At 32.4% G+C, this 115,751-nt stretch overlaps 6 protein-coding genes, 1 long non-coding RNA gene and 9 other non-coding genes across 19 annotated transcripts; 8 read left to right on the top strand and 8 right to left on the bottom strand.

Annotated features, from left to right (window-relative positions):
* Positions 1-3,893: 3,893 nt before the first annotated feature.
* On the bottom strand, positions 3,894-4,634 carry LOC112420923 (uncharacterized). The gene has a single exon (XM_039832792.1). It carries the CDS (start codon positions 4,632-4,634, stop codon positions 3,894-3,896), a length of 741 nt encoding a protein of 246 aa, XP_039688726.1.
* A 9,801-nt stretch (positions 4,635-14,435) lies between these two features.
* On the bottom strand, positions 14,436-16,878 carry LOC11409343 (uncharacterized). The gene is made up of 2 exons (XR_003011653.2): positions 16,704-16,878; positions 14,436-14,986 (listed from the first exon to the last, which is right to left on the bottom strand). It is a non-coding gene; the product is annotated as an uncharacterized lncRNA (long non-coding RNA).
* Positions 16,879-22,351: 5,473 nt separating this feature from the next.
* Positions 22,352-27,169, bottom strand: LOC11405319 (serine/threonine-protein kinase BSK2). Its single transcript, XM_003608595.4, has 10 exons — positions 26,770-27,169; positions 26,285-26,511; positions 25,973-26,108; positions 25,119-25,252; positions 24,792-24,897; positions 24,323-24,408; positions 23,791-23,979; positions 23,499-23,663; positions 23,186-23,299; positions 22,352-22,865 (listed from the first exon to the last, which is right to left on the bottom strand). The coding sequence occupies exons 1-10, from the start codon at positions 26,855-26,857 to the stop codon at positions 22,614-22,616; spliced, it is 1,497 nt and encodes a 498-aa protein (XP_003608643.2). The 5' UTR covers positions 26,858-27,169; the 3' UTR covers positions 22,352-22,613.
* A 27,500-nt stretch (positions 27,170-54,669) lies between these two features.
* LOC11408447 (protein NRT1/ PTR FAMILY 7.3) lies at positions 54,670-61,063 on the top strand. The gene is made up of 5 exons (XM_003608601.4): positions 54,670-54,961; positions 55,341-55,455; positions 58,534-58,751; positions 59,025-59,587; positions 59,880-61,063. The coding sequence occupies exons 1-5, from the start codon at positions 54,707-54,709 to the stop codon at positions 60,733-60,735; spliced, it is 2,007 nt and encodes a 668-aa protein (XP_003608649.3). The 5' UTR covers positions 54,670-54,706; the 3' UTR covers positions 60,736-61,063.
* A 5,257-nt stretch (positions 61,064-66,320) lies between these two features.
* LOC11415474 (ribose-phosphate pyrophosphokinase 1) lies at positions 66,321-70,457 on the top strand. The gene is made up of 8 exons (XM_003608603.4): positions 66,321-66,680; positions 66,760-66,924; positions 67,369-67,617; positions 67,747-67,890; positions 67,981-68,148; positions 68,875-68,944; positions 69,658-69,739; positions 70,155-70,457. Exons 1-8 carry the CDS (start codon positions 66,525-66,527, stop codon positions 70,333-70,335), a joined length of 1,215 nt encoding a protein of 404 aa, XP_003608651.2. The 5' UTR covers positions 66,321-66,524; the 3' UTR covers positions 70,336-70,457.
* Positions 70,458-74,728: 4,271 nt separating this feature from the next.
* Positions 74,729-74,798, top strand: LOC112421522 (small nucleolar RNA U61). Its single transcript, XR_003011848.1, has one exon. It is a non-coding gene; the product is annotated as a small nucleolar RNA U61 (small nucleolar RNA).
* A 111-nt stretch (positions 74,799-74,909) lies between these two features.
* LOC112421532 (small nucleolar RNA snoR14) lies at positions 74,910-74,993 on the top strand. The gene has a single exon (XR_003011858.1). It is a non-coding gene; the product is annotated as a small nucleolar RNA snoR14 (small nucleolar RNA).
* A 60-nt stretch (positions 74,994-75,053) lies between these two features.
* Positions 75,054-75,147, top strand: LOC112421516 (small nucleolar RNA Z101). The gene has a single exon (XR_003011842.1). It is a non-coding gene; the product is annotated as a small nucleolar RNA Z101 (small nucleolar RNA).
* Positions 75,148-75,385: 238 nt separating this feature from the next.
* LOC112421531 (small nucleolar RNA snoR14) lies at positions 75,386-75,469 on the top strand. Its single transcript, XR_003011857.1, has one exon. It is a non-coding gene; the product is annotated as a small nucleolar RNA snoR14 (small nucleolar RNA).
* Positions 75,470-75,567: 98 nt separating this feature from the next.
* On the top strand, positions 75,568-75,661 carry LOC112421517 (small nucleolar RNA Z101). Its single transcript, XR_003011843.1, has one exon. It is a non-coding gene; the product is annotated as a small nucleolar RNA Z101 (small nucleolar RNA).
* Positions 75,662-75,793: 132 nt separating this feature from the next.
* LOC112421515 (small nucleolar RNA R44/J54/Z268 family) lies at positions 75,794-75,882 on the top strand. Its single transcript, XR_003011841.1, has one exon. It is a non-coding gene; the product is annotated as a small nucleolar RNA R44/J54/Z268 family (small nucleolar RNA).
* Positions 75,883-81,260: 5,378 nt separating this feature from the next.
* On the bottom strand, positions 81,261-81,411 carry LOC112421449 (U4 spliceosomal RNA). The gene has a single exon (XR_003011777.1). It is a non-coding gene; the product is annotated as a U4 spliceosomal RNA (small nuclear RNA).
* A 2,883-nt stretch (positions 81,412-84,294) lies between these two features.
* Positions 84,295-96,310, bottom strand: LOC112421235 (type I inositol polyphosphate 5-phosphatase 2). Of its 3 annotated transcripts, XM_024781940.2 has the most exons (10): positions 96,134-96,292; positions 95,937-96,042; positions 94,265-94,358; positions 94,075-94,179; positions 93,050-93,776; positions 92,415-92,599; positions 92,039-92,147; positions 91,460-91,608; positions 91,140-91,388; positions 90,416-91,049 (listed from the first exon to the last, which is right to left on the bottom strand). In XM_024781940.2, exons 1-9 carry the CDS (start codon positions 96,161-96,163, stop codon positions 91,175-91,177), a joined length of 1,719 nt encoding a protein of 572 aa, XP_024637708.1. In that variant the 5' UTR covers positions 96,164-96,292; the 3' UTR covers positions 90,416-91,049; positions 91,140-91,174. The 3 variants fall into 3 exon arrangements, with proteins under 3 accessions (XP_039689799.1, XP_024637705.1, XP_024637708.1); XM_039833865.1 differs by lacking the exons at positions 90,416-91,049; positions 91,140-91,388; positions 91,460-91,608; ... (1 more) ...; positions 92,415-92,599; positions 93,050-93,776 and adding exons at positions 84,295-84,757; positions 84,829-84,977; positions 85,148-85,256; positions 85,533-85,717; positions 86,339-87,071 and having other exon boundaries at positions 96,134-96,310; XM_024781937.2 differs by lacking the exons at positions 90,416-91,049; positions 91,140-91,388; positions 91,460-91,608; ... (5 more) ...; positions 95,937-96,042; positions 96,134-96,292 and adding exons at positions 84,295-84,757; positions 84,829-84,977; positions 85,148-85,256; ... (4 more) ...; positions 88,782-88,890; positions 88,967-89,241.
* Positions 87,126-87,276, bottom strand: LOC112421447 (U4 spliceosomal RNA). The gene has a single exon (XR_003011775.1). It is a non-coding gene; the product is annotated as a U4 spliceosomal RNA (small nuclear RNA).
* LOC112421450 (U4 spliceosomal RNA) lies at positions 93,835-93,986 on the bottom strand. Its single transcript, XR_003011778.1, has one exon. It is a non-coding gene; the product is annotated as a U4 spliceosomal RNA (small nuclear RNA).
* Positions 96,311-99,189: 2,879 nt separating the features above from the next.
* On the bottom strand, positions 99,190-104,970 carry LOC25493549 (tobamovirus multiplication protein 2A). Of its 2 annotated transcripts, none has more exons than XM_013602072.3 (7): positions 104,819-104,970; positions 104,034-104,347; positions 103,125-103,224; positions 102,848-102,928; positions 102,667-102,771; positions 101,647-101,856; positions 99,190-99,659 (listed from the first exon to the last, which is right to left on the bottom strand). In XM_013602072.3, the coding sequence occupies exons 2-7, from the start codon at positions 104,270-104,272 to the stop codon at positions 99,552-99,554; spliced, it is 843 nt and encodes a 280-aa protein (XP_013457526.1). In that variant the 5' UTR covers positions 104,273-104,347; positions 104,819-104,970; the 3' UTR covers positions 99,190-99,551. The 2 variants fall into 2 exon arrangements, with proteins under 2 accessions (XP_013457526.1, XP_024638197.1); XM_024782429.2 differs by having other exon boundaries at positions 104,034-104,360; positions 104,819-104,955.
* Between the last annotated feature and the right edge of the window lie 10,781 nt (positions 104,971-115,751).

Here is a 115,751-nt window from a genome sequence, read left to right on the forward strand (position 1 = left end):
TATAATGTTTTGCGTGTTTTTTTAAATAGGTAATTACATGTGCAGCACCTCACTCAAGTGAGTTAAAATTGGGAAAAAAAACTTCAATTGCAAAGGAGACAAAACATAAGGAAATGTATTTGTTATTTTTTTAGGAGGCTAAAATCTCAACATTGAGAAAGATAGGTGCTATAAGTACATTTAATTATAAAAAGATTGAGTTCATTTTTATAGTGTTAGGTTAAGAATATCAACATTATGCTTAAATTGTTTTTTAATGATATTTTAATTGTTATATTAGTTTTCTCCTTGTCATAAATTGTGAACTTTTAACTTCACAAATCTCCTACCTTAAATCAGTTAAGCTACTCAACCTCATTCTCCTTCCATTGTGCTTAATTTGTTATTACATGTTGTTTATGACTTATCCGTATGAACGTTATGCGTGTTAATATGTGAATTAAAAAAATTACATAGTCAACTATGCCAATGAGTGCTCATTTATGAGGCAAGATCATGCCATTGATTTTGTACCAGTCAACTAATCCCGACTATTAGATTTGTAACTTATATTTAACCCCTCGCCTATAAATAGAGTTCTTATTCCTCACTTGTACTGACACCAAAAGTTTTCTTGAGTTGTCAAAGAACTTTTCTCTCTTCTCCTCCATTTAGTTTGTGTTGACGAGATATTCTTTTCTTCTCCCTGTTTTTCTGTCCCTTCGGATTTAAAGAGTGTTCTTAAGGTCATAGTCCATTCGGTTTATAATGTCCCTTTAGAATTAAGAATGGTCTTAAGAACATAGTCCATTCGGTTTATAATAGTCCCTTCAATAATTTTTTTCCATTTGAAAATAAGAGTATTATTAAGATCGTAGTCTCTTTCAATATATATCGTCCCTTCAAAATAAGAATGATCTTAATAAGATAGTCCTTTTTTATGTTTCATGCCCTTGGAGAAATCAGAGGTTAGAGTGGTGGAAACATCATATTAGAGTAGTCAATATCGTATTGGAGTTGTCTTAGCACCATATTTAAAGGTGTATTTATAAAACAAATTCTATGGTGTAATAGGACTCTGATACAGTTGTAGGTGAGTTGTTTTATCCTGGGACGTCGTGATTGATAGTCTGCTTGCACGATTTTAGACAGTACCGCAAAACGTCTTAAAAAGAGCGGCCTAATCCGCAACTCAACCTAGTAATTTCTTCCATGACAGAAAAATATTTTTAACTAATTTTAACTATTGTTCCATCATTATCTTTATTGAATGTTTGTTTTCGTGCTCAAATATTTATTTGGTGTGAGACGAAATTCATTTGGGTCATGCGTGCATGTCGAGTGGGACACAAATAGTAATGCCTACTTCTCACCTTTTTCTGGAGATAGCCAATTATCAAGCACCGGAAAGTGAATTAAATTGAATAAATGTGTTATTGGATAAATTTAGACTAAAATGAGTATTATAAACATTATCAAAGTGTTATGTACTTTACACTAAATTATATGATGTAATTTTTAACCACTTCCCACCAAGTGTTGTTGTTATGATGGGTTAATACATTTGTTTTTATTTGTCATGACCGAACAATGCTATGGTATCCTATTTAATTAGAGTTTAACAAATATTTTTGACAATGTATTCTTTTTGTTGTTAATAATCCATGATTAAATGGAGGATGGTCATATCAATGAGAATGATAGAGTTCATATTTATACTCATGAGTTTTCATGCTTAAAAACATTTGAAATTAAATAAATAAATGTGTTATGCTCAAAGTCGGCCTTGAGATTTTCTGTGCCTTAAACCAACAAAAATAATTTTGTCTCATAGCCATATTATTAGAATTGTTTAGTGTATGTGTAGTGGCACAACTTCAAACATAGAACTAAAAAACGTCAAAGTGAAGATAAAAAAATTAAGTTCCAAAGTCAAAAGGTTCAAATAAAATACAAATTCATTAACGTATATCAACACCGGTAGGGTTACATGAAAAAAGACACCCCATTGTATAGCAGAGAAATAATGTAAGAAACATCACAATTAGGCTGTGTTTGGTAACATAAATAAGCTAGCTTACAGCTTGTTAGTTTATAAGTTCGTTGGATGAAAACATGATGTGTTTGGTAACAAACTTTGCTCATGAGCTTATAGCGTTTCTTGAAAAGTTAATTCAAATAGCTTTTTACCTTATAGCTGGTAGCTTTTTATATTTTCTTCCATTTTTGACCTTTATATCATTTTTTATTTTAGAAAACTACTCACTCAAGAAAACATAACTACCCACGTTGTGTTTTTTTTTTTCTTTTTTCTACAGTTGCATTTTCACTTCTTTTTTCTTTTTAGTTGATGTTTTTTTAATGTTCCTTATGTTTTCAGGTTTGTATTTTTTTATACGGTCTCATTCAATTTTTTTTTGTAATAATATACAAAATTTATTAAATATAATCTCAATTAAATTCATATATCACATTTATCATTTTAAAGAAAAAAAATACTTTGAAATAAATTAAAATTGTTATAATAAATATATTAGTTAAAAATGGTTATAAATATAATTCATAACATATTAAATATATGTCCTTAAAAAAACATATTAAACTTATGTGTATTTTTCTGTCATTTTATATTTATCACTCATTTTAAACGCTAATTTTATCAAACACTTTAATTTCAATCAACTAACTTTTCAGCTATCAGCTAGCTTATAGCTTAATTTTACCAAACACACCCTTAACAACAGAAAGATAACATTGTCAACTAATTTTTTAAAACTTTTTTTTTAGGGAATAATTTTTTAAAACTTATAAAGTCATAGTCTCAATAAATAACTAAATTTATAAGGTCATAAATCTTGCTAAAAAATATCCACTGCAATATCTAATATTATTGTGAATTGATTCACAATCTGCTTGAATTAATTGACAAATATTATCATTTTTAAAAACCAATAAGGTTATCTTGAATGTATGCTTTATTCAAAACTTCTTTTAGAATTTTCTCAATCCCTTAGTCAACAATTCATCTTTAAAACCATGTGGTTTGCTCTATTGTGCTCAGTTGACGTTTGGAAAGCCTTGGGTTTATACCATGCAATTCGGTGGATACATGATCTTTAGTTTGTGGATGTTGATTCGAAAATAGTAGCTAATTATTTTAAGAAAGGTCGAGGAGATATAACCAAATTTGCTTCCATTAAGGATAGTAGTGTCCAATTATGTAATTTCTATTTAACAAACTCTCATGTGGAGTTTATTGGGAGACAAACAAATGAGGTTGCCCATGAATTAGCCAAGGCAACCACATCCATTCCTAGCTTCCGTATCTTTTATGAGATTCCAACATGTATTACTGATTTAATTTTGGGTTAAATATGTTTTTGATTCCTATAAATATGTCAATTTTTTGTTTTAGTCCTTATAATTATTTTTTTCAACTTTTAGTCCCTAAAAAGTTTCCCATCTTCACTTCTGGTCCCTCCTTTAAAGTAAACTCATATGTAAAATTCATATTCTTGAATAAAAAATTTCTGAAAAAATTCATAATATTATAAGAATCTCTCCCAAAGAAAGTTAATTTTTTTTAACAAAGCAAGAATTTAATATGAATTTTTATATTTTTTACGGTTAAAAATTCATATTTAATTTGTATTAAGTTAAAAAAATTCTTTTTTTTATTTTTTACAATATTCTACACATTTCTGCACAATTTTATTAAAAAAAAAAAATACAAAATTAACTTAAAAGTAGTGATTGAAAATTTTATAGGGACTAAAAATTGAAGAAAAATTTTAGAGGGGCTAAAATGAAAATTTGGTATATTTATGATGACCAAAAACATATTTAACAAAAAAAAAGGCCTAAAATCAATATTTTCTATATTTTCACAGACAAGAAACTTATTTTTTCGTAGTTTAAGATTCTTCCATGTTAGACGTGCGGTCAACCAAACTGCTCATCTGATCATCAAACACAAAAACAACCTTATTAGCTTTCAGCCACCACAAAGAATGATACTTTACTTTATCTAATAATTGAACTAATGAACTTTCTTTTTGCTTAAATATCTTGTTATTTCTTTCATTCCAGATAACCCACATCGTCAGTAACCAAATAAGCTGAAGAAATGATCTCCTTGCTTTCAAACCACCTGTGTAAAATGCAAAATGTGCACAATGATTTGAAATATCACAATGATCAACACCATCAAAGCCTATCCAAGACCTCACCAACGACCATAAAGAACCAAAGAAGCTGCAAGACAAAAATAAATGTCGAGCATCTTCCAATAAACCACATCCTGACACACATAAACATGCCTCTGAATTCAATATACCACGATATGCTAAATTAGACTTTGTAGGAAGTCTATCTCGAATCAACCTCCAAGCAAAAATAGACACCTTAAGGGGAACCTGTTTGTGCCAAACCAATTCTTCACAAAGACTATCCTGCTGCTCCTTTTGATTAGTAAGCAAAGCATATGCTCCACGAACTGTGTACCCTTGACTAGGGTCCGGTTGCCACTGCCACACATCATAAGAAAGAGGCTGCAATGAAACATTAACAAGTAATAACCTACACTCCGCAAGAAGCTCCTCCTCCCACACCCACAATCTTCGACGCCACTGCCATCCCCCTCCCTCCTCCCCCATCCTAAAGAGAACATCTCTTTAACACTAATGGATTTATTTAAAGCTAAATCAAATAACCTTCTAAATCCAATCCTGAAAGGGACATCTCCACACCACCGCTCATGCCAAAACAAAGTATCCTCCCCATCACCCACACACCTAACCACACAACCCTCAAACCATCCAACACCGCCCCCACCCTCCCCTCCTCTAATCCTACCAACCTCCTTCCACCAAAAAGAACCACTCCGGCCCCATCCTCCAACCTCCCATCCCTAACACCATATCTACCAACCAACACCCGATACCACAACCCTCCTCGATCAACAAGTAACCTCCAACACCACTTCCCTAACAACGCCTCATTAAACTCCCTCAACTGCCTAACTCCTAAACCACCATACTCCTTTCTCATACAAATTCTCTGCCAACCCACCCAAGATATTTTTCTATGATCCTCACCACCCCCCCCCAAAAAAAAAATTTTTTTTTTAGATAAAATAGATTTTATGGAAGAGATTGTACCTGCTGGAGCCTTTGAAGAAGGAAAGAGCATAGACAGATAGCGCAGTCAAGACAGACTTTAAAAGAATCAAGCGACCTCCAAAAGAAAGAAACCGACTTTGCCAACTAGACAGTCTAGATTTTATACGGTTAACCACAGGTTCCCAAAAAGACAGACGACACGGGTTTCCACCTATCCGCAATCCCAAATAAGTAAAGGGCAAAGTACAAACCTTACAATTCAACAACGACGCTGCTTCCGTTAACCAAGAGTCAAAAACATTTACACTAACCAACAAACTTTTATGGAAATTTATTTTTAACCCAGATACCGCCTCAAAAAGAATTAAAGCCGCCCGCAATGCTCGGACATTCGCCCAACTTTTCTCACCCAAAAGTAAAGTGTCATCTGCAAACTGAAGATGCGATACAACCACCTCATTATCATACCCAACACTATAACCTCTAAACAAATTTGCATCAATCATAGCCTTCATCATAACATGCAGCCCCTTTGCAGCCAGTAAAAATAAAAAAGGGGAAAGGGGGTCTCCCTGACGCAAACCTCTACCCAAAGGAAACTCATCCTTTGGGCTACCATTAACCAAAACGGGTAACACATTCTTTAATCCATTTTCTCCATAATGTCGGAAAACCCATTTTAGCCATCACCGCATCTAAATAACCCCAATCAACAGAATCGTACGCTTTCTCAAAATCCACCTTAAACATCAACAATTCCTTTTTATTTTTACGAGCCTCATCCACTACCTCATTCGCAATCAGAATTCCATCTAAAATTTGTCTATTCTTAACAAACGCGGTCTGAACATCTGAAATGACACTACCAATAACCTGCCTCAACCTATTAGCCAACAATTTAGCCAGAATCTTATACAAACTTCCAACCAAAGAGATAGGACGAAAATCACTTAAAGTTTGAGGAGAATCTACCTCAGGAATTAGAGCTATAAAAGTATACCTTTGGTTAACTTACCATTCCTATAAAATTCACCAACAAAACGCATCACATCATCTTTCACCTCAAGCCAGAATTCCTTGAAAAAACCAAAATTTATACCATCCGGGCCTGGACTCTTAAAACTGTCACAATCCCAAATAGCTGCTTTCACCTCCTCAACTGAAAAAGGCTTAATAAGACCGCACCCTTCAACAAAAGACAACCCCCGAAACTGTAAACCATCCACCGTCGGCCTCTGCACTCTATCCGCCTGGAAGTGACTCGCAAAATGAGAAAACACAGCTTGACGAACTGCTGCACACCTTCTACCGCAACTCCATTCACATTGATTGACACCAAAGAGTTTCTACGCTTCCGACTACCCAAAATTGAGTGAAAATATTTCAAGTTAGCATCACCTTCTCGAAGCCACTTAAGTCTTGACTGCTGCCAGCAGATACTAGTATTAAGACGGGACAAAGAATGGATATCTGACGTAATACTACGTAACTCCTCTATCTCTTCTTCAACCAGATCCTCCTCTTCCCCCCTTCCATCAAAAACAGCTTGCCTTTCCTTCAAGGATTTAATATTTTCAGAATTTGACTATTATTTTTCCGACCCTATGTCTTTCCTCGCGCGCCCTATTTTTTTTTCAATTTTACCTGTGGTTCGGATTTCGTTTTCCGGATTGCATTGTTAGAATTTTGCAGATGTTTTCGGATTTGAAAATCCAGAATAATGTTTTACCAGAACTTTTGCAATTTTAATCTTCAAAATTCGTAAAATAAAATAAAAAACAGAAATAAAAAGACACAATCATAAAAACAACTCATTTTATTAATATACGAACAATACATTACAATAATTTTCAAGTTTTTTAAGCTTATTACATAAGATGCTAAATCTATTTTTACTCTTAACTTATTACATAAGCAATATCGGTGTTGGTGTTGGTGGGGAAAGAAGATGGTGGGGAAGAAGAAACCAATGCTGCCTGATAGGACATACCACTAGCTTTGGTGTTGGTGGGAAGACATAGGGGGCACATGGCCTCTAGGGAACAAGAGACCATGATGGTCAACATGACACCTAGGCAAACCAACCTCACATCCAGACTGACCCCTTCCCTATTGACCGATCATATGACACCTGATGGATTTCCAAAGAGCCCTCTTTCTATGAAAGGCCAACGATGGAAACACATCGTTGTAGAGGAGAAGAGGAGAAAGAAGAAGGTATTCAAATGTTTGAGGAAATGAACCATGTTTATAGCGGAGGGGATTAAAAAAAACGTGGGGAAGCCATCAATTTCAGTCAAAAAACATATAGAAACACGTTTTTCAACTTGACCAACGTCCAAAACGTTTTCTTTGTGGTGCAGACCACCGGCCAAAATCTTCTGGTGTAATCCAGAATACACATATATTTCGTAATATATATTCCAGAAACATACGATGTTGGGGGTGAACAAAGGGAAACTTGAGACTTTGAGTATTGTGAGGGTTGGTTCGGATTTTAGAATCCGGATTTATTCAACATTGGATTCTTTTTTGTGTCCCACATTGCACCGACAATTTTTTGTGGTCCACAACGCCCACATACCTCTATAAATAGGGGTCTCTGTTTTCATTACAAGTAAACTACATCAGACAAAAAAAACATGGAATTCCTTGGCTTTGATCCGAACACCAAGCTAGCGACAATCTACTACAACGGTGTAACATCACCCCATCTGTTTAGGATTCGAGACGATGTCACCCTCTCCAAGCTGAAGGATGAGCTGAATCAAATCAACCGTCAACTCAACCACAAAGACACGAGGAGGGTGGTCGGAGTTGAATATCGATGTCCGTTGTTCGACTCAACCGGATCTCTTCGCTTCAGCCGGATGAAACTCAAGAACGACGACGACGTGCGAACCATGTTCTATGTCTTTGGTTAGCACAGTACAAGAGGACCAATCGAGTTGGACGCTTCGTTGGTTAGATATACTTAACAAATTCTGAAAAGTTTGCACCGGACCAGGAACTACGATGAGATCCGGGCTCTGCTTGAGGGACCAGAGGAGGAAGAAGTTAGTTTAGATGATCCGTGATCATGTGCTATGTTTTACTTAATCGCGTGTTTTATGTTGTTTTAATTGAGTATTAGTTATGTGTTGTTGAATTAAGTTGTTGCATTATGTTTTTAATAATATATATTATTTAAACTTTCATTATGTTTTAATTTACGTCAAAAGTATTCATTTAATCGATAAAATAACCAAAGATATACTTTTCGGATTACGAAATCCGGATTGACCTAGGGCGTAAGTGTGTTCCGGAAAACGAAATTCGGAATACCTCAGCATAGGATTCTTTTGTATGGACCAAATTGCACCAGGAGTTTATGCGGTCCACAACATCCAAGGACCTCTATAAATACATCCTCTCCGGTTTTCAGCTTCAATACCATCAAAACACACAAACACACCAAAGAAAACCATTTAAATTTTTGTCATTAAGTTGAGGATCTTTCTCATGTGGTCGCAAATAGATTAGTTAGTTCTCTATTTGACTGCATGATGAAGATCCTCAACATGCGGTCAAAAATACAAACAACCACACCAAAGAGACCAGACCAAATTTTTGTCATTGTGCTGAGGATCTTTCTCATGTTGTTTTAAATATATAGATCTCTATATAATAACATGATGAAGATCCTCAACATGCTGTAAAAAATATATAGATACTCCTTGATGCCTCCTTGATACATAGATAACTCAAAAATATCAAGAGATTTCTATGAGTTCGATCCTTCTGCCTGCCAGATGAATATGTCATTTGGCAAGGCAGCAGGATCGAACTCAAAGAAATCCTCTTGAAAACACTTTCCCGAAAGATTCAACATTTATGTTATTATGGTTTTTTTCAACTGTTTATTTGTCTTATGTTGATTCTATTTATGTTATGTACCTTTGTTCTTTTTTTTTCTTTCAAGGCATTCACAACGAAAACGATCTAATAAATGGGTCTGATGTGGTCCAGACTTTACAATCCGGACCACCTTCATGCATTCCGGATTGTAAAATCTGAAAACCCTCAGTAACATTTTGGCCGGTGACGTTTCACCAAAGGTTAGGCCGGTTAGTGAAGTTTTAATACGTTTTTTGGACTATTTTGAATGAAAACACGTTTTCCTTAGACTTCCAAATTACCTATGACTTGTTTTAGGCTATAAAAAGGCTGGGATCTTCAACATTTTCCTTCATTCTTCTTCACCCTCCTTTCTTACATTTTCTTCCATTTTTTTTTTAGTTTTTTAGGTAGATTTTAGGAGTGTTAGTGGTGTCATGGTCATTGTTGACCGCTCATACGACCTCTGCAATTGCATTGCAGCTTATGCGGGGGTCGTATAACGGTCAACAGAGACCTTTGACATCAAGGAAAGACACAAAATATTCATATCGTATTTGTCCGGATTATATATTCCGGAAACACTAACAATCTGGTCCGGATTACGTAATCCGGACCAGAGGTATTTATGGAATTTTTACAAGGCGCACGAGAAGGCAACAAGGTGGGAAAAATAATAGTCTTAAAATTTAGCCCTCATGGCAATTGGCAACCCATTAAAAAATTATGAATTATGAATGTTTCACATTTTCAAAGTCATACAAATCCCATAAATAAAAATAGTTGTGTTATTTGAACAACAAATTATGTGACAACTTTTAGTACATCTAAAATTTTGCAAAGAAAAGAATGTATTGGCACAAAAATTAAAGCAATAGAGAGAAAGTAAAAACATAATGTGAGTATGAGAGAGAAGGTTGTCTCAAAAATTGTCAAAAATTAATTGTATAAATATCATTTCTCAAATAAAAATTCACATAGAAGTCCAAACTAAAATAAAAATAAAGTCACTGGAGTAACACCAAAGTTGTCCACAAGCTGGTTCTCAAACCGATCATTTCCACGACGACTTATGAAAGCTCCCCTGTACATGTTACAAGTGTACAAACACATAGAGGGAGGTGAGTACATCATAAATCAATCAATTACATGATACATATAAATATTAAACAAACCCAAACCCAAACCCAACACCATATAGTATCACTAACTCAAATAGGTACAAGTACATGGTAAATAGAAATAGGTTTAAACAAACTCAAAAAAAAAAAGAAAAACTCAAATAGGTACAAGTACATGGTAAGTAGAAATAGGTACAACATCATATGGCATTATCTATGAAGCCCCGATACTTCAAAATGGATGATGTATCGTATCCCATGCGTATTCTGCACCGATACCTGATTGATACTTCCCGATACGTATCAGGAGAGTATCTGAAGATTAAATTTTATTTTTTTATAAAATAATTATCTGATACTTCCCGATACGTATGAGGAGAGTATCCAATAATTATCCTGCACTGATATCTGCCCCAATACTTCCCAATTAATATTAACTAAAATAACTTAACTCTTGAGTATAATGCTTCTTTTTTGAATCGATATAGTATAGTACTAACAATGTTTCTTTTGGATATAATATATCACTTATGATGCTCTTTTTGGGATATATTACGTATGTAATTGACTAATCATCACTCTCTTAATTGTCGATATTATTTATATTTATGTTGATGTGCTACGAGCCTATGACTGATTTCCTTTGTTTGTTAATATATTTGCATATTAAAAAAATGGTTATAATTATATTCTAAATTTAATTATATAATTTTTTTTATTAACGTATCCCAGCCGTATCGTATCTTAATTTTTGAAATTTTCCCGTATCAACGTATTCGTGCAGTATTGTATCCGTATCGTATCTCGTATCTGGGCTTCGTAGGGCATTACCAACAACTGATTCTTTCTGGGTACAAAGCAAATCAAGATGCTTGATTTATTTATTTTTTGAAAAATTTGAAGTTACTAGTAGTACTAATGTTGTTGCTGCTTCTAGTAGTACTGTGTTTTCCCCCTGAGCAGGGCAATCAATCGTTATAGTTTAGATAAAACAACCTTTGCAATGATAGGATAGGATCTGAAGCTGACCTGTCTAGAGACGGTGTAGGTTTCTCCAATGTAGGCTTGTCCAATGTCTTTAAGACCCTGGAGTTGGAAAAAAAAAAAAAATAGTATTATTAAGCAGTCAGTAAATCTGAAATAAAGTACAAGATGTTGAAGCATTTGTGTGAATCTATGAAGCACGGATAAATGATATGAACAAGAGTAAACCTGTAAATGATTATTACGAACCCAGGATGGATCCTGCAACCACCAACGACGGAATAGTTAAGAAATTTTGGAGGAAAAAAAATAAAAAAAAGCAGTATGTTGTTTGTTACTTTACCTCCGGCTACTTAGCAGGACCATTCCACAATTCTTTGGGTATAAACTAGGAGGACAGACAAGAAAACCAGAGTTAGTGAAATACTATGAAACACGAACAACAAAACTGATAAAATAATTTTGAGAAAATAAGATAATTTATTATGCAATAGAGATAATGAAACAGAAATTGAAATATCATACCGTAAGCATATCATTTAAGTCGATGCATCTGATTAATCTGATTATGTACGTACAAGTTACAGGTATGTAGAAGACAAAAAAGACCTTTCTCATGAAAGCATCATCAATATAGGCATCCAGATTGAACGACTCCGACATCTTTTTTCTACCTTCTTTTCTTCGTTTCGTTCCTCACTTTACTTCTTTTTCTCAAGAGGGTTGAATACTTCACGAATTTTTAATGTGTTTGTTTTTTCTCTCTTTATTTATAAACATTTTCTTTTTCCACAAGAAATATCTATTTCCTTAATAGTATATATGTCAAGTATGTTTTTTTTAGGCCACGTGTCACTTTCACGTTTATTCTCAATATTTTTATTATTTTCTCTATTTTTTAAAATCAATTTTTAATTTGGCATAAATGTCTCAAATTTTTTTTGATCTTATCTATTATATATTTTACTTTACTTATTATTGAATTTCGAACATTTTATATAACAGAAATATCTTAACAAATTGATACGAAACCCTTCAATTATATCCATTAAATATATTTTTTTTTAAGAAAAGAAGTTTCAGTTAGTCACTATGTAATTTTTTTATTTTTTTTTTACAAAAGAGCTAACAGCAGCTAAACAAGAAAAGGAAAAGGAAAGAAAACAGAAACAGAAAGCAGAGAAACAAACAGCCTGACAAAATAAATGCCTAGCACATCACCTCTAAGCAAGGGGAGGAGATCGGGAGGCAATTGATGGACGACAAGATCAGCATCTGAATTAGCATCAAATTTAACAAAGAAGTCCGCACATTGATTAGCACCAAATCAAAACAAAAATATTTTACAGGGGGTGAATCAAAATAAAAAATTTACAGGGAGAAAACCGAAAATGACATATATTACAGGGTAAAGACCTATTAACCTTAAATATCTCAACAAACTTTTGATCTTATCTATTAAATATTTTACTTAACTTTTTTATTGAATTCCTAATATTTTATTTAACAGAAATATCTCAACAGAAATAATATAAATTTGTAAAAGTTAATTTTATTCTATGTGTTAATATTTTTACTAAATCCAATTAATTTTATATGCATGTGCATTTATAAATTTACGAGTATTTATAATATGATATATTTTATTATATTTGTGTGTATTTATTAAGATATTCATCATATACCAATCCATGATAAATTTTATTTGCGGTATCATACATATAATTTGTTTATCTTCTTGAATATGTCTAACCCGAATAACGCCGGATAAATACACTAGTATATTAAAATAGTAACGAACTATATTTATCTTCTTTCTATAATCTAACATTTTTTTTTTAAAGGAATAACTAGAATTATGAATAAATCAGCCAAAAAATCACGTATTTCTTTTATATATTGTTGTATAATTAAATTGATATTCACCAAACACAATACACTTTTTCTTTTTCCACAAGAAATCTACTTCCCGTTATTTATATTTTCATTTTTTATTTTTTGAAAGAATCTTTTTCGTTTTTATTAAAAACACTACCCTCACATCTTAGGCTTAAATTCGACAATACATTTTGCATTCAAATGATTTTTATCTAAATAAACTTTTGTTACTTGAAACTCGCCCTTAAATTCGATAACAAATATATTACTTAATCTACTCTACTACTAAAATATATAATATTATATTTTATAATATATAAAAGTTTATTTTTTACAATTATAATATATAAAAGTTGAAGTTCACCAAAGAAATGGAATAAGTTCATTTGTAAATGTTATGGTTGCTAGACATATGGCTGAATTTACAATCATAAATCATTATTGAAACATAATCCATTCGTATTTATTAAATTGAGTTGGCCGAGTAAGTTTTCATCAATATTTCCAAACCAAACAAACATGTCATTCACACTGTTATGGATGGAGGCCCCTGCCCTTGCATTTGGCTCAATTGTTTGTTGTTTGTGAGGGTGTTTGACCCCCTCCACCCCGTGTACGATTCATGTGTATTGTTGCAATCTGAACCATCATAGTATATATATTGCTTGTAACATTGAAACTTAATTTTTAGTTCACCACAAAAATTAAACGTAATTATAACTGTTTTATAGTCACCGAGGTAGATACCATTAACCGAATTATATGAACAAAGATCAATTATGTTTATTGTTTTTTACTTTCGTTTCTTTATTCTTTGATTACTAGTTGTTGTTCTAACGTTCACGTTGAATTAGGCCATTTTATTGTGCACTACTACAGTGTTTATTGGGATGTGATCTTTTGCATAAAGTATTTGTCAAATTGGTAACAGTAAAGGTAACCAAAATGCACAAAAATACTTGCAAATGTTGGCTCACCTTAGCAAAATTCTTCTGAGCTTAATATATGGGGATGTCAGGAAAGAAGATCAATTGCAAGTTGAATTACCGAGTCTATAACCATTCCAAGGGAGAAAAGAATAAGACATCAGGTTCAACAATCTTCGTTGTTATTTAAATTCAATTGATACCAAGGCATTCTTATGAAATCAAATAACATGTTATTTCTTAGCGGAAAAAGATGTACTAAACTTCAGAAAACAAAGACCATGCTCTTTTCTAAATTGATACTTTCCTTGTCTCTTCAGCACACCTTGTGCTTGAGGAGCTGTCTGTTTCTTTAATAAAGTTTTGCTTAGCTTTTTTAAAAAAAATAAATAACAATTCAATGAAAAAAATTTAAAAAAATGTTGTAATTAAAAAGAACATTAAATCAGTAATATGTCATTTTTTTAAACGAAGACATGAAAAGAAAAACACACTCCCATAGGGATAGGACATGGAAAAAGAAGTTTGTTTTGCTCTAAAGAGTCAATAAATTCAAAGATAGTAAAATTGGGCCCAAAGACTTTAGTGCTGTTTAACATAAGAAAACATGGTACAAGTTGAGTGTTTATTTTCAGAATCTCACATGAACTAACACAGTAGTGTGACAACATAGTTATCACAGTTATTCCAGCATATGACCCTAACATGTGGGCTATGAAAGTATTTACATTTAGTTGCAGTATAGAAGATAAAGTACACAACTAATTTAGTCACAAAACTGACATAGACAAAGTTCATAGCACATGATTTAATGACAAATTATAGCTGCAGCCTAGACTCCCATTGCAATCGATCCGATCTTGACATCAGGTGATTCAGCATACGAAATTGAAATCAGTTCAGACCTAAACTGTTCATCCTGATCACAGTTTGGCAACACAGCCCCATCTGATTTCTTGCCCTCAGACGCAGAATTTGAATTCAGAATCTTATCTGGTGAAGTGTTAGAAATAGCAATAAGCGACTCGCGTGCTGCCACTTCACTAGACTCCTTCTTGCTCGGTGACTTGCTATCCATATAACTTTATGATTATTCTTTTTCCTACAAGTCATCACCCAAAATTCTGAGAGATAGTTCAAGAGGTCAAATATTTTAATCAATATTGTCAAAATTGGTTAGATGGATCCTTGACCAGGTTGACTAGACATGTTGACCAATTTTGATCAAACTGTCATAAGGATGACTAGCTTTTTCCCTTACCTCAAATGGCTACCAGACCAGGTCCATGCTTGTCTGGTTTATATTACTATATTTTAAACACAAACACTTGTGTGCACAATGGGAGAACAACAGTTTTAACAAAAAACTAAGCATCAATTATGTTTTATTTTATATAGGTATATGAACGACTTCTTAAAGTAACAGAAATTCATTTAGTCAAAATATCAATGTTATAAGGATAAGCAGAAGAGATAATTCAAACAAGATCAGTATGACATGCCAAAGAGTGTGAGGACACTTGATGGCTGTCTCTACAAACAAAGTGATAAAATTGTTTAAAAAATTAGCAAATTGAATGGCATAAAGTCACTTCCATTTACACTTCGAAACATTATCAGAAGAGTCAAAAGGAACTAGCTGTGCGGCCAAGATAAGAGAGTAACTTACTTTCTAAGGGCCCGTCTGGATTGGCTTATTATTGAGCTTATGCAAAACAGCTTATGCAAATAAATAAATTTTTATGTAGTGCGCATAAGCTTGTCAAGGTAGTTTATGAAAAAACAAACATCTTATGAAGATACAGTTTTCGTAAGTGAGAACTTATGAATTAACATAAAATCTTATTTGTTTGCATAAGCTCAAAAATAAGTTAATCAAAACAGGCCCTAAATCGAACATTGTAAAACATGTTAGGTATCATTAGTATGAACAACCACTCTATCTCTGCCATATAAGATAGTTACTTTTCTAACCTAACTGATCTAGTAAATGTTACAGTAGTAAGAAATCAAGTAATTCAATTCAACCAGCCACAACTATTTCTTGTTCTCTGCCTAAAAGTCAAAATCTTTCTCTCAAACACGGTTAAGAACAAAACATCCCCTGTTTTTTCTCATTCATAGAAATCCATAACATGTGCCTTTTCCAAACCAATTGAAGTGTCTCTTATCAAACAACACAAACATTATGTCTCTACCATTTCTCCAATTTGGTCATTTTTAATCTCAAACCTCTATATCAATTCCTATGAAGCACAAACACTCCTGGGATTACATGTGTCCTGGTGTCGGACATCGACACATATGATTAAGCTAAATTATGTCATTTTCTCAAATTATTGTCGGTCCAATAAGTATTTCTTTAAACGTACCCCTTATTGTTGAATTTGTTACAGTTTAGTTAGGAAAACCAGCTAAATATACTACCTAAAACATAAGAACACAAGAGAGCATGAATAATAAATGATTTACCCTTTGCAGAAAATAACCCAACGAAAGTTAATTACATAACTGAATTAATCTCATCATATAAAAAAATAATATAACAAAGAAAGAAGTAAAAAATCTACAAAAAATTATGAAAATCAAATTCAAAGCAAAAGCAAAAGAATAATTCTGTCTTCCCTATTGTGATTAATTTTGCAGACATGCAAATTGATTAATGGAATTAGCATATTATGAAATCCAATAAAGAAAACACCGAAAATATATGAAAAATTGATTTGCAACGATTGAAGAAAAGGCGTAAAAATAATTGAGATTGTGAAAGAGAGACGGATTAATCGGGTTGTAACGAAAAAAGGGTATTGGTAGCGTACCTTTGTTTGTTGAAAAAGTATTTGAAGATTCCAATGAAAGTAGCTAAGGTTTGTTGAAAGCTGAATGAACGAATGAATGAAAGAATCACGCGATATGGATTATTATATATTGCGACTAATTCTGGAATCCAGTCACGCAGCCTATAGATAAACGTGCGAGTCTGGATTTTTCCACAATATATAATAATATAAATAGATAACTAGTATCTTTTTATAGACTTTACTGCCCAACCTGTATAACATCCAACTGTTTTTTTTCTTTCTTTCTTTCTTTTCATATGTTAATAAAATATTAATGTATACGTACCAAAATAACATACTCATTTTATTATTTCACACATATTAAGAAAGAATAGTGATATATATCAAAAATAATACCAAAAAGTATATTGGCCAATCAAACTTTTGCCCGGCCGAAAAAATTAAAATCTAAGCGACACTAACATGCCACGTCATTCGTGAACTCAATCGCGAAAACTCATTCGCTATATTGAATTGAAAATGATGAAATTAATATTAATTAAAATGTATAATTGAAAAAAGGCGATTAATGTTGAATTGAAAAGTGAAATGAATCATTATTATGGGACGGGAGAAATATTATTGTATTATTTACATTTGGGGAGATGGTCATCTTTTCCCTATGAATGTGTAGTTAAGGAATAATTATAATAGTTTTTCAATATATCAAAATTTTAAAATTGTTATCGATTGCACACTTTATTAGTCAAGATAGTCTCAGATGTACCGCTAGAAATGTTAATGTTCTCAAGTTAATTTTTGTGGGCCAATAATTACCACATAGGATTCAAAAACTTTCCTCATTTTCACTAAAATGCATTTAAGCTCTCTCTCTCCCTTCCTCCCCCCCCCCCCCCCCTCCATGTCATTCTCCTCCAATGCCTAGAACAAGTTCTTGTGTCTTAAGAACAATAGGTAGAATCACCGTCACATATTTATTTTTGTTTATAATTCATTCCTATAGTGATTTTATTTTAATTATTCTAGTTTTGTTTTAATTTCTATGTTTTATTTTGTTTTCGTTTTACCAATAATATTAAGATGGAAACTTATTTCTTATTTCCCATATACAGGCACCGTTACAACAAACACAGCTAGAAACTTCTAACTAACTACTTTACTTTGTTTTGCAAGTAACTCTAACTTAATGAACTAATCTAACTAATTCATTAGTTCTAGCTTACTAATTCATTACTTGTTTTGCAAGTAACTCTAACTTAATGAACTAATCTAACTAAATTCATTAGCTAGCTTACTAATTCATGTCTGGTAACATATCCTCGCCTAAATTGAACTACTAAAAATTAGTTTAGCATCTCCAAATTGAACATTCCATGCTTATCTCTTAACTTGTACACTTCATTCTTTTCCCAAATCCACTACTTAGATTCTTCAAATAGGATATCTCTACTTACAATTATCTTTCTCTTCACATGATCATACAATTTATAGTCTTTGATTTTTCACCCATGCCTAAACTTCTTTCTTAACATGTTATGCTTTGTCATCAAATTTCTTTCTTAGATTGTTAGGCACATGAACATATGCCACACCCAAAATTATGATGTGGTGCACCGAGCGATTCCCTCCACTACAATCTTCATTTGTCTTTTATTTATATGTAATTAATCCTAGATGTATAGTAATTGAGATTTTTTTAATTACTTACCGGTTAACTACTTCTGGCCAAAATTTCTCAAGGACATTCTCCTCACTTAACAATTAACATGCAACTAACAATGTTTAATATATGGTTCCATTTTTCTTTTCAGATACTCCATTTTGCTGAGGAGTATAGACAACAATGAGTTGTCTCTTAATATCATTCAACTAACAAAAATTATCAACGAACGTAGAAGCTTATTCTCCACCTCTATCAGTTCTTAAGCATTGTATTTTACATCCAGATTCCTTTTCAACTAAGGTTTTATACCTTTGAAAGACTTCAAATCCATATGATTTTTCACTTAGAAAGTAAATCCAGGTCTTCCTAATAAAGTCATCAATAAAAGTGATCAAATGCCTTTTCTTGCAATTAGACTCGGGACTAATAGGGTCATAAATGTTTTGAGTGTACTAATTCAATCATCTTTGGAATTGATTCTCTATGTTTCTTTACATTCATGCAACCAATGCATTTAAATTATGGTTCCTTCGATCTAGGAAGTCCTTTCACCATTTCTTTATGAGTTAAGGCATTCAACCCTTTAAAATATGGAATTGATTGTAAGTATGAATTATGTTCGATATAAAATCTAATATGATATTAGAGCATATTGATCCAGTTCACCAATATTTATATCCACTCATCAAACTCAATACTGTTAGACGAGTGTATTGGAAAAACCAACTAAAATTTATAAAGAATGACATGTTTTGTTTAGTTCCAATATAGAACCTAGTAATAACTATGATAAAATAGGATAAAAGTAGCTGAAGTTTTATTGTAATTCATTCTGGTGAGAGTAACATTTTTTGTTTTCTTTAAAACTAATTAGTTTGGCTTAAGTGTTAATGACCTTCACTGATTTGATTGCGATCCATTCGAATTTGTTTTTTTTCTTCTAGAGAGAATTTATTATATATTTTTGTTTTCACAAGAGGTGATTATTTTTTCTCAGCATTTCATAGAAGCATTGTGACAAATGTTTGTTTGTTTTTAGTGTTCAACAACAGTGGCGTTCAACAATGGCAACGGGGTTGAAATTTTCCAAAATTTTCATTCCTAACTTTTATGTAAATTTGTCACATATATCACATGAACACAGTACTAGGCACTAGCAGGTCGTCATCTATCTTAAATTAACAAATTACGTATTGAAAGCAGAAGTTACAAAAATATAAACAGTTCATAAAAAAAAAAGTTTCCAATCCATAAGTTCTAACCCACTAGCAAAAAATGCCGAAATTGGTAGGTCTGACGGCGTGATCAAAGTTTGAACCTCAACGCCTCTACTTGTGTGTGTGAATTTCAATTGTTATTTGTCGTTACGTCTATCTAAAAAAATCCAAAACAAAAAGGTGACCTAATAATTTAGAGCATTACTTTTTCCACCCTATGTCTTTCCTCGCGCCCTATTTTTTTTTTCTTTTCAAAATTACCCTCGGAGCATTCCGAATAATATAATCTGGAATGATGTTTTCTTTTTTTAAAGGGTGAAAAGAATGAGTAACGGATTTTTCCGGATTTTGTAATCCGGAAATTTCAAAAAATAGGGTGCATTACATGATGTTTCCGGATTACATAACCTGAAAACCCCCTAAACACCCTTTTTCAAGGTAAAACAGTTCGGATTATATAATCCGAACTGTATCAGCACAAATTCTAAACATGTTTGTAACATGGATAGTCATTTTAGGGACAATATTAATCTTCCTAACTCTCATCCTTCTGTTTTGGGTCATTGTTATCTTTTCTTAGTCAAAAATCGGGTTTTTGGACTACTTGATCGGATTGCTAAGAAACTTCCCCAGAAAATCAGAAAAAATTCAAGGACCATGACTTCATTAGAAGGAACTTCTTACGGGACTCCGCCCCTCAAAATCTAAAATTCCATCGTTTAAACCCATTTTTCATTTTTTTTTTCTTTTTCATATTCTCAGAAAAATCTGAAATAAGGAACAGGATTCCTATTCAGCAAAGCACCTCTAACTACCTCAAATTTCGGACGAAGCTTCATGAGTCAATATGATTCATCTCTATTTATTCATAGCACGTCTAAAGGAATTGTCCTGCTTCTCTTATATGTTGATGTTCCCAAGGCTTCTCTCGCGGCTGTCCAAGAGGTCTACAACACTAGTAGGCGTGATCAATTTCTCATGAAGCTTCGTCCGGAATTTGAGGTAGTTAGAGGTGCTTTGCTGAATAGGAATCCTGTTCCTTCTTATTTGCATTAGTTTTATTTGATTTTTAGAATTTTTTGGTGCTATTTTTATGATTTTATTTGAGAAGTTTTTAGCATTTTTTACTTAGTTATTTTGTTGTTTTTAAAAGCAAAACTCAAAACTGTTGAAATGTGGGAGAGTCTGATGGCTGATTATACATAAGAGTTGCCCGGATTATAAAATCCAAAATAGTAAACATGAATCCGGATTTTAAAATCCAAAATGCACAAGCAGCGGCGGATCTCTTCAGGGACCCATGGGTGCCATGGTATCCCCTGAAGAATCTATAAATATTATACTAGGTGTATTAAATCTAATGTTTCTAGGTGTCGCAGCGGTAACAGGGCCGGGGGTCCTTTTTCTCCATATGGTTGCGAGTTCAAGTGTTATCTGCTCCATTTTTCTGAATTTAAATGTATTTTTTTATTTTTATTCACAAAAAAAACGTTTCACTGGGACTTGAACCAGCAATCCAACGGTTTCTTTTATGCATACTCAACCAATACAACTAATTACAATTTTCCTTTTTTGTATGTAACAGTTTATATATATATATATATTCCAGGCAAGTTTGGCACCCCCAACAAATTTAGCTAAGATCCGCCACTGTATATAAGGGCATTTTTGAAAATTTTACCGGGCGCGGGAGAAGGCCATAGGTGGGAAAAGTAATAATAATAATTTATCAAATTTTACAAAACGTGGTTAAAAACTAGACATAAGATGAAATTGCATGTGCAGCAGATGTACAATAAGATAAGAGTCTTATAAATGGCATCTTTGACTTCTCAACACTTCATAATCAATGTAATGTAACGTTATAAACCGAAAACATTTACTGAACACTTCAGAACCAATAAGTTTGTCTAAATTATTTGACTCAAATTATTTTCATGTCTTAAGGACTTTGAAGGCATTGAAACATACATATAGGCTTGCATGTGCACCTTGTTACAACCCGTGGTCTCTATTGAATAGACCTGTGTTTTCAAGTACTTACCAAAAGGTCCACATAGTAAAAAAAATAAAATTGGAATGAACCACTTGGTCAACTTAATAAATGTACTTTGTTTTGGATGTTTTATCCAATTCGGGGTTTTGATTCTGAGATTTTTTTGATCACTCAAATTTGCTCACATGTGAAATTAAGGCAAAAAATTTGAGATGTGTATGTGATGTGATAGCTTACTTACAGCATTGTCTTGAGCATTTGAAATGAAAATAAATAAGCCAAGACAAACAAAAAACCAAGTATTATGTATTGTTTGGAAATCATTCAAATTGCTAAAAAATATTACCTTATCTCCTTCCTAATAACCATGTTACTAATTCACATGTGGACAATGGCCTAATATCACCTAATCATTAATTCACATGTGGACAATGGCCTAACATCACATAATCACTAATTCACACGTGGACAATGGCCTAATGTCACCGGATCTCATATTTCACATGTGGACAATGTCTAAATGCATTTTTGGTATCACGGTAATTTTGTCGAAGTTTTAACAAGATCACGGTGATTCGATAATTTCGGCAAACCTCCTGTATTACCAAACAAGCACTTAGATTTTAGAAAATTGGGACCAAAATCACACATTTAGAAATAGGAGGATTAAAATCTCAAATAAAATAAAATAAAATAAGAGGATTAAAAATGCAGTTAAATCTTTTCTCTTCGAATCTAATTGAGATTGGAATTGAGGGAGAGAAAAATCTACTATTTACCAAATATATGACCACCAAACCCGAAAAAAAAAGGCATGATGATGGCATAAATGAACTTATTTTCATACTGAGAAAATTCATTCTACTGGATAGGACTCATTTGTGTGACAAAATTTAGACCAATATTCCTTGAGAAAACTTTATACCATAATAAATCTTTTTCTTGCACCCTAAACTAGCACTCTCACATATCCCTATTCTAGCAAGTACAAATTATAGCAAAAATAGCACATATATGCTAGTTTAGAGAACAGAGAACTGCAAATTACAATTTTATCCGCGCCAGCTGTTAGACCTCTTTGCTTCGAAGGCTGCTCCATCATTAAGCATGTCTTGTGCATCAGTTTCCATCCCCAGCTTTGAGAGAGCAAGTGCTTGCAGGTAGAATGCAGTTGGCCAATCAGGTATGCATACTTGCGCCTGCATTGCGTCTCTTAATGCAAGTTCAGCCTGATCATTCATCAAGTAGGCGAAGGCTCTCCTTGCAAACACGGTTGCGGATGGAACAGACATCATAACCACCAACTGTTTAAAATCAAAGAAATCAAATGCATTTAGACTATGCTCAACTTTCGCAGTGAATCATAATAACTCATGATAAACACTCAGCAAAACTAAGGATGTTCAACAACAGGTTTTGATCACAACATGTTCTTCTGGTGTACAAATTTGGCATTCTGAATTTAAGGGTTATAAGGACTGCAACATTTTCCGTACAAGACCTTTGGTACAAAAACAAGCCATAATATTTTACTGGAAATAGATGCCATGCATTGGAAGAATACAATAGAAGTGTCTCAACCACACTCTATAAACCACAATGAAAAGTGAAACAGTGCATTTACCTTGGAATAATACTCAATTGCATTTTTGAAATCCTTATCTCTAAATGCAATATCGCCAAACTTTTTTGTGTTTAAGATGTCCTGCACTTGTTGTGTCCACTCTTGAAATGAAAGCTGCAATTACATTTTTACTCATTAGCCAAGAGCAACCGAAAAAAGTGACCATAATAACAGCTCATATTTAATGAGCAATACTTCATTAAATGAACCAACCCTATTGACACATATCCTAATTCCTAATGAGAACATCGGTATCTCAAAGATAATTGATTAAACCAAAATGTTGTAGGCAAAATATGGTGAACTGAAATACCTCATTTTCTGCACCTTCCTCATCTTTATAACCGGTTTTTAACAATATATCATGAATAGCAGTAAGATCCATCCTTGCACAAGCCTTTCCAAGAGGAGAAAGCATGGTTGGTAATGGTAGCACTGCCGGTGTTTTAGTAAGGCCCATTAACACATGAGATGCTACCTGTAAAAAGGCCAAAAATAAAAAAGTTGAATGAAAATATTAAAGAAAAGAGAAGTGAAAACAACTTGGAAACAAAAGTTTCACACAATGTAGATCGTAAATGAAGGCTAAAACTAATGCTTAATACCTCTTTCTGCTTTTGAAGAGGTGTAACGGCAGTGAGAAGAAACTTGATATCAGGTCGTTCTCTGGCCTCAAACTGAAGACATTTGGATGCAAGCTCAACCAACTTTGTAGCATCATCATTTGCATATTGCCCTTCTAAGGATGAGTCCATCAACAACAACGCATTTTTCCCTCTAATTAGGTCCAAAGCCTGAACGACAAATCAAACTTACTAACAACTTCCATACTCTTGCAACATGGCATATTCAACACTATGCCAATACAACTATGCACCATGAAATCAAAACCACGGAATACATAAATATTTTTTATACGTTATACGATATGAAAGCCTCCAGAAAGTGAACAGAAATATATGATTCTCAGCATGCTTAAAAAATAGAACTAAGAATGAAACATAGAGGATATATAGCACATGCTTATGCGGATGTAAAACAGTGGATTAAGTTTCTACATGGATTTGATAGAAAACAGAAAAATCTCTTGTTAACAAATGAACAACTTCAAATGATTTTGGAAGAACGGAAACATACATGGCTTGGGGGAATATGCTTGCCGCTCAAAAGATCAAGAAGGACAGTGCCGTAACTGTAGATCACACTCTCTGCTATTATCCGGCCTGCAGTTGTTGTTAGGTACCACATCGCCGATAATAAAATTGAGTAAGATTTCAGGTGAGAGTGTGTTGGCACAACACATGCAATCTCAGGTAAAACAATAATCCAATGAATCTAGCAATCGATGTTTTTTGTAGACTCCAAAGAACATGTTAAGAGAGAAAATCATAGATTTGAAAGGATTTTCTATTTAATAAAACAATATTTATATACTAATTCAAACTTTGTCTATTATTCAGTAATATAATAAGCACATAATTTTCCCATGACATAAAATATATATAAGCCATATCCATCATTGCTGTTGGGAATTCTATAAGCACAAAGAAACTATCTTGAATCAATGTCAGTTATCTCGAAAAATACATGCTAGCATGTCGTATACCTGTTCGCAAAAATTCAGGTGGAGTATAGGCCAAATTAGTACTATAGCTTTTCCCATCTCGACTATTTTTCATAAGCCCAAAACTTGATAACCGAGGATCACCATCCTGACAGTTGTGAATAAATTAGTCAAAGTCAGTTTGATTGTGGAATTAGGGATACGGAGAAGACAATTCAAGAATCAAGTTCAAATAACAATGTGTTGCTAGATTTTAGATACACCTAACCAGAAAAATGCATCTACATATATTTTAACCGGGACAAATCCTGAAAGAGTGGTGACAATATACAAATGAAGGAGTTCATAATGATAGATTCCCAATCATACCTCGTCAAAAAGAATCCTGTAAGCATTAAGATCGTGATATATTTTCCGGTTTTCCATGCTACAGTGATCTAGGGCCTGGGCAACATGATATGCAACTCTAACGCGCATTTCCCATGGTAATGGTTGTTTGTCCCCTACAAATGACAGATCAGAATTCATCAATTATAAGCTTACATAAATGTATCATCAAAACTACCATTGACAAAGAAAATAAATGCTACTTGGCTATTGGTTACTTATTAAGTCAATCTAGTAGTAGTACAAGGAGTTGTTGACTGCAGGAGGAAGCTGACAATAAATCAAAATTTTATTGTGTTCAGACTTCAAACACATTACCAATTTGCACTTTCTCATTTTCAAAATGTCCATTTTCGCTTCAACAAAATGTAGCCTTAAAACCTTGACTTGTATAGCTTAAACTTGCCAACAGCTAAAGGTACCATTTTTCTCAGAAAGTGTGTATTACTACCTAATATTCTTCATGCCTCCAGCAACAGAAACATAAATATGGCAAAATTTAAAGGCATGTTTTGATTTGACTTTATACCGGTATATAAGCTTTCCAAAACAGCTTATAGCTTACATAAGAAAAAGTTTGACTATTTTATCTTTTGTTATAGAAACAGCTTATAAATAAGCACTTATATATTAAGTGGTTATGATATAAGCACTTAATTAAGTTGTTTATCCATATAGAGCCAGAGACATGCCACATTGCCTTTAAAGAAAAGAATACAGCTACCACCAAAACGAATGACATTAATGAGAGACAAATGCTGGTCCAAATATTATAGAAATAAATTTAGCTTTAATGAGTGCAAAAGTAGTTGAATAAGAGGGATATAGAGCATTACAGTGAAAGAGATGTTTGGATAAAGTATCATTTGGCATGTACTCAGCTACCAAGAGCCTTTCATCCCCTTCAGCACAACAACCAATTAGATTCACCATTCTTTTGTGCCTCACTTTCCCAACTCCAGCTGCCTCTGCCTGACCAATCATAACCATTAACACAAACATATATTCCCAAATTAAAATGCATGGAAAAACATATTTGTTTCCTTCTTTTGAAAAATACACATGCCTACAAGTAACCCCTATCTATCAATTTATTCAACTTCTCAAACAAAATTTAAGGAAAAAACAAAGTGATTTAATGCTCTTACCAGAAACTGTTGAGCATCAGGCCAAGACTGTTTGGAGAAGCGTTTAACAGCAACTAATCGATTATTCTCAAGCTTCCCTTTGTAAACCACGTTAGGAGCTTTCTCACCACTCTCAGAAACAATGTATTCAGTGCTGAACTCATGTGTAGCCCTTCTAAGTTCATTCAAACCATACTCTTTGAATACTGGAACTTGACTTTCTTGATCACCATCACCTCCATCATCACCTTCAAAAAATCACAAAAACCAAACTTTATCAAACCAAACATCCTCATTTGACTTAATAACACATCAAAGCTAGTTTTTTTTAGTTCAAACAGCTTAACCAAACAATAATAAGCAAAAAATAACAAACAAAGTGCATCATGGTAGTTTGCATATAAACACATAAAAATCATAACTTTAAAGCTAAAACAGAAAAAGTATCAAAAACCCAAAAAAGGTAAAAAGAAAAGGCAACAAGAAAAAGGGTAGTTAGTAGTTACCTGGATCGGTTTTCTTTGAGTCAGGTAAAGCAGTAGGAGGGTCTTCAGGGGAGTGAAGATGAGCAGTTTTGGAGTGAAAGCAACCCATAAAGTGATTATGATTGTGAAATGATTAAAGGGTTTGGTGTATACATAGAAAAAGAAAAAGGGTTGAAGAGTAAATGAATAGTTGAATCATGGTTAATGGTTTTTCATGTTGCAAATGACTATACTATACTGAGTCACTGCTGTTATTGTTGCTTGTTGCAGCGGCGGAAACACGGAAGAGAGAGAGAGAGAGAGAGTTGAAAACAAAACACAAGAAAAAGCTGAGAAGCAATGGTAGAGACTAGAGAGAAACAAGGAGCACAGAGAAGGTCACATGACAAAGTCTATCATGGAGCACGTGCTGACCAAGGTGGGGCTGTGATGTTTGAACCATTTTCCAATGGCAAAGTTTTTTTTATTTATTATTTTATTTATTTTTGGTATTTTTATTTGTAGGAAGAAGAAATGGAAAATTATTAGTACAACAAACACACCAACGTAAGCATGTAACAGACCACAAAAGCATTATTACCTAAACTCAAACTCGAACAAACAACATTATTGAACTTGGTTACGTAGATTCATTTCTCATTTTAGGTTCCTGCTCCATGTTTTATGGGTCTTGTTGTGTTTGCTTTTACTTTGCTTTTAGCATTTTAAGTGCAAAACAACAAGGTTTTGTGTTGATGCAATGCAATATTATTGCAAGGATAATTTGCTTTTTTTCCCTTCTATCATATGTTAATGTCATTTCCATGTCTGTTAGAAAACGTCTGGTGTGTGATTTATTAATAAATTAAATTAAATATATTTTTTACATCAGTCAAAAAATAATAATATATACATTTTCAGATTAATTACTACTAGTATAATATTTCTCTCTTCAAATGATATGCACGTATATTTTTTAGAGTAAAAAATGTTTTCGCTTCCAACTAATTTTACATTGATATCCAAAAAAGAATAAAGTACTATATGATATTGTAGTTATTTTTATTGGCGGGAAGTTCTATCATGGACACGTACACGTGTGATAAGATGATGAAAGGAGAATTTAGAGGTGAGAATAGATCAGACCATCTGTCAGAGGTCTATGGTCTGACCTACTTAAAATTCAGTTTGACCTAACTCAATTAGGTTAGGTTCAAGTTTTTTAAAAAACTAATTATTTTAAATAGGTCAGGTTAATGCTTATATATACTATACATTACTACATTAATTTAACATGTGTAATTATATATACTACGTTATATAATACATGTCTATTAGCCCTCACAAAATGGATATGCTAAATCTACAAATTTTTATTGGATATATATATGTTAATAAAGTGGGTGGGGGGAGGGGGGATGGAGGTACATATTTTACAAAATTTTATTGACTTATTAGTTTTTAAAAAGTATATGTTTACTAGCCTTTTTATAGATAGGTTAAATGTTATATTTAAAATTGTTAGTATAAATTAGGCTTTTACATATGCTAATAGGTCAGATCAGACTTTTAAAAAGGTCAGACCATAGTTAAAATAAAGTCTTGGACATGCTAGTAGGTCAGACTTAGGCTTTAGTTGTTTAAACTAGGTCTGACCTATTTAAACAAAGTTTGACTCGGACCGGCTTATTTCCACCACTATGTGGATTATTTTTAGGGAAGTGGTGTTGGAGGTTAAAGAAGGAGAAACATCAAATTTGGTGTAAAGTTTTGGCTCATAAATATGAGCTTTTAAATGGCGAATTGGTTGGGTGAAGTAGCATGGATTTGATTTGGTAGAAGAATATTTGTAGTATTGAGAAAGATGATGACCTGAGTGGAGGGAGAGGGTTCGAGGATAATATTTCTAGGAAAATAAGAATCGGTCGTAAGACGGTTGGAAAATATTTGGGTGACTTTGAGGTGCCAATGTCATGTGACATTCCAACCACAATGTCATAAGTGTATAAAAAAAACAAAAAAATCTGGTAAGTAAGAGAGGAAAAAACCATAATTTTTTTTATCTTTTTGTACACTTGTGACATTATGGTTGGTACATGAACATTCTAATATCATCCAAGTGCTACCCGTCGTAAGACATCTTGACACGAGTTGTGGTTGGATGAGGAGCCGATAAAAGAGCGTTTACATGAGAAAATCAATTGACACAAAACTTTACTCCTATCCTCTTAAATTCCATAAACTTGTATTTTCAAGAAACAAAACTCACACACCTTTACTCACAACAAGATTCTAACCAACTCAATTTTGTAGTAACACATTTAGAATTTGTTTACTTTTTAACCATATTTTTTAACTTCCATTTTTAAAAATATGTATTTATTTTAGCTTGCTAATAAGAAGTGAAACTCTTAACGTAAATTATTGTGATAAAGAGAAAATGAAATCCTAGCTAAAATACATGAATTTATCGAAATAATAAAAATAACTCTTTTTGCGTTTACGTTGTTTCTAAAAAATATAGACAAATTTTCACATCAAGAGTTATCGTCTTCTTGTTAGTTAGTAAAATTAACAAATGTTTGCGGAAAATATTTTCATAAAATAAACATGCCTTAATATTGAAGCAAATTCAAAGCTTCAGTTTGCCAACACTCATTTATCATTGTGGCATAGTCTCATTCAACATTGTTGGAACCTAATTTTCTTCTGGCAAAATCAAATTGACTTTCCTGAATTGATAAAAATAAAAATAAAAATATTTGTTTATTTATTAAGAGGAAAGGTAATTTATGCACTTCAAGTCATTTGCGGGGTAGAGATGTTATTTGAGGAGTGTAGGAGGTAGATTTCTTCAATTATTTTATACACTGTGCTTATGTGCTCCATTTTTCTTCATTGACTCGTACATGCCTACTGCAACAAGCCCGTTTGAAATTTCAAGCCCATAAAATTGCTCTTTTCAATTCAAGAATGCTCCCTAACACCTTGAAAATACGTAAATGTTTCAAGAGATAGTTAACTCTTGTTCACTCCCAACAACAATTAACTTCCGCTCGCTATGTCTTTTTAACGGTAGTTTATTGTCCTTCCTGAAAACTTTCCAGTATAAGGTAAACACTCTTCCGCCTCACTTGTCGTTTACAATTTTTTTCCCTCTTCCCTCCAAAACCATCAAATTTTAATTTTTTGTTGCAAAATCATGGTCTCAAATATTGAAGAAGGATTGTTAGATGGTTTCCATATTCACTTGAGATCAACAAACATGTAATGCATCTTTTAACTCATTTACAATGTTTGATTTTTCTGTCATTATTTTGTTTTCTAACAACTAGTTGTAACGACTGTTAAATGCCACTAGGTTACAATTGTTGTTAACTGTCGTTAGTGTCCAATTTTGAGAGGAGTTGTACTGTCTTAGAACATAAATATAAAGATAAATTTTTGTGCTATGGGTTGGAGGGTAATGTTTCTAGAGCTGGATTGAGTTTTATTTTTGAGAAGCAGAACACTCCAAGATAATTGGCAAGTTGGAGGGTAATGTTTCTATAGCTGAATTGAATTTTATTTTTGAGGAGACAAAACACTCCAAGATAACTGGCACATATAGGAGAAATTGTGGTTGTGTGATCATGACATCGTTTGGGTTGCCTTCTACATGTATTCTTGCTATGAAGATTCGTAACAAGAGGCTTATTCGAGTGGGTGGTATAAACCTTTGTTGGCAAATGTTACATATGGGTGAAGAAGGTGAAAATGGTATTTTTGTCATGGGTGAGTGGAATGACATTTAAGAACGACTCAAAAAAGTCCCTTACAAATTAAAACTACACATCAAGGAGGTTCAGCGCCAGTTAGCATTTCCAAAAAATGACATTGTTTGCTCCACCTCTAAAGAAAGTACAAACTAACGGCACGAAAATATGATGTGTAATATGTGTAATATGTTGTAAAAATTTGCAATGTTATATTTGAATTGTTTGTGTATTGTTAATAGGGATGACAAAAAAATCCGCGCATGTGGATATCCGCGAATAAAATCCGTCACAGGCACGAAGCGGATACATTAATGGATATTTATCGATAAAATAAATGGATATTTTAACTACCACTAATTAGTGGATACAGATGCAGATTTAATGGCATCCGCACCCGCGGATATCCATACTCGCTATTAAACCGAGTAAATTACATAAATAACTTTAATACCTTTCAACTTTTTAAGCAAAAAACCTAAGTATTGTGAGTGTTATTAGTTATTACACGATTGTTCAAATCTGTATTACACACGTACTCCTTTAAAAGGAAGTGAATGTGAACAAGATTGTTGAAGCAAGAAGCTTTGTTTTTGTTGAATATGATGAGCTTTATTAATGTTTTTGTTAAATCAAAGAACTTTATTTTTATTAAAAGTAAGGAACATTATTTATGTTTTTGTTGAGTCAATGATCTTTGTCTTTATTGTAATGTATTGATATTATATTTTGCTAAAAACAAAAGAAAATGCATGTGATGAACTTTTGTTTTTAAATTTCAGCTAAAAAAAATGAACAAATCTTTTAATTTTTTATTTTATAGATGTTATCCATGGATATATGTATAAACCTACGGATACCTTAAAATCCATGATTACCGCTAAACGGATATCCGCGTGGATAGGGTATGAATTTCATACTTATTCAACGGATCAGACACGAATATCACACTATCTGCATCCTTGGATATCCATTTACATCCCTAATTGTTAGTGTAATGTCGAATTGGTGTAATGTTATTGAATTATGAATTATTGTGTAATGTTGTTGCTTATTTTGTGGAATATTTTGTATTGCCTCTGCAAATGTGTTTATGAGTTACAGGTTTTTAGGCATGCCGTTTGTGTCGTGGTTGACATTATAAATATTGTTGTCTGCATAACAGAACTCAACGATGGTTAATTGCCGTTGGGGTAAGCGGGAGTTAACTACATGAAGGATATTTTGGTATTTTTGGGGTGTGGAGTACTAAAATTTTCAAAACAAAAGGATACAAAGAAAAAAGGAAGAAGGGTTTGTGTGATACAATATATGTGGAAAAACGAAGAAAATTGTTCCTTAAGTTTCATTATTTGCTCTCAGGCACTTTAAAATGATGTATTTATTCTTAATGACAGTTAATTGTCGTTTGCTTTATAACTGCCATTTTAAATCCAGACCTACATTTGCTTCAAAAAAAAATCCAGATCTACATATACAGGAACGAAAAAATTGAAAAAACTCATACGGCAGAAAGTGTAGTAGGATTCTGTTGGATCAAATTATACAATTATCATACAAAAAAATATTTGCAAAAGTTACTTTCATTGCTTGGATCATAATATTATTATACAATTATTTTACAATAACTAAAATGAATAAAAATAGACATTTGAAATATAAAAAGTGATTGTTTTGTCAAAAAAAATAAAAAGTGATTGATGTCTTCACGAAACTAACCCATGAAGACACTTGCCAATGATACATCAGATATGTTGTGTTTGAGTTAACACTCTTCCAACCGTGACCCTTGTGTCCATTCAATGCATCAATCAAATTTCACTTTTTCCAAATGTTTCAAGCGATAGTTGAGAAATAATGCAGTTGATTCAGTGTTAAAATACCCCAAATATAGCCAAAGGAATCATCAAAACCATTAGCTTCCATGAAAATGACCTCTAAGATGAGCCCTTGGTTGTTTGCTTTGGGTTTTGACCTAATCCACATATAGTTATGATTAAATAAAAAAGGCATCATTGTCTTCTAAAAAAAACGCTTAAAATGGCCCATAATCTGACATTTCTCCAACAAGCAACCGTTTTAGCACAACCAAGAAAAATATGTGAATTTAAGTACGAATCATTTTGACACATGACACAAGTAGATGAACAATCTATATCCCGCATTATTAGTTTTAGCCCAATTTAGAAGACAATTTCTCTAGATCATTGCATATGGAATTGATCAAAGATCTTAATAATCGTGGTTGGGCCTAACACAACCCCACGAAATCGGCTTGTGAGGATTGCACATCTGAAGCGTGAACATAAATGACGGGTGGCCCGATAACGGAAACCTGATAGCAGGTGGCCCAACGGATCGTGGATGAGGCTCTGATACCATCTTAGAAACCATGGTTGGGCCTAACACAACCCCACAAATCCGGCTTGTAAGGTAAGGATTGCCTCCTCTTTATATACTATTCTCAAGAGTCTTATCTATACGATGTGGGACTTGAGTTTTTTCCAATACACCCCCTTCACGCCCAACACTTTTTGGGCTTTGGTGCGTGAATCGGCCGTCACGCCCAACATCACTCTTTAGACTTTGTGCGTGAATCGGTAGGTGGCCCTTGAATTCGACAGGCTTTGGTTTTTTTCTTTTCATCACTAGTATAAGTGTTTGCACTTTTAGAGTCAACCTCGGATCTTCCATTCACTTCAGTTTCGGTAGAAATTGTTGACGAAATTTCACTACTATTTTCTGTAGTTTCATATGGTAATTTAACAAATGTGGAGTAGGATAAAAGATAGGGTGTGTCACGGTAATAATTGCAAGGAGAAATTACTTCCTTCGTAGCATCAAAATCTACCTTGAGCTCTAATCCACGATTGCACCATAGTTTATGACATTACAAAGCTTTATGCCTTTAGTTTGTGATTCAGCAATACAAACTACTAGTTAGCACCACGTAAACCAAAAACTTCACAGCCATTGCTATGTTCTTTATAGCAAATTTTTTTGCTTGGATCTCACAAGGTGAGGATTGTCCCCACTTATAAACACATTGTCAGGTCATGTTCTGTCTGATGTGGGACTCTTAACACACCCCCTCACGACCAGCACTATTAGGCTTGGTTTGTGGACATAAATGGTGGGTGGTCCGATAGCGGAAACCTGATGGCAGGTGGCCCAATGGATATTGGAGAGGCTCTGATACCATCTTAGAAATCGTGGTTGGGCCTAACACAACCCCACAAAACCGACTTTTGAGGTGAGGATTGCCCCCACTTATAAACAAATTATCAGGCCAACTCCCAACTGATGTGGAACTCTTAACACAAGACAACAAACATCAAACATTTTAATAATTCAACATCACCTAAAATATTTTTATAGTTATGATGCATAAACATAATTATAATATGCTTTGTTATAAGAAAAAAACTTTGAACATTTATGCACAAGAAGTATGAAGTTATATATTTTGTCAAAAAAGTATGAAGTTATATATATATATATATATATATATATATATATATATATATATATTATAGCATTAAGATTTAAATTGAAAGTGTATTTGATGTCTGATCCCAACACTTGTGGTTAAAAATAAATTACTTTCATTTTCTTAAATTATTCTTAGTATAGTATTTATTTGTTAATGGAAAATTAGGCGGCTAGCTAGTGGAAAATCCTAACCAAGGGTATTGAACCTGTAAAAACCAATGAAAGAAATTATGGTAAAGCAAGAAGTGTTTTGCTTATTCATAATTTTGAACCCAAAAAAAACTAATGAAATTATTGGAAAGCAAGAAGTGCTTTGCTTATTCATAATTTTGTCCAAGAGTATGGATACTTCCATTTTCGGGATCCCCCCCTCCACACCATTGTCGTTTCTTAATCATCCATAAATCATACCAATGAGATGAATCTTTCCTAATGTAATTTTTCCTAACTTTTATTTATTGTCTTTTTGTGTTTTACTATAATTAAAGCAATAAATAAAATGCATCGGTTCTTGAAAGCTAGCCATAGCATACCTCATCCAAGTTCGTTTGATAAAGCAAAAAGCACCAAGATTTGGAACAAAAAGAAAAGAAATAAGGATACGGCCATATAATGATTAAACATTTGTTATATAACTAAGTGTATACATTAATTATTAAATATATTTAATTACAACACTACAATACAAATGAATGGAAAAATTTGCAGGACCACAAAGTGTTACATCATAAATTTAAATTTAATGTGATAGCAAGTTTTCCCTCATTTAGAAGCCTTTGGAGCCTTGAAGAAATCATAGCTATCTTATATCTATCTTTGTTTGTGGTACAACTACAAGAGTTTCAAGCTTTTAAGGAACTCTATTTACCCCACACCTTCATGCTTTGCCACAATTTGATGCCTATAATGGAAGAATAAATCAAAGTCTCCAAAGTCGTATGAATGACATATATAAATCACATTCATGTTCCCTCAACTATATGGCAAAGTGACAAAACATATATAGCACAAAACAAAGAGTCATAATCAGTCACAACATTTTCCATTTCTGTTTAGCTAGCCTACTAGTGGAAAAATTTAATTAGAATGGTCATTTGTGTACATACTATAGTTGACCTCCATATCAGCCCCCACTTCATTTCAAAATTTAATCCAAAATTAGATCAGGCTACCACTTGGTTTGTCTCAATTTAATATTCAAAATCAGATTTGATACATGATTCACATAATTCCACAAAATAATGTATTAGATCATTGATGCTAATCTCAGAAGTTTCACATAGGAGAGATTAGACACAATACTAACGTATATACAATGGAGATATGATACTTGGGGTGTGCCCGAAGAGGTAACTTGTTTTGTAAGTGGGAGATGGCGCAATCAACAAACGCCACCTCTAATTATGTATCAATATTTTATGAAACCAAAACCTTAAATTTTTCCTTTTTGGAATTTTGGTTTCTTTCCACGTCACGCTGCTTCTACATACGTTAGCGTGCGCTCAATACACACCATGTTTCGGGAACACACTCACGTACGTCCTCCCTGTTCAAACTCACTCCCACATCCGCTTTTAATGAGGCTTGATCAGATCGTTCGTTTTTCAAAAGTTGTATAATCAAACGAAATATGCTATTTGTGAAATGTTACTTCATTCCATTGGATTATACATTCTTTCATTTTTTTTTGTGAGACTCATTTGCAATGATTAGCATATTCTGAATAAAATTATGAAGAAAAATTCTGCTGTATAGGATTCAATCACAATCTTGAGAAGAAAAAAAAGATAGCTACTCTCCATATCACACGGTTCCCCCATATAAGGTCACAAGTCTTTGAAGCTATATATCGCACAGCTCTGAAATTCAACTATGCTTAAGATTATACGTTAGATTAGAAACTCCAGCATTTAAGTTTGTTTACGTATTTTGCCAAAAAAAAAAAAGTTTGTTTACGTATCAAGCAAGTTTAAATAGACAACAGGTTTTTTTTTTTTTTTAGATGCTAACTAAATAAACAATAGGTGTAAATATATTTTTGACCTCTGCAAATATACAATTTTTTTATTTTGTTTGAGGAAAAACAATTTTTAGTTTTTAATCTTTGCTAACATACAAATTTGTGGTCCGTGTTATTTTATTTTAATATCTATAACATTTGTTACGATAGAATTAGTCCCTTCTACATAAGAAATTAGAAACTGATCTTTGTAAAAAAGATATTAGAAACGTATTACAAGGATCAGTTTCAACATAAACAAATTTAAAAAAAAACTAAAATAAAATAATAATGATCAAAAGTAAAACGTAATATATATGCAAAGATAACAATAAATAATATAGTTTTACAAAAATTTAATAAAATAAAAAAGGGTATATTTGTAGGACAAAAATATATTTAAATAAAACATATCTTGCATTATGTTGTTTTGGTTCCTTTTATACTCTTACAAGCAAGCGTGCTTAAGAGTATCTACAATGGAAGTTTCATTGCTTTTTAAAAAGTGAAACTTAATAGCTACTACCATTGAAGAGGACGTGAAAAGAATTCTTAATAGGAGAAAGAAGATCTACACGAGCATTCTTCTTTTGATGTGTGAATCTCACGATTGATTTTTTAAAAATAAATAAATAATATAATAGTGTTATAGTTAGAATTGTTAGTAGAAAATATATAAATTATTGTTGAAATTTTGTCAAAAAAATAAATTATTGTTGAAATATAATGATATAGAATTGTTAATAGGAGAAAGAAGACCTACACGAACACTCTTCTTTTGATGTGTGAATCTCACGATTGATTTTTCTTAAAAAATAAATAATATAAAATAGTGTTATAGTTAGAGTTGTTAGTAGAAAATATATAAATTTTTGTTGAAATTTTGTCAAAAAAATAAATTATTGTTGAAATATAATGATATAGAATTGTTAATAGGAGAAAGAAGACCTACACGAGCACTCTTCTTTTGATGTGTGAATCTCACGATTGATTTTTCTTAAAGAAATAAATAATATAATAGTGTTATAGTTAGAGTTGTTAGTAGAAAATATATAAATTATTGTTGAAATTTTGTCAAAAAAATAAATTATGGTTGAAATATAATGATATAGAATTGTTAATGAAATCTATTTAACAACTCTTGTAAAGATTATGCATTGAAAGACTTGAATGCACGAGTCTTTCAAAAATTATTTTAAGAATCCTTCTTCATGGATGCTTGTTTGAAAGGATAGCAAATGGGGGGCCATGTTTGTAGATTCTTAGACCATTTATAATGGTAAAATACATTCAACAATATTCAACACCCACTTTTTCAATTCCCAACACTCCACATCATTTTCTCTCTCTTAATTCAACACCCATTCAATTTTTACCTCTCCAATGGTTTTTTCATTCAACACCCTACCCCACCACCTTTTATTTCTTATTCTTATTTAATTTTATATTTTTGTTTTTATAATTACATAAAATTACAATTATCGATTATAATTAAATTAAAATGAAGAAACACTTAACAATTTTATTTTATTTGTAAAAAAAAAATTTATTTAAATGATTTATTTTTATTTTCTTAACATAAATAAACACTAAAACTTCAAAAGAAAGGCTAATACAAAGCTAATGATAAGATTAAGAGAGTGAAAAACTTGATTTTTTTTTGTGTCCAAATCAAATGATCAAAGTATCTATTTATAGAGAAAAAAAAATTACGAATTTTGATAAAAAAAAATAAAAAAATTATTTGCAATGAAATAATTGAGTCCAAATTATTAAGAAGATAAAAATCCAAGCAGCCAATCACATAATGCCATGTGTCTTCCTTTATCCATTTCCTCTCTTCTCTCTCCGCGTGTGAGTTCGGCCACTCTCCCTGTCCGCGCGTGTAGCGCACGCGCCTGGCTTGGCGAATCCGCGCGCGACAGCTGTCCCCTGTGGCAGGCATTCAACTAGTTGAATTCATTCAACACTTCCCTCCTCCAACTCAGATTTTTCCTTCTTTCAACACCCCTCATTGCATGGCTTCAACATGTTGAATCCCATATTCAACACCCCATTGTAGCTAGTCTTAGGCTCTTAGCACGACGCCACGGCATATATGTAAAATGTGCTCGTTTTCTACACTTTTTATAGAGTAGTGATATATGTACATCCATTTGATGACAATATTGTTTTTCTCTTTTTTTATTGGTCAAAAATAATGGAGAGAGAAAAAGGAAGAGAGAGGAAAAGAACATCATGTGAGTATGAGAGAGAAAGTTGTCCAAAAATTATTATAAAATGGATGTACAAATATCATTTCTCCTTTTTATATTATCGTTAGAAATACATTTACTAACATATTCCTTCCAGCACACTTTTCATATGAATCTTAAATTACATAAATCCTATATAAATTTGATAAGACTCACACAAATTTTAACCAACAAAAAGCGTGTTAAAAAATGCGCCAGTAACCCTCTTTCTTTTGGTAATAAATGGTCCATGATGCTGGTAGTTCATTCATCAATTAAACACCGCTTGATTATTTATCCTTACATTTCCTCTCATACTTTGGAATTGAAAATTTTAATTAAAAACAATCAAACATATAAGTTTTAAATAGGTTTAAGTATGTCATTGGTCCCTGCACTTTTACCATATTTTGGCTTTGGTTCCTGGACTTTTTTTTGTTTGACATAAGTCCTTGCACTTTGTAAAAGATTTGACATTGATCCTTCCGTTAACTTCAAGTTAAAAAAAAATGTTAAATCTAACGGTGTGCCACATTGATCAGTTTTTTAACGCCACGTGCTACTGGTACACTAAAAGACAAAATTTTCATAATTAAAATAAATAAAATAATATTACTGATTTTTAAGTATGATTTTATATTATTATTATTATTTGATTAGAAATATTTAAAATTACAAACTATACAAATGAAGATAGGTTGTATATGCATGCGTTTAATTCTTCAACAACTATTAATTAACTTTCGTTTTCTCATGTATAAATCATATAGATTCAACCAATTGTTTTTCACTAATTAAGTTTTTTTTTTTTTTTTGGACTGCTTTTTCATATCTAAAGGAACAGAATAATAATTGATGACCGAGAATGAGAATAGAGAAAAGGTTTTCTTTTTTGACTTAATGAAAATTTGGAGAAAAGTTTATAGAAAGACCCAGACCCACCTTTATTTTGACGTTGGCGTAGCCAAAATTCCATATTTTTTATTTGTAATTTATTAATAATAGTAATATAAAAACTATTAAAAATCAATTATTTTATTCTATTTATTTTAATTATGCAAATTTTGTTTTTTAGTGTGCCACGTGACATGAAATACTGGTCCACGTGGCACAGCGATAGTTTTAACATTTTTTTTACTTGAAGTTAACAGAAGGACCAATGCCAAATTTTTTATAAAATGCAGGACTTAAGCCAAACAAAAAAAAGTGTAAGGACCAAAGTTAAAATATAGTAAAAGTGCAAAGACAAATAACATATTGGCTTAATAGGTCATTTGGTCCCCTAATTAATTTTGCAATTTTCATTTTGGTCCCATAACTAATAAAACTCATGTTTTGGTCCCTTAGGTTTATCTCCGTCGGTCAAATAAATCCATACTGTTAAGTTTAACCTCAAATGTATATGGTGGACCAACCTTAAGAGTGGTCTACCATAGATCCTATTAATTATTTAAATGTTAATCGTTTGATCTTTTTTTTACGAGGACCATTGGATTACGCTGGTGTATTTTATCTTACGGTGAGTCGATAACAACTAATTAATTTTCTTTTTCTTCATCTTCTTCCTTACTCTTATCATCATCTTCAACATCACATTCATGAACACCATCTTCATCTTCATTATTTTTTCAGAAAAATTCAAAAACATCAACAATCATCAACAACAACAACAACAACATCATCATCACCATCACCATCACCATCAATTGCTATCAATAACAACCCCGGAAGAACAAAACTCACTTCCACATCAATAACATCAACACAAAACAACAACCCAACTCTCATTTAACAGAATATAAATCAATCAAAGAATTCCATAAAACACAACCAACATAAACAAATTAACCAACATAACCCTCATCATCCTCATAATCTTCATAAAAAGCTCGAAAAAATTTCAGCAATTCATCAAACTTTATAATTATCTCATTCTCTTAATACATTTACATAAAAAAAAAAACCAAAAATTAACGAAACAATTAATCGATTGTGACCATAAATAAGGAAGACCCTAGCTTAAGTAACTTCAATCTTCCACTAACAGCAAACTGAGTTGGATGAATTGCAACATTATCCTTGGAATATACAATTTTAGCACCTTCCAGTTTATTAGACGATGAGCTGTGTTGGAAAAAACTATCTCAATGAGCATCTCACATAAACTTAATCTCATAAACCCTCATTATTGTCAATCGAATCTCAGGATCTCCTTCCAGTTTATTTGTCGCACAAACCCTCACCACAATGAAAACCCATCAACGATTCCCTAACAACACCCATTGGGTCAATATTTTAATGGGATGAAATTAATGGCTAACTTAGTTTCTCAAAAAGAGGATCATAGTGACAAAAAATTAAGAGAGAAGTTGATGATTGGTGTTTTTCAAATCTTATCAATCTATAAAATAAATGGGTGGTTTTTAAAGAGGGGGAAAAGAGGATTTCAATGGTGGCTGTGGTGTGGTGGAAGGAGGTCTAATGATGAAGTTGTGGTGGCTGAAAGTATTCGGCGGTAATGTTCAAGGAAAAAGAATAAGTCGCACAACAACAGATGGAATAGAATAAAGGAAAGAGTTTTAAATCAGTCCTTTATTTCAAACAAAATATATTTGCATAAAAAGATTAAAAAAATATTTTATAGGGTGATGAAATAAAAAATACCATCAAATTTTATCTGAAATTATATATGAAGTTGGTGTAAAAAAAAATTTGGGTTGTTGTGATGAATGTATAATGATGAAGATGAAGAAAAGGTGAGGAAGAAGATGAAGAAAAGGAAACAAAGTTATATGTTGGTGGTACATCGCAAGATATAATACACATGCGTGATCCAACGATCAAATGATCATAGAGACATTTGGGATTAAACTTAACCATCATGGATTTATTTGACTAACGGAGACAAACTTAAGGGACCAAAACATGAGTTTTATTAGTTGGGATCAAAATAAAAACTGCAAATTAATTAAGGGACCAAATGACCTATTAAGCCTAACATATTTAAGCCTTTTAAATTTGCAGCGGCTGGTTAGTAGACATTTTTTTTATAGCAGCCGGTTAGCTTATGTTCAGGTTGGCTGCGATTTCAAATATAAACACCGTCTTAGCAGTAAGGACGAATAGGATTTCGGTTTAATTTCTACTTCTAGAAAAAGTCATTAATCAAGTATTAAATTAGGTACTTTTTTGTGCGCTTGCACATTCTGGTAGTGAATAATATTTGCCAAAAAACTACAGTACTATTTTTTTTGTCAAGTAACTAGAAAGTGGGATGTTCGAGGTTTAAATCTCAGCACTTATATTTGTTAATACCATCTCTATCAACAACTGAACTAAGTTCACGTGATATTATCATAGATCACATTTGTTCAGTGCAGGTTCCGTGAGAAAAATACTATCAAAAGTTTTACGTATAATATATATGAGATTAATTTTTATGCACAAGCTGTATACATTTTTTTTAACCCGTGAGTCCAATGAAAACATATAAATAGATATTTCATATTTGTAAAGATATCAATTATGGAGTGATTTTTTTTTTCAAAATATTATTATGGAGTGATTTTTCGAATGTATGTGTAAATAAATTTAGTGTATAAAACAAAATTATAATAGAATATATTTTTGTTTTAGAGAAATAAATATATCTTTGTTATTGGCCTAGAATAATGAATATGACGTTTTTGATAGATGATGATTATAGATGAAAGTGAAAGAAAATGTATGATTAATAGTATACAAGTGACCCAATCGATGGAAAAGATAGATGGTGGGCACACTCCCTCATCCATTTCTGTCGTCCACTAAGAGTGTAGTTCATTGTCTAAATTGGTTCAATGTTTTCTTTCATGGTTCATATCATATATTACATATTACGTACGTGCTCCATGCTAAACTCATTAAAGAACAACCATAGACTCCAAAAAAAAAAAAAAAAAACGACAACCACATACATTTTTTTATTTTTTGTTATAGAAAATTTAGGTTGAAGTAGTGACGTTGTAATTTAAAGTGCAAAAAAGCTCCGCATAAATAAAGCATTTACAAAGAGAAGTAAAATAAGTCTCACAACATATTTACAATCTTCTAATTCTAACTCTCTTATTCTCAAAAAAATAAGACTCTTAATAATCTGAAGTATGACTGAGGTAACACTTGACGTTAATCTATTGATTAACTTTTTTTGGAGACCATTAGTTAACATGTTGATTATTAAACACACTGTACGTAGACAAGCTAGAATTTGTTACCGGATCAAATTATTTATTCCGATTAAAATATTTTTTTACATGTAATACAAAATAGAGGAAACATATGCTATTACTTTGGAAGTTTAATCGACCAAGTTTAGCAAAAGAAAATACTAATGTACATTGCAATATTACAGCGTCATGTGTCTTGCACCAATAGATGTTTGTGGTGTCACTGTGAGGAGGAAACAAATTGGCATGTTTTTGTTGGTTGTGAAGTGGCTAGTTGGTTTTCTGTTGGTCTTTCTGCTATGCTGCTACCCAGGGTTAGCCTATTTCAGTCCCTACCAGAGCTTATTTTCGATATTTGTTTCAAGGAGAGTGTTGATACGGGTGGTTGTATTGCGGTTCTGTTATGGCAGTTATGGGCAACAAGGAATGATGTTGTTTGGAACTCTAGTCGTGACACACCATTGGAAATTGGGAGGTTGGCTTTGAGCAATTGGCAGCAATGGAAATTTACCCAAGAGGTGAGTAGTTCGGGTCGTAATGTAATGTTAAGAGTCCCACATCAGATAAGTGGGGGAAATCCTCACCTCACAAGCCGGTTTTGTAGGATTGTGTTAGGCCCAACCACGATTTCTAAGATGTAGATCCCCCCTTTCCCGAACAGATTCGATGGGAAAAGCCTGCTAATGGCTGGCTGAAGTGCAATGTTGACGTTGCGTTCAATAGCTCTATTGGAATTTCGACGACATGTTGTTGCTTTAGGAATGCAGAAGGCGTATTTTTTGCTGGTCATTTGACAAAGATATACGCTCGTGTCTCAGTCCTTGAAGGGGAAGCTATGACCTGCAGAAAACAATTCAAGTTGCTATTGCCAAAGGTTGGGATAAGGTCGTATTTGAGACGGATTCTCGTACTCTTGTGGATCGGATTTCAGCCCAGAGTAGTGGTGCTTCAGAGTTTAATGTTATAGTATCTATCATTAAGTCTGTGTAAGCTTTATTTTCCAACTTTGAGGTGAAGTTTGTTAGGCGTCAAGCGAGCATAGTTGCTCATACGATTGCTAGGGAGACATGTTTTTGGCCTAGTCGCCATGTATTTGAGATTTGTCCTCCTTATATTAATGCTATTTTAATTAATGATATAAATTAAGTTTTCTTTTAGTAAAAAAAAATATTGAAATGTTTGACGTTTTAGTGAATAATTTCCTAATTAAAAATTATGAAATAGTATCCTTAAGACTCTCGTTCGCAAGACTTTTTCGGCCCTTCCTAATTATCATACTCCAAAATTAAAGTCACAACCGTGGACCGCTATATTATGTCCTAACAGTGCAAACAATGTAAACTGTAAGGTAGACCAATATAATTCAAATGTATATAAAACTTGTAAACGTTAAGTTACTGCTTTGAGTGCCTTGACATAATTAATTGAAGCCAACTTGCTAAGAGCATTTCTGGTGGTTTGTATTTGGAGTTCTGAAATTTGCATGCGGGTTGCATTGGGTGCTCGGGCAAATTTAAAGATGAGACAAGTTCGGTTCTCCTAATAAATCAATGACTACTACTTTTCTCACCCTGCTGCCTCCTCGCATACCCTGCAAAATTTACTAAAATACCCCTGGTCCGGATTATACAATCTGGACCAGATTGTTAGTGATTTTCGGAAACAGAAATCCAGACCAGATGTTATGTTATTTTCTGTGTCTTTCTTTGATGTCAATGATCTCTGTTAACCGTTATATGAACCCCACACAAGCTGCAATGCATTGCAATTGCAGGGTTCTTATGAACGGTCAACAATGACCATGACACCATCGACACCCCTAAAAAACTAAATTTTTATTTGAAGAAAATGTAAGAAAAGAGGTGATGTGAAGAATGAAGGTATTTGTTGAAGATGAAAGCCTATTTATAGCCTAAAACAAGTCCTAGGTCATTAATACAGTCAATGAAAACGTGTTAGTGGTTGTAACCATCCATACCCACATTAATGGCTATGAATCTTTCCGGATTTTATATTCCGGAATGTCCTTAGCCCTACAGGAAGTGCCAACTTTTTCCTCGTTCACCACCATTATCGTATTAATCCGGAAAACATATTCCGTAAAACATATGTGCATTCCGGAATGTAGATTCCGGAATGCATCAATGATGGCCGGTGGTCTGCACCACACGTTTTTGTCGGTGGTCAAGTAAAAAAAACGTGGTAAAACGTGTTTTTCGACTGCATTTATGGCCTTCCAACCGTTTTTGACCCACCCCTCCCTATTAAATAGCCTTCCAAACCCCACCATTTCTCACACCAACCTCTCCCGCCCTCTCCTCCTCTTCTTCCTTCTACAACCATGGTTTTCCATCGTTGGCCTTTCATAGATAAGGGCCTCGTTGAAAACTTTCAGGGTTTGTATGAACGGTCAATGAGGATGGAACCACGCTGCAACGAAGCGCGATTCATCTGAGGGTCATGTGGGTCGGTGTGGTTCTTAGCTTGGCCTGTCTTGGCATAAGTTTGAACATCCCCCATCTCTCTCAGGGGCATTGTTTTCTTCTTCCCGCCCTCCTCTTCCTTCCTCCTCCGGTTTTCCTCCAATAGGGAAACTACTGGTATGTCCCATCACATACCAGTGGTTAGACTCTTAGGAGATTAGAATTAGGCCCATAGGAGATTAGAAATAGATTTAGGATCTTATGTAATAAACTTAAAAAACTTGAAAATTATTGTAATGTATTGTTCATATATTAATAAAATGAGTTGTTATTATGTTTGTGTCTTTTTATTTCTGTTTTTTTTATTTTATTTGCATTTTATTTTACAAATTTTGAAGATTAAAATTGCAAAACTTCTGGGAGAACATTATTCCGGATTTTCAAATCTGGAAACATCAGCAAAATTTTGACAATACCATCCGGAAAACGAAATCCAAACCAGGGATAAAATTGGAAAAAATAGGGCGCACGAGGAAAGACATAGGGTGGGAAAAGTAGTAGTCTAAATCAATTAGTCCAGTCAGTGGTGTTATGATGTTACATAATATAGACCATATTATTAATCTAGTAGTCTAATACATGAAAATTGATTTTTTGACAATGAATATTTCCTATTGACACAAGTAAATGACATTTTTACCCCCAACAATAGTTAACTATCATTCGGAGAACCGCCGACAGTTAACCCCCGCTGGTGCCAGCGGTAGTTTCTGTTCTCTATATTCTGTTATCTTCCCTCCCATCTCATCTCTGTTCTTCCATTTCCTCATTTATCCACCAAGGATTTTGCTTTTGTTTTTCCTTTTGTTGTTTTTTTAGCTTAATTTTCATATGTTGAATTGAATTGGCTTGGTCTGTAAGCTGAATTTCTCACTCTTATTTTTTATGAAATGGGTTTATGAAAAGTTTTTTTTTTTGCCACCCTTTTGATGGATCTTTCATAAATTCAATAACTTTTTTTTTTTTTGCAATATAAAAAAATGGTGATTCATTAGTAGCAGATTAGATCTTTTCGGTATGATGGTTCTCCATAATTGATATGTGAGATTTGATCACAATCTGTAAATAATCATGTTACGATTTGTATTATTAGTTGATAGAATTTGAAAATGAAGAACAGAAAAGCAAGTATATCCAAACACATTGAATATGAAAGCTGGAAAACGAAGAAGAGAGATGGGAGGGAAGATAATAGAATAGAGAGAACAGAAAAGCAATTTTCCAGTGGTAGTTAACTGCTGCCGGTTCCTGAACGGTAGTTAAATACCGCTGGTGGCATTTAAGTATTTTACTTGTGTCATTGTGAAGTTTTCAATGTCAGAAAAGCAATTTTCCTAATACATAGAGTAAGATGTGCCACAATTTTACCAAAGGCAACGGTGAGTAGGGTTGGGAATAGGCCAGGCCGGCCTACAGGGGCCTATGGCCTGGCCTGTTTAAGCCTGGCCTGGCCTGGCCTGTTTATTAAAAAGGCTAGGCTTAGGCTTTTTAAAAAGCCTATTTAAGTAAATAGGCCAGGCTTAGGCTATAAAAAAAGCCTATGAATCCTAATAGGCCGGCCTGTTTATGCATGTTAGGCTTCATAGTGGACTTTTTAAATAGGCTTTAAAGCTTTATAGTGAAATATGTTTTTAAGGCCTTATAGTGATAGACAAATCTTACACTGGAATAGGCTTTGAAGCCTATTAAGCCTATTTAAAAGTAGATAAAATGGAATGTTTAGTGACTTTAATAGTAAGTAGGCCTGTAAATAGGCTTTCAGGCCAGGCTAGGCTTTTAAATAGGCCAGGCCAGGCCAAAATAATAGGCCTATGAAAGGCCATAGGCCAGGCTCAGGCCTGCAAATTTTTTCGTAGGCCAGGCTCAGGCCTATCAAAGCCTGGCCTGGCCTGGCCTATTCCCAACCCTAACGGTGAGTCTAATCTAAACCCATTTTGAAAATTGCTTCTTTGACATAGAATACTTCCTATTGACAAAAGTAAATGACCAAATTATCGCCAGCAGTAGTTAACTGCCTCTGGCATAGAGCTGTCAAAACGGGCCGGCCCTGGCGGGCTTCGTGCTTTAGCGGGCCGGGCCAAAAAGCCCGGTTGACAAAACGGGCTTGAAATATACTACCCGAGCCCGGCCCTACACGGGCCGCGGGCTAAACGGGCCGGCCCATATTAAAAATTATATATTTTTTTATTTTAAAAAAGTACTATAAAACACTACTATAATTTTTTTATAAATAATATTTTTAATATGTTTAAATAATGTCTAGCATAAAAGTAAATTGTAAACATTTTCGTACAAACGTCGTAAACTAAAACGACGAGGAAAATGATTTTAAATAAATTAGATATGTTATGGTTATAGATATTTATATATTCGATCTTTAAAACTATAAATAACGAAATGAATAAATATGATTTTATATTACATTTATATTTGTGTTAATTCATTGAATTTTCACTTTTGTTTTTTACTTTGATAATCAACTAAGTAAATAATTATTTGAAAAATATATATAATTTATAGAATTTTTTTTTGTTATGCGGGCTACCCGCGGCCCATTCGGACTAGCCCTAACGGGTAACGGGCTTTTAAGGGCCGGGCTAAAAAGCCCTATTAAAATCCGGGCTCAATATTTTAGGCCCAAGCCCTATATTTATTCGGGCTAAACGGGTCGGCCCATACGGGCCGGCCCGTTTTGACAGCTCTACTCTGGCATATGCGCCGGCAGTTAACTGCCGCTGGCTTTGCTGCTTTTTATTATGATTTTACGCATTTCAGTCGAAAAATCAAAATAAATCGAAATTTATTCAGAATTCTACGAAACATTACAGGCCATATATATATATATATTTAGAGTTGTTTGCAAAAAATCAGATCAAAATTCAATTTCTAGGTCGACGTTTTGATGTTTTGGTTTCTTGAGTTATTGGCGCATTAAAAATTCATATTTAATCCATCCGTTGTCGAAAAATTATAATTTTTTGCGGGAAATGTTTTTTTTATGTTCTTAATTTGTGTATAAAAAATAATGAAAAAATTCAACCTCTATATAACTTTTCTGGACGCGCAGTTAGAAAAATATTGCAATTTTACGCGTTTCAGTAAAAAAATCAAAATAAATTGAGGATTACTCGAAATACTAAGAAATTTTTCAGATCCTCTATATGTATTTTTATAGAGGTGTCTGCAAAAAAACAGCTCAAAATTCAATATTTAGGTTGATGTTTTTGTGTCTTAAATTTTAGGCGCGTTAAAAATTCATATTTAATCTGTCCCTTGTCGAAAAATTCAAATTTTTTGTGGGAGATGTTATTTTTTTTTCTTTTAAACATGAGTGCAAAAAAGCGTAAAAAATTTCAACCTTTAGGACACTTTTTCGGACTCGCACTTGAAAAAAATTGCGATTTTGCATGGTTCGGTCGAAAAATCAAAATAAATCGAGACTTAGTCGAAATGCTATGAAACTTTATAGACACCTCTATATAAATACATATAGATGATGTGCAAAGTTTCGTAACATTCCGAATAAGTGTCGATTTTTTTTTATTTTTTCAATTGCGATTTTGCGCGTTTCGGTCAAAATATAAAAAAAATCGAGACTTATTTGGAATGTTATGAAACTTTTCACATCATCTATATGTATTTTTATAGAGGTGTCTATAAAGTTTCGTAGAATTCTGAATAACTTTCGATTTATTTTGATTTTTCTACCGAAACGCGTAAAATCATAGTAAAAAGTAGCAAAGCCAGCGGCAGTTAACTGCCGGCGCATATGCTAGAGGCAGTTAACTACCGCTAGAAGTAATTTGATCATTTACTTGTGTCAATAGGAAGTATTCTATGTCAGAAAAACAATTTTCACCCATTTTTATGCCATTATAATCTAGAGACTAATAACTAATACTACAAATATGAGTGAGTGATAAGTGAAACCAAAGATTGAAATAACAACAGTAAAATGTTTGACTTGTTGTCCTAAGATAAAGGACAAACAGAAGACCCATGGAAAGACAACCAATGAATGTGTACAAGTGTGCCTTTCAACATGGTATAAAAAAACAGGTCATTGTCTACCTCAACCTTCTTCACCTCACAATTCACAAATCACAATACCTAAGTAAAATTTTGCCCCATAGAATGGATTTTCCTGATAAAAATTTGGTCACGATGTTGATGTTTATTAAAAATTGGGTGGTAGTGGGATCTGACAATTTAAATAGTCTTTAGAATAAATTTTGTGTAGAGAAAATAACACCTCATGAGGGGATAATTACTTTAGTGCTCTAGTGCGTAAGAAGATTCATAATCTGCTTTATGATGCTTGTTACTGTTGATAAGTCAGTTACATGGGAGTAATACGAGCACTTCCATTTCATAGCCAAAGTTGCTAACTTGTTAATCATAATGGAAGATTGGAAAATTTGCTTATTTGAAGTCTTGTCTCCTAAACTTCTATTTGGTCTACAATAGATATCCTTAATGTGAGATAATTTATTCGAAGATAACGTTAGGTACTAAATGTGAGTTTTAATTAGTTCATCATGTTGTAAGAGACTATAATCTTCCGCTACATCCGAATTCTTGTTGGTTCGTATTTGAACAACAAACTTGGTTCAAAAGATTAAAGTGTTAAGTAGACTTGAATCTCACTCTCAAAAGTTAACTCAAATAATAAGAATGTAAGTACATATATACATTCATCATTCAGATAATCATGTCAACGTGGAACTTCAATACAACTTCTATACACATCCTCACGCCCAGCCTGATTCTTGTGTCTAATTACCACACTATCAATTCTTAATTCGATTCTGGTATCATGTTAAACAAGCATGGATTTAACTCTCAAGAGCTAGTTTAAAGAATGATGATGCCAAATCACATATATACATGGGAACCCTTACTTTAATATAAAGAAACAACAAATGCAAAAGAACACAGATTGGTAACGAAGATCAGCCAATTTTGCATATGTCTGTGACTCAAAGCGACCACAATTCCTTTATATTGTGATTTCAAACTTATGGTGACATGGTACAACTTGTATATGATACTACAATCAAATTTACAAGATTACCAATTCTACGTATTAATAATTATGAGAGATACTCAATTGTTCTTTTCTATTAGTTTGATCTTACTATTAATACATATTGGAAAGGCCGGACCCTTGGGGTGCAAGCAGCTCTACAGAACCGTGCCTCCAAAATTTGGGGCCCGAAATATTTTATTATTTTCATAATGCAGGTTGGAGTAAGTATGTAGTATTAATGCTTAAAGATTTTCAAGCTTGCAAATATGCTCTAGCGGTTGCAATTTGTGTTGATCCATCCATGGTTGCTAGGTTCAACTCTCACCTAGGATAATTTCATAGGAACAGCCCTGGAAAGCACCAAGAATGCCAACTAGCTCCCCTTCTCAAACCAAATTAATCACGTCTTTGATACCACTTATTGCGAAGTCTTGATAATACTGGAATCATTACAAACAATTAATGATGCGTAAAAAAACTCTGATACCACATCTTCATACAAAATATTATGACATAGATTATATGTGTTTGTTTTTTATATATCATTCATTTAGCTTGATCCTTTGAACTCACGTAAGACTAATCGGTCACACTTGAATTCCAACACCACCATCCCTCACCTTTGATATTGGCATCATCTTTAAAAAGCAGATGTTGTAAAATGTAATGGCGATAGTCTTTTGCATGAATTGACTTGGCATCACTTTAATTTCTTTTTGGCCATAGTTATTCCAACAATGCAATCATACTTTTGTCATGACCTTCCATGCATTACACCCCACATAATTTGTGATAATGGTAATCTTGCTTTATCACCTAGTTTTTCTCTTATCATTTTCATCTGCACAAAACAAGGATATTGGAGTTTGTTTGATCATGTGTGCGTAACAGTTGTACCCCTTGAAATTAACATGACCTTTTTTTACATTCTAATTTTAACTTTTGCACAAAATGCTATCTGAATTGGACATTGGAGAGTTCCTTTAAAAGAAGTGAATCTAATATGTCCTCTCTAGTAGAAAATCTATCACCAATATAACACAAACAAGATAAAAGGTGCATGTACTTTAAGTTTGGCTAAATTAAGCTGGAATTGGACTTTACTGAGTTGAGCTTATGTGTTTCCCCTCCCTCTGTTACTTTAAAAGGAGTAAAAGTAAACAAGTAGCCAAATCTGATTTGTACAAGTTTTTTCCATTACTTTTTTGGATTGGAAAGTTGATAGAATTAAGAATTAATCATATCTTAAGAAAATGATCATGTCACACTGTAGTACATGTTGCTGATGTATAATGCATATTTGACCTATTATGCTAGTTGTTAACTGCATTGTCTCCTCATAAAACAGTTAGTGGAAGAAAAAAAAGCTCTTAGAAGTTTTGTAACCTCAAGATAATGATTTTATATACTTTTTTATTTTAAATAGTTGTTCCCAGGGAACAGAGAGTACTTACTTTATCATCATCAATCTTATATTATTCTATTAAATGGATTTTCTGTTTTCTATATATCATTGAAGAAAAACATTCACTACGGGACATAATTTTGTTAGGAAAAATGCTGAATATGGTCATGAAGGATATAAAGTGAAAATTGAATACACAATTTTGTGGAATATGTTGGTATGTCTAATGTAAGTTAGAAGTTTTATATTATATTGCAAAGTACATAGTGATATATAAGTGAGATGACTCAGATCTAATTTAAGGTGATGTGATGTTAATCCGACCACTTATATTATACAGCAAAGTACATGTGATATATAAGTGAGATGACTCAGACCTAATTTAAGGTGATGTGATGTTGATCCACCAACTTATATTATATGTCAAAGTACATCTGATATATAAGTGAAATGACTCATACCTAATTTAAAATAATGAGATGTTGGTCCTTATATTATATAGGAAAGTACATGCGATGTGATATATCTGTGAGATGACTCATATCTAATTTAAGATGATGTGATGTTGATCAATCCATTTATATGATTGTTCTTAAGTTAATACGAAGATCCACACCTCACTCATCATGGTGTTAAATTATGGGAGCAGCCTTACCACAAGAAATGCAAGTATGCCAACTTGTGTGATTTTACTTGTCTTAAATTTTATTTTCAACTCATCATATATTCCTATCTTCATATGTTACTATGCATAGTTACACTGACTGATTATTCATGTGTCGTTCTATTCCATGGGAAATGATTTCTCGTCGAATAGCAACACTTGTCGGTGTTACTAGAGCATCTCAGGCAAAGAGACTTATAAGAAAGCTTAAACAATTTTACTTCACTGTAAGATCTGCATTTTTATGTACACTTATAAGATTGAACTCGCAATGTTAATTTTTTTAACTTAAACACTTTTTTAATCTTTTATTTCTATTGTGAGGTTCATATTCATCTCTTAATAAAAAAAAATGCATTTGGTCATTTAATTTGATTAAATAAGTTAGTCATTTTCATCCATTTTGTTGGTCGAAGTCAAAATTTGTGACACCTGACTTTGATATGAACCCTCAATCACCATGCATGTACTTTGAGCGACAAAATAAATAGAAATGACTAGCTTACAACTATTTAATCAAATTAAATGATCAATGTGCATATTTATTTTTGTTAGGAGATCAGTATCAACCTCACAATACAAATAAATGACTAAATATTAATGTGTTTAAGCCAAATTTTTTGATAAAATTTATGGAAAATAATTCATAGATAAAACTAAAATAATTGTGAGAGAGAGAGAGAGAGAGATGCATTTTAAGTATTTACATTGCAATATTACTTGCCACGTAATATCAATGATAGTGAAATGAAATTAAAATACAAACAAAACTAACTTCCTTCCTAATTATCGTTTTTTTGGTACACATTACCTTTCAAACTCTAGTTGTTTAGGTGGTTGGCTGGAACATATAGTTTTTAAAGCATGTAATTATTCTAATAGTAGTTTCATTAAATATATTCTTTCTATATTGAGATATAGTTTTAAGCACTGTTAAATGGTTAACTAATTACGTAATCCACAAGTTGCATTCAATTCAAATTAGATGATCCTATCTTATTTGTATGTCAAACTGGTAAAGAATGTCCCCAACTTTATGGATAGAGAAATTCAATGAATTGAATTGCAGATGTCCGTTTTCATATGTTTCTATGAATCAGAAACTCAATTTGAGCACACAAAGCATTAAACTCGAGGGTCTCTCCATCATATAGCCGAATCATATGTTTTTTTTTGTTTTGTTTATAAATCAACCTTCATTAATAATTGTCTTTCTTTCTTTCTTTTTTTTTTGATAGAAAAGACTTATCCTACTTTTCTTTCAGCCAAGTGTACCAACTCATTAATGACTAGGACTCCATCAAGAATTAAGACAGTTCAAATATTATTATGAAAGCATATATATAATTGAATATTTATAGTTTATTTATGAAATTAAATTAATAATAATCAGTTATTGTATTGATAAATATTTCACTAATAAATTCTTTAACAAAAAAGAAAAATTAATACCCATAAAAAATACACCTATTAATTTGAAGATTAAAAGAAAAATGAATTATTGCTAAAAATTGAAGGAAAATTAAAAGATCAAGATTTTATGTGGGTGCTAGAAAAGACATTGACCTGCCGTAAATTTCAGCCCAAAAGAAAATTCTTTGCGGTTATCAATAGTTGTCATTTGATATTTCAATGTGATGATAGTACTTCTCATAAAAAAAGTGATATAAACCTTTTAAAAAATGATATAATAATCCTTTTTGAATTAAAATAGTTATTAATTGTAACAAAATAATTTCCTTTTGATTACAAATTTAATTAAATGTTTTTGCTATACCAAAAAACATTAAAAGTTCGTATGGCATAGATAAACAAACTTAAAATTGAAGATTTTTTTTTTTTTAAAACTTTGTTACGTGATTTTGAACTCTTACTACTAAAAGATATATATATATATATATGATAGTCTTGCTCTTAGTAAAACATCGTGAAAAGTGTATGCTTAAAAATATCTTGTTACTTATGGAAGAATAATGTTATTGGAACACACTTGCTTGACAATATATACACACCATATACTATTCAAGTATTTATAAACAAACAATACCGCTAATTTTTGTTTAAATTTTTTTCTAAAATATTAATAGAAGTGTTTTTTTTAACAAAAATACGGATTGAGGAGTGTTAGAAACATTTCTTTTAACATTTACTATAATATTTATTCTTTTATTGAGTGAAATTTATGTGAGTCTAATACTTTATTTTAAACCTATTTTGACATTATTCCTAACACTCCTCATACGCATTTGTGTTGTTAACCAATTAAAGTACCACCTAAAACATCCACAATGAAAACATCTATTTTTAGATATTTAAATACATCTAACATGTACACGTCACTATAAATAATGATACCTAATAAACACTCAACACTTCAGGTAAATGTTTTAAACGAGATCCATTAGTTATCTAATAACTCTATATTATTATATTTCAGCATTATAATATTTTAAAAATATATTTCATTTAAGATTAGAGGTCTTCATTGAAACATTGTTGCCGTTAAATTCTCAAAATAACTTTTTTTGATAGGGGTACCTCGGAGATACCAAGTCTTAAAAGGGAGAGATTTCATGAGAGATGGTCTTAGACTAATATATAAAAGGACACTAATTACCATTTTACAAGCATCCATTAGATTTGAATTTTTTTTCCACTTCAAATTGAGTATATTGTTTGTACTCATTTTTTTTGAAATATTTGTTAGGTAGACATGGAGGAGTATGACACGTTGGATGTCCCCACAATGGTAAATTTGAAATCTGTACCGTTCATGCGATTCTTTCTTCCTCTATATATAGTGAATACTTCCACACACTCTGTTTCATCATTAAATCTCCTTGTCTTCGGCTTTCATCCAAATCAACAACAATCTTCCTCTGCTTCATCATTTTTCTCACTCTTTTTCTTCCTTTTTGTCTTTGAAACTTTGTCATCACCAATGGCTTGCTTAGAGGTCTGCAAAGAGGTAACCATAAATAGAACTTATCCATATTATTTATTCATTCTTTCTAATATTTTCTATCTGTCAAATGAACTGATACATTTTCTTACCTTAAAGTTTTGTTGTAATGATAAAATATAATGTTCCAACATTACTAAATTAAAGTCCAAAATACAGATATATCCATCCTATTGGACCTCTGTTTTTTTTTGTTTGTTGACAAAACCAAATTCTGTTGATCACTGGCAATATGCAATATTTGAGCATGCTCTTACAGCTTATTATATAGTTAAACTAGTGATATATTACGGGGTTAACTTATGTCGTTAAGGCAGAAGTTAATGAGTTAAAAGTTAGAAGTAACTAATTAAAATAGTGCAATTTTGCTGAAAACTTTTTGCAGGGGAAGTTCAAAGAAGAAACAGAAGAGTTAACTCTTGATGGGAGTGTTGATTGGCATGGTCGCCCATCAATCAGAGCCACATCCGGGAGATGGTTTGCCGGAACTATTATACTCTGTAAGTTCCAAACATCTATTTTATGAACCTGGTGTATTATATTTTTGCTACACTGGATTATTCTTGTATGATACATGAACGAATATAAATTTCTAAGGCATTCCCGTAAAATATTAGTTCTCCTTTTATTCCACTAATTATTTAAAAATAAACAAGAAATCAATTCTATATTTTAAATTTTTGTGAATGTGTAAGATTTATGATCATAGTTTTGTCATTACGGAAGACTTTATCTTTTAAAAAATACTAACAAGTGCCTTTGAAATACTTGTTAAAGAAGCCAAACAAAGAAGTTTTACGTTAAAAACGATTTTTTTTTTTTGAATACACAATTTTAAATGCAATATTGATATATTTGATAACCTTAACAAGTGCTACAGAGCTATATATATTGTTAGCCTGACCTTATCTTAAATGATCATACATATGGCCCTTAATTTATAATACCATATTCATCATAAATGTGTCCCTGTGTAGCGTTAAAACCGTATTTTATATGATGTGGATTAAGGTTTTAAGTTAGGTCGCAACTAGTGTTACTAATTAGGTCAATTTTGGTAGTAGTAGTATTTTAATGATTGATGTTAGTTTAAATTTCTAAACTCTTTTCAGCGTCTCTTTAACTCATCCAATAAGCTATCTATTTGATATACATCGACTTCAATTAGTTTGTTTAGACAATGACTTAACCGTAATCATATATGTTATTCAAGTAAATACAAAATGTAATTTTCCAAAAAAAGTAACAAAAAATGATTATATAGATGAATTTTGAGTGTGCACGGGGGAGTGATACGTCTACGTATAATTTGATGATGATAGGATTATAAAAGAGTCGTGGCAAATTTTAGAGCCGTAGAAGATTCAAGAACCTTGTCCAGCTATTATTGAATATGCAATGCAATTAATCGGTGGTTTATAGACTATGATAGCTTATCAGTACAAAAAGTAGGACTTTTTGTCCACAAAAAAACAAACTATGATCTCTTGTTCATCTTATCAGTTTTCACATCTTAGAAAATTTTAAGAAAACGACAACTTTAACAGGATCATCATGTGCTTCATTCAGTTCACATTTAACAATGAGCTATAGTTTTTATTTTTTTAATTTTTTTATATTTAGGGTTTTGATTTGTTGGCTGATTCTTACTCGACCGTTTTGGTTTTAGATAGAACAAAATAAAGTACATATTACAGCAATAGAAGAAGATACAGATTCTGAATCCTTATAAAACGACAGGAGACAAAAAATAGGAAAAAAAAGGAGAGATTGTTGTGTTGAGTGTAAAAATATTTGAGCATGCATTTGAGATTGTATAAATTGTTGCCGACACGTAATTGCAAACAAGATTAACCATGACGTAGGTATTTGCCACGTGTTATGATGCATACATGCATACACTTTCAATACTTATGGACATGAGTGTAAGAAAGAGTGAAATTCTATATTTAGTGCACTAAAGTTGAGTTGAAGACAGCCCATAATTAACACTAGCTTTTTTAGATACGACAATATTCCAAATTTTGTCACTATTTACTATATCTTTTTTTCTCTTTTAATTATTAAAAGATTATGATAATATTATAATTATAAGCCACAATCTCATGTAAGGCTACTGAAGGTCACCAATAAGGTTAAGAATATGGTAGGTTAGAATACACTTTATATAAGTTTTTTCTTTCAAAAAAAGATAGACTTTGTAAGGTCTTATTTTGTTCTAAAATTATTAGGTATGGGTTTGGTCTATTATTGTCATAAATCAATTTTTAAGGTTCGAATTGACATCTATAAAAAAAAGTATGACAAGATTTGAAATTAGTTTGTATATATAAAAATTAAATCATACTAATTTTTTTCAAAGCTTTGCACCACACAAGTGGTGAGTTGTTAAACTTTATTGATAGACTAGCAATCTAAATCAACCGAGGAGATTAATTCTATTTTAAGTTTTTTAATGATAAATATTAATAATTAGTTGTTAGATTAATCTTAAAAGTTATAACACAATCGTTTAGATAATCCAACATTACATGATATTCTAGTTAAATTAATTATATTTTATAACAGTAATAATAATAATAATAATGATTATAATAATAATAATAATAATAATAATAATAATAATAATAATAATAATTTTGAATATGTAAAATGTATATAGGTAATTCTATGATTTAACGCAACATCCAAAATTTAATTTAATTTTCTTTCAAATTGAACATGTCAAATTATATTTGAGTTCTTAAATATTACATTTTTTTTTTGATAAGTTCTTAAATATTACATTTTTTTTTGAGGGAAAAGTTCTTAAATATTACATGAAAATTGTTTTTGAACTAATTGATAATCGTTTTGAATATTCTTTTACCAAATCAAGAAATATTTTTCATTTGGCCGTATCCAGAATCCACCAATTGTAAATGCTAAAACAAATAAAAAAAACAAGTCCTATTAGTTAGGTCCAGAACTAAGATATCAAAGGTGAAAGAAAGTTTGAAGGTCACAATCATAGAAGTATCAGAGTCATACATAGGTAGGATATTTCCGAACCTTTTCGCGTGTACAAAGAAAAAGTACACAAAAACAACGTCGTGTGTGCATGTACATGTGCTCAAGTGCGGTTCATTTTTATTATAAAAACAAATAAATTTAGGTTAAGAGAGGGACATCCTAATATAATATGTTCTTAGAATTTTATATATGAATCCAAATTACACCATATTTGGTCAGAAGATCTAACAAACAAACGTGGTTGATTTTCATTTAAGCACCAAAAAATAATATGTTTTTGAATTTTAGAAGATAAAATATTGTTGCATATTTATTTAGCCATCCTAAGTTAAAATGTTTGAATTTAAAATTTACCCTTTCTAATGAATTAAATATTTTCATACGAAAATACAATATTTTAGTTATAAAAAATTTATAATTGAATTTTAATTCATGAAAAAAAAAGTTTATGTGTTTTATTTTTGGTAGAAGAACTTATTATTAACTTTAAGATATATTTTTGATGAAGATATAAATATTTCATGATGCTAACAATCTTAATGTTGTTGATATATTTGATCAACCAGTGAACCAAGGTCTAGCAACCTTAGCATTCTTTGGAGTTGGAGTGAACCTAGTTCTGTTCTTGACAAGGGTGTTGGGTCAAGATAATGCTGCTGCTGCTAACAATGTCAGCAAGTGGACTGGCACAGTTTACATCTTCTCTCTTGTTGGTGCTTTCCTTAGTGATTCTTATTGGGGAAGATACAAAACATGTGCTATCTTTCAAGGCATTTTTGTAACCGTAAGTAATATACATTCAATTCTATGAAGCACGAATACGACATGGACACTGGATACGACACGGACATTGAAACGCCGACACCATTAATAATTTGAGAAAATCATATAATCTAGTGTAATTATATGTGTCGATGTCGTGTCGGTGTCAGACACGTGACCGACACAGGAGAATTGTCCGTGCTTCATTATTTCAATTTCATTTTTCCACTTTAATTAATTTCTTACCAGTACATTATATTAATTTGTTCCTTTATGCAATGGTTTGATATAACAGGGTCTAGTATCTTTGTCCGTTACAACATACCTTGCTTTGCTTAGACCAAAAGGTTGTGGAAATGGAAAACTTGAATGTGGGGAACATTCAAGTTTGGAAATGGGAATGTTCTACCTATCAATCTATCTGATTGCCTTAGGAAATGGAGGGTATCAACCAAACATTGCAACATTTGGTGCTGACCAATTTGATGAAGATCACTCAAAGGAGAGTTATTCAAAAGTGGCATTTTTTAGCTACTTTTACTTGGCATTGAACCTTGGTTCACTTTTCTCAAACACTATTTTGGGCTATTTTGAAGATGAAGGATTATGGGCTCTTGGGTTTTGGGCTTCTGCTGGGTCTGCCTTTTTGGCTCTTGTACTTTTTCTTGTTGGCACCCCAAAATATAGACACTTTAAACCTTGTGGCAATCCTCTTTCTAGATTCTGCCAAGTGTTTTTCGCTGCTTCAAGGAAATTGGGAGTTCAAATGACTTCAAATGGAGATGACTTGTATGTCATAGATGAAAAGGAGTCTTCTAACAACTCCAACAGAAAGATTCTCCACACACATGGCTTCAAGTAAGTTATTTGAATACTTCCAATAATGATTTAATGTTTACACTTCTATAGCAGCTACATTGCCGTTTGGACCACGTCAAAAACCATTATGTCGTGGTCAAGATTGTGGTCGCAGACTTTTATTTAAAATCCTGCGGTAGATTAATTAAACAATGGAACTTCGGAAAATAATGAGACTTGGAAGATAATATTCTTTTTATATTTCTTCTTACATATAAGTCATAATTGCATTTAGGAGAAGTTCATCTAGAGTGCTTATTGACCAATTTTCCATTTATCATCTATATTGCAGGTTTTTGGATAGGGCAGCTTATATAACTTCAAGAGATTTAGAGGTCCAAAAAGGAGGCCAACATAACCCATGGTATCTGTGTCCTATTACTCAAGTTGAAGAAGTAAAATGCATACTAAGACTTCTTCCAATTTGGCTTTGCACAATAATCTACTCAGTAGTTTTCACTCAGATGGCTTCCCTTTTTGTGGAGCAAGGTGCTGCAATGAAAACCACAATTTCCAGTTTCAAAATACCACCAGCAAGCATGTCTAGCTTCGATATCCTCAGCGTAGCCATCTTCATTTTCTTCTACCGTCGAGTACTTGATCCACTCGTCGGAAAACTCAAAAAATCAAGTTCCAAGGGACTCACTGAACTTCAAAGAATGGGAATCGGTCTCGTTATAGCTATAATCGCAATGGTTACAGCTGGAATAGTTGAATGTTACAGGCTTAAGTATGCAAAACAAGGTGACACAAGCTCTCTAAGTATCTTCTGGCAAATTCCTCAGTATGCACTTATAGGAGCTTCTGAGGTTTTTATGTATGTAGGACAATTAGAATTTTTCAATGCTCAAACACCTGATGGATTAAAGAGCTTTGGAAGTGCACTTTGCATGACAAGTATCTCACTTGGGAACTATGTGAGTAGCTTAATTGTTAGTATTGTTATGAAGATTTCAACTGAAGATCACATGCCAGGATGGATCCCTGGAAACTTGAATAGAGGTCACTTGGATAGGTTTTTCTTCCTATTGGCTGTTTTGACTTCTTTAGATTTGATTGCTTATATTGCATGTGCAAAGTGGTTTCAGAATATTCAGATGGCATGCAAATATGATAACAATGACGAGCCTAGTAGCTGCAAAGTTTAATCATTTCCAATATGGAGAAGTTTTAACATTATATATTATGAATAAGAGAAGGAAGGGAGCAAGTACTATTGAAGAAAATGTGATGGTTTGGATCAAGAGAATGCCTTTTTACATGAGTCTCTTTAACTGTATTCAGTATAGTTTTTACTCCTGACTAAGATTTTCAGTTTATGTACTTTGAAATTCATGGTTGTATCCATGGTTGTATAAATTGAACTTTTTGAAGAGACAATGATAGTTTTAGGGCCTCTCTTAGTCTTCCTTGTTCCTTCTTTCATTTTTTGTAAGTTCCATTGCTAATGGTGGACATGTTAATATGTTATTTTGATTTATGTGTGTGAAATTGCATGTTTCAATTTCTAATTGATTACATATCTTGCCAACAAAATGTGTATGTTGTTAATATCTGAAACTAATGTTTTAGTAGACAAATATAGGAAACACCCCGGCCATGACTTTAAATGAAGGTCTGGGACCGCGATTTGGTCAACAAAATCGGTTTTTGCTATCTCTTTAACTGTAACTTTAATTTGGATTAATGTTGCATCAATCACATTTGACTGTGATTCCTTGCAAAATGAAAAATTGTAACAGGACCATTGCCGCAATCACTTTTTCAAACCTTGCTACCAACTACCAAGTGAAGCACTATAGTTTCAAAAGAATCACATAGTTTAACTTTGTACGGAATTTCTTATGTATTTGTTATATTCAAGGCCGACCCAAGAATAAGGCTACTAAAACTCTCGTTTTAGGCCTTCCAACAAAAAAATATTTTTCATTAGATTTTATAAACAAAAAAGCCTTATATATTAAAACTTGTTTTAGACCTCACCTACAAATAAAATTGATTAGACCGGAACTGGTCGTATTCGCAGACATAAATCCAAACAAAGAGTGGTAAATCTGATTTTCAAGTCAGGTTGTAATGTGGTGAGCCAAAAACATGATTGTCTCCAACAGTTTCTAAGCACACATAATAAAACATACAGTGGAAAAACATTGCATGGGATCAACTACATATCTTAGCCATTTAAAAAAAAAAAATCACCAATGGGCAAAGGTGTTTAATTATTGAAGTCTATTCAAGCTCCATATAATCTTTCACCAGAATCCTTGTATTTCTACCAAGCCTCCGCAGGCTATGTATTCTTTGTCAAAGCCTCATCAGTCTCTCTATATTATCAAGTCTTAACAGACACCATGCATTCTTTACTATGCCTATTCAGGCTCACAATACTATAAGCCTCTCAAGGCTCTACTGATTCACTCAAAATGGCATAATCCCTTACAGGCCTTTGAGAGGTTCATCCTGCCACTACCTAGCGGATTACAATTATGTTTTGTGTGTTAATAATAACACAATCTAATAACTCTCAGTCTCAACTAAAAGAATATAACAATACAAATCAAATATCAACCATAGTTATCACTCTTAGAGAGACAATCAAACTAACTAGATTTGATTGATTTACAACAAGATGACGAGCTCTCAATGAGAAAGGATATACACTGAATATCTCGTGTTCTAGGCCTGATTGACTGCCCGCCTTCATTACAGTATTTTCTTTGCCATTTTTAGTCCTTTGCTGCATTTGTTTGCGGTTTATTTGTGGCAACCTTAATCATATATTGTTTTTGGGTTGTATCATCCTCAGTTGCAACTATATCCACCATGTTCCGGCCAAATCTGCTGTGTTCGATCGTGAATCATGTCCCATCGTCGATACCCTCACAACCATCATGAAAAACTGAGACGTGTGATACCAGAACCAATTCTGTCGGAGCATCTACACCCTCACACGCCTCCTTCATCCGATGTGTGATATGTGACACCCTAATTATTGTTATTTGAAGTCTTTTTTTTTTCTTTCTTTTTTCTCTTGAGCAAAATTGGTTGATCAATATGTCATGTGATAAGCTACTTATATAGGCTCCAGAAGTACTCATGGGTACTTGATTCTTGTGTCACTCATTACATGACATTTGACTCCCAACCTTATACTACTCTTGCAGACGGTTCTCATATTCAACATTCAATCTTTTTAATTGAAAGATGTGATTTATGTTTGTCTTTAGAAAAATCTTATCTCGACTTACAATCTTACAAAGGCTGATAATTGTGTAGTAATATTTTTATTTATTTTATTTTTGTTGTTCTTATTAGGATCTTGCATCTGAGATGACAATAGAGGAACTGCAAGAAATAGACTTATGACTAGGACTAGGATTAGGAGTAATTCAATCACAGTGTTTGCCGATGACTCATATTTAGAAATAGGACTTGGGTTTCTAGTGGGTTATTGATCAAAAACTCAAACTCGGAGTCGATTTCATTTGTAGGATGCATTTTCATGAAAAGTAACATCCTTTGTTGTGATGTATTTATGACTAGGAAAATGATAACATTTGTAATTGTAACCTTTATTTGGGCTATAAGAAAATCCAAAGGGATCATACTCTGTTTTTGGGAATTATAAGTAGAGTTTGAGATGAAGGATCTCGAGGAACTCAAGTATTTCTTGGAAATTATTGAGATAAACTACTCAAAACAATGCTTTTCTATCTCTTAGAGAAATTATGTGTTTAATCGTTTGCAGGAAATAGGAAACCTTGAATGCAAACTTACAAGTGTTTCCAATGAGTAAAATCACAAGTTGGGCTTTGAGGAAGAAAATGCCAAAGTTGACTAGGGTTAGTATCAAAGGTTAGTGAGAAAATTGATTTACTTGGCCGACCCAAGAATAAGGCTACTAAAGTTCTTGTTTTACTTCGCAATTACAGACCATAGACCGTGTTCACAATATCTCAAAGCCAGTCCAGAGAGAATAGTATTGTTTAAAAGAGGTGGAAACTTAATTAGGGAGGCTTACATTGATGTTGATTATGCAGGTTCAACGAGATATAAAGGATTTACTTTAGGATATTGTACCTTCTTGTGTGAAAAAATTGTTGCTTAGTGGAGTAGGAAGCAAAGTGTAATAGGTCGATCTAGGGCTAAAGTAGAATTTAGAGCTATGGGACAAGGAAATATTTGTGAACTATTATGGATGAAAAAAATGACAGAAAATTTGATGATATAATGTGAAGGCTCTATGAAATTGTTTTGTAACAATAAATCGGCTATTAGTATTGCATACAATCTTTTTCAACATGACATGACAAAACTCATTAAGATTGACCGACATTTCATCAAAGAATAGATAGATATCGGATTGATAACTAAAAGCTACATTAATCATGTGGAATATGTGTTCATGAAGGGTCTACTAAAAGAGCAATTCAACCAACTTACTTACAAACTTGTAATGATTGATATTCATTCACCATCTCAAAAGAGAGTGTCGTAAATATTAGATCAAGATTTGTCTCTATTTAAGCTGGTTAATTATAGCATTGTAGTTACAATATTCACGTAGATTAGAATACTTTCTGCCGGAAATGATATGGACAATGTCTACTAAAATCAGATGAAGTAATTCAACTTTGTTTAGATGACTACTTGATTCAATGTTTTAGATGTTGGAATCTCGTTGTACCATAACATCTTATGTTTCTCTTATGTCAACAAATAGTGAATCATTAGATGAAGTTAGCTCCTTAGTAAAATACTTCAATGTCACCTTCATTGTATTAACACTTGTGGTAAAAACTACTCGTAGAAATAGCACTTATGTGCTTCACTTGAGTTCGCACGCATACCGTGAATCACTGGACATTGTTATGTTATGTTTATACTCAAAATGTTAGAGGATAAATTGTTCCTTATATTGATGTCATCAAAATATCTAAATTCAGAATGATGCTTGGACCCATTTGGTTTCAACAATATGAAAATAGATGAATCTATTTCGTCTTACACGAGAGACATACATAGATATTATATCTTTAATAACTTAACAACGCATAAACCAATAACGGAAAAGAGTTTGTCACTAATTTCGTCTCTGACATGTTTTGAGATGGAAATTTTAAATTTAATTGAGAGAATATATATTATTCATATTGAGAGAAGATGAATTCTATTTTTTTACGCATTAAAAATATAAAAGTAATGGAATTGTAGTTTTTCTTTTTTTGAATTTCAGCCTATATCAAAATTGATTTAGTAAATAAATAATATTGGTAGATATCTATTTATATTTATGTTGATAAGGTAACTAAAAATATTTTTAATTAAATAAAAAAACATTGATAATTTAAAAAAATCATTTACAAAATATAGAAAACACTGTATAAAACTTATAAGAAAATACATGAATATGTGAGAATGAATGAAAATATTCAGATATTTGCTCCTCTAAAAAAAATCAGATATACCTCACTCGAAAATATAAATCTATAATTATATTTTATCATAGTTTATTGGAAATTTCCAGACATAATTTTAGGTGAGTGTACCCTAATAATTTCTTCATAATATAAAAAAAGGAAAGGTAAAAACCAAAAAGAGGAAAAAGAGAATATCAAACTACTATTTGGTGGATGAACTTGAATATATTCATTTTGGGAAAATGACATAGTAGCATACATCGAACCACATTTAAAAAAAAAAAAATACATCGAACCAATCGGTCAAAAAGAAAAATATTCATCGAACCAAAATCAGAATAAGGACTCCTTCTCTCAACCAAGAACATGCATTTTTTTCTTCTTCTTTCCTTCCCTTGCCTCATAACAAAACCATGCATTTTTTCCAGAACAGATAAAATAACGTGTATGAGTCATTAAGATTTTGTCTAACCCAAAATAGCACCCTTTTATCTAATAATAATACACAAGATGACCACCTTTTTATCTAGATGGTGTAAATTGAATGTATATGAATAAATAAATGTTAATGTTCTTATCCTCTCACTTAATATTTCTGCAAAAATTGATTTTATTTTATTTTAGATTTTGACTGAAGATTGATTTTATTTATTATAAAAAGGATTTTATTTAAATTTTAATTGAAGATTGATTTTATTTTTCATAAAAAGGATTTTATTTAAAAAAACAGGAAATATATTATATGAAATATTAATGGAGATCTTCATACCCAAAATAATTATTCAAATAAATACCACATCTTCCCTAAAAAAAAAAAATACCACATCTCGGTTTTAAAATATTAAAATTGTATAAAATTAAATATTATTCGATGTACCTTAATAACTGTAACAAGAAAAAAAGATATACCTTAATCCGTTGTATTTTTTTTTTGTGACCGAAATTTGAACCCGGACTTTGCATATTTTAAGCATTGTCCATATCAATTGAGCTTGGATGGACAATCCGTTGTATAAACACTTGGTTTAAATAGGATATTTTCTCAAATTAAAAAAGATTTCTAATTGTACTAAAAAAAATTAATTCCTTTCTAAAATGAAATTTAATTTAGTCAAATGATTGAACTTAATTAGTTAATGAAATTAACCAAAAATACGAATGGTTATGAGAATCTAAGTTGATTCTTGAAGGAAATAATTATTGAACACAGTTTATTTTTTTTATTTTTTAAGGATGGACACATTTTAATTTTACTTACCTCCAAACTCTAAATAAAGTTAAACATAGGTACGCCGCACGCTGACTGTTTAGTATAACGACGTCGTATTAAAAAAATCGAATCCTCTCATTTCCTCCCTTTGCGTTAAAACCCCACACACCCGCCACTAGCTGCAAACAGAGCTCGCCAATCCCTCTGTTCAGCCTCTTCAAACCTCTCTCTCTTTGAAGAGAAAACCCGAAGAAGAAGAAGAAGAAGACAAACCCTAACCGAGACACGTGTCATTTCCCCTCAGCAAATGGCTTCGTCCCTCTTTCAACTTCAACACACTTCCTCATCAACCATGCCTTTTGCTCCTTCTTCTTTTTTTTCCGGCGTCTCTCATGGCCTCACTTTTCCAACATTAGGTTTTGTTGACCTTTCTCGCTCTCGAACCGTCGCGTATAATACAGTGGTAATAACCTTTTTTCTTTTCTTTATTTTATTATGTTTTATTTTTGTTTTTTTCTTCACATTTTTTATTTTTTTGTTAGAAATGTGATATGTCGGAAGCATCAAATGTTGTTAACGGAAAACCGATTGTTCCCGTTATCAATGAACAAACACTGCCCAAGTTCATGGAATCTGAGAAAACCGTTAGTAGAAACGGTAACAAGTTGAAATTGTTCTCCGGCACCGCTAATCCTGCTCTGTCCCAGGTACAACTTCCACTTTAATTTACTTTCATTTTTACATGTATTGTTTACTTAGTTATGTTGCTCCGACATTTCTGATCGTAGAAGTGTTTAGTGTTTGACACGTAACACATGTCCATGACACTGACACGACTCCACACAAGCAATTACATTTAATTATGTCATTTTTTAAAATAATTATGGGTATCTGTGTTAGTGTCATGTTTGGTGTCTGTGTTAATGATTCATATTTTCATCCAGCATCAAAAATTATGTACAATTTTTTTTTTTTTTGTGTGTGTGTATAAATATGTACAAACATGTTAGGTACGGTAAAAGACATGTTGGTGTTTATAGAACTAGTTGGTCCCTTGCAATGAAACATGATTTGCATGACCCATCTTTTTATTGGGCAGGTTTCAGATGAGAAATCTTTGTTCTTTTATAACTTTGTGTTGCTTCAACTAGGAAATTGCTCGGTACATGGGACTGGAACTTGGAAAAATAACCACAAAGCGATTTGCTGATGGTGAAATCTATGTCCAGTTACAAGAGAGTGTTAGAGGTTGCAATGTGTATCTTATACAGCCAACTTGTCCTCCTGCTAATGAGAATCTCATGGAGCTTCAAGTAATGATTGATGCTTGTCGGAGAGCATCGGCCAAAAATATCACTGCTGTGATTCCGTACTTTGGATATGCTAGAGCTGATAGAAAGGCAAGTATATGCAAGAACTGTGTAATTTTGTTCGGTGATTTGTGATGTATTTGTCTGCATTGACCTGAAACCACACCCCTCGTGTTTATAAGCAATTAATGAAGCATCTTTTGTTGTTTTCCTTAACAGACTCAAGGGCGTGAATCGATTGCAGCTAAACTTGTTGCTAACCTTATTACCAAAGCTGGGGCAGACCGTGTTCTTGCTTGTGACCTTCATTCAGGGCAGTCCATGGGTTACTTTGATATTCCTGTGGATCATGTGCATTGTCAGGTAAGTTATTATCTCCTCAGAATGGTTGTAATTTGTTTCATCAATCTTCAATGTGTTTTCTAATGTTATTGTGTATGATGTTTCCACTAGCCTGTGATCCTTGATTATCTTGCTAGTAAGACAATAAGTTCAAATGACTTGGTGGTTGTTTCCCCTGATGTGGGCGGCGTTGCGAGAGCACGTGCTTTTGCAAAGAAATTATCTGATGCACCTTTAGCTATTGTAGACAAAAGGCGCAGTGGACACAATGTAGCTGAGGTAATAACCACAACAAAATCCGTGCATTATCCATTGTTGTATATCTTTTGGAATTGCCATTATATAAGCTATTATACTTTCAAGCAACGGTTATCTGGCTTTTATTGGTGATCAGTATCTATAATTACATATATTATAAGTTTCCTCTCACTGGTACACTTGGCTTAACCAACAATGCTGGCTATTGGCAATGCCTATTTGGTGTGTACAATGTTAAATTTTACCTGCGAAAGATATAAGTTTTAAAGAAATATGCTTTACTATTCTATTAGCTGCTTAGTAATGTTGTAGGGTTGGAATATGTATGTTTGGTCCTGCATGAGATGCATAGTGGAGTATGGCCATGCTATTATGCAATTCACGATGACATTTCTAATATTTCTAGCTTTTGTCTGTTTTGCATACCATTTATTGTTCTTCTAGGTTGTCATAATTAATACATTGGAACCTGTTAGGAATGTTGTAGTCCTCATACAAGACAATTTCGCCCTGTTATCCGGTTTCCTTGATTTTGACAAGCTTATGAGAATTCAAGCTCTCGAGGGGATCGCAATAAGTTGATTGTTATTTACTTAGGGTCAGAGGTCCTTGTTCTTTTATTGTTACTTTTTGTATGTGCACATGGTTTAGCATGATATAATATTACAGTGTGTTGATTCTCCTCAGGGATTAATTACAGTAACTATACGGATCATGTATATTTATTTGTGTTATGTTCCCCTGCAGGTGATGAATCTGATTGGTGATGTAAAAGGAAAAGTTGCAGTAATGGTGGATGATATGATTGACACTGCTGGTATGCCCTTCTTCAATGCACAATTTAACATTTAAACAGATTTTTTTCATGTGCTTTTTTGCTGGGTGAAAGACATCTAAATCTAACTAAGATTTTTTTTTTTTTTTTTTTTATATTTTTTTATCTTTCCTTCATGATTCAATCTTTATTTATGTACATCCCAGACGTTTTCCCAAACGTTTTTCTTGATGTGCGTGCGCGCGCGCACCCAAACACACATGCATACAGTCTCTGTAATTCTCTGCTGCAGCACTGCCTATATATTTTGTTTAGTGCATTTTCCATGACGGCTATGTCTTGAGATTGTATTTATACCCATTTTTATTTTTTTTCATGAACTTTTATCCAACAGAATGACAGATCCCAAATGCTTCTGTAGCATATTTTGGTGTTACTTATTTGTAACGTATTTGCATCAGGATTTTCAAAAGCATTTTTATTCTTTAAAAAAATTGCTTAATGTAACTTTGGGTACTGGACTTTATCATATAGTTAAAACTATCTTAAGACAGTAATTGAGATTTACAATTATTCTATGATTCTATCCCTTGCATTTGGCTGAGAAGGTGGTCGGTTGCTTATTGAAAGGTTCGGTTTTCATGACATTTATGGTGTTTCCTCATTATTGTGTAGGAAAGCACGATAGGTATGATTGCGTACATTTTATTTCTTCCTTTTGTTGACGGATATCTGTTTGACATTTTGGATCTCAGGAACCATTGCTAAGGGTGCAGCACTATTACATGAAGAGGGTGCTAGGGAAGTTTATGCTTGTTGTACTCATGGTGTTTTTAGGTATTGCTGTTAAATTTTCAATACAATTTTGTTTTTAATCTTTGGTTATTTCAATCCCCTAATTAAGTCAATGAAGTTTCAGAGTTGACATTCTGCATCCTAAATTTGAAGCATGTTATACCTGTTGAATATCATGTTCTTCGATTTCCTTTAGCATACATAATAATGAAGCTGTTAACTGTAATCGCAAATTATTCAGTCATTGGTGTTATTACTCAACTTACTGGTGTCATGTTTTTTGTTCTCCACATCGAGGAACCTTATTATTCAGCTCATAAATATGTAGCTAGGCACTTATGTTCTGTATTATGGATATTATGGATGAATCTGTAGTTAACCAGTGTAACTAATACATAACTAACTTTTTTACATGGCTAGTAATAGTCTCATTATGTTTGTTTTGCTTTATTTGCAGCCCTCCTGCAATCGAGAGGCTGTCCAGCGGCTTATTTCAAGAGGTGATAATCACGAACACTATTCCGGTAGCAGAGAAGAACTATTTCCCCCAGTTAACTATTCTTACCGTAGCAAACCTGTTGGGTGAAACTATTTGGCGTATTCATGATGATAGTTCTGTCAGTAGTATTTTTCAGTGAACAATATAAATTGCCTTCTGCAGTTTTTTTCAATGAATAAATGTAGTTTATCACAGGCCTATAACCATTTTTCACCTCGTTAGTGGACCTTTATCTTTATATATAATAAAGTTTAATATACACTTTTGGTCTCTTAAAATACAACTACGTTTTTGCTTTGGATCTTTGACAAGTTTTTCATGCATTTTTGGTTTTCTTTAGGTTTTGTCGGAACATTTTGGTCCATGTTATGTTAAATATATGCTCCTTTATCGCTTACATGGTCAATGAATCTATGACAAATGTTTTTGGCGCCATGGCCTTTTTAGTATGATTTCCACCCTTTCAAGCAAAATTTTCAAATTTTGATTATAATCTCTGATAAAAATCCAATTTCAATTTAAGTTATTTGTTACTCAGGTTTAGTCTTTTATGAAGCAACATTAGAGCAGAAAAATGCAAAGAACATCAAAATGGAAAATTTTAAAGCACAAAATGAGAATATGTACCACATCACAAAGAAATTACCGAATAACAAGATATGAATGTGATTAAAGTAACAAAATAGCGTATTAGCATTTCTTGTTTGTCTTTCTTTGTCCCTTCTAGTGCTAGTTAGAAGTAAAAAATCGCAATGCTGAATATGTGTTTTTGGTATTCTATGCCACTTTTATTTTATTTATTTACATAATAATACAAGGACAAAACCTACGTGCATTAATGTTTCTCTTAACAAAGAGATCCCCCTACGTGTAGGGCGTCACGTAGAGGGACAAAACCTAAATGTAGGTTTACATGTAGGTTTTGTGAAGAAAAAGTTGCATCCTAACCCTAAAAGGGAACTTAGTTGCTCATTATTATAAACAAAATAAAGGAGAAAAATAGAAACTCTAAAGAAGATCAAATTTACTTCAAAATTTAGAACACCTTACTTCAACCCCAAGAACTCCTATAGTCTCATCTGTTTCAACCTCTAATATGATTTTTCAGTTCAGTTACATGTGCAACACACTGTTTCACGCACGCAAGCCTCCCTTCAATTTCATGTTTGATCTCTTTTTATATTCTCGTGAATCACCCTTTTTCAATTTTAGTAAACCGTTCTTTGGTTTGGACCAGAGGTTTGTAGGATTTTGGGGTTGACATCAAAATTCAACAATGACAATGTCTGCTCTTCACTAGAGATTTATCATCTGCATTCACAATTGACATACCAACTGGTTGAATGTATTGATATAGCTGCGAAGAACTCCTAACCTTAATTTTGATTTGACATTGCTCCATCTTCGATTTATCAGCAACTTCAACACATAAATGATCCAGAGCTTCTCCAACAAAGCCTTTGGCTTTGTCTCCTTCAATACGTAGTATTTGATCTTGGGAGCTAGAACAAGAACCAATAGAATCATGCTTGCAACCTTTCCTTGGATTCTACCCCAATCGTCGATAGTTATGTTTGTTGACTCTCTTAAGATTGATCAAGACCTTGTTGCACCAAAATGTCTTGAATAGTATGCCAAATTGTAAGGTTTATCTTCCCATCAAACAATGGCATCTCAAACTTTGGTGTGTTTCACGCCATAACATCTGATACCATTATGGGGAAATCTGTTTACACCTAAGATCTTACATGGAAAAATACACTACAAAAGGAAAAAAAGGAAAAAGATGTCACACACCAATATATGTTGTTTGTCATGTTTTAGCTACATCTACGTGAATGTCTCAGCAATTATAGTATTTGTTATCTCAAATGAGATTACGCAAATTTTTATCCCAACGAAATGGTGTATCACTCTACAAATTTAGCTACTCTTACATAAGAGTTACAATAAAAATTATAGAGAAATGATATTTGTACAACCATTTTCTAACAATTTTTTGATAATTTTCTCTCTCATACTCACATTATCTTCTTATTCTCTCTCTTCCTTTTTCTCTCTCTATTATTTTTGACCAATCAAAGAAGAGAAAATCAAAGTTGTCCAAAGAGTTGTACCAAAAAGTTGTTCAAATATCACTACTCAAAATTATAATACATTCACTATGCTAGACTCTCTTACACAACACAAGTGGTCATAAACATAGACACTTGCAAACTTTTTTCTTGTTTTTTTTTTTTTTTTTTTTTTTTTTTTTTTTTTTTTTTTTTACGTTAAAGACAAATTCATTAATGAAAGTCTGATGATAAATCAAATGTCAAGACTGCAGAAATACAAGGCGGAGTTTCTTTGATCCATATGCAATCTAAATTCTTAAGAGCATATTTTGCTAAATAATGAGCAGTTTGGTTGACTTCACGCCTAACATGCAAAAAATTTAAACTACAAAAATTACCCTTAAAACTAATACAATCTCGAATAATAGAGCCAACATAGTTGGGAGATTGTTGGTGAGCATTCAACGCTGAAATCCCATAAGAAGCATCTGATTTTGCTATAAGATTCAGAAAAGACATGTCTTTTGCAAATTACAATCCCTTCTACATAGCTAAAGCTTCCGCAACCTCTGAATCTGGTAATGAAAATACTTGTCAGGAACTAGCACCAACGACAACACCTTCATTATCTCTCACCACAACACCAATATCCCATTTATCACCCTCTATCGGACCTGCTGCATCAACATTAAGCTTGTAGAAACCACTAAAAGGAGGTGTTCAATGAACATAAGATATTGGCAAAATCGGACCTTCACTTAGTGTCTCCACCAACACCGTACTAGCACTCTTAAAACTCCCAATAGATCTTTGTGCCTTTTGAATAGTGGCAGCCACATCAACATCAGTCCCCTCAAAACATTTCTTATTTCTAGCACACCATATCTCATAGCACAAGGCCAAAACATGGACTATAATATCCTCATCGACATCAATAATATTTTCCTCCAACCACTTATGAAAAGGAACGTACCTGGAATCATGCGAATTAAATACCATGCCTAAAGTGGAAGCAAATCATATCTACTTGACCAATAACACTTCATAAAGAGGTGTGAAATTGTCTCATTATGTTACCCACAAAGAACACACAAGGATTGCTACTTATTCCTTTTTTAAAAAGATTATTTTTTACCGGTAGTTTTTTATGTAGAATCCTTCGGAAAAAATGGATGTGTCTTGAAATACTTTTTATTTTCCAGAATTTTTTCCACACTTGATGATTATTGTCTTACATTGAGCCATGTGAGCCATCTACTTCACGACTTGACTTTAAAAAATGGTATGAACTCTTCATAAAAAAAAGTAGCTGACCGTGAAGCACCCCACGCAAATTCATCTTGCAATTGAGAGAAAGAAATTGACAATTGAAGAATTTGTTGAGCCTCAAAAGGGAGAAAAATTTCATTAATTAAAGTAGCATTCCAACATCGAATATCATGGTGAATGAGATCTAAGACAAACATAATATCACAATTAGGGGGTTTAAGAGACAAAATCTTATGCCCATTTTGATAAGAAAGCCAATTATCCTCCCATAAATTAAATTCTTTTTCTTGTTCTTTGAAAATACATTGTTATGCTAAAACACCTCACAATACTATTATTTTCAAGAGAAGAGTGTTGCTTCTTCTAAAAGTGATTAATGGAGGTGAATTAATCTTCACAATTTGGACTGATCTCTACAAATACGAAATTCATTCTTCCAAGTTAAATATGCATGTCTTTGAGCATCCACGATGAAGACTCTCATCTTTGAGGTCTTAAATGAGTCTCACATTGACACATAACTTTTTAATATTTTTTTTAATAAGAATACCTAATATGTACTCAACCACTTTAATGGAGACCCTCTAATAAAAGGTCTAATTGGGTCCCATCAATATTATTTATTTAATACACTATCTATTTTAATACATTTTTTAATTATTATTTTAATAAAAAGGTGATGTGGACCCATTTAAGAATGAGGTCTTAATGTATCTTTTAAGATCCTCAATTTTTTTTCTCCACAATGGGGTACCTATTAGGTACCAGGTCTTAAATATTTAAGAATTAAGACTCTCCCCCATTGTGGATGCTTAAGGTTCAACTACTAGTATTAATTTGTAAGAAGACAATGGAATCAAATTTAATTTAAATTAATTTTAAAATATTTGAATAAAAAACATGATTTTGTATGATTATAAACACAATACGGGCCTAACAGCTCAATCATCAATTGGGCCTAAAAGTACCCGACCCAACTCCTTCGGAGCCGAACCCTAACCTGAAATTGATAAAACCCTAGTTTACATCTATAAATAATCGCCAAATTCCTCTTATTCTATCGAAAACGTTTCAGCTGTCGGCTATCTCCTTCGTTCTGAACTCGCCTTTTGTTATTTTTATTTTTTATTTTTTATTTTTTATGCTTTTCTCTTCTGTATTCAATGAACAATTTACTAGTTCTTATTTGTTTCATTCTTTTTATCTGAGCTATGACGAAAAAAACTGTGCTGGAGCTCGTCGATGATGGCGCAATCCTCTAAGAAGTTCTGAGCTTTAATTTTCAGCTTTTTTTAACTATAAATTATTGCATGAATAAATTGATTCATGATTCTACTTTATGATATTTTATTTATTTGAATGATTAATTAAGAGGGAATAAGAGAAACCGAAGTGACGATAAAATTCATTTGTCTGTCAATCCTCTGATTCTCATTGATGTAATTTATGAATCCCGACAGGTTCTGATCGTTTTCTCATTCCCTCTTAAATTGGATCTAGTTGAATGATTTGTATTGATATCAATATTATGAATGGGTACGTGATGAATCTAAGTTTGTGTAAATGGGTAATTTGCATCTGAATATCATTGATGTTATTATCACCTTGGAGAACTGATACCCATAATTTATATACTTATTTTTTGTTTTGTCTATTGCATAGAATTTGCTTTAGTCTCTTGAAAATAATTTTATGCTGAATTTGCTTTAGTCTCTTGTATCAGATTGTGGAATATCAGGTCTTATGCATCATGGTTATCAATTATATTTGTCTTAGAAATTGTCTAATCTTTTATTCAAAATGAAACTATTGAAAACCTATATGTTATTAAGTTGATATTGATTGATGAGAGGGAAAAGAAAAGCGAGGTGATGATAAAATTCATTTGTCTGTCAATCCTCTGATATTCTTTGATGTTATTTATGAATCCCGACAGGTTCTGATCGCTTTCTTAAACCCCTCTAACACTGTTTTTTGTTAATTGTTTTTTTTTTTTAGTTACTTGGTTTTGTTTAAATATTATGTTCTCTATTTGAGTCTATTTTAATGGGCATATGATGAATCTAAATTTGTGTAAATGGGTAATTTGCATCTGAATATTATTGATGTTAAAATCACCTTGGAGAACTGATGCTCAATATCTCTCTCTTCTATAGCAAACCATTGCATCCTTTTTTTAATTTGATCTGATAGAGTAATGTGCTGTCTTTATATTTATTGAATATATAAATTGAATTTTTCACTAATCACCTGGCCCCCCTTACTACTTGATGTGCTAATGATGACAAACTAGACAGGGACATCAGATCTCCTAATTAGAGAAAATGCTGATTTGTCTGTGGGAATCTCTCTGATGCACAATTTATCACAAATTTCATTTCATTGACAAAAACTAATATTGTAAGTCGTACTAAAAATATTAAAAATGGAAATGATAAATTCAAGGATAATATGGAATGAAATAAAGAGTGTGGACCTGTAAATGGAAAGCTTAAAGTTAAAAATCGTTGATGGAATAGTAATGTTTATGATAAAAAAATATATTAATATCCAAGACCTAATGGTGTATCAAGTGATTTCTACCGTCGACTATAAAGACCGATGTATTGTCTGAGCAAATTGGAGATGAGGTTGAATGAAGAGGGAACACTCACTATGGAAAGATGTTTTAGCTAGCAAGCGGCAATCGTATTTGTCAGTTGTTGGACGGTAATGTGGTATCTTGGCCGCTTCTAGGTGGTGGCAAGATAAGGAGGTGTTGGTGGGTCAAAATTGGTTTAATAGAAGAAGAAATAATACTTGAACAATCTATTTTTGACAACTTTTGAAACAATCCTCAATCTTATATTTACATTTGTTTTTATTCTCTCTTCTATTAGAGGATTGATATTTCCTTGCGCGCCCTATTTTTTTTTTCAATTTTACCTTTGGTCAGAATTTTGTTTTCCGAATTGTATTGTTAGAATTTTGCAGATCTTTCTGGATTTTTAGAATCCGAAATGTTTTACCATAACTTTTAATCTTCAAAATAGATAAAAAGACAAATATAAAAACAACTGATTTTATTAATATATGAACAATACACTACAATAATTTTCAAGCTTTTTAAATTTATGCTGCTTGATAGGGCTAGGACATATCAGTAGCTTTGGTGTTGGTGGGGAGACACAGGGGCCTTTAAGGAACAAGAGAGGCCTATTTCTATGAAAGGTCAACGATGGAAACACATCGTTGCAGAAGAGGATAAGAGGAGAAAGAAGAAGGTGTGACTATTTTTGAGAAAATGAAGTCTATTTATAGGGAGGGAAGGACCAAAAAAACGTGTAAAAACACGTTTTTCAATTTGACCACTGCCCAAAACGTTTGAAAAACGTTTTCTTTGTGGTGCAGACCACCGGCCAAAAGCTTCTGGTGTAATCCGGAATATATAATCCGGAATACACATATATTCTAGATTTCATATTCCGGAAACATACGATACTGAGGTGAACAAAGGGAATCTTGGGAATTTGAGTATGGTGAAGGTTGGTTCAGATTTTAGAATCCGAATTTATTCAGCATTGGATTCTTTTGTGTGTTCCACATTGCACGTTTTCATTACAAGTAAACTACATCAGACAAAACAACATGGAATTCCCTGGCTTTGATCCGAACACCAAGCTAGCGGCAGTCTACTACAACGGTGGAACACCACCCCATCTGTTTAGGATTCGAGACAATGTCACCCTCTCCGGGCTGAAGGATGATTTGGATCAAATCAACCGTCAACTCAACCACAAAGACACGAGGAGGGTTGACGGAGTTCAATATCGATGTCCATTATCCGACTTAGCCGAATCTCTTCGCTTCAGCCGGATGAAACTCAAGAACGACAACGATGTGCGAACTATGTTCTCTGTCTTTGGTCAGCACAATACAAGAGGATCGATCGAGTTGGACTTTTCGTTGGTTAGATTTGCTGAACAAATTCTGAAAAGTTTGCACCGAACCAGGAACTACGAAGAGATTCGGGCTTTGCTAGAGGGACCAGAGGAGGAAGAAGTTAGTTTAGATGATTCGTGATAATGTGCTATGTTTTACTTAATCGTGTGTTTTATGTTGTTTTAATTGCGTGTTAGTTATGTGTTGTTGAATTAAGTAGTTGCATTATGTTTTAATTTACGTCAAATATGTTCATTTATTCGATAAAATAACCAAAGATATGATTTTCGAATTACGAAATCCGGATTTGCCTAGGGCGTATGTGTGTTCTGGAAAACGAAATCCGGAATACCTCAGCATAGGATTCTTTTGTACGGACCACATTGCACCAGGAGTTTATGCGTTCCACAACATCCAAGGACCTCTATAAATACATCTTCTCTGGTTTTCAGCTTCAACATCATCAAAACACACAAATACAACAAAGAATACCATGCAATTTTTTGTCATTAAGCTGAGGATCTTTCTCTTGCGGTCGCAAATAGATGAGTTAACTCTCTATTTGATTGCATGATGAAGATCCTCAGCATGCTGTCAAAAATACAAACAAGCACACCAAAGAGACCATGCAAATTTTTGTCATTGTGCTGAGGATCTTTCTCATGCTATTTTAAATATATAGATCTCTATATAACCGCATGATGAAGATCCTCAGCATGCTGTCGAAAATATATAAATACTCCTTGATGCCTCCTTGATACATAGATAACTCAAAAATATCAAGAGGTTGCTATGAGTTAGATCTTGCTGCCTGTCAGATGAATATGTCATTTGGCAAGGCAACTTGATCTAACTCAAAGAAATCCTCTTGAAAACACCTTCCGAAAAGATTCATCATTTATGTTTTTATTGTTTTTTTAACTGTTGATTTGTCTTATGTTGCTTCAATTTATGCTATGTACCTTTGTTCTATTTTTTTTCCAAGGCAATTGCAACGAAAACTATCCAAACAAAAGAGTCTGATGCTGTTCAGAGTTTAAAAATATTAAAATTGACTTTGTACCAGCGATTCCACTATTATTATAAGATATTATAAAAATTTTAGTGAAAAATAAAAACGAAAATAATACAAGAAAAATTAGTAAACAATAATAAAAATATTTCTTCATATTGATAGAGATAGGAGACAAAATTTACATGGATATAGTAAGTCTTGCTTGGGCTGGTTTAATGGTAGTTTTGACATTTTCCCTTTCCCTTGTAGTATGGGGAAGAAGTGGACTCTAAGAGGACTACTAATTGAGTTAAGGGATCAAAATGTCTCAATTATTTTATTTTATAGCTAAGTTCTACCATGTTTTAACTATTGAATTTTGTTATTTTATTAATATAACTAAATACTAATTAATGAAATGCAATTCGATACTTCATTTCGAAACTCTATTGTATTCCAGTGGTGGAATATAATATTGAAAAAAAAAATACTCTTTAAATCAAACAAATATTTGAATTGTTCCCATCTTATTGTCCCGGGAATACAGATAATTGGAAACGGATTACTACTCCAAACTTAATTCTTTTTAAGATTTATATTTTGATGAACTGATTACCACCAATCTTTTCTAAATATGAAAAACTTTTTCATCGAATCCCCTGATCAGTTGTCAATTATTTAATCAATTTAATCAATTCATTTTTTTGAAATACTAAAAATAAAAGTTTTTTTTTTATCGGGATTATGAAAAGAATGTGAAATCTAAAAATTCAAATAATAAGAATAAAAATGTATTTTTTTATTATTTCAGATTGATTGGAACCAATACAAATATAATAGATTAGATCAAACAAAGAAAAAATGTGGACACTATGGAATTGACATTCCATAGATATCTATAGATATACCCATATGAAAAAAATATTTAAATTGGTCCATCCATATTATATATATTAAACTTCTTTTTTTTTTTTTTTTTTTTTAAGTAAAACATTCCATTTTTACCATACCATAATAATGAAACACCATGGTCATTCTCAGGTTTGTAAATTTTTTCGTAGGCAAGATTCAGATCTATCAAAGTCTGACCTGAGCTGGCTTATTCTCATACGTGACTGAAAGACATACATGCTAACTGAAAGAGACCCTTGCATCAATGATAGTTTGTACATCTTATGAGGATGTTCATACTATAAATAAGTGCACATACAACGAGTCTTCCAAGGCCGTTATTGAAATTTTGATGGTCCAGGACGAATCTACAATCTTGGTCAAAAATAATGATTATATAAATAAAATTAATGTCCAAAGTATGAAAATAATTTATTTGAAGAAAATAGTTTTTACTACGTTAAAAAATATCTAAAAACAAGCTTCATACAAAAACATTGAATTTATTGAATTTTTATTAGTATTCAAATCCTCATACAAACAATACAAACAATTCATACTGCCATTTCTGAATGCAAAGTCATTAATAATTGTGTCTACTTCAATATATTATATCATATCTTTCTTAATACATAAAATGGATAGTTCATTCAACTTTTTGTGACATTGACAATCTCAGATAATTTTTCAATAATTTTAACTTCAAAAATCTTCTTTTGTAGATGACACACTCATTGATATAATTAAATAATTGTTTTTTTTTTTTGGCCTAATGAACCCTACTTTTTTTTTTTTTTTTTTTGTTAGGGCCAAATTTCTCTTTTTTGGGGTCTAAGACAGTCACCCTACCCACCTCAAATACGGCCCTGGAGTCTTCTTATGATTGATCAATATGATATACTGTCATCAATCAATTCTAGTAGTTGAAGTAAGATTGGTTTGTATTTTAAATTTGTATTTGAAATCTCATGTCCGAACCAAAATAAGAGAAACAATCTTAATCTAATGACTGCAAGATGTTTTGATCATATACAACTCACGAGCAAGCTGACATATATGTGCACAACAAAGACCCTTCCACAACTGGAAGTGATATAATATGTGATTAAGAAAAAAAACTGCATTATGCCATTACCTTATTCCAACAGGAGAAACTATCAAATGATGAATGTGCTTTTCAGCTTCCTTTGCACCCAAACAGACACATATATTCCTACCATCTGCTTACTCACAATCCGAACATACTTAGGCTGTGATTTCACACTTCCTATTCCATTTATCTTTGTCAATTGGTAATTCGAAAAAGTATCATTTCTTCATTTGCAAGGGAATCAAATACTTGAGGCACCATTTCCTTTTGCTTTTTTCTCCATAACAAACTCAAAATTCCATAACTTCGGTGTGAACGTTTCATTTCATATATACAATGAAACACTATCTATCAAGTTAAATCCTATTCTAACCGAGCTGCATAATACTTTGCAAAATTTTGGAAATGAATCAACATGATGGATTGCATCTAATGGAAGTTCAGGCCAATTATACTTTAGATGAGAACTGTCTAATGTTTGTATACAGTTCTCATCTACCATATCAAGTGGATTAATTTGTTCTAACAGGAGAAGGAGGGGGACTGTAGCTTTTAAGTTTAGTTTCCGGTTCAGATGCTGCTTTTAGAGTTCTTCTTATCCTCTGCTCCAAATACATTTCCATCATTCAATGGAACTAAATCTTGAAAATTGTTGAGCAAAATATGAATGAATCAACTTTGTTATTCGCACTAAAATTTAACTCACTAGAGAAGATTTGTTTAGAGCTCTTCTAATCCAAACACATTTCCAGCATTCAATGAAACAACTTCTTGGAAAATGTTATGGAACAACACATAAGAATGAATTAAAGAAATTAAAAAAAATTGAACTTGAATTGTAGGGCTTTACCCCGTGGGGAGCCCTTCCAGAAATTCTCGAAGGCCAAGGATAAACCAAGGCCTAAGAGGGGGTTTGGAAATAGTTTTCAACCAGCAATAGACGCGCCTCGGTTAGAACCTCATTAGCTGCGTCATTGCCCCAAGCGCAAAGATGCTTTATACTGTATCAAGCTTAGTTTTTTATAATAGTTTAAACATATGTTGTTTATGATATCAGCGATGTGGGACATCACATACTAACCCAATAATGTAAATTTCTGATGGTTCCTCAGTACAAAGCCAACCCTCAATTTCAAGATCATTACATGGATGTAGTCCAGCAACATTCCAGGTACCAATTGTTACCCTGGAAGTTCAACATTTATTAATGAACATAATCAATATCTTTGAAGTTAATGACATGTTACATATTCAGATTAAAACAAGACCTCACTTCTTTCGTATTTATGCATTGAACACGCAGAGTTTCTGAATTTAATCTTCTGTGTCGTCTCGTCTTGTACAAATATCAAATCACATATATACTGATTTTTACAAAACAGTCATGTTAATTTCATATAATCTTGGTTCGTAACTTATTTTCCAAGGAACATTTAAGCTTCATACTTGCATCATAAATGCCAACAAGTAACGTAACTTGGCCTCTTTGTAAATTTAATAAGAAGCTACTGTACCATTCTAATAACAAGAGAAAGCAATTGTAGAAGGTCCTTAAGAGCAAAAAGTACATATCCACACAATGAGACAATCTTAAATAAAGTTAGCGGAATGAGTGTTTTGTTTTCAACTATCTCATTTACTTTAAAGTAACTGGCTATGCTATGGAGACGCCAAAGAGGCGCACCCAAGCCAATCCGGTGATTCTATTAGTGTCATCCGATGACAATCACACGTTGATCCATGAGGTCATATCCAATGCAACACAATGGTAGAGTATGCCCTATAAATACTAACACATGTCCCAAGTCAAGTCTAAAACCTCTAAAACCTCACACCCTTGATCTAAGGCTAACTTGATCATCACAAGTTTGCAGGTACACCATCATCTCTGAGGAGCTTCTGTTGTTCTCAAGCGCACTTCCACCAATCCGGCTGCCGAATTAGGTCCACTTCAGATCAAATAGAATTCTAAAAATGAAAGATATTATTATTTTCTTTTGATTCTGTAATTTTTTTTTCAACTTAATTAAAAAATGAAAGATAGTAAATGGTGTAATTTTGTTTATAAAATTCAGGATATCCTAACTAACTAATAGATCCTCTCAATTAATAAAACAAAGCTGAAGTCATATTTGTTTTTTATATGAACAATTTGAATTATTTAAGTGCACAATAGAATGGAGATCCTAATGTCCCTTGATCCTATTTATCCACCTTAAAAATGGGAATTTTTAGTCATTAAACTGCTTGACAAAAAAAAAAAGAGATCCTAATAGAACAGAAAAAGACAGACAAATGTGTGATATACTGATATGACTATTAGCAAGATATCCACAGCCACAATTTTTTTTTTTTGAATAAACAGACACATCTTTCTTAAGGGGTATACACACACACTAATGGTCCTCACACATCATAAAACACAGGAGAATATACTCTCAACAATTGAAATTTAGGCCTAAATCAGACCGCAGTACAACCTGAGATCAAACGAACCCGGAAACTAGCCTATCCACAGTTCAACCGGTCGAGTCAGCCAATTCAGCTTGGTTTTTAAAACAATGGTTGAAACTCAAAAGGAAGTCCAACAATAAATCTCTCTTTCAAGAGAGAAAGAGACATATTTCTAAAAAAAAATAAAAAATCAGTGAGTCAGTGCCAAAATTAAAAAAAAAATCTGTTCATTACAACAATTGTTTTTAATCTTCAGTCAAGCAACTAGCTGATAGAAAAAATAGTTAAAACTATAAAATAATTCAAATGGCTAGATATTTTTTCAATTTCCTTAGAACAATAATGCACAAACTAATATATATCTACTTCATTTTGCAGATTCACTGCAGCTACAAAATATAGATGTTAACACATCAGTAATTACACTATTAGGAAGAGTCTGTCTGAGTAGAACATACCAAATCCAATTATAAAAATACTTCATCTTATTTGTTAAAATTCGGGCAAGCAACTAGCTAATAACAAAAAGTAATAATGTAAAATGTAAATCATAAAATAACCAAATATTAGACTTCAATAAATGGATGATTAGCTCAAATAGGCGTGCAGTTTTTTGTAGGCAAATATTAATTAGTTGTTACTTGTTGGACACGTTATCTTTGTAACCATAGTTTAAATCGTGATTTTACTTCTCAAAATTGGATTTGGATCCACAACACTTGAAAAAAACATGCAGATACACGTATTAATCGATCATGGCCATTGATCTGAGATCAGTTTCTTACATTACAACTTCACAGAATCATCATTAAATCATCTCCTCCATCAATCGGTCAAAACGAGTAATTGTATAATGCAGTTATTGCGTAAAATCCAAATCCAGCATACCTGCTCAGGTGTCAGCTTAACCACTTGAGCTATCCTTTGGAGGAGAAATCGACTTCAATTAGTATTGGTATTCATTAATAGCTACAGATTAGAGTAGACACTAGATAATATTTTCTATTATCTTTACAATATGTATAGAATTGACAACCTCAGCAACATATTTGTTTTGTTAAATTGATCCATAAAACTGAATGATGGTTTGAGAAAGTGAGGCCACAGATGTCGGGCTAGCGTACTATTTGTGAAGAAGGTAACAGTTTGACAAAGAAGATTGAATATGCCTTCAAGTGATGGTACTATATTGTAATCCTTGATTTTTTCCTAATGAGTTTGCTTTTACTATAAGGAAATATATATACTTTTTTGGTAGAATGAGAAGAAAAAAAGGGAAAAAAAACAAGAACACTAAGAGCAAGGTTCGGTCTGGGTATCAAGCCTCAACACTCTTTCCAATTATGATGGGGAACCTGCCAATAGGTCACACCTAACCGTGAAGAGCGTCCGAGCTTGGCCAAGAAATTCGTGCAACAGTTCTATAAAAGAAATATATATTAAAGACTTTCAACTGAAGTTATAACATATAATTTTGAAATGTACAATGGACTATTACTCTTTATCTGTATTAACCAGAAGTATATATTTCCTATACAAAAGTTCTCATGAATTAGAATCTGGATATAGTTAGTACTCTTGAAGAGAGAAATAAGATGATGGAATGGAACTGTATTTATCACTGATGGTATGTTCCTATACCTTAATCTTTGTTTGGTATATCTATTGATATGACAAGTCCTCATCCTCATCCTCTTTAAGGAAAACATCAGGATGTACAACTGCACTTGCGAAATATATAGCTCGTTCTAACTTCCGGTGGTCAATTACTTCAACATCAACCAAGAAGATTGAACTAACTGGTCGATGATCTGAAAGCTGATTTTCTGCACTCTGATACTTTAGTTGCTTTATTCCTTTTCCAAGCCACAATATGCGATCACACCTGCATAATCTTACGCATAATTATAGTGTCTAATTCATGCAACAACAAAAAATTCACATGCTTGCACTTACCATGCTGGAGCTCTCCTTTTTTCACCTTCTTGTGTGTTCCCACCCACATGTTTATCAGAGTTAAATTCATATTTGTATGTGGGTGGGAAGTTTATTAACCCCTCTTTCCATCCCTCAAATACATGTCCCTTACATAATTCATTGCTTAGCTGCAAATTAAGCGAAGCAATTAGAAATTCTCACGGATCATGGAAAACAATTATATTATATGTAGATTAACATTTGAATCTAAGTTTGGTATTAACACTTGAAACCAACTTTGGTCTAGATAAAAATTAGAATATATCATATTGGAGACTCCAAGTTTCATATTTCTCACCTGATCGAATTTCATGAGCTCGTTCCACTTCTTTAGATCGACTAGCTTTCGAATCTCACCATCCGACATATTGATACGATAATTCAAATCCCCGAACCAGAATATTTTACTGTTAGCAAAAGGCAAGTCATAAATGAATCCAAAATCTTCATTCACAATACTGATAAGCCAATATATCTTAATCAAAAAGATAAAATTAAGTGAACATGCAACTTGCGATCGACATCGAATTCACTCATTATGGTTGTTTATCAAAATGTTTGAAAATCGCAATCCTTTAATTACTTATCATATGTACATTTTTCTAAAGGCTACTTGCTTTTGTTAAGCTCTTAAGATGATTTTTAAGGATAATTTTTAAAGTAAACCAAAACAGCTGGCTTACTCATGTGATGGAATTTTCTGTGGTTGATCTGTATCAAAGACTGATGAGAAACGAGTGCGTTGTAGAATTTCATGTACATCTGAGTTTCGTCTTTGTTCCGCTCCATCTTTCTGACCTGAAGCCAGATGGGAACAAACAAAGCACATACGTGACTGAAAAACAGACATGCTAACTGAAACAGACCCCTGCATCAGTGATATTTTGTTACCAGTTACCACATATATGAAGGTTAAAATGAGCATGTTAATACTATAAATGAATGCACACATATAACGAGTCTTCTTATGATCAACATATAAAATTGCAGATTTGATATACACTATCGATAGATTTTAGTCTTTGAATCAAAATCAAATGTTTTGTATTTGAAAAATCTTATTTAGTGAATCAAATATGAGATAGACAATCTTAATCTAACGACCGAGATCTATCATGTATACGATATTTTGATCACATGCAATTTGTGAACAAGTACCCTACCACAACATGACATGATGTACCCAAAACTGTGCAACCTAAACATTTTATGGTACCTTTGTTAACATTTGATGTGAAACTCATAGTTAGCACATGACACATGAAAAAACCTATTTTGATCAATTCTCTTTTGGTTTCATCCATTTTATGGAATCAACATGACTTTAATTTTGTTCGATTTATATAAAAATGCACAAAACATAGCACAATCCTCAAGGTTTGTTAAATATTATGTACCAATGCTACCTTAATATCCTGGAATACATTAAATATACACCTATACTATGATAAATAATGTTCAATTCAATATAAAAGAGGTGCAAGGTTACCTTGTTTCCCATGTAGCCCATAAGACCAACACCAACTTGAGAAACTTTCAAATGATGAACATGCCTTCTCAGTTTCCTTTGCACCCAAACAGACACATATATTCCTACCATTTGCTTGCTAACAATCCGAACATACTTAGGATGTGATTTCACACTAATGATTCCATTAGCATCTTCATTATTTGCTAATTCGGAGAAAGTGTCATTATCTTCATCAGATAACATGTCAGATACATCAAGATGGGAATCAAATACTTGAGGCACTATTTCCTGTTGCTTTTCACTCCATAACAAACTGAAATTTCCAGAACTTTGGTGTAAACTTTTCATTTCAAAACCATACAAGGAAGCACTATCTGAGGTGCTTTGTACTCTGCGCATTTTTGGAGATGAATCAACATGATGGATTGGATCTAACCGAAGTTCAGGCCAATCAAGTATAGTTTGAAGATCAATGTCATATATTTTACTCAATTGAAGATTCTTTTCTATAGAAATTATGGTTTTTATTTCTTCCTTCTTGTCTAAAGCACTATCTAGTGGATTAATTTGTGTATTAAAAGAAGAAATTCTTCTAATAGGAGAAGGAGGGGCACTATTGCTTTTCTTTTTAGTTCCGGGTTCCGAAGATTTGTTTAGAGTTCTTCTAATGAGTGCATCCCATTTTGGGATTGGTTTACTATCTTCTGCTCCAAACACATTTCCAGCATTCAATGGAACAACCTCTTGGAAACTGTTATTGAACAACAGATAAGAAAGAATTAAAAAAATTGAACTTAAATTGTAGGGCTTTACCCCAAGGGGAGCCCTTCCAGAAATTCTCGAAGGCCAAGGATAAACCAAGGCCTAAGAGGGGGTTTGGAAATAGTTTTCAACCAGCAATAGACGCGCCTCGGTTAGAACCTCATTAGCTGCGTCATTGCCCCAAGCGCAAAGATGCTTTCTAGTGTATCAAGCTTAGTTTTTTTATAATAGTTTAAACATATGCTGTTTATGATATAAGCGATGTGGGACATCACATACTAACCCAATAATGTAAATATCTGATGGTTCCTCCTCGGTACAAAGCCAACCCTCAATTTCAAGATCATTACATGGATGTTTCCCAGCAACATTCCATGTGCCAATTGTTACCCTGAAAATTATCCAATTGTACAATTAATTTCATTAATATCTTTATAGTTAAGGACATGTCACATGATAATATTAGCATCATACCTCACTTCCTTGGTATTTATGTATTGAGCACGCAAAGTTTCTGATTTTCTTCTTCTGTGTCGTTTCATCTCGTAGTCCTTACAAGATGTATCTGAGTTACAATATTAAAACACACATATATCAAAAAAAAACTTTGTGACCTCATCACGATAACAATCAATCATTTAATTTTACAGAACAGTTATATTAATTTCATCTACTCTCTTGGTTAGTTGCACGAATAATATGACTTCAAACTTAACTCAGTTGAGTTGGTTTGGTGGTGTTAGCTTGGGGCTTTGAAGTGTGGTTTGTCTCAATTTCGATTAATTTAACTTGAAAAAACACACGACTTCAAAACATATCATTTCTTTTTCAAGGAACAACTTTAGCTTCATAAAAAGCTACCATTCTAATACACAGCAAAATATGATCGACTGTGTTTTTTTTCAAAATACACACTTTAACTTTGCCAAGTTTTTTTTTTTCCTTCAGTCATCTCATTTAATTTAAATGATCAAAAAATTAAAATATATCAATAATTAATAAGGATAATTTAATAAAGTCAATCTCCCTCTCTCATTTATCATCTTCTCATAATATGTAAAATGATCAAATACGACATTCATTTTAATATAGAGGAATTATATTGAAAATTGAAACTGACATCTTTTTTTTGGTCAAGTAGACTATCGACTAAAAATTCACACTTCTAAGGTGAATAAGTAGGATATTCGGGGTTCAAACGCTAGCCCCTGTCTATATTATGTATTGTCCCTATCAACTTAGTTAAGCTCACAATTTTATTTGAAGACAATATTTTATTTTACAAGTGTGACAAAGAGGGAGTATAAAATAGTTTGGGGGAGTAGAAAACTAATTCAAAGCATTGACATAGTCTGGAACACAATATAGCACACAAATTTATGAATCCATAACTATAACTCATGATATATAAAAAATTAATTTAGAAATTCCTTCTTTGTAAACTAAACCAGGACAATCACAATCACAATCACAATCACTCTCGATATAATACTAACAGTTTAAAGAAAATAGACTAGTAAAGAATTGCTTTTTTATGTTCTGGTTCACTCATATTAGTCAAAACAGAATATTTAATTAAAATATCTATATATCCTCTCTTTTCTTCTATTCATATCTCATCAATTAAACCAACAATTAAATGAACAAATAAAAGGAAGGAAAAAAATGATATATAGTAAATAATGAAGCACATACATACCATCATCTTCACTTTCATCAGTTTCAGTGTTAGCTTCATCTTCACTAAAATCATACACCTTTTGTTTTACATTCAACCATTTCTTCATCACTGTGGAGGGCCAAAACACCTGCATTAATCAAACAAAATTATATATGTATCCTCATAGAATAGAATAGAAGTTTACAAAGCATGTCAAAGCTTACCTCTGAGCGTTTTCCCTTCATTGTGCTTCAAGTCAAAATACTATTAACTCAAGTCAAAGCTAAAGCTCTTAAATATGAAAGGCGACAACTTTTAGCCACTATCTCTAATATGTCTTCACATGTTGTAATAATTAACAAAACAAGAAGATCCTAATAGTATAGAATAGAAAACGACACAAATGTGTGACATGACAATTTCAGCAAGATATCCGCAACCACAACTTTCTTAAGGACAAAAGGAAAGAACAAAATAGAATACTACTAACGGTCCTCACCCAACATAACATTCTGATGATGAAACATAGACAAACATACCCTCAACAGTTGATATTTTGTCCAAGGTGTTAGAAAGAAAAAAAAAACTGTCATTGCACCAATAAAATGTAGTGTTTCATAGTGAAGCAACTAGGCAATAAAAAGAATAGTTTATATTAAAACTATAAAATAATCGAAGTGGCTAAGTTTTTTTTCTATTACTTTAGAGAAGTAATGCAGAAACTAACATCTGCTTCATTAGCAGATTCACCACAGCCACAAAATGTAGATGTTAATACATCATCAGTAATGCAGAAAGTAGTATCTACTATAGGATCAGAACAAACTGCTGCCACAAAATGTAGAAGTGAAAAATACAAATTAAGTGTGCATGATTAGTTAATGATCCCCACAAAGGAGGAATTCCCCTAACGAGTAACGATCTTTATAGTAACATCTTCAAGGGGATTGGTTTTGCTATCTAAAAAGGATAAGTGGTGCAACTTATTTTCCGTTTGCCCTACATTCCTGCGTAATTTTCCAGTTTATAGCCTAACTAGCCCAAATATTCGACTAGCGAGAGTGTAATTATAATTCAATAATAGCTATAGAGTAGAGCTTAATTAATTCAACAAACAAAAATAGTTATAGAGTAGAGTAGGTAGTTTTTCTAAATTAAAAAAAAAAAAAAAAAGAGTAGGTAGTTTTTATGAAAGGAATAGAGTAAATTAGACAATGGGATTTAGATTTAGTGCAATTTGTTCGCATGCATTCATCACATCTGGACCGTCCATATTTTAATGTGCCGCAAGTAAGAGTTTTGAGTTTTCATCCATCTATTCTATTTTAAGTCAAATGGACAAGCAAGTTGGTGGGGGGAATAAGAATAACATGTTGACAAGAAGATACCTCTCTTACTCATGTGTTTCAACTTTCAATTTCTTTAACTTAACTGAACCAAATACATGAATAATGTTGAAAACTTTTAGTAAAACTGGAATTTAGTGATGATAGGTAAATAAAAGCATCTTCCAATCTTATCATGGCAACGTGGAAAGCCAATGCCAGCGGCAGTGTCAATCCTGTTGGTGTTAGATATTCTTTAACCATAAAAATGAATGTTTATGCATAAGCCATTAGATATTTACATAAACAAATCATTTCTTATACTAATAGAATCTACAACATGCTTGATTAGAATCATTTATATCAATACTTATCTGAAATGATAGATTGGATCTATGAAACACGGATACAGACACGGATACCAGACACGACACATATACCAATACGCCGACTTTGCTAATAATTTTATAAAATCAGATAATTCAATGTAATTATATGTGTCCGGAACACGTCTAATCCGAGTAGTGTATGTGCTTCATAGGATAGGATTGGATCCGTTAATAACTTGATATTGATCACTTATCTGAAGTACTAAGAGGTTTCAAGCAGTGTAGTAAAACTGTTCTTATCTCAAGACATTCCTTAGTTAAGTCTACTAACATACCAGCTTTATGAGTGAATCTAATGTAACAAAAAGTTTACAAGTCAAAATATGGAAGAGCTCATTACACTCACAACCGATGGGACCAAAACTGTATAATGGTCAACACATATTACGGTTAAAAAAACAGTAATTTATACACATTTTTCTGTTTTAAACTTTCACTTAACTAATTCATATTCAGAGTGTTACTCTCAAAAAGTAGGCTTGATGGTTTGTGCTAGCAAACTGGAACTGTTAATTGTGCAAATCAGTTTACAAACAGTTCACCATAGCTGTCTTTCTTTATCAACTCAACCTCAAAACCAAAATGATAACTCCCTGCATAAGAATAAACGAATAGTATTTAGCGAAATCATATAAACATATCGAATTTAACTTTTTCTCTTCAACTAAATTAATTAGATATACCTCGGTATACCACAATTTTTTGCTATATATGGCATCTAACATGCCAAGTCCCTGTCCTCTTCAAGGAAAATCTCAGGATGTACAACTGCACTTGCGAAATTTATAGCTCGTTGTAACTTCCGGTGGTCAATTACTTCAACATTAACCAAGAAGATTGAACTAACTGGTCGATGATCTGAAAGCTGATTTTCTGCACTTTGATACTTAAGTTGCTTTATTCCTTTTCCAAGCCACAATATGCGATCACACCTGCATAATCTTACGCATAATTATAGTGTCTAATTCATGCAATAACAAAACATTCACATGCTTGCACTTACCATGCTGGAGATCTCTTTTTTTCCCCTTCTTGTGTGTCCTCACCCACATATTTATCTGAGTTAACTTCATACTTGTAAGTAGGTGGGAAGTTTATCAGCCCCTCTTTCCATCCTTCAAATACATGTCCCCTACACAACTCATTGCTTAGCTACAAATAAAGTAGCAAATTGCCAATTAGAAATCAAAGTATTATTGGGAAAAATCTGAATATGAAGTTGAAAAGAAATAAGGCCTAAGAAGTGTACATATTTATAAACTTATGTCTCCTTAAAAGCTTATGTTATAAGTTAAATCATGTACAAAATCTAATTTGATAATCAAAATCTATCTATTTGTGCCACCTATACCAAACTATCGATACACCAACTCAAATCATGTTGGATGTATATAAAAGTCTAATCAGAATCAAATGTGGGTAACTACGTAGGCAGATCCTTGTGTGAATGTGGATTAACATCTGAATCCAAGTTTGGTGACAGCACTTGCAATCCGTTTGACAACTCTAGGATTAGGCCTTGATAAAAATTAGAACAACATATTGGAGACCAGTATTTTAGTCCAAGTTTCATGATTCTTACCTGATCATAGTTCATGAGTTCATCCCACTTCTTCAGAGCTACTCGCTTCCGAACCTCGCCATCCGACATATTGATACGATAATTCAAATCTCCAAACCAGAAAATCTGACTGTTAGCAGAAAGCAATCCGTCAATGAATTCAAGATCTTCATTCACAACACCACTCAAAAGATGCAAATAAGATGATTGTAATCTGTAGTCCCAAGTAGGTAGCTCGAATGGTGCGAGCTAAGGGACACTGAAGGAGCTTTAAGTAGGAGGTTTAGGGTTTGAACCCTAAAAGCTAACATAACTACTAACTTACTAACATGTACCTATCCATAACAAAAGATGATAGTAAAAGGACAACTTTTTAAGTAAAGATAAACTTGCTTACTCGTGCGATGGAATTGTTCGTGGTTGATCTGTATCAAAGACTGATGAAAAGCGAGTGCGTTGGAGAATTTCGTGAACATCTGAGTTCCTTCTTTGTTCCGCTCCATCTTTTTGACCGGAAGCCAGATGAGAACAAACAAAGCACATGCGTGACTGAAAAACGGACATGCTAACTGAAACAGATCCCTGCATTAGTGATAATTTGTTACCTCATCCACTAAGGTTAACATGAGCATGGTAGTATTATAAATAAATCATAGATGTACAGATAAAGTAACTTTTCTTATGATCAGCATAAAAATGCAGATTCGATATGCTATCAATAGATTTTAGTCTTTCAATCAAGATCAAATGATTTGCATTTGAAATCTTTATGTAGCAGGTGACACACTTGAGAAAACCTATTTTGCTCAACTCTCTTTGGTTCCATCCATTTTAGTTTGGAATCAACGTATACTTTTTTCCAAAAGGGAACATAAACTTATTATGTCCTATTTTATCATGCGCAATAACATAGAACAAAACTCATGGTTTGTAAAAGCTCATGTACCAAATGCTACCTTATAGTATTATAAACCTACATTATGGTAAATAGTGTTAAACTCAATCATAGAAAAAGCTGCACTACACCATTACCTTGTTTCCCATGTATCCCATAAGACCAACTCCAACAGGAGAAACTTTCAAATGATGAACATGCCTTCTCAGCTTCCTTTGCACCCAAACAGACACATATATTCCTACCATCTGCTTACTCACAATCCGAACATACTTAGGCTGTGATTTCACACTTCCTATTCCATTAACATCTTTGTCAATAAGTAATTCGGAAAAAGTATCATTTTCTTCATCAGATACATCAGCAAGGGAATCAAATACTTTAGGCATCATTTCTTGTTGCTTTTCTCTCCATAACAAATTCAAATTTCCAGAACTTTGGTGTGAACGCTTCATTCCATAACCATACAAGGAAGCACTATCCATAAGGTTTAAGCCAATTCTAGCTGAACTGCTTAGTACTCTACGCAATTTTGGAGTCGAGTCAACATCATGAATTGCATCCAATGGACGTTCAGGCCAATCAAGTATCGTTTGAAGATCAATGTCATATATTTTCCTCAATTCAAAATTCTTTTCTATACCAATTATGCTTTTCTCTCCCTCCTTTTCTAGTGGATTAATTTGTGTATCGAAAGAATTTGTTCTAATAGGAGAAGGAGGGGCACTATAGCTTTTCTGTTTAGTTTCGGGTTCAGAAGATTTGTTTAGAGTTCTCCGAATGATTTCTTCCCATTTTGGGATTGGTTTATTATCCTCTGCTCCAAACACATTTCCAGCATTCAATGGTACTACCTCTTGAAAACTGTTAGGAGCAAAACATAACCCTTGTTATTAACAATGATATTAAACTTGAATTGTAAGGCTTTACCCCTTGGGGGAGCCCTTCCAGAAATTCTCGAAGGCCAAGGATAAACCAAGGCTTAAGAGGGGGTTTGGAAATAGTTTTCAACCAGCAATAGACGCGCCTCGGTTAGAACCTCATTAGCTGCGTCATTGCCCCAAGCGCAAAGATGCTTTCTACTGTATCAAGCTCAGTTTTTTATAATAGTTTAAACATATGTTGTTTATGATATCAGCGATGTGGGACATCACATACTAACCCAATAATGTAAATTTCTGATGGTTCCTCAGTACAAAGCCAACCCTCAATTTCAAGATCATTACATGGATGTTTCCCAGCAACATTCCATGTGCCAATTGTTACCCTGAAAAATTAACCATTTATAATTAATTTCATTAATCAATAGTTTAAAGTTAATGACATGTCACATAATCAGATTAACATCAGACCTCACTTCCTTCGTATTTATGTATTGAGCACGCAAAGTTTCTGATTTTCCTCTTCTGTGTCGTCTTATCATATTGTATCCCTTACAAGATGTGTCTGAATAAATATCAAATCACGTATATAGTAATTTTCACATTACATTTCATATACATATTGGTTAAAAAATATATTAACAAATTACTTTAAATTTCCTATCTTCTTTTGCAAGGAACATTTCAGCTCCATATTTGCATCACAAATACCGACAAGTAATGTTTCTAGATTTCATATCAAGCTACCATTCTAATAAGCAAAGACAGCAATGGTAGAAGGTCTTTAAGAGTGTGCATGTGTGTCAATCTTTAAATAAATAAATTTAGCAAAAAGAGTCTCTGTGGAACATATTTAGAATTTCTTGCACTAATGGCCACATAAATTTCACACTATTCCCTCTATTCCATTTTACATGTTATTTTAGCAAAAATACTTATATCTTTTTTTTTATTTTACAATAAATGTAATAAATTTTCTTCTTCTTATTAATATTTTTGTATCAATTTTTTTCCAACTTAATTAAATGAAAGATAGTAAATGTTGTATTTTTTTTTAAATCCGTGATATTAATCATATTCCTCAACTCTTACCATAATTGTCACACTTCTTATTTTACACTGATTAAGAAGAAAAATAATATTATATATATATATATATATATATATATAGTAATTCTACCAAATTAACATTATCTTATCAGTTACACGTGTGTTCACATTATTACCTTAAGTGTAAAGTAAAAAAAATTATTTGAAAGTAACGCAAATAATATTAATTAGGCTTAATTCCAATTTTGATCCTCCTATTTTATTAAATTTATGGAGATAGTCATCCTTTTTTGAAATAAAACTTGTTTGTCCTCTATTTTCATATTTGTTGCAATTTTGGTCACTTACCCATATTTTTTTCTTTAAAAATGATGACTTTTGGCGTCGAAAGATGTGAATTTAAGTCTCAAAAATGATATTTTGTTTTTAGACTCAACATTGGGGAAATGAATCACTTTTTTAAAAAAATAAAAAATATAGGTTGGAACCAAAATTACAACAAATATAAAAATAAAGGACCAAAAAGTTTAAATTTGAAAATGGATAACTATTTTTGTGTGTTTGATAAAATAGACACCTAAATGTGAAATCATTGACATTTGAGATGGTCAAGAACACAAAATATACACATAAATCATGACATCAATGGTTGTATAAAAATAATGACATGAAAGCCTATAAATGTATAAATATATTAATTTTAAAATTCGTTTTTTCAAACTAAAACTGGACAATTACGGCCACGGTATACATAATTCAGTCGATATGAAAAATGCATTATAATTTATAAGGTTTGGGTTCAAACCTCAAATACCATCATTATTCGCTGAAGATTAATTCTAGCGACTAGCCTACTAAAAAGCATAACAATCACAACCGCTCCAAACAATTCTGCTAATTCCTTTAAAACAAATTACATAAAGAAACAAGTTCACTCCTATTAATCAAAAGAGAGGAATAGAACGAAAATATTATATATCCTCTCTTTCCTTCTATTCCTTTCTCATCAATTAAACTAACTACTTCAGAGCAATATGCATGCAAAATGAAAGAGAAAAAAAAAGGAAGAAGAAAAAAAGAGAGAAGCACATACCATCATCTTCACTCTCAGTTTCAGTGTCAGCTTCATCTTCACTAAAATCATAAACCTTTTGCTTTATATTCAGCCATTTCTTCATCACTGTGGAGGGCCAAAACACCTGCATTAATCAAACCAAATGATAAAGTTTTAACAAAATGCAGCTGATATTTATATAGAAGTTTACAAAGCATGTTAAGGTTAAAGTTTACCTCTGAACGTTTTCCTTTCCTTGCTTTCATTGCACTTTCAAGTCAAAATACTCAAAGTTTACTGTGCCATACTTTCAAAGCTCAAGCTCTTAAATATGGAAGCTGACAAATTAATAGCTAGCTAATAAGTAACTAACTAATAGTTCCTCTCAAATTGTCGCAATTAATAAAATAAAGTTGCAGTTATTAATTATTATTATTATTTTTATATAAAAAGTTGGAGTTGTTTAAATGCACTATAGAAAGGAGATCCTGATAGAACAAACAGAAAAGGACATACGAATGTGTGACATGACAATTTCAGCAAAGATATCCACAACCACAACTTTCATAAGGTGTGTCTATATATAATACTCCCTCCGGTCCTATATATAAGAAACAATTTACTTTTTTGATTCATTCAATAGTTGATGTATTTAATCTATTTTTAAACTAGATACATCAATTATTGAATTAATTTAAAAAGTTAATTTTCTTATAAATAGGATCGGAGGTAGTACTAATTGTCCTAACAAATCAAAACATTCTGATATAAAACACTGGCAAAAGAAAGTTCAACAATAAATTTCGTTTTCAAGAGAGAGAGAATTTCTAAAAGATATATCGGTGAATCAATGCCAAAAAATCAGAACTGTTCATTACAATCAACTAGCTAATAAAAAAAATAGTTACATTATAAATAATCCAAATGGCTATTTTTTCTATTAATAATTTATAGCAATAATGCACAAACTAATACTACTTAATTAGCAGATTCACTACAGCCACAAAATGTAGATGACAATACAGAAGCCAGACCAAAATTCATGAATAATAGGTAAAAAAAAAATCTATATATTCATAACATACAAAATTCATATTATTTTTCTCAATCGGGCAATCAACTAGATAATTAACAAAAAATAGTGTAAATCATAAAATAGTCCAAATAGGGTATTGTCTACTATTTTTGTTTTTTTTTGTTTTCGCACCGGTTTCCGACCCACCAAAGGTGGACGACTAATCCGGCTCATGCGTAGAGGCATGCGCACTGACCAAGCGTTGTTCCCCTTGAGAATCGAACCCGATATTTTCCGAATACGTCCTTAAAAGAAGCTCCTTGCCACTGGAGCCCAGACAACTTGATTTCTATTTTTGTTTCTGGTTAGAATAATATTGCATAAACTAAAAAATAAGTGCTTCGGTATCAGAATTAACTCCTGCCACAAAAAATGTGTAAGTGAATACATCAGCAGAAACCAAAACATAAATTGATGACGAGTGGTGGCCAAAAAGAATAGATACTTACATATCAAGTGTGCAAGATTTAGCATTGATCCCCACAATGGAGAAGTTTCCCTAACAAGTAAAGATCTCATAATACAAATAAAGATCCGGATTAGAGACTTTATAAATGGATGATTAGCTCAAAGAGGCGTTTATAAGACTACAATTTTTTTTACTCCATTCGTACCTTTTTATAAACACTCATATTTCACACGAGAAATGCTAACGAGTGCCTTTAGAATACTTTTTAAAGATAGCTAATAAGTTTTTATGGAAATCTATGCATTCAATGCATCAGAAATTAAAGCATTAAACTTTTTCAATAAATAATTTTCTTACTAATTTATAATCCTTAAAGAGTGCCCTTAGGGCACTTCGTTAGCAAGACCCTTAACATATATTAAGAAAAAGTTGACAACATAATTAATATTTTACATATGATATCATTCTTTTTATACAAATTTTTTTAGACGAGTTGGACCCTGGGGACTCACCAAAGTCGGGACAGATTACAAGGCTCAAAGATTTTATATTTTTTACAACTTTTTTCATATAAGTTGGACTTTGGAGGCTTACCATAGTCACGGTAGGTTCAAAGAGTGCTTACACACCCATCAAATATGCTAACACATTGACAACGAGAGTTAAACTCACAACCCAGCAGGTGAATCAATTTTTTTATCAATTAAGTCAATCTTCATTGGTTGTGTATGACTATTATTAAATCACTTTGTGTGTATAGGTGTATACAATATTTATTTTTGATATTCAAAAACAAATTAGTAGTATTTATCAGAATTATATATATTTGAAAAAAATAGAATAAATATCTAATATATAATTAAGAACTTGAGGAGTATAAGCAAATGTTTTTTTTTAGGTAAGGAAATGTGATTGGTTACTTGTAAGAAATTTCTTAAACTAACACATAAAAATACAACCGTGAGATTTTAGATAAAGATGTTCAACTTAACAATATCGACATTACTAGTTGAGTTAGGTCTTACGGACAGTATAATTATTAAAATTAGTGTAGGTCGGTAGACAAGTATTCTCTTCTATTTTTCCCTCTATTTCTCTTCTGGTAAAAACAGGTATAGAATTGACGTCCTCAGCAGCATATTTGTTTTTATTAAATTGACCCACAAAACTGAATGATGATTTGACAAAGTGAGGCCATGTCGGGCAAACGCACTATATGTGAAGGTAACAGTGTTGAGAGCATGCATCCATCTCAAATCTATTCTATTTTATATCAAATTGACAAGCAAGTTGGTGGGGAATAACAACTCGATCATGTGTTTCAACTTTAAATACTTATTTTAACTTAACAAACACATTAATAATGTTAAAAACTTTTGGTAAAACTGGAATTTATCGAGTGAAAGCAACTTCCTAGTAAATATTATCTTGGCAACATGGAATTCTTAATGTTAATGGCGACAACAATCATGTTAGTGTTAGATATTATTTAACTATAAACATGAATACAAAAGTAATAATCGATCTCAATCAAACAATCGATGAATAAAGTTAAGTAATTAGTGGCTTTGTGATTCTTCCTCAACCAAATCCTCTAGTTATCGTTGGAACTTTCAAACATTACAACCATGAAGAGAAATTGAGACTAATTGTGCACTATTGTTGATTTATTTTTTTTCAAAATAATTACCAACTAATTACGATTTCAAACAATTGCCAATAATCATTTACTAAAAAGTTGCATCAGTTTTTTTTTATCACATTACACCGAACCGATTATTACCACGCAACTTTAGCACACAAAAAAATAAACACCAGAATGAAGGTTATGTATTTTAAATTGTGAGGTAGTAGCTTTACATAGATACATTCAACTCAAATTTAGGGCAACATAAAGCACCGATTTCGACCCCAAATTACTGACAACACTGCGTTTAACATCTTCATTTACTCCCTAAACTATGGTGATGTTTTCTCAACTCAACAGAATGTTACACACAACAAAATGAAGATGTGTTTTCATGTCATGGAAAAAAAGTGATGGAGATCCACAGTAGTGTGAATGATAGACAAGTTAAGCAAAATACATTTTTTTGAAAAACTTCTAGCCTCAAATTCATTGCCCACAACAACAATCTTTGAAATTCAGCCAGCTGTGGCTATGGAGTGCTCACATTATGGTACAACGGCTCCTCTCTTCAGCTGGTTGTGAGTTTACTTGCTGGAACCTCTGTGACTCGGATGGATTGTATGTGAATTCCGATGTATCCAGCCCATACTGCAGAAGGAGCACCATTGGTGTCAGGTAGTCATACACAATGCAATAATCATTTTACAAAGCACAAGAATAATAATGTGACCCTTTCAATAGTCTCTTGCAACAATCGGAGATAGTCCTAAACAGAGCTATGTATAGAAGTAAATAGACATTGATTGTGAAAATACCAATGCAAAAAGGATGGCAAATAGACGGTTATTGTGAAAATATCAATGCAAAAAGGACATCATGCTTTACATAACACGAAAAACACAGTACAATCAGGTTTAGCCATTCATTATAGACATGAAATCAACAGAATGATCAAAATACTTCATAATGACTTGCTATGAAGCTTGGATACTTTATACAACATGGGTGCCATATGGCCCAGATACTAACTACCTAGATCCAACATATGGAAAAAGTTGTCCTTATACGGTTTGGCCAATCCCACCTCTTGAGCTACTTTTTGAGTTGAATTAGGCATAAACTAGTCCCTATAAAAATAGCAGCCAGAGATACAGTCTATGAAGTATGGACACCGACATGTCGACGCCGATAATAATTTGAGATAATAACATAATTCAGCGTAATCATATGTGTTGGTGTCGATACCAACGTGTGACACCGGGACACACCTAATCCGAGGAGTGTCCGTGCTTCATAGGATAAAGTGCATGTCGGCGTGTGCATGGGACGTTCAAGATGAACCTTAGGCGGAAGGTAGATCGGAGGGAGACACTGGAAATGGCGGTATCATACTAGATACTCCAAAGATGGAGGAACAAGGTGGAAACCAGGAAATCAGAAAGGAAAACGGTTCCAAAAAAAAGTGTGTTGATGGATAGCGAGTCCACCGAGTAGGCATAAATTAAGATTTTTCGTTAGGATCTGAATACTATCTTTGAATTTGTACTATAGACCTAATTCAACCCCAAAAGCAAGCTCAAAGGGTGAGGATGAGGACTGCCCAAATCTTATAAGGAAAACTTTGATCAAATCTCTGGGTGATGTGGAATCTCAACACGCTCCCTCACAAACAAGACTACAACACATTTGGTGTGTGGACAAATGCAAGTGGAATAATAGGAATTACAACAGATATGTTGTACAAAATTAATAAAAGAAAGTATAAACATATAATACAAATGCATAATATTTGTAAAGAAACATTGATATTTTCATAATATTTGATGATCAGAACTTACAACAAGACATGTGATCATAACAAAAAAGCATAAAAACATATCTTCACTTATCCATATAAGAAATCTATTTGTTTACTTCTAAATATGTCACAAAGGTATCTTTCAATAACCAGTGTCAAAATGTTGCACAAGAGCATCACTGGTCCTATTCAAAACAAGTCTTGCACTCTATTCAGGTGCTTTATGCTTACTTCATAAACCAAGAGAAGAGATAATTCTGTTCAATTCAAACATTTGATCACCACCATCCTCAAATGGATCATGTAGATATCCACTAACATCCCACAACCAAGTCAAGTCACTCCTTTTATTTCCTCAAAGAATGAATAGAGTACGTATTCCATTCTTTTCACAACGTGATGAATAACGAGCCTAATCCCCCATTTACTTAATATGAAATTATGTTACTAAAGACAACCACTAGTACCTATTTCCACATGTACTATACTTTTAATACTGACTAAACAAGGAAATAAATCATGAAATGTACCGAATCTGTAAAACTAATCCTAAGATTAAGATATGATGTTATGTCCTAAGATATTGTAGGCTAAAATGTTGATGTTATGATAAATTTTTCATATATTCTAACAAGGTCAAACTATTGCAAGTTCCCAAGGGCCAACAATTTATCACTAGATTTTAAAAGTATTCTCGAGAAGGTGAGCCAGCGGTTGGGAATCTTTTGGGGAAGGAAAGAAATACACATTTACAAATTAAAACTTACGACAAACAAATGAAAAATTCTCAACACAAGAATAATAAATAAAGTGAACTACAGAGACAAAAGATTGCACCTTCTCCCTCATCCTTGTACTCCATGCATCATTTCTGTTGGAACGTGGATCAGTTGTGCCTGTAACTGGTACACCTGGTGCAGGTCCTGCTGGTCTATTGAGCAAAGGCTGACGGGCTTGCTGCCTTGGGTTAATGAACTCTTCATCACTATCGTAATCTACTGGCCTATTTGCAGCCCGGACAATAAGGGCTAAGATGAAAAGAAGTGCCTACAATTCCATAAGCATAACAATTGGCACATCACATTCACATAATACATGTATAAAACTTTTTATCTTACTGTGTGCCTCTGCAAAATCCTGGTGGTAGGTAAGTAGGGTACGGTGAGAGGAGACATTTTCAATACGGTAAAATACATTTAAGTATATCAGAGCAATACTAAATTAAACAAATGATATGTTAAGGGTAAGGCACTTCGTTTCCAAGACATTTGAATTTCAAAGCTGAAGACAAGACAACTGAATTACTCAAATATGCCTATTTTAACTTTATATTTACTCCCTTACCATTTTATCTTCTTCTTTCTGCTTTCTCAGAATTGATTAATAAATGTTTTTTCTTCAATCCTTCCCTGTGAAACTATATCCTTATGATTTCACTTTTAATCGATAGAACATACTATTAAAAGCATGGCCAAAAAATTCATTTACTAGAAGTTGACTCCGGTGTAATAACTACCAGGATGTTGGTTACAATCAACTTGGCTGTATGGTAGGTGTTTCTATCAATTGAAAAATAATCTATTTCTCTGATCATGAATTCAAACATATTCAGAATAAGTTATTAGTTCTTGAGTAATGTTATTTGGACAACCATTTTGTGAAAACTTTTGGAACATTCTTCTTCTCTTTTCTTATTGATTAAAAAGAATAGAGAGAGAGTAAGAAGGCAATGAGAGTATGAGAGAGAGAGAGAGAGAGAGAGAGAGAGAGTTGTACAACGGTTGTCTCAAAATGGTTGTACAAATATCATTTCTCTTAGTTCTTAGCATATTTTCAATCATAACGGTTCTTGCTTACCTCAAAGATAACAATCCCAAGAGCAACCCATTTCACAATAGTCCAGTTCTCTCTCAGAAAGTTATATACCATATCAAAATCTCCAGTTTTGTCCCTTGGAATCTCCTGAAAAGAAGATAATTATAAGATGGAAAATATAACTTTTAGTATTTCATATCATAAAATATGAGTGACAACTTACCTCTTTCCAGCTTTTGTCAAAAAATATAAAGGCTGCACATCCAAGCTCTACTAAGATCAACAAGACCACCAAAATTGAATACTTTGTTGGGTTAAGAAAAACTAAAATAACAATTCCTATAAGATTAATGCATGCACACAGTTAAACACAAACACACACATAGAGGAGGGAGAGAAGGTGGAAAAGATGCTTAAACTCATGCTTTTGCATATTAGTAGAAATTTTAAGAACACAATAAATATGTTAGGTCATAGCATAAGACATTCTAGAAGGATACACAGCTCAGGCAGCAACCATTCCGTGTCATAGATGCAATACAACCAAAACAAGAAATGACAAAGAGAACTGCCCCAACTCCAATGAATAAGTAAATAAACCTGCCAAACATAAAATACACAATCAGCTTAAGCAAGTGAGAAGATAAAGTAGTACACGATGTATATTAAAGTAACAATTGTGGTGAATATAATCCATTAGGGCGAACTATGACAGAAAGTATCAAGACAAAAAAAAAATACATGTGACGTTTTGCCCATGACTGTCTCTTGTAAAACAAATACAAAGGTGTCACTAGTAGGTCTAATAATAACTACACATCAAAGAAATAGATCCTTTTCCAACCCACATCCAGTGTGTAGTGTATACCAATATATGGACCGTCAATAAAGTAATTTCATTTGAAGTTTGTTATTTCGACACTAGCAACAATAAGTACTTCATCAATTACACCAAATAATGAAGCATGCTTCCGACTATAGCACAACTACATTCAGTTGGCATTGGAAGATCACATATCTGCTTACAATAAAAATATTAAAATACAGGTCATATCACTAACGCTAACTGTAGATGCCTGATTCCTATGACCTAAGTGAATCTTGCAGGAAAGCCCAAATGCATTTTACCCATTATTTTTCCAAAGAAAGTTGGAGTAGTTTTTGCTTTAAATTGAAAGAACTTGAATCATATAGATGCAATTCTGAATAATTTTGAAACAACCCCCTACCCCGTTAACACAGGCAAAAATTACTTCATTAAATAAAGCAACGCAAACCGATGCAGCAACAAACTCTAATGAAAACAAAAGGTATAATTGTTTCCTGTAAACTCTACGAGCAATCAACTCAACGCATATTTCTCAATCAATACGCTCCAAAAACAGGCAAGAAAGGAGCAGCATTCATACCAAGCCTTAGGCAAATTATCAAAAATGTTATCAGAAAGAGGCAAAGCCATAAGCATAGGTCGGCCAAGTTGAACTAGAGTTTGATCATCACTGGGAGCAGAAAGCATCATAGAATTATCCGAAGCTCTACTGAATTCAACCAGCAGATAAATCCCATATCCCACCATTGCCAGACCCGTAATGGTCAGAATGAAGTTCAAAAGCTTCAATAGACATTCCCAGCAACCCCTACAAGCCATCCTCCTCTACTCACAATGTCACTTGAATCCTTCAATTAAAATCGAAACAGTTTCCAATGCACAATATTTTTTTCTCTGCACAAAAGACCTTTCCATAAATCATCAACTATAACATGAAATGAAAGGCACCAAAACATTAACAGCATGGTCTTTTGATATACACATGAATTTAAACATCATGAAGTCTATAAGACAATTGGCCCATGTCAATTGAGAAGGAAAATTCAAGTCCTTAACCTTAATTCGTCAAATTAAGAAACCCATTATAAAAATCTTAGGAAAAAAAATGATGGGTGACTTAAAGCATTAATTTTTATGAATATTAAGAAAACCCTCGAATTTTTTAATTGATCATGTTGTTTTTCAATGCAATTGACCATAATTTCCTATAAAATCTAGCTCATAAAATGATTGAGAATTCATCAAATCAAAAAGAAATAAATTGATTAAATAAAAAGTAAAACAGGCAAGGTTTTGAAGAAAAAAATGGTAAGAAAATTGAAAATGTAAAAATAAGTATGATTGATAGAAGGTAGAATTACTTACAAATTAGAATGGATGATTTCTACGATTGTTGAAATTTTTGGGATGAGTGAAAAGAAAATCAAACAGGAAAAAGAAACGATGATGACTGTCTGGAAAAGAATGTGTGCGAGCGAACGTGTCTGGATTGGAACAACTAAATGACATTACTGCCCTTATCCGATACGCGTTTCTCGCAACTAGAAAACGTTATTTTACGATGTCGTTTCTGGGACACGTAAGGAATTTCAAACTTTACCATTTTCGGTGTGTACGTAAAAAGTCATATGGTTGTTTTAGTAAACAAACAGAGTCATGAATCTAAGGATGTTGTCGCACGGTTACAACTCTAAAAACCATTATTTCCCCGTTTTAATTAATTAAAAATAAAAAACCTTATTAATTAAAAATAAATCTTACCGGGGCAGGTTTACTTCTTGGGTTTTATTCACGGTTCAGATGACATGTTGCTATATGAGCTTTCTGTTATCTATCATGAGCTGATCATGACAAAAGATTTGGTTTATCCAGAATTTGTTTGCTATTCTGATTCTCTTGCTTGCATCAACTTTATTAATGGCCCCATTGAGAGGTATCGTATCATATATATGTTATTCTCAGATAACACTTGAATGACATAGAGTTTGGTGACATTGGCCAATCACAATGTCACAATGTTTGTGTTTCTCTCTCTTTCACAAGCATTGTGACATTGTGATTGGCCAATATCACCAAACTCTATGTCACCCAAGTGCTACCCGTTGTTCTCATATGAGACATGAAACAATTTCTTCAACAAACCAATCTAACGGTTTCTCGCACTCTTAGAGAGGGGAACCATTGTGCAGACTACATGGCAAAGCTTGAAGCTTCTTCTAATGTGGAACTTCTTCTTCATGATGTCCCCTTACTTGTCTTGTTAATCTTCTAAGTAGCGATGTCGCTGGCACTTTATTCCATAGGGAGTAGTTAGCGTGTTTTTTCCTTTTCTGTTATGTTTTTCTAGCCTTTATCATTGTAACAAAAAAGAAAAGAGTTACATCCAAAATAAATCCACTTACACGAAAAAACAATTGAAATATAATCATAATACAAAGGCTTAATTGCGTTTTTTTGCCTCCCAAGTTTATCAATTGTGCAATTTTGACTCCCATATCGAAAATGAGTGATTTTGGCCTACAAGTTTACCCTCTTTCTGACTTTGTAGTCCCCCCACTCCAATTTTGCGCTTAGTTCGAAATTTTAATGATATGGCGTCCTTGTCTTTTGACCACATTAAGCTATTAATAATTAAAATATCCCTCTTATATGGCTTCAAGGCTCGTCTGAATTCTTCTCTACCACGATGTCAAGAACCTCAGACTGAATTAATTGATCATGCATGCATAGGAGACTCCCCATGTTTTCAAATAATGAGCAAAATCTGCATCTCTCAAATGGGTTGTTTAAACTCCTCATGTAGTTGTTGATGAGACTTGGTTTAGTGCTTCTAATTTTTGCACCAAATCAAACATACGTGCCTTTCATTTCCCCTCAAAATGTCTCTATTCTTTGCTTCTATAAATATCCTGACCAAATCTAGTAAACTTTAAAATAACCCTAAACAAGATAAATGTTGAGGCTTTGTATTACGAATCTCTAAAATTCAAGATAACCTTGATTAAAAAGTGACAAATAAATTGGAAAGTAGTAGAGGGTAATGATTGAAGAATGAATCTGGAGTAATTGTGTTGTGTTTGTGTTGTGTTTTTGTATTACGAATCTTCTAATTTTTTCTTTCTTTCTATTTTTTCTAATTTTTAATATCCAATGTGGTCAAATAACAAGGATGTCACGTCACTAAAATTGCCAACTGAGCTTAAAATTGGAGTGGGAGCTACAAAATCAATAAAAAGGTAAATGTATTGGATCAAATTTGTTCATTTTAAACTCGAAGGGTAAAAACCGCACAATTGATAAATTTGAAGGTTAAAGTGTAATTAAGTCTAATACAAAAATGTCTTTGGTGGCATAAAATTTTCAAAAATCTTTTTTTAACTTTAACTCTACATCTTTCTCTCAAACATCCATCGAACATAGATAATCTTAATGAAAGGTTAAAATTTGAAGTAAAAGGATTTGTATAATATTTCATTGCATAGATAAGTCAACACTTTTATGATTGTTTTGTTTTTTTATTTTTGTTTTTGTGCATTTCACGTATAAAAAACTTGATATGCAGCCTGTTGATCAAGGATTTCTTGCATTTCAACAACCTTAAAATAGGTCAAACACAACGAAAACAAGATTGCAACGAGTTTAGAAATTCCAATCATGTTAACACAAATTTAAATAAAGATACAATGAAATCATGAATGGACCAAATGCAATCTCATATATATTCACATATCTCTTGTTCCTAATTTAAACTGCCTAAAAGCATGTTTGTATATATGTTATGTTACAATTTAATTATAAAAAATTACACATGTCACGTTAAAAGCCAATTTTGTAAGTTAAATCATATACAAATATTTAATAAGGGTATTTTGGTATGAATATAAAACCTAACTACATCATCGAGGATGAAAGAGTAAATGTTTGTATATGATTTGTATACGATTTTTTTTGTTAAAAGCCAATTACCCCTATCAATTAAATATATATTTTTTTGTATAATTTAATCTAGGGTAATTTCTGCCAATTTTGTAAGTTAAATCATATACAGATTAATAAGGGTAATCTAGGCCGGAATTATATATATCAAAAAAAAAAAAAACAAATTATTTTGTTAGTCTAATTCTATACGTAAGTTCTTCTTAAAATTCGTTACAAGTTATTTTATGCGTGGTGCAGATTCAAGTACCTTGCTATTCGACTCATACATCGATAAGAGAGATATACATAAATCTATCTTGGAGAATCAACAAGTGTTCCATTGCGATCTTAATGATTTCTCATCTGCCGACGAAGTGCGAGACATTAAACGCTTAAAATCAAGAGATTACAAATGACTCGACATCCACGATGAAGTTGCAAAAGGGTTTCAATCGACAAACCTAGTCTTCTTTGACATCAAGAATTCAATCCCACTCTTGTCCATATTGTTTTCTTCTTTAAGCATATATTTTACACCATTTTGAATTTCGGAGATCTCTCTGCCTACCTTACTAAACCTTCCAATTGTGTCGGTCACATAGCCACCCACCGTAAAACACTTCACCTCCGGCAAAGCTACCATCTGTTTCACTTCCATGCGTCGAGAAATTGTGCAATATCCATCCCTTAATCGTCAAGGTGGAACTCTCAGCAACATTGCAATTATCATTCCCTTGTAAAATTGTCTTGCTTACTTTTAAATATTTGTATATGATTTTAAAGCGCTTTTACTTGAGTTCCTTTTATTTTTAAGCAAAGAAAAATATATTAAATAAAAAGAAGTACAAAAAGTTGGGGGACGTCGACCTAATTCAACAACCACTTAAACAACCCTCAAAGTGTATTACAACAAACGATAACAAAAGTGATAAAGTGAAACATACCTGACAAAAGTCCAGTTTAAAGAAACCAATTGCCCACGGACGAATACATATCCAACAACCCAGCGGATAAAACAAGGTACGAAACCAAATTGCAAAAATAGATTTTGGAAAAGCTACTAGAAATAGCTTTTTTTTTAGGCTAAATTGTTTATTTTTTAACAAAATGGATTTTTGTATAATCTGAAACAAACACTACAGATTTATTTTTTTTGAAAAGTGATTTTTTATTAAAAAGTAACAATATTAGTTGTGTTTTATTTTTTTTAATAGAAGCTAAGTCTTCTTTTTTAGTGGACAAAAAACTGATTTTGGATCATTTTTTATAAGTCTTATACGATTTTTGATGGACAAAAAGCTATTTTTGTATTTTAGATAACTTGTACATGAAACAAAAAGTTGTGATGTGGCATTGAATCCGGATTGTTGTGTCTCAAAAACAGTTTTCTAAATCAAATATTGTACAACTAAAGTTGTCATGTTATTCATTTTTTTAGCCAATCAAACACACCTTAAAGAAACAAATAGTTAGTTTAGCCAATCTTATATGACAATTAATTTTAAAAAATGTTTTAAAATTATATTATTATACCTTTTGATCCATGAAAATCAATTTAATCATAGATGAAGTGTTAGTTTTTGTAATTTGGACCAACTCAATCTTAGATATTAGGCTTATTTGATTTAATGGTCCTCTAATTAATTTTAAGTTTTCATTTTGGTCCCACAATTAATAAAACATACATTTTGGTCCCTCAGATTTTTCTCCGTTTGCCAAATAAATCCCGAGTTAACTTTAACTTTAAATGTCTATAGTGGACCAACCTTAAAAGTGGTCTATGGTAGACCTTATTAATTTTCTTAATTTTATCCGTTCGATCTATTTATCATAAAAGGGACCGTTAGATCTTCACCTTCTTGATCATGATCTTCATAAAATAATGCTAACGATGTGAAATACTTAAAATACCCCTAATGCCAAATTAAAATTGTCAATTTCATCTCTCCTCTTATTCTCTAGCGAGCATCTTTGCAATGTTCATGATGCTCATCATCTTCTACAACATTCATAAAAAAAAACATAAAAAATCCAAAAACAACAACAACAACTATCAATAACACAAAACATTAATTCTAACACCATCAAATTCCAGACCACCAACACCATCAAATCCACCACCACCATTGTGTAATCTAACACCAGTAGAATCATAACCCATTCTTCATTCATCTCTTCTATAGAAAAAAATCAAATCGGATACCAAAAGAATGTTCTTAGGAACTTACTAGTTGAAACAAGAACAATCAATAATCAAAGCAAACACACAGTGAGGTTAACAATATGGCGGCACTTTTTTTTTCTTTTCTATGACAACAAAAATTTATTATCACACTAAACAAAAGGGAGCGCCTCCAGCAGCAAATCAGGCCTCCAAAAACCCAAAACCAAACCTACAAATATGCAATCCGCCACTTATATACAAACAAGAACCAACAAAGAAAAACAAGTAACACAAAGGAACCTTACAGACAGCAGCATAAACAAAGATAGCAAAAACAACACAGACTTAAGCGACTCAGCAAAACCGAAAGAAATCACAGTAAAGATCAATGGCGACCATCTCCCTCTAAAATCTTAGAAACAACAATCAACGCTCACGATTCCACTTCAGAATAGTTTCCACGTTGCTCAATTTCTTGAACGATTTTACTCAAGTTCTCAATTTTCTCTCCATGTTCTCGATATTCTCACATTTTTCCTCATGATTCACGATGAAAAAATTCATTTGTTCAATCATTGTTGATGCTGGTGCAGTTTTGTATCGTACCCTAACCCTAATTCCTTAAATTATAATTTCAATTCATTTAATTCAATATTATTTTCAGATATTTCAACAGAGAAGGGCGGTGATGTACCTGACACCATACAAATTTATGTAATTAATTTATTTTCATTTATTTTCATATTCCTTGATCAATGCAAAAGTCGTGTAATTCTACGATTAAGTATATAAGTACTTAACTTAAAATTATTTTAACAGAATTTTTTCTAAATGTTTTTCCAGACTATGGGAATCTTGTTTCCTATCAGAAAGTTCAACTATATAGTGGGATTTCCAACGGTCAGTCATTCGCTATTTTTAGAGTCTTTTTATGATATTTTTGAGTTCACAAGCAAGCTTAAGCAGCAAGAAAAGCAAGAAAAACCGAAGAAACTGAAGAAAGGAAATCATGTCACGATAACTGAAAAACGTGTGACAACTACTGGAAAAACGTGTCACGATTTGGAGCTTTCAAGAAACTTGCATTCGACATTGGTGAAAACGTGTCACGATGGCAAAAACGTGACAAGATTATGGAAACCCTAATTTAGGTGGTTTGTTGCACAAGCAGAAACGTGTCACGATTTACTTAAATCGTGCCACGATTTTAGGAGCAGTTGTTGCCTATTTAAGCTGAAGACTATTCTGAAAACAAATGTTACGAATTGGAGAGAGCAAAGTGCGATTTTGAGACCTAAAAACGGCTAGGAGGGCGAATTCTTCAACCTTCTATCAGTTCATGTATGTTTTGATTCCATTATTGATTATGCTATTTGTAAACTCGAGTATGAGTAGTTAAATCTCTTCGAGATTAGGTCTGAGATGATTCTTTGTAACTCTAATTGAACCATGTTGCTGTGAAACTCTATTTATTGTGAATGACAATATAGTTTTTATTCAATTCGATTGTTCTTAATGCTTTTTATATCCTGATCAAATATAAATATGATTTAGTGAGAATGAATGACTACTGACCATAACTTTCTACTTAAACAGAATTGAATTGTTCTAATAAACAGGGTTAGTCTAGGAATGGATAATCGTTTGTTAGTGATATTAGGTTAACGTGCTTAAACATTCAAAGATTATTAGACCACCTAAGGAATTAGGGGCTGTAGTTTGAGAAGAGGGTCTTAAGTCAAGGAATTGATCAGGACTATTCTGTTAACTATCGTGTAACTAGAAAATCATTCATAAGAATAGGTGTAGTATACCAATTAGGGAAACATAGATGATTCGAAAGACCTGATCTTATCTCTCTTCATATTTTCTAACCAAAACTATATTTCCTAACCAAATCTTTATTTTATGTTATTTAATTTTATGCAATCAAATCAAATCTAAACAAAATAATTTATACATCCTAAATATTTACTTTATTGCTAAATTGAGATTAACACAGTCTTCGTGGATACAAACTAATTTTATTACTTCGATACATTTTTAGTACACTTGCTAAAAGTTTATCACTCTACTGAAAATCCCCAAATTTACATTAGTTAAGAGAAAGATAAATAAAAGTTATTGCTGAGTTGGCAATTGATACCAATACCTCCTCCAATTGTTTCCAACCAAACCTGTGAATCACATAGATTCCCAAGTGCTGAAACAGATCAGTTTCAGAATGAAGGATGTGAAGTGGTTTGAAACCAGAGGGCAGCAAAGTGGGAGTAGAGATATCTAAGAAGCATAACAGGCAATAATTTAGTATTCATTGCTTGAATCCAATTTTCAAATTGCATAACTTCTTCGTATGACCTTAAGTTCAGTGTGTGTGTGACAATGAAAAATGTGGCTATGAAGAAGAAAGATTGGTAGAAGAAAGTAAATTCGACAACGGGTATAAAGTACCTAAGAAAGATGATATAGGATGATAAGTGAAAGAATTACAAACATAGTGTTGAAGTCGAACCGAAGGGTTTCTAACTCTATGAGACCTTCTAAGATCATTATGAGGGGTACATGATCAATATTAGCATGATAGGGTTGCTCTATATCAGAAGGATTAATGTGATCAAGGTTAATAGGAAAAAAGACTTGATATTATGATTATAATCATGTTGTTTTATATTAGGAGGAGAACTTTTTAAGAGTATTGCATCTAGTTGTTACAACTTTTTCAAAAAATCATAATCTAAAAATAAATATAAAAACAACTTCAAATGAGAAGCGTTTAGCTTCTTAAAAAATAGATTTTTTAGATGAGACATAAAATATAGGTCAACACATTGAACTAATTTTGTCACAAAAAATCTCTTTTATATAGCCGTGTCTAAACAAATTAATTTTTTTAAAGTGTTTTTTTATTACAATAGACAAATGCAAAATAAATTCTGATTTTTCATAAAATCTCTATAAAATAGTCTTTAAAATATTTGTTGTCAAAATTACTTTTATTTTAATCCAAACAAGCCCTTATTTTGAGGCAAAAAATGATTTTTTTTTTAAATGGAATTTTATTTTGTATAATAGTAACAAACACTACAAAAATTTTAAAAAGTAATTTTTTGATTAAAAAATAGTTTTTTTTTTTCTTTCAAAAAATCACAAACAAACGGGTCCATGGTATGTAAAATTGATTTTTTTAATTTAAAAGTAACAATATTAGTTTTTTATTATTATTTATTTAATTAAAATTCATAACAATTAAATTTTCCCTAAAAAAATAACAATTAAATTTCTAAATTATAAGTAGCACAACATTTAATTAATATTTAACATAAAAAAACATTTAATTAATATTTGTAAAACTTTTATTTTTACGTGTGCGTTCAATAATAAGAAAGAAAAGAAGAAATCCAGAATCATAGATGACGAAAAATGAGAGACCAACAAATGTAACAAATTAAAACATAAAATCAAATTATCTTTTTAACATATATAATATTCATTTTTACATGACATGCATGACTACAAGACTCACACTTAATATATAAAGTAGTTGTTGGTGTTATTTGTGATTGAACTGTATGACCCCATAAGGGTAATATTTTACTCAGAAGAATGGGTGAAAATCAATTTTGTGTGATTTATATAGTATTTGAAATTGATTTTTAATTTAAAAGTAATGATATTAATTTTGATTTTATTTTTTATTTAATTAATATATGTAACATTTAAATTTCTATATTGTAAGTGAAATTATCAATTTTAGTTTAAGTTTAAAAATGAAATTATCGATTACAAATATCCAAATTAGATGTTTGATTTGAACAATATTTAAGCCTATTTAATATGTTTTTTTATCCTCGTGTAGGGGTGGAAATGAGTCGAGTCGAGTCGAATCTGTCTGAGCTCGACTCGACTCGATAAGAATTGGTTCGGCTCGAAACATGGCTCGAGTTCACAACGAACCTCTTTTCTAACTCGAGTTCGGGTCGTTTAAAGTTCACGAACCACTCAGTTCGACTCGTTAGGTACACCTCATTTGCTCAAATTACATATTTCAAAACCTTTTTCTTGGAAAAAAGATTTTTTTTTGTCAAAAATACATGTCTTTGACCTAAAAATGCAAAGCCTTCAAAGGAAAAAAAATATAATGCAAAACCTTTAGAAAGGTAGCAACACTTTATATATACTACCTTTAGCATATATATACTACCGGTATTGATTTTATATGTTGTATTTGTAATGCACCGCTTGTATATATATACTCCTCCTTTCTAATCTTTTGCAAAACTCCCCGATGTGGGACAATTTTTATGCACAACTTTGTTTTAAAGCCTTGTGAAAGCATTAACTTTTTTTCCCTCTTTCTAGTATTACAATTATCGTTGATTTTTATTAAATTAGCAATTAGTAATATTTTATATGAAAAAAGTGCATAATTATTAGAAGAAGTTTGTAAGAAATCCTATATTATATAAAAAAATTGTGTATGTATATATGTCGAGCTGGTTCATGAACCAAACGAGTCGAACTATACTAAGTTCAAGTTCAACTCATTTATTTAACGAGCTTAATTTTCAACTCAAGTTCGACTCATTTGGTTCATGAACCAAGTCAAATGAACCAATTATCGAATCAAGTATCGAACTATTTTTGAGTTGGTTCGGTTCATTGCCAGCCCTATCCCCGTGACATAGTTTCAGATTACTATATATGAAAAAAGTGCATAATTATTAGAAGAAGTTTGTAAGAAATCCTATATTATATAAAAAATTATGTATGTATATATGTCGAGCTGGTTCATGAACCAAACGAGTCGAACCATACTAAGTTCAAGTTCAACTCATTTATTTAACGAGCTTAATTTTCAACTCAAGTTCGACTCATTTGGTTCATGAACCAAGTTCAATGAACCAATTATCGAATCAAGTATCGAACTATTTTTGAGTTGGTTCGGTTCATTGCCAGTCCTATCCCCGTCGTGACATAGTTTCAGATTACTATAGTCTTTATCTTTTGAGAATTTAACATTCATCATTACAAGAGTCATGTTTAATATATGAAGTAGTAGGTGGTGTTAGTTGTGATTGAAATGTACCGCCATATAAGAGTTTTATTTAATTAATGAGAATAAATAAAAATCAATTATATGTGATTTATCTAATAATCAAAATTAATTTTTTAATTTAAAAGTAATAATATTAATTGTGTTTCTATATTATCGTTAATGAATATGGTTAAATAAGTTTCTTGTCCCTAGAAATATAAACAATATTGATTTTAGGTCCTAAAAGTAAAAAAATTAGATATTCGGTCTTCTAAGAATTTTTCGTTTCATTTTTTGCCTCTGATTATTGCTCGGTTTATATTCATATTAATATAAAAGTTATGACTCTCATTTATGTTCAAGTTGTGTTGAGATTATGATCAACAAATGTCATATCACATTGCCAATCCTTTGATTTTTTTTAATATCAGATTCATCCTCGAAAAATTTACGCTCTTGGGTGTGCGACATTGATGACGGATAAAACACAACATTTGAAAATGGTGAAAAGAGAATTATTAGCTCAAAGAAAAATAGGTATCTGTTGCATTCATTTAAAAAAAAATCCTATCTACTAAATATTATTTCCCAATGATTAGTGAAATTTCTCCTATCAATCATGTTTTTTCATTCACAAATTAGTTCGATACTGAGAACCTTATTGTTTTATGTATAGAACGAGTTCAATTGCATTCGGATGAATGTAATGTTGATCATGAATTCCTTAACTACATGAGCAGCTTTTGACATGATTTGCAATGCATAGTTTTACTATACAATATACAATTGAATTGAATCAACAATGTATTCTAATGCCTCGTTCTCTTTATTTTGTTGTTTCAATTTCTTACACGTTTTCAGCGTACACCACTTCATTATGTAACACACACACACACTGCGAAATAATGTTTACCACCTTCAAATAAACTTTAGAAGAGGGCACCATATACATACATACATACAGTCAATAAAATTTAAAAATCCCCAGCAAAAATGAGAGGTACAAAGCCGATTCCACGCAATCAGAACATCCATGATCGTTAATGTTATATCAAGATTAAACCGTTCATATTTTAAACTCGGTATTTTAGAGTATGTGCTCCCTGCGTAAATACACTTATTTATACTCGAGTTATGCTCTCTCAATATATAATAATTAAATTTGTAGAACTATTCTCTCA

This window comes from Medicago truncatula, chromosome 4 (assembly GCF_003473485.1).
Source record: "Medicago truncatula cultivar Jemalong A17 chromosome 4, MtrunA17r5.0-ANR, whole genome shotgun sequence".
NCBI classification, from domain to species: domain Eukaryota; kingdom Viridiplantae; phylum Streptophyta; class Magnoliopsida; order Fabales; family Fabaceae; genus Medicago; species Medicago truncatula.

Excerpts from the sequence above, each read along its gene's own strand:
- LOC112420923 (XM_039832792.1), bottom strand. The coding sequence starts at position 4,634 with ATGGGGGAGGAGGGAGGGGGATGGCAGTGGCGTCGAAGATTGTGGGTG.
- LOC11405319 (XM_003608595.4), bottom strand. The coding sequence starts at position 26,857 with ATGGGTTGCTTTCACTCCAAAACTGCTCATCTTCACTCCCCTGAAGAC. Across the intron at positions 25,253-25,972 it reads ATCCAAACATCTCTTTCACT|GGGACAAACAACCATTACCA; the intron begins GTAATGCTCTAT and ends TGTCATTTGTAG. Across the intron at positions 22,866-23,185 it reads CAATTGAGTATTATTCCAAG|TTGGTGGTTATGATGTCTGT; the intron begins GTAAATGCACTG and ends GATTTTAAACAG.
- LOC25493549 (XM_013602072.3), bottom strand. The coding sequence starts at position 104,272 with ATGGCTTGTAGGGGTTGCTGGGAATGTCTATTGAAGCTTTTGAACTTC. Across the intron at positions 103,225-104,033 it reads GATAATTTGCCTAAGGCTTG|GTTTATTTACTTATTCATTG; the intron begins GTATGAATGCTG and ends TATGTTTGGCAG. Across the intron at positions 101,857-102,666 it reads TTGGGATTGTTATCTTTGAG|GCACTTCTTTTCATCTTAGC; the intron begins GTAAGCAAGAAC and ends ATGGAATTGTAG.
- LOC11415474 (XM_003608603.4), top strand. The coding sequence starts at position 66,525 with ATGGCTTCGTCCCTCTTTCAACTTCAACACACTTCCTCATCAACCATG. Across the intron at positions 67,891-67,980 it reads TGGATCATGTGCATTGTCAG|CCTGTGATCCTTGATTATCT; the intron begins GTAAGTTATTAT and ends TGTTTCCACTAG. Across the intron at positions 68,945-69,657 it reads TGATATGATTGACACTGCTG|GAACCATTGCTAAGGGTGCA; the intron begins GTATGCCCTTCT and ends TTTGGATCTCAG.
- LOC112421235 (XM_039833865.1), bottom strand. The coding sequence starts at position 96,163 with ATGAAAGCAAGGAAAGGAAAACGTTCAGAG. Across the intron at positions 94,359-95,936 it reads AACTGAGAGTGAAGATGATG|ACACATCTTGTAAGGGATAC; the intron begins GTATGTGCTTCT and ends ATATTTATTCAG. Across the intron at positions 94,180-94,264 it reads ATAAATACGAAGGAAGTGAG|GGTAACAATTGGCACATGGA; the intron begins GTCTGATGTTAA and ends TTAATTTTTCAG.
- LOC11408447 (XM_003608601.4), top strand. The coding sequence starts at position 54,707 with ATGGAGGAGTATGACACGTTGGATGTCCCCACAATGGTAAATTTGAAA. Across the intron at positions 55,456-58,533 it reads TGCCGGAACTATTATACTCT|TGAACCAAGGTCTAGCAACC; the intron begins GTAAGTTCCAAA and ends TTGATCAACCAG. Across the intron at positions 58,752-59,024 it reads TTCAAGGCATTTTTGTAACC|GGTCTAGTATCTTTGTCCGT; the intron begins GTAAGTAATATA and ends TTGATATAACAG.